This window comes from Phocoena phocoena, chromosome 1, assembly GCF_963924675.1.
Source record: "Phocoena phocoena chromosome 1, mPhoPho1.1, whole genome shotgun sequence".
In the NCBI taxonomy this organism is placed as follows: domain Eukaryota; kingdom Metazoa; phylum Chordata; class Mammalia; order Artiodactyla; family Phocoenidae; genus Phocoena; species Phocoena phocoena.
Genome location: NC_089219.1, coordinates 83,454,209 through 83,598,387, shown reverse-complemented (window position 1 = coordinate 83,598,387; position 144,179 = coordinate 83,454,209). Strand labels below are relative to the sequence as shown.

At 39.0% G+C, this 144,179-nt stretch overlaps 2 protein-coding genes and 2 non-coding genes across 6 annotated transcripts; 2 read left to right on the top strand and 2 right to left on the bottom strand.

Moving 5' to 3' along the window:
- Window positions 1-4,224: 4,224 nt before the first annotated feature.
- LOC136140600 (U6 spliceosomal RNA) lies at window positions 4,225-4,333 on the top strand. The gene has a single exon (XR_010657636.1). It is a non-coding gene; the product is annotated as a U6 spliceosomal RNA (small nuclear RNA).
- A 19,359-nt stretch (window positions 4,334-23,692) lies between these two features.
- F3 (coagulation factor III, tissue factor) lies at window positions 23,693-34,492 on the top strand. The gene is made up of 6 exons (XM_065887986.1): window positions 23,693-23,932; window positions 25,009-25,120; window positions 28,975-29,165; window positions 30,967-31,145; window positions 32,005-32,164; window positions 33,489-34,492. The coding sequence occupies exons 1-6, from the start codon at window positions 23,833-23,835 to the stop codon at window positions 33,623-33,625; spliced, it is 879 nt and encodes a 292-aa protein (XP_065744058.1). The 5' UTR covers window positions 23,693-23,832; the 3' UTR covers window positions 33,626-34,492.
- A 14,299-nt stretch (window positions 34,493-48,791) lies between these two features.
- Window positions 48,792-131,417, bottom strand: ABCD3 (ATP binding cassette subfamily D member 3). 3 transcript variants are annotated; one of them, XM_065873630.1, is made up of 23 exons: window positions 131,240-131,417; window positions 106,639-106,675; window positions 100,035-100,133; window positions 96,096-96,184; window positions 88,441-88,510; window positions 86,934-87,031; window positions 86,457-86,580; window positions 84,213-84,269; window positions 82,114-82,256; window positions 79,378-79,447; window positions 77,032-77,101; window positions 76,850-76,947; window positions 76,646-76,737; window positions 74,978-75,069; window positions 74,828-74,891; window positions 74,636-74,699; window positions 62,063-62,140; window positions 61,892-61,957; window positions 61,701-61,790; window positions 61,105-61,224; window positions 54,478-54,582; window positions 51,245-51,301; window positions 48,792-49,098 (listed from the first exon to the last, which is right to left on the bottom strand). In XM_065873630.1, exons 1-23 carry the CDS (start codon window positions 131,347-131,349, stop codon window positions 49,021-49,023), a joined length of 1,971 nt encoding a protein of 656 aa, XP_065729702.1. In that variant the 5' UTR covers window positions 131,350-131,417; the 3' UTR covers window positions 48,792-49,020. The 3 variants fall into 3 exon arrangements, with proteins under 3 accessions (XP_065729702.1, XP_065729701.1, XP_065729703.1); XM_065873629.1 differs by having other exon boundaries at window positions 49,021-49,098; window positions 74,828-74,900; window positions 131,240-131,349; XM_065873631.1 differs by lacking the exons at window positions 76,646-76,737; window positions 76,850-76,947; window positions 77,032-77,101; window positions 79,378-79,447 and having other exon boundaries at window positions 49,021-49,098; window positions 74,828-74,900; window positions 131,240-131,349.
- LOC136141233 (U6 spliceosomal RNA) lies at window positions 102,681-102,787 on the bottom strand. Its single transcript, XR_010657719.1, has one exon. It is a non-coding gene; the product is annotated as a U6 spliceosomal RNA (small nuclear RNA).
- Window positions 131,418-144,179: the final 12,762 nt, after the last annotated feature.

Here is a 144,179-nt window from a genome sequence, read left to right as displayed (position 1 = left end):
TCCGTGAGAGAGACTGCTCAGGAGAGCAAATCCATCAGTATTTGGAGGTTGCTTGGTAGGCAAAGACTGAATAGGGGAGATAGAAGGGTGTCCCGAACATTTGGAAAAGGGAGAAATGGGCACCCTCTGAAGGGTTAAACCGTAAAGCCAAATCAGTGGGTCAGAGAAGCGCCATTTCTATTGCTTAGCTTGGAGTAAATATTCAAGAAATATTTACGGTCTGCATGCGTGTCCAGTCTAAGCGTTAGTGAGACAGAATGATTCCCAGGGCAGAGCAAGATTTGTCGGAAGTATTAACATACTTCACGGACTGAGATTCCTGTGTGTTACTGAATTCCACTGCCTTCCAGTATAGTCCTCAGCAGTGAGTACAAAGAATCACGTTCCAGTCTAAGATGACCAACTTGGAATCTGAGAGTCCAATCGGCTGACCACAGCCTCACACCTTGGACAGTTGTGTGGACTATAGGTGTAGAGAAGAGAAAGACACTAAGCTGAATGTTTACTTACCCAAAGACAGCTCTTGGATGTTTTTTAAATGTAAGTCTCTATTATCAGCATTTTAATGTGTAAAAATATAAAACCGGTGTTGTGGTTTATTCACACATGCTGTATGATCAGGCCACTCAAGATGGCTGTTCTCTTGTTCTCTGTACATCCTCTGCTCGACCACTGCCTGCTTCACTTATGCCCCACTCACATCACTGACCTTCCTGCATGCTGACCCCAGGCCCCAGCTACTGATTGTTTTTGTAATCAGTATTTCATATAACTTAAAAAAAATGTTTTATTATTTCTAAATTTATTTTATCTTTATTGAAGTATAGTTGATTTACAATGTTGTGTTAGCTTCAGGTGTACAGTATGTTCTAGCTTTAGATCAGAATTCTCCACTATGCTTATCAAAGGGGTGGTGAGGGGCACGGCCCTCTGCTGGTTTCCCTGGTAACTGATGAGCCAATCGGTCATCAATTCCCCCTATAACTGATAACCATCCCTTCCCCGAAGGCTACCTCCCGGTCTGCCGCACACAATGGGGGTGTCGCTCCAGGACCTTGCTTTCAGGCGTGTAAACTCCTCCATCCTTTAAACCACTGATGTCTATGCCACTGATCCTGGGCTCTTTCTTCTTGAAGCTGGGCAAGTACAAGCCTTGTAGGCCTGTGGGGTGCAGCCCAACACGTGAGTTCCAGAAATATTTATTGAACATCTGCTATGTTTCAAGCCCCGTTTTAAGTGCTAGGGACATATGTTAGTGGAAAAAACACACAGAGATATCTATTCTCAAGGAAGTTACAGTCCAGAAGGGTGTGTAGGAAAGAGATGATCGTCTTTTAAGATGTCTCTTAATAAATGTAAGTTTTAAAAATTATGTAGTATTTTGGAAAGAGATAAGTGTTAGTTTAAATTTTTAAATGACAACAGAGTAGGGTAAGGAGAATCAAGGTCCTTGATGGACAGATTGCAGAACTTAAAAGGCTGGATTGAGTGCTGTCCAGCTTATTTCCATTTTGAGCCCAGGCCCAATGAGATTAAACAGGTGACCACACATGTTCTTTAAGGCTAATTTGCAAAACCTGCAGACCAGGGAAGAAAGCTGAAAAGAGAAGCTAAGTATATTGATCACATCTATTCTAAATAAGGGCAATTTCCTGTGGGTCCTCATTGCATTCTCATTAGGAGCTGCTTTGGGACCAGTCCCCACATACATGCTGCTTGTTGAACTACTGTTCAGAGTCAGAAGTACTTTGTCTCTGCTGCTATTTATCCATTTGCATTCTGACAGACCAGCAACTCCTCACACCTGTGGCCCACACTTTCCCACCTTCCCTTTTCAAAGGATAGGAAAGGGAAAGGCTCATTTCAGCCTCTGAAAAAGTCCCTTGACCACCTCCCATGGCTAAAGCCCCTCTTTGATGAGGGTTGAAGTTCTGTGCCTCTTAATCTCAGAACATCTCAGTCCTTATATCTGTGATAGCTCATTGATAAAGCTGTGCTCCAGATTCTTTCCTAACCATGCTTTTCAAATCTATGCAAACCAGCACTTAATCATGTGGTCTGAGATAAAGGATTCCTCTTCTCCCACATTTCCCATTCATCTTCGTGGGTTTGTTTTTTAGAAGATCATAATGTGAGCTGACTGGCTTACATTTTCCCTTTTAAGAAGTAAAAACAATGGCTAAAAATATTTCAGAGTTATTAAATAAAATTAAGTGAATGCTATAACTTGCCCATTCCCCCAAACAGCAGCAATTAGTTCCTTTCAAGGGAACTCAAAACAAAAGCATAACCCTAACGTGATGCTTTAGAGTTTGGTTCAAGCTTGATCAAGCATATACTACCTCTCATAGTGGAAAACACCTGTCTAGTCCCTCAAGGTCAGACATTTAGGACCTGTATTGCTGTCAACACCATCCAATACTTATCAGACCTGAGCTCAGAGCTATGCAATTCTGCATAGCTATGATGCATTCCTGATCACTTCCTTTTTATATCTACCCTGAACCTAGCTCTGGGTGCACACAGGTGGTGCTACTACATCCTGGGAGCAGGACTGCCTCCCTGGGTCCATGGAGGAGGGGCAGCCGACAGTGGGCACACTAGCCAAAGTGGGGGCGGGGAGGGTGGTGAGGAATACCCCAGCTTCTCCCTTCCTCTTGCCCGCTGGTCTTCTACCGGTTCCTCCCAACGACTGAATTTAGCAAGGGAGCCTGGGAAATATACGTCCCTACCTTAAAGGGCTGCACAGAGAAGGACCAATCTTGAATCTAAGCGCAAACGTGCGCTGTGCAAAAATCAACAACGTGGTGGTAAATACGCTGCAAATATGGCAAGGGGCGGGTTGGGATGGGGGAAGGAGGGGCTGAAAGTTCTACTGTAGCCGCTGATTCGAGAGGAGTAGGTGGCACACAAAGCCTCTCTTCTTCTCATCCCTAGCAAAAGTGATTATCAAATACTTTAAAGCATTTTTAGGAAAGTGAGGAAGAGTGTCATAATGGGCTAAAATCCAGGAAGCATAAGCTCCAAGGAAGTATTAAAGAATAACGCATGCTTGGTGTGCAAAATAGAAGATTTAGAAGCAGAACAGAACTAACTGCTTGTGGATACAACTCATTATAATAAAGCTGGTCTAGAAGGTTGGAGACTAAAAGCAGCAGCTGACTGAGGAGGAGTTCCCAAATTAGGACAGAGTCAGCCCCGGCTCCACAGAGACTGGAAGGATATATGTCAGGACCCCCACGCGTCTCGCTCCAGGATTGCAGAGGGCACTTCCCAGGCTGCCATTATGCAAGGCCTTCCCATCCCTGGGGTGAGTAATCATCATTTAGTCATTCATTCCACAGACATTTCTTGAACCCCTGCAATGTACCGGGCACTATCCTAAGCACTGCAGAGAAAAAAGCAGACAAATAATAGGAACACCCCAAGCCTTAATGGGAGTCAGATCAATATAGTCCACCCTATATTGAGGGAGGGGTGTTCCTGGAAGGGTGGGGTCAGAGAGGACCCTCCATCCCTACTTCCTGGGTTACTCCTCATCCTGGTAGACACATTTATGGCAGTTAAACATGCAACAGGGGGCTTCCCTGGTGGCGCAGTGGTTGAGAGTCCGCCTGCCGATGCAGGGGACACGGGTTCGTGCCCCGGTCCGGGAAGATCCCACACGCCGCGGAGCGGCTGTGCCCGTGAGCCATGGCCGCTGAGCCTGTGCGTCCGGAGCCTGTGTTCCGCAACGGGAGAGGCCACAGCTGTGAGAGGCCCGCGTACTGCAAAAACAAAAACAAAACAAAACAAAAAACATGCAACAGGGACACATCTGTGTCATTAATAGAGATACTACTATAAAGAACAATATTTCCTCCTGGGTTCTAGTTTATTCAGTTTAATTCAACAGACGTTTATTGTGTGCCAATTCTACGCCTGGAACTGGAGCTACAGAGACAAACATTTTCTTCAAAAAGCATTGCTCCTGCCCTCAGCAGAGTAGGAATGGCAAATCCATGCCGTTTCAGTCCAGAAACTGCTGCCAGACACCTGAGTCCTCTGCAGGTTCATGCAGAGGGTGGGAAGTGATCTCCCCACCAGCTCGGAGTGGTGGCGATACTGGCCAGTGCAACGTGAAGCTGACCTGTGCCGGTTCTGCAGCCCTCCGCTCACTACGTCTGAGGGCTGATTTTCAAGAAGGGAAAGCCTTTTTGACTTTGCCTCATAAAAAGAAGTCCAGCGCTCTCTTCGGCAGCACATACGGTAAAATTAGAGAGATACAGAGAAGATTAGCATGGCCACTATGTAAGAATAATGTGCAAATTCAAACAAAGCGTTTCATAGTTTTGTAAATAGGTGGAGCACAGAGGATTTTTAGGGCAGTGAAATACTCTGTATGATACCATAATAATGGATACATGGCATTATACACTTGTCCAATCCCATGGAATGTACAGCATCAGGAGAGCACTGTAATGTAAACTATGGACTCTGGGTGATAACGTCACTGTGGATTCACCTGCTACAACAAATGTCCACTCTGGTGGGGCATGTTGATCACAGTGGAGGCTGGGGGTGGGAGCAGGGGGCTTATGGGAAATCTCTGTACCTGCTGCTCAATTTTGCTGTGAACATAAAACTGCTCTTTAAAAAAAGTCTTAATTTAAAAAAAAAAAAAGGACTAAAAACAAACAAACTAAAAAAGAAGGTCAGGCAGCTGAGTAAACTCCCTGGAACAGCCAGCCAGCCAGAGACAGACAGGCTCCTGAACTGCTCTGCAGGGGCCTGAGGAAGTTGGAACAGTTCCACATGGGGCAGGGGGGGCCTCCTAGTCCAGCTCTGTCTCCCCATCTGGCAGGGGCAGGGAGTGCAGGCCAGTATACTGTAGTCTAGTTCTCTCCTCTTACACTAATGCTTTGCAAAAAGCACCCGAGTAATTTAACTTAGTCCAATCTTTCTTTTTCTTTTTTTTTTTTTTTTGCGGTATGTGGGCCTCTCACTGTTGTGGCCTCTCCCGTAGCGGAGCACAGGCTCCGGACGCGCAGGCTCAGCGGTCATGGCTCACGGGCCCAGCCGCTCTGCGGCATGTGGGATCTTCCCGGACCAGGGCACGAACCCGTGTCCCCTGCATCGGCAGGCGGACTCTCAACCACTGCGCCACCAGGGAAGTCCAACTTAGTCCAATCTTATCATTTTCTTTCTGATTTATTAATAAGTAGGGGAAAATATATCTGAACAAATTTCTTTTTTTTTTTTTTTTAGAATGTGAGCACATTATCTATATTCTCTGCATTCCTAGTTTTCAAATCACTGGTACATTTTATTTTATTTTAATAAATTTATTTATTCATTTATTTATTTATTTACCTCTGGCCGCCCCGGGTCTTCGACGCGGTGTGCGGGTCTCCCATGGCAGCGGCCTCCCCCGTAGCGGAGCACAGGCTCCAGGTGCATGGGCCCCAGCAGCCGTGGCTCGCAGGCTTCAGAGCGCAGGCTCAGTAGTTGTGGTGCACGGGGCCCAGCTGCCCCGCATTGTGTGGGATCTTCCTGGACCAGGGCTCGAACCCGTGTCCCCTGCATTGGCAGGCGGACCCTCAACGACTGTGCCACCAGGGAAGTTCCTAAGCAAATTTCTTACATTGTAACTGTTTTCTTTTTTACACATTTGTAAATTTTTTTTTTTTTAGTGCGTTCCTCCGTAGTTTTGATTTGCATTTCTCTAATGATTCATGATGTTGAGCATCCTTTCATGTGTTTGTTGGCAATCTGTATAACTTCTTTGGGGAAATGTCTATTTAGGTCTTCTGCCCATTTTTGGATTGGGTTGTTTGTTTCTTTTGTTATTGAGCTGCATGAGCTGCTTGTATATTTTGGAGTTTAATCCTTTGTCAGTTGCTTCACTTGCAAATATTTTCTCCCATTCTGAGGGTTGTCTTTTTGGCTTGTTTATGGTTTCCTTTGCTATGCAAAAGCTTTTAAGTTTCATTAGGTCCCATTTGTTTATTTTTGTTTTTATTTCCATTACTCAAGGAGGTGGGTCTAAAAGGATCTTGTTGTGATTTATGTTATAGAGTGTTCTTCATATGTTTTCCTCTAAGAGTTTTATAGTTTCTGGCCATACATTTAGGTTTAATCCATTTTGAGTTTGGTTTTGTGTATGGTGTTAGGAAGTGTTCTAATTTCATGCTTTTACATGTAGCTGTCCAGTTTTCCCAGCACCACTTATTTGAAGAGGCTCTCTTTTCTTCATTGTATATTCTTGCCTCCTTTATCAAAGATAAGGTGACCATATGTGTGTGGGTTTCTCTCTGGCTTTCTATCCTGTTCCACTGATCTATATTTCTGCTTTTGTGCCAGTACCATACTGTCTTGTTTACTGTAACTTTGTAGTATAGTCTGAAGTCAGGGAACCTGATTCCTCCAGCTCCATTTTTCTTTCTCAAGATTGCTTTGGCTATTAGGGGTCTTTTGTGTTTCCATACAAATCATGAAATTTTTTGTTCTAGTTCTATGAAAAATTCCTGTGGTAGTTGATAGGGATTGCATTGAATCTGTAGATTACTTTGGGTAGTAGAGCCATTTTCACAGTGTTGATTCTTCCAATCCAAGAACATGGTATGTCTCTCCATCTGTTTGTATCATCTTTAATTTCTTTCATCAGTGTCTTATAGTTTTCTGCATACAGGTCTTTTGTCTCCTTAGGTAGGTTTATTCCTAGGTATTTTATTCTTTTTGTTGCAATGGTAAATGGGACTGTTTTCTTGATTTCACTTTCAGATTTTCATCATTAGTGTATAGGAATGCAGGAGATTTCTGTGTATTAATTTTGTATCCTGCTACTCTACCAAATTCATTCATTAGCTCTAGTAGTCTTCTGGTAGCATCTTTAGGATTCTCTGTGTATAATATCCTTTCATCTGCAAACAGTGACAGTTTACTTCTTCTTTTCTGTTTTGGATTCCTTTTATTTCTTTTTCTTTTCTGATTGCTGTGACTAAAACTTCCAAAACCATGTTGAATAATAGCAGTGAAAGTGGGCAAACTTGTCTTGTTCCTAATCTTAGAGGAAATGGTTTGAGTTTTTCACCATTGAGAACGATGCTGGCTGTGGGTTTGTCATATATGGCCTTTATTATGTTGAGGTAGTTTCCCTCTATGCCTACTTTCTAGAGAGTTTTTATCATAAATGGGTTTTGAATTTTGTCAAAAGATTTTTCTGCATCTATTGAGATTATCGTATGGTTTTTATCCTTCAGTTTGTTAGTATGGTGTATCACATTGATTTGCATATATTGAAGAATCCTTGCATTCTTGGGATAAACCCCACTTGATCATGGTGTATCATCCTTTTAATGTGCTGTTAGATTCTGTTTGCTAGTATTTTGTTGAGGATTTTTGCGTCTATGTTCATCAATGATATTGGCCTGAAGTTTTCTTTTTTTGTGACATCTTTGTCTGTTTTTAGTATCAGGGTGATGGTAGCCTCGTAGAATGAGTTTGGGAGTGTTCCTCCCTCTGCTATATTTTGGAAGAGTTTGAGAAGGACAGGTGTTAGCTTTTCTCTAAACGTTTGATAGAATTCGCCTGTGAAGCCATCTGGTCCTGGGCTTTTGTTTGTTGGAAGATTTTTAATCACAGTTTCAATTTCAGTGCTTGTGACTGGTCTCCTTATATTTTCTATTTCTTCCTGGTTCAGTCTCAGAAGGTTGCGCTTTTCTAAGGATTTGTCCATTTCTTCCAGGTTGTTCATTTTATTGGCATAGAGTTGCTTGTAGTAATCTCTCATGATCCTTTGTATTTCTGCAGTGTCAGTTTTTACTTCTCCTTTTTCATTTCTAAATCTCTTGATTTGAGTCTTCTCCTTTTTTTTCTTGATGAGGCTGATTAATGGTTTATCAATTTTGTTTGTCTTCTAGAAAAACCAGCTTTTAGTTTTATTGATCTTTACATTGTTTCCTTCGTTTCTTTTTCATTTATTTCTGATCTGATCTTTATGATATCTTTCCTTCTGCTAACTTTGGGTTTTTTTTTTTTGTTGTTCTTCTTTCTCCAACTGCTTTTGGTGTAAGGTTAGGTGGTTTATCTGAGACTTTTCTTGTTTCTTGAGGTAGGATTTTATTGCTATAAACTTCCCTCTTAGAAGAAGGGGAGTTTTTGCTGCATCCCATAGGTTTTGGGTCATCGTGTTTTCATTGTCATTTGTGTCTAGTTTTTTTAAAATTTCTTCTTTGATTTCTTCAGTGATCCTTCGGTTATTTAGTAGTGTATTGTTCAGCCTCCATGTGTTTGTATTTTTTACAGTGTTTTTTCCTGTAACTGATATCTAATCTCATAGTATTATGGTCGGAAAAGGTACTTGATATAATTTCAATTTTTTAAAATTTACCAAGGCTTGATTTGGTACACAAGATATGATCTATCCTGGAGAATGTTCCATGAACACTTGAGAAGAAAGTGTATTCTGTTGTTTTTGGATCAAATGTCCTATAAATATCAATTAAGTCCATCTTGTTTAATGTGTCATTTAAAGCTTGTGTTTCCTTATTAATTTTCTGTTTGGATGATCTGTCTGTTGGTGTAAGTGAGGTTTTAATGTCCTCCTCTATTATTGTGTTACTGTTGATTTCCTTTTTTATAGCTGTTATCAGTTGCCTTATGTATTGAGGTGCTCCTGTGTTGGGTGCATATATATTTATAATTGTTATATCTTCTTCTTGGATTGATTCCTTGATCATTATGTAGTGTCCTTCCTTATCTCTTGTAACATTCTTTTTTTTTTTTTTTTTTTTTTTTTTTTTTTTTTTTTTGCGGTACGCGGGCCTCTCACTGTTGTGGCTTCTCCCGTTGCGGAGCACAGGCTCCGGACGCGCAGGTTCAGCGGCCATGGCTCACGGGCCCAGCCGCTCCGCGGCATGTGGGATCCTCCCGGACCGGGGCACGAACCCGTGTCCCCTGCTTCCGCAGGCGGACTCTCAACCACTGCGCCACCAGGGAAGCCCCTCTTGTAACATTCTTTATTTTAAAGTCTATTTTATCTGATATGAGTTTTGCTACTCCAGCTTTCTTTTCATTTCCATTTGCATGGAATATCTTTTTCCATCCCCTCACTTTCAGTCTACATGTGTCCCTAGGTCTGAAGTGGGTCTCTTGTAGACAGCATATTTATGGGTCTTGTTTTTGTATCCATTCAGTGATCCTGTGTCTTTTGGTTTAAGCACTTAATCCTTTCATGTTTAAGATAATTATTGATATGCATGTTCCTATTACCATTTTCTTAACTGTTATGGGGTTGTTTTTGTAGGTCCTTTTCTTCTTTTGTGTTTCCCACTTAGAGAAGTTCCTTCAGCCTTTGTTGTAGAGATGGTTTGGTGGTGCTGAATTCTCTTAGCTTTTGCTTGTCTGTAAAGCTGTTGATTTCTCCGTTGAATCTGAATGAGATCCTTCCCAGGTAGAGTAATCTTTGTTGTAGGTTCTTGCCTTTCATCCCTTTAAATATGTCCTGCCACTCCCTTCTGGCTTGCAGAGTTTCTGCTGAAAGATCAGCTGTTAAACTTATGGGGGCTCCCTTGTATGTTATTTGTTGCTTTTCCCTTGCTGCTTTTAATATTTTTTCTTTGTGTTTAATTTTTGATAGTTTGATTAATATGTGTCTTGGCGTGTTTCTCCTTGGATTTATCCTGTATGTGACTCTCTGCACTTCCTGGACTTGATTGATTCTTTCCTTTCCCATGTTAGGGAAAATTTCAACTATCATCTCTTCAAATATCTTCTCAGACCCTTTTTTTTTTTTCTCTTCTTCTTCTGGGACCCCTATAATTCAAATGTTGGTGCATATAATATTGTCCCAGAGGTCTCTGAGACTGTCCTCTATTCTTTTCATTCTTTTTTCTTTATTCTGCTCTGTGGTTATTTCCACTATTTTATCTTTCATGTCACTTATCCGTTCTTCTGCCTCAGTTATTCTGCTATTGATTCCTTCTAGAGAATTTTTAATTTCATTTATTGTGTTGTTTATCATTATTTGTTTGCTCTTTAGTTCTTCTAGGTCCTTGTTAAGTGTTTCTTGTATTTTCTCCATTTTATTTCCAAGATTTTGGATCATCTTTACTATCATTACTCTGAATTCTTTTTCAGGTAGACTGCCTATTATCTCTTCATTTGTTAGGTCTGGTGGGTTTTTACCTTGCTCCTTCATCTGCTGCATATTTCTCTGTCTTCTCATTTTGTTTAACTTATTGTGTTTGGGGTCTCCTTTTTGCAGGCTGCAGTTTCATAGTTCCCATTGTTTTTGGTGTCTGCCACCATTGGGTAAGGTTGGTTCAGTGGCTTGTGTAGGCTTCCTGCTGGAGGGGACTGGTGCCTGTGTTCTGGTGGGTGGGGCTGGATCTTGTCTTTCTGGTGGGCAAGGGTGTGTCTGGTGGTGTGTTTTGGGGTGTCTGTGAACTTAGTATGATTTTAGGCACCTCTCTGCTAATGGGTGAGGTTGTGTTCCTGTCTTGCTACTTTTTTGGCATGGCGTGTCCAGCACTGTAGCTTGCTGGTTGTTGAGTAGAGCTGGGTCTTAGTGTTGATACAGAGATCTCTGGGAGAGCTCTCACTGATTGATATTATGTGGGACCAGGAGGTCTCTTGTGGTGCAGTGTCCTGAAGTCGGCTCTCCCACCTCAGAGGCTCAGGCCTGACACCAGGACAGAGCACCAAGACCCTGTCCACCACATGGCTGCTAGTGCTAGAGGGTCTTCTGCAGAGGTGGGGGGTGGCTGTGGCCTACTGCGGGGACAAGGACATTGGCAGCAGAAATTCTGGGAAATACTCTTTGGCGTGAGCCCTCCCACAGTCTGCCATTAACCTCCCTGAGTTGTCATTTTAATATACCTTAATTTAAGGACGTCAAGTGCGATTGAAAAGATAAAATAGCTCTCCACCCAGAACTGACCACTCCTGTCTCGAGCACCAGCAGCACTTTTTGTTCTATCTTCGTCTAGGACAGCGTCTTCTGCGTTATAGCACGTATTTTTGCTTTCACCTCCCTAGGTCCCCTTGAGGGTAGGGGGAATATCTTGGTCTTCCTGGTGCCCCAGCAGTACCTTGCCCTGAGCTGGCGCATAGTGGGTGCTTAGGGTAGGGTGCTAGCAGGCTGGATCATGGTCAAATATACATGCTCTGGATTCAAATGACCTGCTTTGAGCCACCAGCTCTGATGCATCCCTGTGTGTGATCCTGAGCAAGTTTCCTTAGCCTTGCTAAAGGCTAAGGTGGAGGACTTACAGTACCTGCTTCTCAGGATTTTCATGAGAAGTAAGTTAGATAATCCTAGTGCACGGTAAGCACTCAAAACCTCCTGTGGCTAAATCATGATGACGTAGACAGAAAAGTTTATCAATGCTGGTAAAACAATTAGTACTTCCCTGTGAAATGTTCAGGCAAAGGGAAACCTACTCATTTTAGACCGGTGTTTAGTACCGATGGGAGTGTTAGGAGGTGGGTATGAGGAAAAACTCCACTACGTATCCAGTATTGTCAAGAAGGCTTTAAGGAATTGAGGTTTCAGGAGCTCTTAGTTGAAGGGAGCTTGCCTGGGAGAGTCTTATAGGTAAGTGAGAGGATCCCAGAAAATTGCTCTTCACCTCGCTCTCTGAACTCCGCCTCTCAAGTTCTCTCCTCCCCAAAGCCCTTCCCAGAACAGCACATTGCTGCTGAACTTGGAAAGGGATCAACACCGAGGAGCAGGTTCAGAGACTATCATGCAGTCATCTGCCTCCCAGTCTTGCCCTAGGGCATTGCCCACCCTGTCTCCAATGTGTAATGTGCCCCACAGGTGTACCTGATTACGTTATTCTGCCCTGGGAGCTGTATGCTCATTGTGTGTCGACTGCATGGCTGGATCTCAGTAATAATGGACATTGCTAAGCCTGCAATATCTAGAATCAATGCATTTGCCAATGCGGAAATAAAATAAGCAGACCCACAAGCGAATGGCCCGTAATATCTGAGTTAATTCTAGTGACAAAGAAATGGTGAGTCTGGGTGCTTTGAACCATGTCAGTTTAGAAGGTATATTCACAGAAACTATGAACTATAATCTTAGAAGATAAATATTAAAAACTTTAAAAAGTAATTTGAAAAGAGTAATATTTGATACAACTAGTATATATCAGCCATGAATATAAGCTCTGGCCCACATTTCCAAGTCTCTAAGAAAATGAAAAATGGACTATGAGGTTTGGACCACTGTTCCATTGTGCCCATTTTACAGGTAGGAAAACTAAAACCCTGAGAAACCAAATGGCTTACATACCTGCATACATGCACACACAACACATAAATTTCTCTCTCCTGGGGGAAGGAGTACATGCCACTTTTCCATGACCACTTTTGATTTTTAAGACTCAACCATTTCATGAGGCCTCAAAATCCAGTGTGCTTTGCTCTTGGATTAACTGTGCTATTTGAATTAAAGGCTTAACTTGTTCTTAATCTTCTTTTTGAAATGCTGACTTAGAGAATCAGCGTCCTGCCCATCAGGTCCCAGACACAGATGAAGCAAATAGCCAGCATGCACATTTTAGCAACAGATAGAGCCTGGGTCGGAGATCTGGGGACCAGTTTGTCTTGGCGCCTGTGTCAGAGACAGCATACCAGGGTTAGAGATCAAGGCAGAGACAGAGATAGTGGAGGTTATCTGAGGAGGCACCAGATACGATCAAGAAAGAGCATCGTGGCCACAACCAAGACTTCAGTGACTGCAGCAGCCCTCTTGGGTAATTCAGAGTGGGTGGACTTTTCCATGAAGGAGAACCAGAGATGGTGCCTTTCACACACTTGCTGTTATTGTTATCCCTCACTGATGAGGCTGTGGTAACCATCCCTGCCCCACTGGGTTAACAAGCAGCTGGGAATCAGAATCTATGAGTATTGCCCGGCAGAACTGGATTAATATTTCCAGTCATAACATGACCTTTCTGCCCTATGTAGACAGAGGTAAAGTGACTTTCTCAGGCATGGGGACAAGGCGCTCCTTTCCCTCTCTCGGGGTATTTGGGGGCAGCTGGTGAGAGCTTATAGTTCATGGCCATACAATCAGCTCCCAGCTCCTCTCCATTATGACAAGAAAATTCTCTCCATGTGATCCCACAGCTCCCTGACATCCCATACACTATCTCACTCAGCTCCTGCTGCCCCCGTGGGGTTTTTCTCTCCTGGCTGCCCTTAATGATGATTGGAACATTATTGCCACGTGTTAATCATGTTTCTGATGGGAGGAAGGGAGAGGGCCCAAGGTGATTTTTCCTAGCATCAGCCTCAGTCATGGGTTCTCAGGCACCATCAACATTTTTCAAAGCAGCTTTAAAGGTGATGCAGAAATGACCACATAGGCAGGGCACAAGACTAGTGACGGTTTAATAAGCAAAGCCCAGACACCCCGGTGCTGGTGCCACCTGACCTGCTCCCAGAGGCAGGCTCAGAGATTGGCATGAGGCAACCTAGCCTGGGTTTGGGGAAGTGACGCCCACAGAGGAGTCAGGTCTGTGATGCAGGCAGCCCCTGGATCCCACAGGGAGGAACTCAGCTGAGAAGCCTCCCTCCTGGGCTCTCAGGTAAGGAGCAACCATCCTACACAGACAAGTGGAAATACAAGGGAGTCCAACAAGTTCCCTCTTGAGCCTGGACATTTGCATCATGTGTGAGAAAAGGCATGTGGAAGGCAGATAAGTGGAGGTGATTACGGTTTAAACGAACTCATCAGCTCCATTATGCCACAGCAAGAAGTAGGTCAGAAGGGTCCTCCTGACCCAAACTCTAGTTTATTCATCATAATCATGACCCATGTTTCTTAATGAGTAACAGAAATGCTGAGGGACATTTATTTCATGCTGTCAAGGCAAGAAGAAGCCATTTTCAGGTAGAATCTCTTTTTATTCTGCGCTAGAGAGGGGAAAAAAATCTGAATGTGGAAAAACATTAAGGACCATATGAGTTGGAAACAAAGCAAAAGAAGGAGCCCTTTATTCTTGAATAAGACCAGGTTTTGGCTTAGCTTTCATTTGGAAATTCCCTTTTTTTCGAAGCCTGGAACTTCAGAGAGGGCCAGCTTCACAAGGTAGGAAACGCTGAGGAAGAAGAGAAAGGGACTTGAATTCAAGCGTTGGTTTCCATGGAGATTTCATAGGACCTGTGCATGCTTTAGTGCTGTCCTTGAGGAGAGTAGCATGTGTGGTGGTTAGGGAGTTGCACTCCGGAGCTCAACTGCCTGCTTTCAAATCCCAGCTCTGCCTCTTCTCAGCTGTGCAAACTTGGGCAAACTCCTTAACCTCTCTGGCCTTTGGGTTAACTCATGTTATAAAATTCTATCTACCTCTCACGGGGTTGTCATGAGGATTAAATCAGCTAATACCTAGAGGATGCTAGAATGATATCTTCGGCCATTTTCACTAGTTGCAAATAATAGAAATAGATCACTGAATATTTCCAAATGATCATTTGCTTCTCCACTGGCATCATGACATCAGCTAAGAAGAAATAAGAGGCTACTTATAGAGGGAACAAAGTTAGTTTGCAGATTTCCTGGATTCTCAGAAAGTGACATCATGTCAGAGCTATGTCTAGTGTGTTGTCCATTCATCTAGCAAATATTTGATGGGTCCTGGCCTTCTGTGGAGGAGCAAAGGCAGACATGTTCCCACCTGTGTGGTGCTTAGACCAGAAAAGAACAGAATATCATCATAATAACCTCAATACAGGGCAATGGAGGTGGCAAGAGGGTAAGTACGGGATTCTGGCTGCTGACCAGGTGGAAGACTGTGTCTTTAACAGCCCCAGCCCCCCAGGTGCCCAGCACAGGCTAGACACATAGTAGGTGCTCAATAAACATTCAAGGAACTAATTCACACAGTGCTTATTGGGTGGGACTGTGTGTCTCATGTTGCCCTTTATCTCCTACTCTTCAGAGTAGGAACACATCTCCTTTATTTTTGCGACCCCAGCACCTAACGTCACGCCTAGCACATAGGGTAGGGGGCTATAAATATTTGTTGAATTGATATGAATGATTGATAAGCCTGATGTGTCTCTCCCCCTGTTCAACGGTGGAGGCCTTTCTTGCTTTAACCCAAAGAAGCGAGAAACTTGACAAGATGGGTAGCCAAGTTACTTTTAGGAGCTGAATCTTTTCATACCCATTAAAATTATATATGTAACTGGTTTTCTGCTCACAGCTGCCACGACCTCCTCTTTCTTATGAAAACTCTCTCTCTTTAGGGTTAGGGTCCCACCTGCCCTCCCCCATCTCTCTGAAAATTTCTCATTTTTTCCCTATCATCTCCCTCCTCCAGCTCCCAGCCTCAGTCCTAAGCCCAGCGGTCGCCATTGCGGCTGTCGGGCCACTAACACTATCAACCCCCTCCCTCCAAGAGCAGACCCACACCCTGGCCCCAGGAGCCGACACATGTTCCTTTGGCAACGCTGACTGGCCCAAGGAGTGGGCATGAGCCTCAAGCAGGGACAGTCAAAGTCCTTCCCTGGCATGACGGCTGCACCCTGGGGTGATGAAGCTGACAGGACGTGGCCCTGGGGCTGTTGGCAGCAACCAGGCCATACCACGTGGAGTCTCCCTGCAGAGACAAAGTGGAGGCCAGCTGAAATGGGAGATGGGAGAGAGAGCAGACAAGAATGAGAGAGAGACCCAATCTCTGGGACTTCCCTGGCAGTCCAGTGGTTGAGACACCAAGCTTCCAACGCAGAGGGCATGGGTTTGATCCCTGGTCAGGGAACTAGGATCCTGCATGCCATAGGCACGAGGCCAAAAGTAAATAAATAAATAAATATGACCACATACATTAAAAAAAAAAGAGAGAGCGTGAGAGAAACCCAGCCTCAGAGAGCTCTGGTTTCTCTAGCCCTTGCACTGGGCAGTGAGCTTCCCAGACGCATAAACCCGTGCCTTCTCCTTTAACTGAGCTGGGCAGACTGGAGTGCTGCTGTTTGCAGAGGGATTTGCTGCCACCCTAACCCTCCTTGGGGGCCTTGTCCACTTTTACAGCTTTGACCAGACTTCTAAGCAAATGTCTCCCAATTTCTATCCTTAACCTCAGTCTCTCCACAAGCCTGTGTCCCGGTTCCAGCGTTCCGTGCAGGGCACTGTTCCTGGATGGCCACTGCCCCCCTCAACTTCAACTTGTGTAAGGCCCTTCGCTGCTGACCTTCTCCATGCTCTACCTTGAACTGTGGTGCCTCGTTTCTCTCCCCCGAGGCCTTCCTCCTCTCTCTTCTTCCTGCCGCCACCCACAATCAGGCGCTAAGTCCTGCAGCTTCCTCCTTCGCACTGTTTCCCACGGCTGCCCTTCTTTTCTATTCTTTGACCACCACGTGGGTTAGGGGCTTAGCTTCTTGACGTGGCCCCTAACTCAATTCTTCTGGCACGGCATGATCAGAGGAATAAGCTTCTTGAGGTTCTCTCTGCTGAATCAAGTCCAGGCTTCTTAGCGGAGCCCACAAAGCTGCCCGCCAGCCATCGTCCTAGCTTCTGGCCACACTCCTCACCTACAGGACCCCTGCGCCCCAAACCCATCGCACATAGCACTCTGCCCACGCAGGCCTCAGCCCTTGCTCACCCGTCCTCCGCCCTGCCATTCCTCTGCGGTCCAGCTCAGATATTGCTTTCCTCCAGGGAACCTTCTCTCTTCCCCCGGAAAAGTGAACTCTCTCCTCAAAGGTCCCAAATACATTTTAGGTCTTTAAACAAAGTTTTATGGCTATGGAGGAACTATTACGTACCAGGCCCCGGGGACCTGACTTAAGGATAACGCAGTCTCCGCAGGCACCGAGCCGTCAATGGACTAGCAAGAGATATGGCGACACATCCCGCCATACACATCACTTATACCGCCTCCTCCTGTGGAAGCTTCCATATTAGTCTCACTCCCCTGATTAGCTTGAAAGACATTTTAGAGAAGGGACCCAGAGTATAGTTCCTGGCACACGGCCCTACACATAGGAATTCCTCAATAAATACTAACCTATATAAAGCAGCGTCTAGGTTAAAAAATCCATAAAGGATAAGAGATGTAAAAGAACACTATTCTTTTTAAAAATTAATTTTATTGAAGTATAGTTGATTTACAATGTGTTAATTTCTGCACGCACACACTCTTTTTCATATTCTTTTCCATTATGGTTTATCATAGGATATTGAATATAGTTCCCTGTGCTACACAGGAGGACCTTGTTGTTTAACCATTCTAAATATGAGTTTGCATCTGCTAATCCCAAACTCCCAACCCAGCCCTCTCCTACCACCCCCCCACCCCCGCCGGCAACCACAAGTCTGTTCTCTATGTCTATGAGTCTGTGTTTCACAGGTAGGTTCATTTGTGTCATATCTTAGATTTCACATATAAGTGATATCAGATGGTATTTGTCTTTCGCTTTCTGACTTACTTCATTTAGCATGATAATTTCTGGGTCCATCCATGTTGCTGCAAATAGCATTATTTCATTCTTTTTTTTTTTTTTTTAACAAATACTATTCTTAAAATTAAGGTCCAGGCTTAAAACTGATCCTTTCAGTTTGGTCATTTTAACAGCTGTGTATAAAATTTACCAAATTCTGAAAACTACTGCCTTGGTACCACAAACACCCTCTAGAGTATATGTCCTGTTAACTCCCCTGACCACAGGGAATAGGAGTCGTTTCATGGTTTGTTTGTAGCTGATTTAGAACTGTGAGTTGCTACAATATAGTAACTTAAAGGGTGATAGTTTAGGACAGCAATTACAACTAGCCAAACATTATAAACATGCTTCCACTGCGGAAATAACTTGGCTTATTCAGGAATTACTTACAGGCTTGAAAGCTCTGTTTTCAAGAGTAATTGGTGTCATAGGACAGAGCATCATTCACTAAAGGCAGCACGTGAGTGATGGGCTAAAATTTTGGAGCATTTGTGACCTATGCTATTTTATAAAATGTCAGCAAATGAATTATCTAAAAAAGAATGAATCCTCCTATGCAAATGGTTTTAAACTGGTTATATCATTATTTTTAAAATTTTTCATCTGAGGTGGTTATTTCATTATTTTTTAAAATTTTTCATCTGAGGAATTCCACACCCAATTATCTTTTTCTATTAGACTTGCCTTTTAATAGGGTTGTCTTTCTATATTGGAATTCATTTTTTTCCATGTACAAAACTTTGAGAGTTCATCGATACATCCAACCTGTTAAAGTATATATACTTCAAGCCCACAGATAATTTTCTGAGTTAAAGACACCTGTTTGACGGACTGACCATGACATACCTAAAGGTTATTTATTTAAATTTGCATGGAACAAAATTTATTAATAAATAACATTGTTAAGATTGTTCATATCCAAACTAAAATGCTGGCAGAAAATCGTACAAATCATTACATAGGATGTAATGAATGTACATAGGAAGGATTCTTTTTGTTTTATATCCAAAGTCTAGCAGAGAACTCAGCATCAGGCAAGATACTCACGCATTTATTGAATGAATAGATTTCTGTTCATCAAATTAGTGCATATGTCAGGGTAAGTCCAGGCCACTCAAGAGACGGCTGGTCTCTTGCTCTCGGTACATCCCCTACTTGACCAGTGCCTGCTTCACTCACATGACTATCCAGTCCTTACTTATAGGGCTTAATTTGTCCCTGGTAACTGATGAGACAACCTGATGTCAATTCCCTCTATAAATGGTAGCCTCCTTCTTCCCTAAGTAGTAAAGACTGCTGCCATTTCCTGCTCACTGTCTGCTGTACATGGTGAGGCGTTGCTCCAGGACACTTTGGGTGAGATTCCCCCATCTATTAAACCATTAATGTCTCTGTCGCTGTCTCCAGGCTGGGCAACTGCAAGGCTTGCAGGCCTGTGGGGTTCAGCCCAACAGCCAGGTATAAGGAGATATAGAAATGGGGAATTAAGGGATGTTTTCATAACATGGTACCATATAAAAACTTTTAAATCATATGTGTTATATTACTAAGAACATATGTTAAAGGCTTTAATTTTAAATGACTTTTTCTTACTAAAACAATGTCCACAATTTACATTTATGATTTATTTATTTTGTCAACATTGTATGTAGATAATGTATGATGAATATTTACTGTTCATCAAAATGAAATTTGGCAGGAAGTCTGGTAAGTCTTAAGCTTATAAAGATAGTTGTGTGCTGAAAATAATAATCCAGTCTAAGATTTGAACTGGAAGCTTTTTCTCTAAAATTATACTTTTCAGAATACTGGCGCTATGGGATAACATTTGGCAAAGTTTCTTGTAAACTCTTCTAGGCAGCTAGTAGAAGTATTTTGAATGACCAGGACAATAGATTTCATTTTATGGACTCTCAACTATTTAATTTTGGTCTAAAGGTTAACTGTTAGACTAGTGTATAATTATTTTCACAAAATGCATAATCATGACTGTCAACTTTTCCATGACTAACTATACCCTGCCAGATGTTTTTTAGGTTCTGCCAAGTCACATTTTTTTTCCCGCCGGACTCTGTGTTCCCACACTTATTCCCTCTGGTCTTTTTTCATACTTTGCCTTTTACCTGAATTTTGGGTAAATGGTTTTATTGCTCTTTTTACTATTTCATATGAATATAATAGTTTCTTATAAATTACTCTCAATTTCACCTTCTCTCATAAAGCTTAACCTATCCCTTTCCTTGGGAGAGATACATTTTGTGCAATTTATTCTGAAAAGTTATTAAGCCTTTTTCTAAGCAAGGAAAGCTAGCAACAGCTCATCAGATGACTGAAAATCTGCTGAATCACTCTAATATCGAGTCTTTTAGGAAAATGCTAACCATTTCCCAAACTTTGACATTTGTTTTCTGCTCTTCAGCCACTTCTCCTGATTAGATTTTCTGGCTGTAGCAAGGATCATTAATCATTAGACAGCTGGGGCTCACTGTCAAGTGAGACCTTGTAACACATGGTGGATTTGTATTTTCTTACCAAGTTGAGCTTTTAGGGAACATTCGCTGCTGGCCACTAGCAGAAGAATTTCCATGACAAATTTCATCTCTTGAATGCCAGTGAAAATATCTGGCTGCATTGCATGGTTTCAAAGTGTTTATTGATTCAAAATGTATTAAAGCCTACCAGGTGCTTGTAATTGTGTGAGAAATGTGAAGAAAAAAAACCCAGTTCTTATTCCCCGAAGGAGCTCTAGTGGGAAAGACAGACGACAAACACACAGTTGAAATCAAGTAAAGTATTCAATGAGGTCAAGTCTGTGAAACAGGTGGGGAGTGCTATAAAAGTACAGAGGAAGTGCTGCAACATTGCCCCAGTCACCTTCAGACTCTTCACCAACCACATTTCATCACTGGTTATGCAAAGGCAATGCAACCCTGCTACATGACTCCATGCATGCATGTTTGAAGGAGAAACCATCAGAATATTTCTGCGGGAGAACAGTGAGGTCTCCAAACTGCAAATATTTTCTACACCAATTGCAGAGCATTGTTGAGCACCTACGGTTGAATAAACTAATTAAAGTGAGCTTGGGTTTACGACCTAATCTTACTTCCATGCATTGGGAGAAGAAAGCATGGTCGTGCAAAGAAACCTCCTGGGGTCAGAAAACCAGATGTGTATTGTGAGATTAGGCAAGCGGTGTTCACTCAGGCCAGCTGAGCACAGGATCGTCATCTGTGAAGGCATGTCTGTCGGGTCCCCCCAGTCATGTGACATTCTAAGATCTAATCATAAGGGGATTGGTCAGGCCAGCCTGATTATCATTATAGTTTAGGACCATTTCAAACATCTGAATCTCCAAGGTGTATCATATAGGAGGAAACTCTGGTAACTGCTGAGCTCCACTTTATTGAAGGGGGTTAAAAAAAACTGTTTTAATAATCAATCTGTTTCTGTGCAAAAAATTATCAATAGTGAAATTTTAACCGTGCAGAGCAGCACTAGAAAGCATGTGGCCACAGTCTGATCAACAAGGAAAAACACTTTACCATGAAATGTTACTTACCGTAGCCAGTTTTCTTCCTCTTCTTGAAAGTGGTAATTCTTTTTTAGCATTTTTCAAATCTTTTATTTTTTTTTTTTTACCTTTGATAATTGACTTTATTTGTGGAGTTTTTTGTATACACAAAAACTTTAATTTTCGCATATTCAAATATGCCTTCACATTCTTGCATAGCTTTGGGGTTTGCAGTTTTAATTAAAAAGGTATTACTAACTCCTATATTGTACATGTGTTTTAGATTTGTCTACATTTAACTCTTTTTTTGAATTTATTTTTTATTTATTTATTTTGAACATCTTTATTGGAATATAATTGCTTTACGATGGTGTGTTCGTTTCTGCTGTATAAGAAAGTGAATCAGCTATACATATACATTTATCCCCATTTCTCCTCCCTCTTGCGTCTCCCTCCCACCCTCCCTATCCCACCCCTCTAGATAGACACAAAGCACCAAGCTGATCTCCCTGTGCTATGCGGCCGCTTCCCACTAGCTATCTATTTTACATTTGGTAGTGTATATATGTCCATGCCACTCTCTCACTTCGTCCCAGCTTACCCTTCCCCCTCCCCGTGTCCTCAAGTCCATTCTCTAGTCTGCGTCTTTATTCCTGTCCTGCCCCTAGGTTCTTCAGAACCATGTTTAACTTTTTTTTAGATTCCATATATATGTGTTAGCATACAGTATTTGTTTTTCTCTTTCTGACTTACTTCACTCCGTATGACAGTCTCTAGGTCCACCCACCTCACTGCAAATAACTCAATTTCGTTTCTTTTTATGGCTGAGTAATATTCCATTGTATATATGTGCCACATCTTCTTTATCCATTCATCTGTCGATGGACACTCAGGTTGCTTCCATGTCCTGGCTATTGTGCATTTTTCAAATCTTAAAGAATGTCATTCTATATTCACTCAAAAACCTATGCTAACACCCGACAGATTCTTCTCTTTCCTGCCTGATAACTGTAGTGAATATGCAAAATAAATATTCTTCTACTTTGTTGACATTTATGGCACCTTTGGTATCAAAATATAATGTTAAACATATTTTTCTTATCAAACTGCTGATCTTGACAATTTAAACAATGCTGATTGTTTAAAGCCCTTTATGATTTCAGGACAGTCAGTGGCTCCAAATACAATCAGTTACTCTGCGGACAGAGCAACACCTCCTCGGGTCTTGTAAGGCACTTGATTGAAGTGTAACATTTTCCCCCAGCTACCTTCAACTCCAGAGCACAAAGAATCACAACCCATGTGGGGCTAAAGATCTGTTAGGAAAAATGACTCAGGCCAGAGACTGCAAAAAGGAGGATTGCATGGCTTAGTTTTGCAAATATAAATTTTGTTTTAGAGTTGGAGGAGAACTCAAAGAGGAAACCAGCAAGCGCAGCTTTCAGCCTCCAGGAAGGAAGGACTACAAGAGCTAAACCTGGATGTGCTATTTCAGTTCAAGGAAAGGGGGAAAGTTTAATTTTGCAAAGTTTCATTTCTTTTAAAATAAGTGTAATGCTATGGCTCAGCAGGCTATATGGAAATGTGTATAGAGTGTGCACTAAAATGCAAGGCTAATTTCCCTAGAAAAAAACTGGGAGAGAAAGAGAGAGAAAACAGACTCCACTCTCCTAAAAACTCTCCAGTCTGTCGAGGAGGCAACTACAGAGTACAGTAAAAAATGACGGCAATACTTTGACAAGAACGCCTACAGAGCCGCTCAGTAGAATAAGAGTTAACATTCTCCTGCCTGACAACCTTACAGCAAAGCCCAGAAGAGGAAGCCAGAAAATTCAGAAAAACCAAAGCTTAAGTCTGACTATATTTTTAAATTTCATTTTTGGTTTCTTTATACTTGAGCAGAACTCAGTCCCGCAAACGTCTTCTTCAACGGCGGCAGATGTCACCTTGGAATTCTCCCAGAGGCAAAGTGCTAGATTTGGGGCAGTTCTTCCTCGGTCACTAACCCGAGGTGGGCTGGGTTGTGCCTGAGCTGACTGAACTTCGGACCCGTAGAAACACCTGCATTGGCACCATCTCATAGGATGCTCCCCGGGCGAGCCAGGTATCATTGCCTTCGGGGCGAAAGCCGAAATCACAGCTAGGAGAGGACTCTGCTCCTCATCACGCTGTTACTTGGCCGCAGATTCCAAGGCTCAGCCTGACGCGCGCAAAGCGCCCGGGAAATGCCCTGGGGGCCGGAGAGGAGCCCGGAGCCAGTACTTTCTATTAAACTCGGTAAGTACTGCGCTCCCGCTGGCGGGGACACTGCATCGCCAAGTGGAAGGGAGGGTTCCCTCTCCTCCACCTCGAACTCCTTCCAACCTCCACCTTTTCCTTCCCAACAGACCTGCCGCCCATTCAGGCGGGACATCTGGGTCGGTGGCCTGAGGGCCAGAGCTGGGAGTCAGGGGGTCTGGGCGGCTGGGACCCTGGTTCCCCTCAGCACCTGGAGCCGCCAGTGGCCGAAGGACACTCGCGCTTGACGGCCGATTGAATCACGGGTGAATCAGCCCCTGCAGGGTTTCGGAGTTTCCTACTGGGAGGAGGCGGGGCCGGGGTGTGGATTCGCCGGGAGCAGCCCAGGGAGGCTGCTGGAGCCTGGCTGGGGGCGGGGAGTCGGGAGGAGAGGCGGGGTCGGTCGTAGGGCCTGCTGAGGCGTGGGCGTGCGAGGGGCTCTTTAAAGCGCGCCGGGCACGGGCTCCACACACTCGGGGTTCCTCGCGCCCCTCCTGCTCCATCCCGCAGCCCCAGGCGCCTCCAGCCCAACCTCCGCAGCCTCCCCGCCTCCCCAGCCTCCGGGGCGCAAGGAATCCTCCCGACCTCGCCGTCAGCTCGTGAACATGGCGACCCCCACCGGGCCCCGGGTACCCTGCTACGAGGCCGCCGTTGCTCGGGCGCTCCTATTCGGCTGGGTCCTGGTCCGGGTGGCCGGAGCCACAGGTGAGTGGCACCCTCCCCCCCCCGCCCCCCGAGCCCTGGGGCCAGCCACCGGGAAGAGGGAGGACAGTCCTGGCTGGCAGCAGGCTCGCCCTGCCGCCCTGAGGTGCCACCCGCCCGGGACCCGCCGCCCCTTCTGCTAGAGATGCTTGTTCGTGGCGTCCAGCGTTGCCTACGTGCGTTCGGGGCTCTCGCTTGAAGTTTAGGAAAAGAGCTTCCCAGGGAGCCGACACCTTGAAGGTGGTGGGACGTGGCTCCTCACCTGCACGGGTCGGCGTGCAATGTTTGAATGTTATCCTTCATTATATATGCACTTTCCATAATAAAAAGCGGCTCTCGGTCTTATCTTGATCGTCTTGTGTTTTAGATTGCGTTAGAGGCAGTCATTGCAAAATGTCGCTTGCACTGGAGCAGGCACCACCACATTGTGCATGCCCTGTAAGCCTGTTCTGTGTGCGGGCAGGGCAGAGGCTGATCTGCTGAGAACTGGCCAGGCAGACCTTAACACTAAGGCATCCTAACCGAATACATCCGACGGTGTTGGATGGTTGTCTGTGGAAGTTTCAGTATAGAGACATTTTAGATACAAACGAAAAAAGTCAAGGTTTGGGTTTTTTATTGGATGCAGTCCTAACTCTTCTTACACATGTGGGCTTTGTCCTTTAACGTAATTTATGGAAAACCCTTCCTAGCCGGCTTTCCCTGCTAAGTTGAACCTGGAGTCCTGCCCTTCCTGAGTTGGGCGGTGGACACCCTGGGCCACTGATGGCTCCTGGGCTGTGCTTCCAGGTCATTATCACAGGGCTTCCCCCATGAATAATTTCAAACAAGGGTTTCAAGATCCTTGTGTGTTTCCTCAGATTACCCGGTCAATCTTGCCATGAGGAAATTCTGGGTTTAGGAAAAAATTGCAGATTTTTTCTTACGATAATTCAGTTAAAGCTTTTGTGGTTGGAAAAATATTAATGTGAGGTTTATGATGGTGTTGGGGAGTGGGAAGATGTTTTATACCATCAACATGAAATCGTGTGCTGAGAAGTTCATGTAAACATTAATAGCTGTTTCTCTGTTGTTTAAAGGCACTACAGATGTAGTAGTAGCATATAATTTAACTTGGAAGTCAACTAATTTCAAGACCATTTTGGAGTGGGAACCCAAACCCATCAATCATGTCTACACTGTTCAGATAAGGTAAGCTAGGTACCAAAAATGAAAAATAAGATTTTTGCTGTTTCCTGTGCTGAATATAAATGTCTTTAAAGCTGATTGATGGATGAGATTATTTAACAGATAACAAAGAAGAGGGCATTCATCGTAATTTGCTGGCCAGAGCCATACTCTATCAAGCCTGCAACATTTCCAGAACTTAAACTGATAGAACATTTAAATTGTTTTTGGAGATGATGGGGAAATTTATAAGTGGAGTATACGCTATGGATAGGAGAACCTTCTTGAGCAATCCACGGTGGCAATGATCGCTGATAATTCATCTCATCTAAGTACACAGCTCTTTTTCCGTGCTGTCTAGACTGCTAGCGGGATTTAACATGTTAGAGAAGAGGTGGGGAGGAGTTTGGATGTATACATTGCCTTTAAACAGTGTTTGAGTCATTACTCTTTGGACTCATGATTCAAAATTCGGTTGCATACATGATCTTGGAGGGGGTCAAATTCATGACTCACTGAGCGGGAACGGAATACTCCTCTGTCTACACCCTGAGCTGTCAGGGCTGCTCCGCTCATCCGTTCCCATCCCTGATTGGCAGCTGTCCCCAAGAGCCCCTAATTCAGCATATTCAGTCTCAATGTCCTCTTTTTGATGGTTGTCACCATATTCTTAGCAAGTTTTTGGTTTCTGAAATGTTCTAGGAAGCTTGGTAGAGCTCTTATTAAGTAGAGGAGAGCAGCTGTGGAAATTAACACTGCTTGTAAAAGGCACAAAAGTATCGCTGGCTAAAATTAAGGGTGCTTTGCCATTTTGTTTAGCTTGTGCCAAGCCTTTTGTAGCATTTGGAATGCAGCTGCTAAGAATGGAGTGGGGCTTTTAGGTGGTTTTTTGGGATTTTTTTTTTTCCAAAATCAAGTTCATGACAACCATTGCCAAGGCAACACGGAAGAGAATTTGTGTGTGCATGCATGCTTGTATAGATACATAGAAAGATTTAAAGGAATTTCATAACTCGAGGTAATAATTACTATTATGGTCAAACTTGTCAAATCAGATTCTACTGGTTGAGAGTTAGTAATTCCACTGATACAGAGCTGAAGTTTACCTTAGTAGATGCTTTCCTTATGGGTAGTGAAAATAAGATTTTAGGAGGAATGCTTACCTTCGAAATATATTGTTTGGTGAACACGAGGAAACATATTTCTGAGTTACCAGCTTTTGAAACATAAGCCTTTGTCCACTCAAAGTTCTTGGACTTTGCAAGGCTGTTGTTACTTAAGTGGACGCAGTCCCCTTGTGCAAACATCCTAGTGCAGAGCTGCCTCTTGGGGGCGCCCGCGGACCCGGGCTGGGGGTGGTTCCCGCCGCACCGGCCGTCTCCACACCTGTGCTGGAGGACTTGTGAGCAGTCCCTCGCCCCTGCCGGAGACCCGCACTCTTCGGCGACCAGCCCACGGGTAAATGGGATTCCTGGGTGAAGGGACCGTAGCAATCATTTTATAGAAGAGGAAACTGGCCCTGGGAAGGTGACTGCGCTGATGGGGCTCGCCCAGCAGGGCCAGGTACCACGGTCTACCCAGCGACACGCACCACCACCCCTCAGTGGGTCTCCCCCGGGTGTGATGTGGGGCTCCAAAGCCGGGAGGAGGAAAGAAAGTCATTCCCACTGGTCTCCTCAGTGCGCCTTCCTCCCTCCCGGTTTCCTTCCCTAGAGAAAGCGTCTTGACCTGCTGCTCCTCCTGACCCACCCACCTCACCACCAGCCAGTCCTCAAACACAGGGTGCCGCTGCTGTGTCTGAAGCCCCTCCTTGGAGTGCTAACTGCCTTTTTACCCTTTGGAAAGTGTTCACCGGTGGTTGCAAAGTGTTACTGGCTCAAGCCTTAGCACCGACCATCCCTCGTAGTATTGATTCCATGAAACGTGCTGAATTCTAAAACAGAACTCCCCAAGCTTGTAGAAAACAACTTGCTTCTTAATTGGTGAGTCTGGGATTTTTTAGAAGTTCAGGCGGAACTTTTATTATTTCCAAATCAGGAGATTTTGCAATACCCAGAGGAACCTTGGAGGCGTTTATATTGTTCATGCTGATTATAGCATTCAGAGGAAATGAACTGCAGAATTGCCCCTTGTTAACCTGTTCACAGCACTTCATGGCTTTATTACTTTTGATGATTTAGTTGCTTGTGCTAAATTTTGTCAGAGGACTGTGGTTCCTATTGTGAGCCGGAAGGAACCAAATGCTATATCTCTCAGACAGAGTGTAGCCTCAGCACCCAGCAGTGTTGCTCCTGTTATCTGAACCATTTGTTTGCCGTAGCAGTGGAGAAAAACCATCAGGTTCTCATTCACTTTTTAAAATAGAAATGATGTAATTTAAAAAAATGCGTTCTGGTCATTCTGGAATTAAGACTGCATCTCTACTTTTATCACAGAAAATTAGAGAAATCTAAGAGTATGTAAACTGATATTTCTGTATCAATCTTTATTTGTGAATTTAAGGACCAAGAGTGTGTTTACTCACACCCTCTTAGCCCGATTACTTAGTTCAGACTTTTAAAAAAAATACTTATTTATGGTTCTCATGCCTGGATTTAGACAACTGAATCCATATGGCAGCTTGTTTTCCCCTGGTTCAACCTGGAAATGTAAACCATCTAATATCCAGCAAGGCCTGGCCATGTGCAAGCCCTAAAGCCCCAATGCGTGATGGGGGAGCGCAAGCGTGGAGCCCTGGTACCACCCTCACCTTAAGTGCTTTAATGAGATGTCAGTGCTGGGGGATGGGGAAGGGAAAGATTAATTCTGAGCAAGGAGATCTGGAGATTCCTGCAGAAGGTGGGATTGGAACGTGGCCTTGAATGAAGGGTAGGGAACGCTAGTGGTTGATGATGGGGAAGGTCAGGGTAGCTGTCAACTTATGTGGGACAGATGTGTGTGGATCCAGCTGCAGTGACATTTGTCTAGGAATTGTCTTGGTTCTGTAGAATAGTTTCATTTTTAGAAGCTCTTTATATCATTTCAGGATACTTTCATTTTTGGCAGTACTTTAAATCATTTCCTCTTCAATGACATCTTACAAAAGAAAGCTCTTTCGTCAGATCTGTCTCTTAGTCTCAGACTTTGACAGATAACCACCTGTGTTGTTGCTCTATAGTTTTTGACAGCACATCTTGTGAAAGTGAGGGAGGCATGTCATATAATGAGAGGAACAGACCCAGCTCTCACCGCATAAGCTGTGCGACCTTGTACAAGTTACCTAGCAGCTCTGTGCTTCAGGGTCCTCATATGTAAGAAAGATCCAATACCTTCTTGGAAGGATTATACCAAACAAAGTAACATGGCTGAGGGGCCAGTACAGTGCCTGGCTTATAGTAGATTCAATAACTGTTAAATAACCACACCAAGAATGGTCACAATAGAATGTAATAGGATAGAATATATTACATAGAATATAGAATGTGGTAAACAGAACATAACAAGTGGACTGTAATAAATAATTGGGTCTTGATGGAAAATTGCCCTTTATCCCACATAGTCATGACAAATCATCTACATTTTAAGGAAGATATTTAACAAAACGGTTCAGAGCACAGACCCAGTAGTCAAATTGCTATCTGGCTCAAAATCCAGCTGTGTGACTTGGAGCTGGTCACCCAGTCTCCCTTTGCCTCCATTGCCTTATCGGTAAGAACAGAGACAATTACAGAGCCACCCGCAGGTTGCTGTGAGGATTCAGACTCATCTAAAGTGCTCAGCATACCAAACGCCTCCTCGGGATTGCTTGTGGGAAGCTGCTGTTGTAACAAGGCACCCCAGCCAGAAAACAGTTTGTCTTGTTGGATGCAAATCATAATGTTCCATTTCTCTTCCTTCAGCTCTAGATTAGGAAATTGGAAAAACAAATGCTTCTACACAACAGACACAGAGTGTGACGTCACCGACGAGATCGTGAAAAACGTGGAAGAGACATACTTGGCCCGGGTCTTTTCCTACCCATTGGATGCCATCGGTTCTACTGGGGAGCCTCCGTTTACCAACTCCCTGGAGTTCACACCTTACCTAGAGAGTAAGTAGCTCGGTTTGTAGTAACCGGTCATTCTTGTTTTCAAAAACTTCTGAATATTCTTGTGAGCTTGTGACCCTTAGGAGCCATGACATAAAAAAATATTTATCCATAAACACATCTTCTTTCTCAGAAACTGGTAAGTGCCACAGGCCTCTTCGCTCATTCCGGATGTGGCAGGAGGTTCACGGAACGTGAACTTTGGAGTTGATAACAATGTCGTCAAGTAGGTTTCTCCACCAGTCTGTCCCCAGACCCTACCAGTAACTGGCTGGATGAGGGGCAGGGAGTAGGAAATTCACCAAGCCTGGGGTTCCAGTATTATTTCCCCATATATATTTAGGAGATTCTATATACCTCCCTTCTGAATTTTCAGAAGTCCCAGTTGAGGGTTTTTCACAGGTGGTCACGAGTCCATGGGGAAGAGTTCCGTCTTCCTCCAATCTCATCATTGGGCTTGCTGACCTTTTTAATCACTTGACCATGATCTGAGTCCTGTGATGTGCTGGCACTTGCCGGGCCAGCTCCCATCCTGCTTCCTTCATGCTGGTCTTGAAAACGCAGAGTGCTCTTCTCCCCAGCCTTTGGCCCAGGAAACTGACTTGAGCGTCTACTAAGGGAGAGCACTGGATTCCTGCCAAGTAGGAGATGTACATTTTTTGTCATGGCTATGGTTCTGAACGAGGTATTTTAAATAAACACATGTAGCACATTGAGAAGAGTGAAATCAGCTGCTCTAGGAAGAAGACTTGGAATGAAAGTGTTGTGTTATTGGTGCTTTTATATTTACCCTTCTGACACCCAGAGGGGAGTTTCTCAAAGCAGGGATGGAGAGAAGGGGCCAGAGGGACAGGCAGCCGCCTTTCCCCTTAGCACCTACTCTGAGGGTGGAAATAGGGCCAGCCTCACCCCAGGTAGCTGCCTGCCCTGAGCCCCCGTGTGCCAGAGCCCGTCTTCAAACTCCCCTAGTGCTTCTACCTGTGTGCCTCTCCCAGCACTTAGCTAGAGTAGTGACCCTACCCACAGCCGCCTGCAGTAACTGCAGGGTCCCTGACATGTATTCTCCCTCCACTGGCAGCATCCTCACAATTCCTTTTAATAGTTCTTGAGTTTTTTGTCAGCCACTGCAAATCCTTTCTCGGTGCAAGAGGGAAAATAGTTTATGGTTTTGCATGTGCTCACACACACACATACTTGCATGTAGTTCCTGTTAAGTTATCGGGATTTGTTTTACTGTTCTTCAACCAAAGCACATGAGATAATTGAGCCATCAAAGAGACCTGGTGGTTAAAACTGGTTCCTTGAGGTACCAAGGACAGACATTTCTTGGGCTTTCCCACAGCCTCTAATTTATTGTATCTAAGATATGGAATCTTATGCAGCTGTTCGGTTAACCACATGTGGCTGCTAAGTACTTGAGATATGGCTGACGCCCTAAGTATAAAATACACGCTGGATTTTGAGAAAGATCTCCTGAAGTTTTTATACTGATTAAATGTTAAAATGATAATATTCTAGCCATATGGGGTTAAAAGAAATATATTATTAAAATTAACTTCACCTGTTCCTTTTTACGTTTTCTAATGTGACTCCAAGGAAACTTAAGGTGACATCTGTGGCTCCCACTACATTTCCGCTGGACAGCACTGCTGTAGAACGTCTCGGGGCCCAGGTCTGGGGCTAGGGAGTTGGTTCTATGAGCTGTTTCGTGAGGGATGACCAAGTTGTTATTAACCGTGATTAATGGGATTCTACTTTGTCTAGAATTCTTTGATTCCAACAAAGCTCATTTTCTGTGTTTTAGCAAACCTTGGACAGCCAACAATTCGGAGTTTTGAACAAGTTGGGACAGCACTGAACGTGACTGTACAAGATGCACGTACCTTAGTCAGAGTGGGCGGCACATTCCTAAGCCTCCGCGATGTTTTTGGCAAGGACTTGAATTATATACTTTATTATTGGAGAGCTTCAAGTACAGGAAAGGTGAGCGTTCTTTTGTTTTTATGACTCGTTTTAAATTGCAGATCCTTGATTTTACAGCCTGCTTCTTTTCCAACTCAAATATCAGAGCGGGTGGTTGAGAGGACAGGGTGGTGGAGTGGGAGGGGCCGCTGTCCTGGTTTTACCTGTGACTTCCAGCTGCCTTGGTCAGGGCCTCCTCGGATACTCAGGTTCCTCAGCCAAGGGGCTGGACCGGTCATCTCCAAGGTTCCCAGCAGCTCCCGCATTTCTTCCTCTATGGAGGATCCCAGAGACAAGATTTGTTTTCCATTCAACAATTAATACTTCATTCCTATTTTCCTTTACTGCAGATATCTTTTTAAAAAATTAATTAATTAATTAATTTTTGGCTGTGTTGGGTCTTCGTTTCTGTGCCTGGGCTTTCTCTAGTTGCGGCGAGCGGGGGCCACTCTTCATCGCGGTGCGCCGGCCTCTCACTATCGCGGCCTCTCTTGTTGCGGAGCACAGGCTCCAGACGCGCAGGCTCAGTAGTTGTGGCTCACGGGCCTAGTTGCTCCGCGGCATGTGGGATCTTCCCAGACCAGGGCTCGAACCCACGTCCCCTGCATTGGCAGGCAGATTCTCAACCACTGCGCCACCAGGGAAGCCCCAGATATCTTCTAAAGGGGCTAAAAACTGGGTTGGATGTGCCCAAACTGGATATCTTTATCCTTGGGAAAAAAACATCCTTAGCAGTTATCGGGGAAACTTGATGAGCCAACTCACTTCCAATCCTTTATGTCAGATGTGTCCATGTAGGCTTTGACTACCACAGTGACTTAGTAAAGGGGGCAGAATTCACTCTGAGCCCAGATGAATAAAGGACTCTATCTTTTAACAGAAAAAGGCCACGACGAACACTAATGAGTTTCTGATTGATGTGGATGAAGGAGAAAACTACTGTTTCAATGTTCAAGCAGTGATTCCATCACGAAGAGCCAACCAGAAGAGTCCAGAAAGTCTCATCGAGTGTACTAGCCGAGAGAAAGTTCTGTCCACGGGTGAGTGGCTCTACCCCTGATCCATCTGGGAGGGAGGGAGGGGTGCCTTCCAGGACGAGGATGTACTTTCTTCAGGGGAAAACTGCCTTGGTTTTTTGTGGTTTTGGGGGTACTCATAATTTTAGGCATTTAGAGATGTTTCTATGTTGTTCCCTTGTATTAGCAAGTGTTTTTCTGAGCACGTACCATGCGCTAAGCTCTCTGCTGAGCCCTGGGCCCATGGTACATGTTTAGGATTTAGCATCAAATGCAGATTTCTCTGAGCATTTCTTCATACTTAAATTCTGACTTGGGGAGCTTGGGGGGAGCTGCTGGGCCAGGTGCAGCGGCACCTGATGCACATTTATGAGCACCTACTGTGGGCTGTTGCCACAAAGGTTTTAACCCACGAAGGGAAGGGAAGGGATTGAGTCTATCAGGTATACCACGTGCATGTGTGTGTCCCTGGCCGGCACGTGTGTGTGTACATTATGTGCCACACCAGGGCCCTGACACCAAGTGAGGAGTGGATCTTATCTGGAGATGCCATGGAGGCTCAGACACGTGCATGAGGGTGAGAGCCCAGGAATCTCCCACCAGCCTTGAGCGGGTAGTGCTCTGAGTACTTTTGGGAACAAAAAGTCAAAGGATAGCAATAATGACCTAGGGCCTTGTTAAGATGTAATTTAAGCCTTTTAAAAACACTTTTAAAATTCCCTCCCATTTATTGACACTGACAGAAGGAAAGGGCTCTCCTTCCCTCTGGTTCTGCACCGTCTGGGCCCTCATACCCACAGCCCTCAGGTCCATCCTCCTAAAGCCAGCCTGAGTTCCGCTGCTCTCTGACTTCACGCACACCTAGATCGCTGCTTCCCCTGCCTCTTCTCTATCTGCTGAATTGGGTCCTCTGAGAATCATTTCAAATGCCACCTCCACCAGGAAGCCTTCTTATTGCCCCAACCAGTTATCATCTCTTCTTTACTTGAATCTTGGTAGTGCTCTGTATCTCTCTTTGCACTGAGAGTTCAGCTTCTATAATCGTTGCCACCCAACTCAGCATCATTTTCAGCCACTTGTTTCTAACAGCCGTTCCTGCTTTCGTCTTCATGCATCTTTCTAGACTGTGAGCATGATCCAGTTTATTAAATCATTTTCACTATTGTCAATTGCCCGCAGACATCTAGGGTTTGACAGATTCTTTCCTAATCGAAATATGTTGTGGTGGAAAGAAATTTCAAGTTACGCAAAAGCAGGATGGTGTAATTTGGGGTTATGCCTTCAGTTCTGCCCACTGATAAATGGGATTCAAGCTCTCTGAGTTGACTTGGTACCTTTTATTTTTCAGAAATGCCCTTCATCGTTGTAGCAGTGATGCTTGTTGTTATCATCTTCATCATCGTCCTGTCTGTGTCTCTGTATAAGTGCAGGAAGGCGAGAGCAGGGCGAAGCGGGAAGGAGAGCTTGCCCCTCAATGTTGCATGAAAGATCCTGCTCTTGGATCTGCCAACTCTGCAGAACTCGTGTTGCACTGTGACCAAGAACATTTAAGGCAGTAGAATACATGGAAACACAAATGAGTGTGTGTTTGGAGCTTAGAGACCCTTGGGCTCAAAGAAAGCTCTTATCTGACCTATTCTCACGATTAGCATTCTGGTTTCAACATCAGCATTAGACACCTTGGGACGTAATGAGCGGTACAACCAAGTTTTTTCAATTTCTGTTTATTTTAATGCTACAGCACCTTTTGCACGTATCATGCTCTAGACTGTATATTTTCTACACTCAAGTTGAAGCCAGATCATCTAAGGAAAAACAAATGAACAAATGCCCTAAAAAATCCTGGGTGGATTTTTGGAGAACTTTTGAGAGGCTGACTTCAAACCATGTGGGAGAGTAAAATGGAAACTGGGTGGACTTTCTAACGTATGTCTGTCCTTTTGTAATATGGTGTTTAGGGTTTTTTTTTTTTTTTTTTTGAGTACTTTTGGAGGTTCGAAACAATTAGCAAACATTTATATGAATGTGTTAAAAGCAGAAGACTTGTATTTGGGGCACATTCATAACATGCATTACAGTTTAGCACTTTAACTGACTTAAATGCTGTTGATGAAACACTTGACAGATAGATAGCTGTATTTTTATAAGACTACTATACCAACAAATTACATAGAGTTTAAGATTTAAGGTACTTCACACTTTATGATCAACATTGTACATATTTATATAATTGAAAAAAGGTTTTATATATGGGGATTTTCTATTTATAGAGGTAATATTGTTCTGTTTGTATATATTGAGATTATTTATTTAATATACTTTTATATAAATAAAGGTAACTGGGAATTGTGACTGTTTATTATATCTTATTTATCTTATTTAGTTATTATTTAGGGTTTGGCCTTTGTATTAGTTGGCTCTGCTGCAGTAACAAATGACCCTGGAATTCTCAGTGCCTTATGACAATGGTATCTTTACATTACACTTACAGTTTGGTGGCTGTGGGTTGACTACAGCTCTTCTTAATGTCTTCTCATTCTAGGACCAAAACCAAAGGTGAAGCCCCTATGTGGATCAGGGCAGAGGGAAAAGCAAAAAACTAGTAGAACGGGCAGCCATGTCTTCAAGCTTTACGCCTCCTCCTAAAACTTCCACTCCAGAGTGGCTCAGTGTCACTTCTGATCACATGCCACTGGCCTAAGCAAGACATATGACCAAGCCTGATAACACTCTGCCTGCCGGGAGGCACCATGAGTCACACAGCAACGGGCAGGGATGTATGGTTTCCAGGGAAGGGAGGATCTTATACCATCTACTGCAGGCTTAGCGGGAGAGAGATCTTCCCATGGGCATCAGTTTGAGTTGCAGATGAGGGTTGGAGAGGAGAACAGAAGAAAAATTCTTCAGATTATTGAAAGAAAATTTGATAAAAGGACAATGTAAGATAAGGAGAGAGAGAAGTAGAGTTTCTAGAGTTATTAGAAGCAAACTAGGTTGAGAGCTCTTTGTGGGCAGGATGGGGTCACCGTCTGCTGCTCCTTGAGGGTGACGGCGCCAGTGGGCTCTTAGACATGGCTGAGTTGAACTACTTCACTTCGTCTAGAATGTAGAAATAGTGAGTTCTCCATTCAAATGCAAATAAAATCTAGCAGAACAGTCTTGATCTCACAACTGCACTGAAAGAGGATTCTAAGTAGAGATGAAAATGAGGCTCCTGGCACCTGGGTGAGCCCAGCCGTGTTTGCCTCCTGTTGTGGAAGGCTGGGCCAGTGCGGCCTGAGAAAGGCTTCCAGAGGCCACCCCCGCTTGGACATGGTCCCGCCAAGGAGACACTTAGCAAGCACTGAAAGCCAAGACTCAGCTCACTGTCCAGCTGTTCATGAATTAAGTGCATTTTGTTCCTTTGCTCTGAAGAGCTCAAAGCATTGTCAATAAAAATCTAAACATGAAATGTTAAGTATAACACCATATTCTTAGGAAGAATGGGGCCAAACAACCTTTCAGGTCCTCAGAAAGACGGCAGCCTGAAAAAAAAAAAAAAAAGAAAATATATTTTGGAGAAATTAAGGGAAACAGACGAGTGGTTGGTTTATTGGCTGGTTCTGATGGGTTGTTTGCCAGTCTGTGTCAATGCTGGAGTGGCATTCAAGCCAGAGAAAGAGGGCGTGCATTTGCAGCAGAGTCAACAAAAGAGAGGTTGGCATGGGAGCATGTCCCAAAAGAAGTATGCTTTGGCTGTTATCTTGAATTCCTGCTCACATGGGGCTATCCAGGACAAAGAGCTTAGTGCATGGGGGTAGAACAAGCACCCAGAGAGGGTATCTGACTGGGTGGTTCCATCAGGCTGCTCTATTCTCGGCTAGGAATAAGTACAGCATTATGCAATTCCATGGCCTCATAATCTAAGGAACTTGAATGGTCCCACTAAAGAAAGTACTGGCAGAGTGAAAGCAGGTCTGGGTAGTAATGAGGTGTCTGGCTGTTCACAGGGAAGGAATTCATTACAGATCCAAACGAGGCTGCACTGCAATGATCGGGAAGCTTCAATATTGCACATTTTAACCACGACTCAGGTTTCCACCCCCGCCCTTATCGCTGAGACTAAAGATCTGCTGCTCAAATCAACATTGTAATTAGCACTGGAGCAGAAAACCATACTCTAAATTGTTGGCTGGTATCCAGAAACTACTGCCCTCCAGTGGGCCAAATTATACTTCATTATTTATCCTGGTCTTTAAAAGTATCCCATAAAGCTAACTGTTAGTAAACTAAACGTTCATGCTTTGAAGACAGATTTTTACCATCTTAAATTATTAACCAAGTTCGACTTACATATAAGAGACTAATACTTGTGAAATCCAAAGACATTTTACCTTAGTTACAGCTGAGAGCCAATAACCTAAGGACTTGTCTCAAATAAACAAAGGAACAATTCTATCAAATAGTAAATAAACTCATTACCAAATGCAGTTTTGACCTGTTCTAAGACACGTGTATTTAGCATGTGTTATTTTTTTTCGGTGGTTGCCTGAGAAGCTTTGTGATGGTTACAAGGTGACTTTCATTCATACCACACACTTATAGTGGACTCTAGTTCTTCTTTCCCACAGCCCTGCTTTTCAACTGCAGACAGAGGTGATTCTGGCTTTGCCATTCAGCACATTCCTTCCTCATGACTGCAGAAACTGGTTTAGGGGTAATCACATGCCCTAACTTGGTCTAGGAAGGGTGAATCTCAGCGCTCTTTGTGGGAATGTTGGGATGCTCTCTTTCTTGATGAACATAATGAAGAAACATGTAGCCCCAATGTTAGCTTAATCTGATGGTTCTCAAAGTGTGGTCCTGCATCTCAGGTGATGGAATAAGAATTAGCATCACCTGAGAGCTTGTTAGAAATTCAAATTCACAACCCTGACCTCAGACTTACTGAATTAGAAATCTGCATTTTAACAAGAAGCCCTTCAAGTGATTCTAATGCCCAGTAAAGTTTCAGAACCACTGGCTTAATCTATAATCTACTGCAATGAGAGACTACAAGTAGCTCTAGACACAAATGGGGCATTCCTAGCCCTGGGAGAGGTCAGAAAGTAGCTTGCTGGGAAGCCAAAATCAAATTAAGAATACATAAAGCATAGACAAGATCCTCTGTCTTTAGCTGAACTGGAAGGTCTGTAATATATGGGTCTGTTAGGATTTTTTCTGTTGCAACGTACCGAAACTCTTTCAAGAGAACTTCAGCAAAACTGGGGAGCCTGTTTTCTCTTTTGTCAAGTGAGCTAATTGGTTGAAAGCTCTTCAATCTCTTTTAGCCTAAATTCCATGATTATGTATTCACTAGATAGAGCATGAATAATTAGCAGCTGAAAGACAACACCTTCTCTGGGAGAAATGAAAATACTTCAAAACAATCCAGGAATTTTGTAACAGAAATTGCAATTCATCTTGAATATACAAAATGTAATAAACATTTAAAACAGGGTTCTAAAAAAGCTTTAAGAAAAAAGGTTTTGACATAATCTTAATCCAGCTTGATTTTCAAAAATCACTGGAAAACTATGCTCCATCTGCAAAGAAACTTGTCTTCTCTAAGCATGTATCAGGCCAGAGAATAAGAAACATTCAGAGGGGCAGGAAAATGCTTTTCCTTTGCATAACAGCATTTAGGATGGAAGTGTCCTTTAATGACTAAGATTGTGGTGCCATCTTCAGTTCCTGAGGAGGATCGCAACTTAACCAGAATTCATGAACTGGATTGCAAAAGCAAAGGAATAGTAAATAAAACCCAAAACACCTGTAAATGATTAAGAATGAAGGAACATGGTGGGAGGGGTGGCCAGAATCACTGAACCAGAGAACCTTCTCCAAGTTGCTGCAACTCTACCTGTGATGGTCTCTTTAGTCCACAGCTAGAGCTCCACCCCAGATCCTGCTACTTAATGTGTGGTCTCGGGACAGCGTTTGAGCATCACTTGAGAGGTAGTTAGAGATGGAAATTCTCGGACCCCACCCCCGACCTACTGAACCAGAATCTGCATTTTCCAGGTGATTTATATGCACGTTGAAGTCTGAGAAGCTCTGTGCTTTCCCCAATCATTTAGCCCACTCTTCTGATTTCACAAAGGCCGGGTAGGGGAAGTGAGGTGGAGAAAGGGAAGAGACACCTCACCGATGGATAGAACTGCACAGCCTTGACAAGAAGTTGCCATTTATTAAACTTAAATTTTAGCACATTATTAATCCATGCCAAAAGTAAAAGCAGAGCCATGATCACACTGTAAATATTACACGTTTCACTAAGACAATACTTTGAGGACCTCTGCTTTCATCCACAGTTTTCTAAAGACCAAAAGCTCTCCTGCCTCAATCTCACTGATTCATGTGCCCTGCTTCCACCTACCCATCCTTCAAGACTGGATAATAATTCCTGGATCTCACCCAGGAGCTTTCCTCTCCCATATTCCCAGTGCACTCTTCCTACCTCCTTACTGCATTCTCACAATTCTTTCTTACCACCCTTAGTATTGTACAGATCTTTACCTGTTATGGCCCCTTTCTAGATGGTAATTTTTCTGGCAAGAACCATGCTTATGCATTTGAATTCATTCATTTATTCTAATATTAAGCACCTACTATGTGCCAGGCATTTTGGATTTGATAAAATACAACAGGAATAATCTCAGCTCTTGCGGAGCTCATGTACTTGCAGGGTAAAATGTCAAACAAGTAATGATAATAGAACGTAATCATTATGATAGGGGAAGTATAGGGTGCTGTGGAAACTCACGTGGGGCCATCTAACTTGGAAGGGCTACCTAAAACCTCAGCTGAAGGACACAGTTAACCAGGCAGATGGAGGAAAGGGAGAGGAGAAAGTGTGAGAAGTGTTCCAGGAAGACGGAAGACTTGATCACAAAACAATGTCTTGGACATAGGATGATGCCAAAAATAAATATGTGTTTGAAAAAGCTTGGAGTTTTGTATTGCCTTAAGCATCCCAAATTCAAAGCCATTTGGCAAAATATCTTTGGCTAAATAGTTTGGCCAATTAATTTATGTTTAAAATTTAAATTTCTAATGGATATGTTATAACTCGCTTTGCTGTATAGCAGAAACTAACACAACATTGTAAAGCAGGCTAGGATCATTAGCTAAAAGCTCGCCTGTGACAAACTCAAATCCTCACACATCGACTGCTTTAAATATTGTCCCAAACCATAATTTTAGCCGATTAGAGCCTACCTACTTTACATACCCCATGAAATTGTATTGAACATCTGCTGACCATAGATAAGACAATCCTATAGCTGTAAGACCCCAAACCACTGCTTGTCCTTCAGATCAACTGCTGCTGAGGGACATCACCTAGACACGTGAGCCCCTCTCTGATTTCCCTGTTGCCCCTGGGAGTCCCCTTGTCCTATTCCACTTATAGGTGGTGGTCTCACGCCACCATCTCTGGAACTAATTTTTTCTTAAGTTCTGTCAGTTCTCATGTGTTGAAGGACTTCCTCTCTCATGCAATCCTGTCCAACTGCCATCCAAATAAAGTTTATGTGTTTAAAGTTTATCTTGTCTCCTCCTTGATCAACACCCAAGCCCCTGACTTACCACAAGAAGTTACGAAGTTCACAGGTTCAAGGGATGGGATTATAAACCTCACTTCTCTTTGGAGGATGTTCATACCACACTGTAAAGAGCATGTGGGATGGGAGCATCCTTGGAAAATACAATCTGTCACAAAGATCAATTTACAAAAATTAACAAGTAGAAAATAAAATATACTATACTAGAATCAACAAACATCAAATGCCTAGCAATGAAGATGTTCTCTACACAGAAAACAACAAACTATTACTGACAGAAATTCAAGAAGTCTTACATAAATAGAGGGATCTGTCATGTTGGGTGAATTCTGCAGTTGCTGGGTACACATGTTAATTAGGTCAAGTTGGGTAATTGTGTTCAATATTTATGTGGGGTTTTTTTTTTTTCCCCCACTACTGGTGGATCAACCTTTTATCATCACGAAATGACCTTTTTAATTTTTAGAAATGCTCATTATCTTAAACGTCTACTTTGGATTCTGGGACAAGATGATAGAGTAGAAGGACTTGAGCTCACCTACTCTCATGAAAACACCGAAATCACAACCATCTGCTGAACAACCACAAAAAAGACTGGAACCTACCAGAAAAAGATATTCTATGTCCAAAGACCAAGAAGAAGCCACAGCAAGACAGTAGGAGGGCGTATGTGTGATACAATCAAATCCCATACCTGCTGGGTGGGTGACCCACAAACTGGAAAATAATTGTATCACAGAGGTTCTCCCACAGGAGTGAGAGTTCTGAGCCCCATGTCCGGCTCCCCAGCCTGGGGATCTGGCATCAGGAGGAGGAGCCCCCAGAGCTTTTGGCTTTGAAGGCCAGCGGGGCTTGATGGCAGGAACTCCACAGGACTGGGGAAAACAAAAACTCCACTTGTGGAGGGTGCACACAAGGTCTCATGTGCACTGGGACCCAGGGAAAAAGCAGTGACTTCATAGGAGCTTGGGCCAGACCTACCTGCTGCTCTTGGAGAGTCTCTTGGGAGGCTGGGGGTGGCTGTGGCCCACTGTGGGCACAAGGACACTGGTGGCAGAGGTACTGGGGATTACTCATTGGTGTAAGGTCTCCTGGAGGCTGCCATTCTGACACCAAGACCTGGCCCCACCCAACAGCCTGTAGGCTCCAGTGTTGTGACACCTCAAGCCAAACAACCAACAGGGTGGCAACACAGCCCCACCCATCAGCAGACAGGCTGCCTAAAGTCTTCCTGAGCCCACAGCCACCTCTAAACACAACCCTTGACGTAGCCCTGCCCACCAGAGGGTCAAGACCCAGCTCCACCCACCAGTGGGCAGGCAACAGTCCTCCCACTAGGAAGCCTGCACAAGTCTCTAGACCAGCCACACCCACCAAGGGGAAGACACCAGAAGCAAGAGGACCTACAACCCTGCAGCCTGTGGAACGGAGATCACAAACACGGAAAGTTACGCAAAATGAGATGGCAGAGGAATATGCTGAAGGAATTAGATAAAACCCCAGAAGAATAACTAAGTGAAGTGGAGACAGGCAATCTACTCAAAAAAAGAATTCAGAGTAATGATAATAAAGATGACACAAGATCTCAGAAAAAGAATGGAGGTACAGACCAGGAAGATACAAGAAATGTTTAACAAAGAGCTAGATGTTATAAAGAACAGAGTTGAACAAATACAATAACTGAAATGAAAAATACACTAAAAGGGATCAATAGCAGAATGAGGCAGAAGAACAGGTAAGTGACCTGGAAGACAGGATGGTGGAATTCACTGTCATGGAACAGAATAAAGAAAAAAGAATTGAGGACAGTTGAAGAGACTTCTGGGACATTAAACACACCGACATTCACATTATAGGGGTCCCAGAAGGAGAAGAGAGAGAGAAACGGCCTGAGATAATAGCTGAAAACTTCCTTAACATGGGCAAAGAAACAGTCACCCAAGTCCAGGAAGTGCAGAGTCCCATACAGGATAAACCCAAGGAGGAACATGCTGAGACACATAGTAATCAAACTGATAAAAATTAAAGGCACAGAGAAAATATTAAAAGCAACAAGGGAAAAGCAACAAATAACATACAAGGGAATCCCCATAGGGCTGTCAGCTGATTTTTCAACAGAAACTCTGCAAGCCAGAAGGAAGTGGCACAACATAAAGTGATGAAAGAGAAAAACCTACAATCAAGAATACTCTACCCAGAAAGGCTCTCATTCAGATTCAACAGAGAAATCAAAAGCTTTACAGACAAGCAAAAGATAAGTCAGCACCACCAAACCAGCTTTAAAACAAATGCTAAAAGAACTTCTCTAAGTGGAAAAGAAAAGGCCACAGCTAGAAACAAGAAAATTACGAATAGGAAAGCTCACCAGTAAAGGCAAACATATAGTAAAGATAGGAATCATCCACACACAAATATATCAAAACCAGCAATCGTGAGGAGAGTACAAATGTAGGATACTGGAAATGCATTTGAAATTAAGAGACCAGCAACTTAAAACAATCTTGTGTGTGTGTGTGTGTGTGTATATATATATATATATATATATATGGACTGCTATATCAAAACCTCATGGTAACTGCAAACCAAAATTCTACAATACATATACACACAAAAAAGAAAAAGCAAAAAAAGAAAAAAAAAGAAAAAGCAACCCAAACACAACACTAAAAATGGTCATCAAATCACAAGAGAACAAAAGAGGAAGAGAAGGAAAAAGACCTACAAAACCAAATTCAAAACAATTAACAACATGACAATAAGAACATACATATCAATAATTACCTTAAATGTAAATGGATTAAATACTCCAACCAAAAGACAGACTGGCTGAATGGGTACAAAAACAAGACCCATATATATGTTATCTACAAGGACCCACTTCAGATCAAGGGACACATACAGACTGAAAGTGAGGGGATGGAAAAAGGTATTCCATGCAATTGGAAATCAAAAGAAAGCTGGAGTAGCAACACTTGTATCAGACAAAATAGACTTTAAAATAAAGACTGTTACAAGAGACAAAGAAGGACACTACGTAATGATCAAGGGATCAATCCAAGAAGATGTAACAACTGTAAATATGTATGCACCCAACAAAGGAGCATGTTAATATATAAGGCAAATGTTAACAGCCATAAAAGGAGAAATCAACAGAAACACAGTAGTAGTGGGGGATTTTAACAACCCACTTACATCAATGGACATACCGTCCAGACAGAAAATCAATAAGGGAACACAGGCCTTAAATGACACATCAGACCAGATGGACTTAATTGATATTTACAGAGCATTCCACCCGAAAGCAGCAGAATACACTTTCTTCTCAAGGGCACATGGAACATTCTCCAAAATAGATCACATGCTGGGCCACAAAACAAGCCTTGGTAAATTTAAGAAAACTGAAATCATATCAAGCATCTTTTCCAACCACAACGCTATGAGATTAGAAATCAACTTCGAGTTCTCGTGCAGGAAGATCCCACACGCCATGGAGCAACCAGGCCCGTGCACCACAACTACTGAAGCCCGCGTGCCTAGAGCCCATGCTCCACAACAAAGAGAAGCCACCGCAATGAGAAGCACACACACCGCAACGAAGAGTAGCCCCCACTGGCCACAACTAGAGAAAGCCCATGTGCAGCAACAAAGACTCAACGCAGCCAAAAATAAAATATAATAAATTTAAAAAAAGAGAGAAATCAACTACAAGTAAAAAACTGTAAAGAACACAAACGTGGAGGCCAAACCATATGCTACCAAATAACCAATGGATCACTGAAGAAATCAGAGGAAATCAAAAAAATACCTAGAGACAAATGAAAATATGATGATCCAAAACCTATGGGACGCAGCAAAAGCAGTTCTAAGAGGGAAGTATTCAATATATAGCAATACAAGCATATCTCAGGAAACAAGAAAAATCTCAAACAACCTAGCCTTACACCTACAACAACTAGAGAAAGAAGAACAAACAAAACCCAAAGTTAGTAGAAGGAAAGAAATCATAAAGATCAGAGCAGAAATAAATGAATTAGAGATGAAGAAAACAACAGAAAAGATAAATGAAACTAAAAGCTGGTTCTTTGAAAAGACAAACAAAATTGATAAACATTTAGCCAGACACATCAAGAAAAAAAGGGAGAGGGTTCAAACCACTAAAATTAGAAATGAAAAAGGAGAAGTTACAACTGACACCACAGGAATACAAAGGATCATAAGAGACTAGTACAAGCAACTATATGCCAATAAAATGGATAACCTAGAAGAAATGGACAAATTCTTAGAAAGGTACATTCTTCCAAGACTGAACCATAAAGAAACAGAAAATATGAACAGGCCAATCACAAGTACTGAAATTGAAACTGTGATTTAAAAACTCCCAACAAAAAAGTCCAGGACCAGACAGTTTCACAGGCAAACACTATCTAACATTTAGAGGAAGTTAACACCTACCCTTCTGAAACTATTCCAAAAAATTGCAGAGGAAGGAACACTCCCAAACTCATTCCATGAGGCCCCCATCACCCTGAAAACAAAACCAGATAAAGATATGCCTAAAAAAGAAAATTAAAACCAATATCATTAATGAACATAGACACAAAAATTCTCAACAAAATACTAGCAAACTGAATCCAACAATACATTAAAAGGTTCATATATCATGATCAAGTGGGATTTATCCCAGGGATACAAGGACTTTTCAATATCTGCAAATCAATCAGTGTGATACACCACATTAACACACTGAAGAATAAAAACCATATGATCAGCTCAATACATGCAGAAAAAGCTTTTGACAAAATTCAACACCCACTTATGATAAAAACTCCCCAGAAAGTGGGCAAAGAGGGAACCTAACTCAACATAATAAAGGCCATCTATAACAAACCCACAGCTAACATCATACTCAATGGTAAAAAGCTGAAAGCATTTCCTCCAAGATCAGGAACAGGACACGTTTATTAACATAGTTTTGGAAGTCCTAGCCATGACAATCAGAGAAGAAAAATAAATAAAAGGAATACAAACTGAAAAAGAAGTAAAACTGTCACTGTTTGTAGATGACATAATACTATACACAGAGAATCCTAAAGATGCTACCAGAAAACTACTAGAGCTCATCAATGAATTATGGTAAAGTTGCAGGATACAAAACGAATACACAGAAATCTGTTGCACTTCTATATATTAACAATGAAAGATCAGCAACAGAAAGGAAGGAAACACTCCCATTTACCATCGCATTAAAAAGAATAAAATACCTAAAAATAAACCTACCTCAGGATGCAAAGGACCTGTACTCTGAAGGGAGTACACAAAGGGTATCCAATTACATATGAAGTTCACAAACAGGCAACCTAATTTATAAGTCAGGATAAAGTGGCTTTTATGGGCTAACGATTGGAAGAAGACATGAAGGAGGCCCGGAGGCGTGACAACGTCCTATTTCTTGATCTGGGGGGTGGTAATGCACATGAACACTTTCTAAAAATCCAATGAGCTTAAGATTTGTGGGCCTTTCTGCTTATGTATTATATCGCAATAAATATGTTGGCTGTGGCTGGAATACGGGCAGCAGGGGACGCCTAGAACTGAAAAAGTAAGAAGTAGCTATATAATACACTGCTTAAAAATAAAACCACCAGGGCTTCCCCGGTGGCGCAGTGGCCGAGAGTCCACCTGCCAATGCTGGGGACACGGGTTCGTGCCCTGGTCTGGGAAGATCCCACATGCCGCGGAGCGGCTAGGCCCGTGAGCCATGGCTGCTGAGCCTGTGCTCAGCAACGGGAGAGGCCACAACAGTGAGAGGCCCACGTACCGCAAAAAATAAAACCACCACAAAACAGTTACAGGTTAAAAATGGTTGCCCCACTGAACAGCAGAAACGACCTCAGCATTGTAAAGCGATTATACTCCAATTTAAAACAAAAAAAGAGAGACAGAGAGAGAGAGATTGCCCTTAGGGTGTGGGGAGGGACTGTTATTTATGAATTTCTGGTACTAGATTTTTTTAAGTGGCATGCATATGTTTATAGGTCAGAGCATTTCAACTCTTCACAAAAGGAAAATTACTGACAGAGGTAAAAATGTAAACAGCTTCCTACAACTAACAATGTTAAAGTCCCATCTGATAGGAGAAAACTCACTCTGCTTTTAGGCAAACTATGGTTTTAAACACCAAATTAAAAAAATTATATAAGGAAATGATAAATACTATAATATCACCACAGTTTTAAGCCAAATGCTAATCATTAAGGGGTGGAGGGGGAAGAGGTGAAGGGTGGTAGGATGTCATCCCAAAATATGCCACTTTGGCATAAGGACTAGTTTGAGCTACAGGCACTTAAACAGCAGGTGCAGGAAGGGCACTCTGACTCTCCCCTTTTTCTTCCTAAAAACAGGCGATAAAACCCCCATATGGAATATGTCCTCACTACACCCGAAGGAGAATAACACTGTTATCAAGGACAGGATGTTGAGGCTGAGAGAATTCTATACAAAACTTATTAAAATAATTCTTACCTTCTTTTAGCCTCTCCACATAGTTATTTTCCACAATTGCTTGTTTGTTCAGCTTTGTAGCCTCAGGTTTTGCCACTTCTTTGGGGCTTTATTTCCTTACGAGGGCTCCCGTGTCACATAAAACTTATATTAAATAAATGTGTATGTTTTTGTCCTGTTAATCTGTCTTACGTCAATTTAATTCTTAGGCCCAGTCAAAAACCCAAAGAGGGTAGAACTTTTGCCTCCCTTATAGAGGCAAACCCTAGATACATTTATTCTATTAGTGCATAGCATACAACCCTAGGTGTCTGCATCCCTATTTTCTCATAGAAAAAGTAGAAGCTTGATATGCAGTGTGTTGCTCATGGATGAAAGTCCTTACCTTCAGTTTATTCTTCAGATTAAACTGCCATTTCCTAGTTCAGTCTATGAACGATACTAACAGGAATTATATGGGAAAAGATGTTCCATGGTCAATCACGTTCTGGAAACACTGGATTCCTTTACTGCAAGTCTTCCTAGAACCAACAAGTTAATGTATGCTGTGATTCTCCAGGAAAGGGATCTTTCTTTATACCTCATATGGTGAGGCACTTTAACATTTGTTAAATTAAAAATGGAAGAAAAAATAAAGAAAACAGAAACAAAAAAATTTTCTTGATTGCAAGAATTCATTACAGGGCTTCCCTGGTGGCACAGTGGTTGAGAGTCCGCCTGCCGATGCATGGGATGCGGGTTCGTGCCCCGGTCTGGGAAGATCCCACATGCCGCGGAGAGGCTAGGCCCGTGAGCCATGACCACTGAGCCTGCGCATCCGGAGCCTCTGCTCCGCAACGGGAGAGGCCACAACAGTGAGGGGCCCGCATACAGCAAAAAAAAAAAAAAAGAATTCATTACAGAGAAATAAGGAGGCAGCTAGGAAAATACTTCTATTAGTAGGCTTAGGATAACCTAGAAATCTGAAAATCTGAAACTTCCCCTATGCCATAAAATGTTTCCCAGGACTGATACTATCTTTTAAGGTCTCCAGTCTATTTGGTAGCATTTGTGAAGTACACTGAAGGTTTTTTCCTGGCTTTTCTAAAGAAGAAATTCATTCCATTAAAACCACATTTGACAAAAATTTTTAAAAATTAGATACTGGATGCTAAAAGGGCTTTCTGAATGTTTATTTTTGTATTTTTCAAGTCAAGACTGTATAACTCTGTATGAACTACCTAGGATTTATATACCAGAATAAAAAGAACAAGCAAAGGTTATATAGGATATCTGATTCTTTTTTAATCTGAACAGAAAATAAGTAAGTATACAAGTTTGCTAAAGAGAAGTGGTAAAAATTGTTATGTATTATGGAATCGGTACATCAAGTTTTAACTTTGGTAGTCAGTGATTCTTATAGTTAATTCTGCAAAAAAAACACCCAAACCAGTTATGCAGAGACAAGAATATAAAAAGCCCCTTTCTGAATCCCAGTTTGATAAAACTGATTTCATATCTAGCTTATTGATAATACTCAATTTCAGTTCTCCCTGTGCAAATAATACACATAGTCATTAATGGTGGTCTGGTGAGATGAAATTGATTTCTCTTAGGATATAGTTCAACATAATGACCCAAATACAAAAAAGTTATTAAAGAGTCACAGAGATAAACCAGTGCCTTAGGAAACATAATTCATTCATGTGCATAATTTTATAACATATTTTTTAAACATAAAATCACAGTCAAAGACAGTGATAACATTGCATACTCAGTGCTTTACTTCATGTAGTACATTCCTATGGCTCATCTGGAGTTTAACGCCACGTAACCACCACACTTCTAATGAATGGGCTCCTAACATATACAAATCCATCCAATTCTTTAAAAATTCTAAAAATCTTATAAGACCTTGAGCTTGACATGTAAGGACTTCGTGTTTTCATATCCCATCACTGAGAAGATTAGGTGTGAAACACAGTAACCATCCCCTGTAAGCAAGACTGCACATAAAGAGGGAAGACATATGGGAACATATGTATAACTGATTCACTTGGTTATAAAGCAGAAACTAACACACCATTGTAAAGCAATTATACACCAATAAAGATGTTAAAAAAAAAAAAAAGACTGCACATATACTTTTGTTGCATCACCACAAATAACCCTCAAAACAACTCAATAATGAAGATTGCGAATGGCACATTTATTATTTAGCCAAAGAAAATCCAAATGGCTTTCCTGGATTCAAATGTACCCCAAGACATAAGGAATGAGTATAACTGTGGCAGCTAAAGACATCTGCCACAGGGTATTAAGGCCATTATGCCAAGATGTACATTTTGATAATACACTATGATTTGTTTGTTTCCCAGTATCATGGGGCACAAGAAAATGAAACTCAAGACTACCTTGTTAGAACAGGACAAGTGATGACCCTAGTTTTAAATAGGGTTCTTCATTGCAGGAAAAGATAGAGCCATAAAAGTCAAAGTAGCTGACTTCAAATGGTTTACATCCCAGGATGAATCAGGTTACACTGATTTAAGCCCAATTTAATTTAGGCAGGTTTTTAACCACAAGAATAAGGACATTCTTAGTACATATTAATAATTAAACCAACATATACACAATTAGCAATATCCTATATAATATTAAATGTTTCAACAACTTATTCGTGATTATTTTATATCTAGTTAATTTGTTGTTTTGCTTAAAAAAACAAGCTCAACTTTATTTTACAATGTACTTTGTATTTCTAATTGTATTGTGTAATTATTTCATTGAAGCTGGTTCAATACAGTTCTCTGGATTCTAAGAGCCAAACTCAACTGTATCTTCTGTTATCTGTTTGAATTCATAATTGCCTCTGCCATCCATATGCAGGTAATACTATGGGAAAAGAAGGGCGAAAAAAATCAGTAACTGAGAATCTCCTTTTTGTCAGGAATTTATGTAGAGCTTATTATACGAGAAAATGATTGAAAATAATTATTTTAAGCCACTAAAATCTTCAAAAGTTTATACTCAGAAATGCATACCATTTTCCAAGGAAAGACTAAAAGAAGATGTCCGCTGTCTGCTCTCTTTAAAAGGAGCCACAATATACAACTGCTTGTAGTGGAGATAGCACTTTCCATTAAGAGAACTAAAACACCAGACTTCCTTATTATTATTTTTTCCTTATTATTTTAAAGGAACCAAATCTGTAAGCATCCCACAAATTAGAACTTTTACCACTCCACAACCAACAATCTGATCTACAGAGGTGCAAGTGCACTAAGCGCAAGCCTGTTGTACAGGACAGCCTCTAAAATACTTACTTCAGCTGGTTTCCCAGATCAGCTCAGAACCTTTAACTTAAGGCTTTTTGTTCATTTGTTCTTTGACTTAGCAGAGGAGGATGAGAACTAGAGAGTGAGCTCAAATATTTCATCCTATGAAGATGCTTAGGACAGCAGTTACAAAGCCTTCCGTTTTATTTAGTGGCTTTTTGTTTACAGAAAAGACTTTTGTTTTTCCATTTTCTATATTGTTATTTTTAAGCTATCCTGGACTCTTTAACATTGCAGTTCTTTGTGTTACCCCTCCTTCACATGATCACTGGCCTGATGGTTATTTTGATAACTGTCTATACACCTCCAGGAGAAGAGGAGAGGGGAAACCCAAGTCCTTTCACTGTCCTATGGCTGTAATGTTTATGAACTTCTGAGAAAACACAAAGGCTTGGGTATATTTTAAACTGCTTTGATTTCTAGTTATTTAGTTTTTCATTCAATTCACGAAAATGGGCAAATTATAATATGTCATTAAGATAATAAAAGTATCTTTAAAAGTCAACAGCTATATAGAACTTCATTACGGTTTATTAAGAACTTTCATACAGGCTACCTCTTTGATCCTCACGGTAATCTATGAGACCGTTAGGCAAGGAACAATACTTTATTATACGAAGGAAGCAATTAATGCCAGAAACAGTGATGCCTGAACCCAGGTTTTCTGACTTCAAATCCCATGCTCTTCATTTAACCATTTATACACTATAATCTAAACCATAAGGTTCTTGAGTGTAAGGACAGTACTCTGTATCCCTCATGACACTTAGCCCAGTATCTGGTTAAAAAGATAATCAATCAGGTATGTATTTTATGGGACAAAACACCCTTACCATGTTCCAATTTTTCTCAACCCTTTCTGTATCATTTAGGAAGGAAAAAAAGGAAAGAAGAGAAGAGGGAAGGGAGAAAGAAAGAAAGGATGGAAGGAAGGAAGGGGGGGGAGAGAGGAAGGAAGGAAGGAAGGAAGGAAGGAAGGAAGGGAGGGAGGGAGGGAGGGAGGGAGGGAGGGAGGGAGGGAGGGAGGGAGAAAGGAAGGGAAAAGAAAAGAAAAGAAAAAAGAGAAGAGGAACTAAGCTGGGTTTATTTTTAGGGTTTCATTATTTTACATTAAGAGTTGAAGAGAACTCCCACACTGAGAATGGCACTATGGCACTGCTGGAGCACCTGTACCTATGTAAACCTCACTGTAATACCTTTGTAAATTATAGTGACCACCTAATGAATTCTGTTTATTACAGTGTGATGACAAATATAGCTGACATTATACAGTCTCCTCCTTGTAGTCCTGATCTCTACTAAAACTGTCTCTAAACTTTTTGCTACCTGATCCTTCTTAAAACTTTCTCCTTCTGTCAATACAGAATGGTAAGAAGAAGTTTGTTTGGCCATAGTTGTGATAAGACTATGCACATTTTAGTCAGTTATTATACAACAGTCATTTATAAAACTGGAGAACCACTAACTGGTTCTCTAATATCTATCGTATATAACAAGGGACTGTTTACATATATTGTAGCTTTCAAAATTAACTACAATAGTATTTATGAAAATCCTGTTTTATAAAAATGAATTAGAATCACCTTTTTCCCTTAAGTTATATATTTATAAGGGAATATACACCAAGAAATCTAAAACCATAATCACCTGAATTCATATATGAAAATAAACTCTCACTATACCATTCAATAAGAAATACAAACCTCATGGTGTTTCCAAAGAGACTTTCTATGTGACACAGTGAAGAGGGTAATGCCAACCTAATACAAGGAAAATGATTTAGGTTTATATCAATAACACAAAGTCACAAATTAAACTAGTCTATATAATTTAAGCTGTTAAGATGACTGTCTTCAGTAGCTATAGTTAAAACTCAATGCCAAAGAGAAAAAACTGTAACCGATGCCAAATGTTTAAGGTAATGCAAAGTACAGGCCATTGACCACATAATAAAAACTAACAAGTATCAATAGAATCTTAAAGAAAAAAAAACTAAACTAACAGGTACTAGCTTAATTAAGTGTATTATTTTGTTTTGGGCAGGAAATATATATCCTAGCACATTTTATATTTTATTGTGAAAAATATATGAAAAGAGTACAAAGGTGGTAAAAGTAGCAAAAAGTCAAAAACAGGAAAATTAAATCAATATAGTACTGCCTACAGTAAATTTGTTTTTCAAATACAGGGTCATAATCTTTTACTGGAAACCCTTATTTTGGAATGTCTTAGAATTCAGACTTTGGAAAAGAAGTATTTACCACCCCCAGAGGGTTCTGAGGCAGAATTCTGAAATCAAACACATCAATGTTTCTGCAACAACGCATATGGACATGAACATTCAGTGAGATAAATAAGAGCTTAAAAGTCTTCTGTTAGTTCAGGCCAGATCTGGCTACCCAGTGAGCTTGCTACAAAATAATGAAAAATGTTTTGGTTTTACAAGCTTACTGGATTTCAGACTGTGAATTAGGATTTACAGATTGTTCTTCAAATTTTCAAAACAACACTAAGAGATATAGCTAGTTGCTCTGGATCAGTGATTCTCAACCAGGGAGGGGAGGCAGGGGATTTTGTCCCATAGGGGACATTTGGCAAGGTCTTTTTTGATTGTTGCAACTGAGAGTGCTACAGAAGTCTAATGAGTAGAGGTCAGAAATGCTGCCAAACATCCTACAAACAGAGGACAGCCTCCCACAACTAAGAGTCATCCAACCCACAATGTCAACAGTGCTGAGATTGAGAAACCTTGCTCTAGATCAGTGTTTCTCAAAATGGATCTCTCGAGGCTGAGATACATGCTAGGGTAGCCAGGAAATCTCCACCATGAGTTCCAATTTTTATATCCATTTTGATAATTAAAAAGAATTTTGAGTATGTTCTTCTTATCACTTCTATCATGAGATTTAAGTGCCCAAGTTTGTGTTTACACTTCTGTTGGCACCAAGTGGTGACTTAAAGTGGTATCATTTAAAACTTTTAATGCATCATAAGTTTGGCTGCCATGGGAAAGGTTTTCAAACAGGTTAGGAAGTGCATGACAAGTATACGGTCCATTATTAATAAAACATATATTTCGATGGTGCAACACATATCTGATTTTTGAAAGCTCACTTCAGATATTATTTCTCTTACAACTCTAAAATAACTGGATTAGATCTCAACTGAATGAAGGCATTCTTATAATAGAATTACTTAAGTCAAAATACCTAAGCAAAATTCAAAACATAAGATCTGAACCTCCTATTATTTTTGGACCTCAGATTAAACCTAAACCAGTGGTTTAGTTTCAGCAAAACAGTATCATAGGTCTCTCAACGCTGCAGTTTTGAAACTGTGTTTTAAAGTTTTATCTGTACTTAATTTATAAGTTTATATTGGTTTTGTAGCTTTTGTAAATGAGTTTTAAGTTTAAGTTCATACTTCATTTCATGCTTATCCATATTCAAGTGCCTTTATAGTAATACAATTTATCAACTGGGGGCTCCATAAGAATTTTTTTCTTTTAAGTGGAATCTATACATAGGAGAATTGCATCCTTTGTGGGGACTTGCAGCCTACAGCTAGATATAAGAGGAAACTGCATGGACAAAATTACCAGCAAAGTGCCTCTAAATCACTAATCAAGTAGAGACTACGTGGTTTTATGTGTAAGAGATTCCACAAACACCTCTAATGCCTATAAATCTGAAAATATGTATGGACAAATGGACAAAAGATTATAAATGACTAAAACTGATTAAGAACAGAAAACCATTAAATAAAATCAGTAGCTATAAAATCTTCCTAAAAGATGAACATAGCAAATTTATTCCTTCTTCATTACACCAATTCTTCTCAAACTTTAATGTGCATTTGAATCATGTGGGGGTTTTGTTAAAATGCAGGCTCTGATTTAATAGTACGGCTTGAGACTGAATTTCTAACAAGCTCCATGGCTTGTTAGAAGTGATGCTGCCACTGCTGAGCTATGACCAACCACACTTTGAGCAGAAGGAATTGATACTGTATATATGCATCGTGACTTTTCATATTTATTGTTAACTCCCAAAGAGCAGTTACAAAATGTTAAAAGACTCCTGTACTTCATTTGCTTACACTGAAACTCTAAAACAGTTAGGATACACTGCTCTTGTTCTCAAAATCCAACACAAGTATAGATGATGGTGACAATTCCTCACAGGAAAAAAAAACAAACAAAAAAACTGAGATTACTGGATAACTACTTAAAGAATGGAACCAATGTAGACAGCCTCAGAAAAGGCTACTAAAAGAAGCCTTGGGGGCTTCCCTGGTGGCGCAGTGGTTGAGAGTCCGCCTGCCGATGCAGGGGACACGGGTTCGTGCCCCGGTCTGGGAAGATCCCACATGCCGCGGAGCGGCTGGGCCCGTGAGCCATGGCCGCTGAGCCTGCGCGTCCGGAGCCTGTCCTCCGCAACGGGAGAGGCCACAACAGTGAGAGGCCCGCGTAACACATAAAAAAAAAAAAAAAAAAAAAAAAGAAGCCTTGGTAAAATACTGGCCAGGCCAGAGAAAAAAACGGATAAATTAAAAGTTGCCAAATAATTACTATCGAATTTTAATTAAATTTTTTTTTGAATTTTCTTTATAAAAAAACAAATGATATTTAGGTAAAGTTGATGGAAAAAATTAAGAAAATATCAGTTTACTAACTCTGAGTATAGAGAATGAGTTAAAAGGAAAATAAATGTAAACACTTATTTTATATCTAATACACGGCTAAAAAGAATTATATTCAGAATTCATTGATAATTTTTACTCATATCTATTAATTATCAGTTTAAAATATTAAAGCAAGATATCATCCTATGATAGTAATTTTGTCCCTTTATAACTTGGAATCTTCTCTTTGGGTAGATATTTGGTTGGACACAGAGTAAACTGAAAGGGGGGACTGAGAATTTATCACACTTACCTTTCGACAATGACTGTAAATGTAGTCTTCCACATCCACACTAACTGCACTTGTGCATTCATCCAGAATGGCAAACTGGGGCTTATGATAAAATAATCTTGCCATCTGAAGCATAAAAAGAAATATTCTGTACAATCATTTAGAGAGCTAAAATTAATATGCAAAAGTAGATTTACTTTAAATTAAATACTCATTTACAGTCTTCTAAAGCAAAGATGAAAATTATTCTAACTCAAAAAATCTACTTCTCAGAAGCAAAAACAATATAAAGAAACCTGATTGTTTTTATTATCGTCCCAAACAGAGGGAAAAATGCAACACATGGGAAATATTGTTAAGAGTAAAGCAAAAACTTTTAAGACTGATGGGAGATGAAGTTGAGTTTTAAACTAGTATTAAAGAAAGCTCTCTAAAAAAGGTCAGAGGGTACACTTTTTGATGAAATCTTAGAATTCAGACTATAGATGACTCATGCAAAAACTGACTATTTTTAAACATTTTGTTGCTAAAGTAATGTCAATATTATGTTGCCAATTAATATTCCCACCAACAATGTTTGAGTGCACCTGTTGTATATATCCCTGTGGTCAGTATTGGGCATGCTCATTTTTAAAAGGCTGTGCTAATTTTATAAGTGAAAATTAACATCAAGGTTATTATAGCTTACATCTCTTTGATTAGCAGTAATGCTGAACATTTTGCTGTTTATTTTCCATATGTATCTTATTTTCTGGGAATTATTTATTTTGATCCGTTGTCTAACAGATATTCCAAATTGTCATCTGCTCCTAACAGTGATCTCCATGTTGCATGACCAATGGACACTTTCTATCCTTGCCCAATTTATCTTCTCTGCAACATTCAACGCAGGTGACCAGTCCCTCCTTCTTGAGAAAGTGAAATCATGGTTTTAAGTTTCTTTCCATTTCTTATGCTGTTTTCTCAGTTTCTTTTCCAGCATTTTCTCTTTCACTTGACCATTAAATGTTGGGGTCCCTGAGGGTTAATTCCTAGGTCCTCTCCGCTTTTTCCTATGTTGTTTCTCTCTGAGTGATCTCATCAAATCTCATGATCTCAAATATTATTTACATTTGTAAACTCTCGATATATCTCCCTCACCCATACTTCTCTTCTGATTTCCAAACTAATACATAAAAATTCCTATTTGATCTTTCTATTTGGATATCTTACAGGACTCGCAGACTTTAAAAATCTAAAACTCAACGGATTTTCTAGATTTTTTCCTTAAATCCATTCATCCATTTCCCCCACCCCATCTTGAACATTTCAGAAATGAAGCTATCAAACAGCTGCTCAAGCTAGAAAGCTGTGAGTCCTCCTTGATCTTTCCCTTCTCCCCCTCCCTTCCCCTCCCCCCCATTTTTAGTCCATTCAAGTCAGTCCTGTGGACCCTGCTTACTTTCCCCCAGCTCACAATCATGTCCTTAGCCCAGAGCATAATCCTCTCCTGCCTGGAGGACCACAAAGAGCCTCCTGCTTCCTCTTTTGCACCTCTTTAACCCATTCTCCATGTAACCAGAGAGGATCGTCCAGAAACGTAACAGAATTTCATTCTTCTGCTTAAAACCCTTCAATAACTTCCCATTTGAATAAAATTCAAACTCTTTACCATGGTCTACAAGGCCCCGCACAACCTACTCACTCTCTAACTTCAACATTCCAGCCACCCTCTCCTCTCAACTACCAGGACACAATATGTCACAGGTCTTACAGGCTTAGCACATGTCACTTTCCTTGTGTCTCAAACGCCTTACTCTGCTCCTTGCATCTTTCAAATTTCTGCTTAATGTCACCTTCTCAGACAAACCTACCCTGATCCCTTTCCCCAGTCCAAGTAGGTCCCTTCTGTAACATCTCTGCAGCTCTTCACATACTGTAAATTGTATGTTGTCTATTTCTTTGTCTACCCCTTAGGCTATAATATTCACAAAAGCCGAGACTCCGTTTTAATCACTACTGTACACCCAACACCTGTATAGTATAGGAAACATTCAAATATTTGATAAATGAATGACTAAAACATAAAAACAGCTTTCTTGGGGTTTATATCTTATTTATGAGAGGTGTGAGGAAGGGGAAGCAGCAAGGACAGACCATCAAGAAGTTCAGCTGTGCAGAGAATGAAAGGTATAGGCTACATGGGACCTTTGGTTAAGGCAGAGTTTGCTTTTTAGATCACAGAGACCTGAAAATATCTTTCTATAAGAGGGCTAAAAGAGATTAAATATGGGGGAGGTGTTGGAGGGGGTTCATAACTGAAGGAGAGGGATGTGATAAAGTTGGAGGAGGGAGGGTCCAAAAACATAGATGGAGACATTTAGCCTTTCTCAGGAGGAAGGATGACATATCCTCCACTAACAGTGGGAGCAGGGAGGTCAGGACAGCCCAGTGCAAAGTTATTAAGAGGAGTGATTATTTGAAGGCATTCCACAAATGCCCCTCCTCTGTGTTCCCATGCAATGCTTTGCATACCTTCGTCACCACACTTAGCACATTATATGGAAATTTTCTCATCATGTGTCTTTCTCTCTCCCACTATGCATTCAGCTACTTGGTTTCTCAATACAAGGAGATTTTGGAGTATATGAACTCTGCAGTCATACTGCTGACTGAGCATGACAGGCCGCTCCCACCCCCCACCAGCTTTAACATCTCCTAGATATCTTTGCCTGGCAAGCCACTTAACTGTTCTACATTCTATTTCCGCTGTGAAATGGGACACTCACAGCTCTCATCTCACAGGACTATGGCGAGAATGAAATGAGATAACCTGTGTAAAGTGCTTGGCATACTGCCTATCGCCTATTTAGCACTCAATAAAAATTAGCAGTCATGTAACTGAAATAACAGCATCTCTTTTTTCTTTAAGAAGTAGGAGGGGGCTTCCCTGGTGGCGCAGTGGTTGAGAGCCTGCCTGCCGATGCAGGGGACGCGGGCTCGTGCCCTGGTCCGGGAAGATCCCACATGCCGTGGAGCGGCTGGGCCCGTGAGCCGTGGCCGCTAAAACTGCGCGTCCGGAGCCTGTGCTCCGCAACGGGAGAGGCCACAACAGTGAGAGGCCCGCGTACCGCCAAAAAAAAAAAGAAGTAGGAGGAATTATTCTGCTGAGAGTGGTGGAGTAGGTAATGGGGTAGAAAGCCTGAGACTGGTAGTTTTCAAATGATTATCATGAAAAATGAGACAGAGGGACAAAAATCAGTAATAGGATTGCCAAGCCATGCTGTGAATCTCTGTAAGACTGGAAACCATGGAAGTGCAGTGCCACCAATCCATCTTATTCTCTGATTTTTTCCAGCGGTGCTCAGAAGCCAATGTACAGAGATGCCAAGGCAAACAACTGCTCTTGGATTGGTGTTTAAATAATATGAGAAAACAGAAAGTGGGAAAGGAAGTTAAGGGGAAGGGATCATTTGTTCATTCCTTTAAGAAATATCTCCTGTGTACCTCCTATGTTCTAGGCCCTGGATTGTTAAGTCTGTGCTGGACAGGAAAGAAGGTAGTCAGAAGGGAACTGATCAATTATAGAGAAGGAATGGGTAAATATTAGAGAGACCTCAGTGAGTCTGAACAATGGGGACAGCTGCCAATTAGGTAAAGGAAAAAGAATTAATTACAAAAATGAATTTAAAAAAACACAAAATCTTATGACAGTGGTATGTCTGGTAAGGTGGTCTGGGCCTTTCTTTACACTTTTATAAACATTCCAACTTTTCTATCATATATACTTTTTCATAATTCAATATAAAGAAACCATCACTAAAGAGGAAGAGCAAGAACAGAAGAGTAGAAAAGAAAACTATGGGTCAGAGAAATAAGACAGCCCAATTTATGATATTAGGTGGAGCAACCCTGGCTGATGTTTGGACCAGGGTTGGACTAGCTGATGGCTGGACACAAATGGGTACAATGGGGGAAAAAGACATGTCACTTGAGACTTCAAGGCACAGTGAGAGAAGAGAACTGGTCAGACAGTTCACCTGCATATTGAAGGCCATATACTGTAATGTACTGGTTAAGAGCAAGAGTTCTGGGGTCAGACTCACCTGCACGTGGATCTCAGTTCTGCCATGCAGCAGCTATTTGGTATCAGTAAGCTGCAAGTTCTCCAAGTCTTTCCCTCATCTGTACCTTACTTCACAGGGGCTCTTGAGAGAATTAAATGGGACCTGCCACCCCAAACCAATCTTTCCCTCATCAATATTCTAGTGCATTTTCTTTGTAACTATCACTGAAGACTGCCTGTCTGGTATCACAATTAAAGGAGCATATCTGGCTCTCCTAACTAGATTATAAAGGCAGGCACCTAGCTAAGTGCCTTGCACAGAATAGATTCTTAGCTAATCCTAAACTCTGTGGCAAGCATACCATAATTAATTTTTTTGCTGTTAAAATAATGGAATAATATTTCCCCCTATATTTACGTTGATATTTTTCAAGGGACTTTTAGAAATGTGTTCACCAGATCTCCCTTTATTCAGTAGTTTTATTCCATTCCCTCAAATTCAAATCCTGATTCTCCTTACCTAAGAGTTCCTTTGGTTCATCTGTTTTATACCAACCTTCACTCATAGATTCACTGTTTTGGTTAAACCTTTCAAGTCTGTTCTTCCTAAAAACTATAATTTTTATAATTTATAAATTATAGATTTTTATAATTTATAAAAATTATGTCTTCTCTTCCCATCAACTTTTTACTTTGAAAATCTTAATCCTACCAAAAAAATGAAAGAATAATAAAATGAATACACATACATCCACCCAACTTCAGCCATGTTAATATTTATTGCATTAGCCTTTTCTATCTCCCTCCAAACCCTTCTAAAGTAGCAAAACAATATGCTCTCTTTTAAACTTCACATTCAATTCTCCAAATATTGGCCTATACAGAACACACCCTGTCAAGGGCTTGGCCACGCAACCATGTTACAGGTGAGCTCTCCCCATTTCCCAGCTCTATCATGGTTCATCTAGCTTTACAGGGTTCCTTCCCCCACTCCCTATTCTTCCAAAATGACCTCTCACTCCTCTAGGCATACCCTTAAATTTCTTATCTTCTAATAAAAACTACCCTCTGTGTAACATTTATACCAAACATATAGAATTCCTTAGTTTAAGCAGATTTATTTTTCTTTCTGAGTCTCCATTGTGTCCACTTGTGAATCTTGCCTTATCCTTCCATTTTCTTTGAAGTCACGGTATAGGAATGTAAATTAGTTTTCTTGAATTGCAGTTATTTCTATAGGCATCTTCTAAACTGATTCCAGAAATGCTCAATCACTTTAAATTCTCATGCCTTCAGCCCAATTTCCACTTTGAGTATGGCTGATATCTCCTCTTTCGTTTATGATTCATTCATCACTCTAGATTAATCTCACTAGCTAGACAAATCACAATATTAAGTTGATATTAAGTTCATATAGAATGGGTATGACCTGGAGAAAAGCAACATGCAAAACAATCATGGAATAGGAGGTAACCAAAAGGTAGAATATAACGTGAAGATAAACAGTAAGCAATTCTGAAATAAGTCCATTCTTCTGCTATTTTTCCTTGGCTACAGTTTTCTCTAATTTCCACAAGGTTATAACACTCCATCACCAAAAAATTCCTCTGGATCTGCTCAAATTATGGTATGTCTAGTTAGAAAATGACTCCCTAAAAGTTATCCCCCTTGCGACTTCCCTGGTGGTGCAGTGGTTAAGAATCCGCCTGCCAATGCAGGGGACATGGGTTCAATCCCTGGTCTGGGAAGATTCCCACATGCCGTGGAGCAACTAAGCCCGTGCACCAAAACTACTGAAGCCCACGCGCCTAGAGCCTGTGCTCCACAATGAGAGAAGCCAATTCAACGAGAAGCCTGCGCACCACAACAAAGAGCAGCCCCTGCTCGCCGCAACTAGAGAAAGCCCACGTGCACCAATGAAGACCCAACGCAGCCAAAAATTATTAATTACAAAAAATAAAATAAAAAAATAAAAGTTATCCCCCTTTACAGAGTACTCAAAGAATCACTCTTAATATGTCACATTTTGTAGTCATGTTTGATTGAGATAACTTTAGTTGATCATAAAATAATTGCTTTGAAATGTTTCTTTATATTAGGAAAATTTTAAAATTCTAAATAACTTTAGGTAGTAGATACTGAGCCCTGAAACAAGGATAAATATAATGATAGAGGGAAAGGACAAGAACAGAATAAAGAATAAAATGGTAATAAAATTAACATCTCTAATACCTTCAGCTACTTTAGAGAGAATAGGCTAAGACAGAGAGGTGTCTATAGGGAAAAAATACTGAAAGGGATCTCATAACCCAACCAGGACCTATATGCTGCAAAGTTCCCCAAACTTTTGGAAAAACGGATTAACGGTATATAATTGGATCTGCATCTTTTCCTTTCATGGGAATATTTTTGCATTTTTCAGAATTCCAAATTTACATGCAAGCTATACTTCTATTATCATATAAACTAAACCACACTATAATAATTGCTAAATAAAAAGATTAAAACAAAATTGTATGCCTTGATTATCAAAATGCTGGATTCTAGGAGTGACTTTATGCAACCAGCTGCATTGTTGTGCAGTGTTTTCAGAGCACACTTACTGCCATTCTTTGCTTTTCTCCACCACTGAGTACATCCATCCAATCCAGAACACTGTCCCAGCCTCCTTCACGTTCAAGGATATGACCCAGCTGGACATTGTCTAAGTATTCCTTCAGTACCTTTCAGCAAAATGATTAAAGATGAAATCATGCTTAATATAAACCAATATTCTCTACCTTGCTTTATTTTTTAAACTAGAAGGACTATAATACTATTGTCAATATCACTAAAAAAGGCACATTTCACAAAAGAATGTGGCACAAAGGTAAACAAACTCTTTACTTCCTATTTATACTAATTTTGACAAAATATATCTAGAGGCATAAAGAAAATAATACTATTGTACATAATTAAAGGACAAGGGCAATGAGAAAACAAATAGTGTAAAAGACAAGGTTAAACATTCAACAAGTCATATTTAAGCAAAATAGTTAACGTCTTACCTCAATCTGGAAAGTTATAATTAATGATTAGGCTGTAGAAGCCTTTACAAAAGGTTAGGATAAACTACTTGAAATCTAAAATACTTAACTGATTAAGATAAAGACTCTGAAGTGGTGTTTTCAGTAAGTCTAGGAAATAAACATTTCCTTACGAGGTCAGAAATCCCCTTCTTTCTCTGATCTTCTCTTCCATCTGGATATATCACTTGGTCTCGAAGTGTTCCAAGGGTCATATAAGGTCTCTGATAGTAACAGAGCAAAAATCATTAGAAGTGATTTTTAAAAAAATAAGTTAAAAGATCTTGAAATCAAAGATTATAAAATAACTCAAACAGGGTCTTACCTGGGGAACGTAAAATAACTTTCCTCTCTCAGGTTTAGTTAGACGTCCTCCAAAAAGAGGCCATAACTATAAAAGCAAAGGAGGAGGGGGAAGAAGAGCTGTAAATTTCACAATGTGGTAGATTATATAGCAAAATAAGACTACAAAACCTAGAGGCCAGTTTTTACTTACTTCACCAAGAACACGGAAAAGTGAACTCTTTCCACAGCCATTTGGACCACAAATTAGAACGTTTGCCCCAGATCGAACCTGAAAGGAAATGAGTCTATGAATTAATTAAATAGAATATACACTCAATGAACATTTCCATAGAGTCAAATAGTTCTTCGCTAATGATAAGTTTTCTATTATGTCTATAAATGTGATATTAGGTAGAAGCAGTGGAGGGTATGGATGAAGAGACCTTTTATTTTTGTTTACTTTCAATTTTTACTCAGTCACTTTTTTTCCCACTTAAATATCACTATTGATTGATATCAACTTAATCTCAATCAGAATACAAATATCTAAAGCTTGAATTCTTGAAAACAGTAATTATGTATGTAAACACAGTCTTGTTTTAAAAATAGAATTGTACTATACATACTGCTCTACAACTTGTTCTTATTTAACAATATATCGGGTGCTGAATAGACTCATCCTGCCTAGTTGGGGAGGTCAGCAAAGAATTATGTTTTATTTTGCTTTGCTTTTGAGGTTTTTAAAATGTACTTAAAAAAAATCTAGTTATATACTGCTTACAAGAAATATACCATAATAAAACAGCTCAGGAAAGGTATAAATAAAGACTTGTACAAAATACAGATGTAAACAAAATGAATTTCATGGAAGGGATCAAGATGGTGGAATAGAAGGACGTGCCCTCCCTCTTGCAAGAGCACCAGAATCACAACTAACTGCTGAACAATCTTATCAACAGGAAAAACACTGGAACTCACCAAAAAAGATACCCCACATCCAAAGACAAAGGTGGAGCCGCAATGTGACGGTAGGAGGGGCACAATTACAATAAAATCAAATCCCATAACTGCTGGGTGGGTGACTCACAAACTGGAGAACACTTATACCACAGAAGTCCACCCTCTGGAGTGAAGGTTCTGAGCCCCACGTCAGGCTTCCCAACTTAGGGGGCAACGGGAGGAAGAATTCCCAGAGAATCAGCCTTTGAAGGCTAGCAGGATTTGACTGCAGGACTTCAACAGGACTGGGGGAAACAGAGACTCCACTCTTGGAGGGCACACACAAAGTAGTGTGCACATCAGGACCCAGGAGGAAGGAGCAGTGACCCCACAGGAGACTGAACCAGACCTACCTGCTAGTGTGGGAGGGTCTCCTGCAGAGGCGGGGTGGGGGGTGGCTGTGGCTCACCCTGGGGACAAGGACACTGGCAGGAGAAGTTCTGGGAAGTAATCCTTGGCATGAGCACTCCCAGAGTCACCATTAGCCACACCAAAGAGCCGGGTAGGTTCCAATGTTGGGTCACCTCAGGCCAAACAACCAACAGGGAGGGAACTCAGCCCCACACATCAGCAGACAAGTGGATTAAAGTTTTACTGAGTTCTGCCCATCAGAGCAACACCCAGCTCTACCTACCACTAGTCCCTCCCAACAGGAAGCTTACACAAGACTCTCAGATAGCCTCATCCACCAGAGGGCAGACAGCAGAAATAAGAACTATAGTCCTGCAGCCTGTGGAACAAAAACCATATTCACACAAAGATAGACAAAATGAAAAGGCAGAGTACTATGTACCAGATGAGGAAACAAGATAAAACCCCATAAAAACAACTAAATGAAGTGGAGATAGGCAACCTTCCAGAAAAATAATTCAGAATAATGATAGCAAAGATGATCCAGGACCTCAGAAAAAGAACGGAGGAGTCAAAGATTGAGAAGATACAAGAAATGTATCTTCTAGAACAATTAACGACCTAGAACAATTAAAGAACAAACACCCAGAAGATTTAAGAACAAACAAACAGAGATGAACAACACAATAACTGAAATGAAAAGTACACTAGAAGGAATCAATAGCAGAGTAACTGAGGCAGAAGAACAGATAAGTGACCTGGAAGAAATGGTGGAATTCACTGCAGTGGAACAGAATATGGAAGAAAGAATGGTGGGATTCACTGCAGTGGAACAGAATAGAGAAAACAGAATGAACAGAAATGAAGACAGACTGAGAGACCTCTGGGACAACATTAAACACATGAACATTCACATTACAGGGGTCCCACGAAGAAGAAGAAGAAGAGAGAGAGAAAGGACCCGAGAAAATATCTGAAGACATTAGAGTCTAAAACTTTCCTTAACATGGGAAAGAAAATAGCCACCCAAGTCCAGGAAGCGCAGAGAGTCCCACACAGGATAAACCCAAGGAGAAACACGCCAAGACACATAATAATCAAACTGGCAAAAATTAAAGACAAAGAAAAATTATTAAAAGCAACAAGGGAAAAATGAAAAATACAAGAGAACTCCCATAAGATTAACAGCTGATTTCTCAGCAGAAACTCTACAAGCCAGAAGGGAGTGGCATGATATATCTAAAGTACAACTAAGATTACTTCCCTGGCAAGGATTTCATTCAGATTCAGTGGAGAAATCAATAGCTTTACAGACAAGCAAAAGCTAAGCGAATTCAGCACCACCAAACCAGCTCTACAACAAATGCTAAAGGAACTTCTCTAGGTGGGAAACATAAGAGAAAAAAAGGACATATAAAACCAAACCCCAAACAAATCAGAAAATGGTAATAGGAACATACATGTTGATAAATACCTTAAACGTGAATGGATTAAATGCTCCAACCAAAAGACACAGGCTTGCTGAATGGATACAAAAACAAGACCCATAAATATGCTGTCTACAAGAGACCCACTTCAGACCTAGGGACACATGCAGACTGAAAGTGAGGGGATGGAAAAAGATATTCCATGCAAATGGAAATGAAAAGAAAGCTGGAGTAGCAAAACTCATATCAGATAAAATAGACTTTAAAATAAAGAATGTTACAAGAGACAAGGAAGGACACTACATAATGATCAAGGGATCAATCCAAGAAGAAGATATAACAATTATAAATATATATGCACCCAACACAGGAGCACCTCAATACATAAGGCAAGTGCTAACAGCTATAAAAGAGGAAATCAACGGTAACACAACAATAGAGGGGGACTTTAACACCTCACTTACACCAATGGACCAATAATCCAGACAGAAAACTAATAAGGAAGCACAAACTTTAAATGACACAACAGACCAGACAGATTTAATTGATATTTACAGGACATTCCATCCAAAAACAGCAGATTACACTTTCAAGTGCATATGGAACATTCTCCAGGGTAGATCAGACCTTGGGTCACAAATCAAACCTCGGTAAGTTAAGAACACTGAAATCATAGCAAGCATCTTTTTCAACCACAACACTATGAGATTAGAAATCAATTACAGGGGAAAAAACGTGAAAAACACAAACACATGGAGGCTAAACAATACATTAATAAATAACCAAGAGATCACTGAAGAAATCATAGAGGAAATCAAATCATACCTAGAGACAAATGACAATGAAAACACAACGACCCAAAAGCTATGGGATGCAGCACAAGCAGGTCTAAGAGGGAAGTTTAGAGCAACACAATCCTACCTCAAGAAACAAAAAAAATCTCAAATAAGCAATCTAAGCTTACACCTAAAGGAACTAGAGAAAGAACAACAAACAAAACCCAAAGTTAGTAGAAGGAAAGAAACCATAAAGATCAGAGCAGAAATAAATGCAATGGAAAAAAAGAAAACAATAGCAAAGATCAATAAAACTAAAAGCTAGTTCTCTGAGAAGATAAACAGGATTGATAAACCTTTAGCCAGACTCATCAAGAAAAAGAGGGAGAGGACTCAAATCAATAAAATTAGAAATGAAAAAGAAGTTACAATGGACACCACAGAAATACAAAGCATCATAAGAGACTACTATAAGCAACCCTATGCCAATAAAATGGCCAACCTGGAAGAAATGGACAAATTCTTAGAAAAGCATAACCTTCCGAGACTGAACCAGGAAGAAAGAGAAAATATAAACAGACCAATCACAAGTAATGAAATTGAAACTGTGATTAAAAATCTTCCAACAAACAAAAATCCAGGACCAAATGGCTTCACAGGTGAATTCTATCAAACATTTAGAGGAGATCTAACATCTATCCTTCTCAAATCTTCCAAAATATAGCAGAGGGAGAACACTCCCAAACTCATTCTACAAGGCCACCATCACCCTGATACCCAAACCAGACAAAGATACTACAAAAAAAGAAAATTACAGACTGATGAACATAGATGCAAAAATCCTCAACAAAATACTAACAGAATCCAACAACACATTAAAAGGATCATACACCATGATCAAGTGGGATTTATCCCAGGGATGCAAGGATTCTTCAATATATGCAAATCAATGCGATACACCATATTAACAAACTGAAGGAAAAAAATGTATGATCATCTCAATAGACGCAGAAAAAGCTTTTGACAAAATTCAACACCCATTTATGATAAAAACTCTCCAGAAAGTGGGCAGAGAGGGAACCTACCTCAACATAATAAAGGCCATCTATGACAAACCCACAGCAAACATCATTCTCAATGGTGAAAAACTGAAAGCATTTCCTCTAAGATCAGGAACAAAACAAGGATGTCCACTCTCACCACTTTTATTCAACATAGTTTTGGAAGTCCTAGCCACAGCAATCAGAAAAGAAAAAGAAATAAAAGGAATCAAATTGGAAAAGAAGTAAAACTGTCACTCTTTACAGATGACATGATACTATATGTGGAGAATCCTAAAGATGCCACCAGACAACTACTAGAGCTAATCAATGAATTTGGTAAAGTTGCAGGATACAAAATTAATGCACAGAAATCTCTTGAATTCCTATACACTAACAATGAAAGATCAGAAAGAGAAATTATGGAAACAATATCATTTACCATTGCAATGAAAAGAATAAAATACCTAGGAATAAACCTACCTAAGGAGGTAAAAGACCTGTACTCAGAAAACTATAAGACACTGATGAAAGAAATCAAAGATGACACAAACAGATGGAGAGATATACCATGTTCTTGGATTGGAAGAATAAATACTGTGAAAATGACTATACTACCCAAAGCAATCTACAGAGTCAATGCAATTCCTACCAAATTACCAATGGCATTTTTTACAGAAATAGAACAAAAAAATCTTAAAATTTGTATGGAGATACAAAAGACCCTGAATAGCCAAAGCTAGCTTGAGGGAAAAAAATGGAGCTGGAGGAATCACACTCCCTGACTTCAGACTATATCACAAAGCTACAGTAATCAAGACAATATGGTAGGGGCTTCCCTGGTGGCAAGGTGGTTAAGAATCTGCCTGCCAATGTAAGGGACACGGGTTTGAGTCTGGCCCAGGAAGATCTCACATACCGCAGAGCAACAAAGCCCATGCGCCACAACTACTGAGCCTGAGCTCAAGAGCCCACAAGCCACAACTACTGAGCCCACGTGCCACAACTACTGAAACCTGCGCGCCTAGAGCCCGTGTCTGCAACAAGAGAAGCCACGACAATGAGAAGCCCGCACACAGTAACGAAGAGTAGCCCTGGCTCACCGCAACTAGAGAAAGCCCATGCACAGCAATGGAGACCCAACACAGCCAAAAATTAAAAATAAAATAAAATAAAGACAATATGGTATTAGCATAGAAACAGAATATAGATCAGTGGAACAGGATAGAAAGCCCAGAGATAAACCCATGCACCTATGGTCAACTAATCTACGACAAAGGAGGCATGGATATATAATAGAGAAAAGACAGCCTCTTCAATAAGTGGTGCTGGGAAAACTGGACAGCTACATGTAAAAGAGTGAAATTAGAACACTCCCTAACACGATACACAAAAAATAAACTCAAAATGGATTAAAGACCTAAATTTAAGACCAGACACTATAAAACTGTTAGAGGAAAACACAGGAAGAGGACTTGAAATAAATCACAGCAGGATCTTTTTTTATCCACCTCCTAGAGTAATGGAAATAAAAACAAAAATCAAGAAATGGGATCTAATGAAACGTCAAAGCTTTTGCACAGCAAAGGAAACTATAAACAAGACAGAAAGACAACCCTCAGAATGGGAGAAAATATTTGCAAACAAATCAATGGACAAAGTATTAATCTCCAAACTATATAAACAGCTCATGCAGCTCAGTATTAAAAAGAACAAACAACACAATCAAAAAATGGGCAGAAGACCTAAATAGACATTTCTCCAAAGAAGACATACAGATGCCCAAGAGGCACATGAAAAGCTGCTCAACATTACTAATTATTAGAGAAATGCAAATCAAAACTACAATGAGTTATCACCTCACACCAGTTAGAATGGGCATCATCAGAAAATCCACAAACAACAAACGCTGGAGAGGGTGTGGAGAAAAGGGAACCTTCTCGCACTGTTGGTGGGAATGTAAATTGATACAGCCACTATAGAGAACAGCATGGATGATCCTTAAAAAATTAAAAATAGAATTACCATATGACCCAGCAATCCCACTACTGGGCAGACAGCCAGAGGAAACTGTAATTCAAAAAGACACACGCACCACAATGCTCACTGCAGCACTATGTACAATAGCCAGGTCATGGAAGCAACCTAAATGCCCATGAACAGGCGAATGGATAAAGAAGATGTGGTACATATATACAATGGAATATTACTCAGCCATAAAAAGGAATGAAATTGGGTCATTTGTCGAGACGTGGATGGACCTGGAGACTGTCATACAGAGTGAAGTAAGTCAGAAAGAGAAAAACAAGTATCGTATATTAATGCATATATGTGGAATCTAGAAAAATGGTGCAGATGAACTGGTTTGCATGGCAGAAATAGAGACACAGATGAAGAGAACAAACGTATGGACACCAAGGTGAGGGAAACGGAGGTGGGGGGCAGGGGTGGGGGGCAGGGTGGTGGTGGTATGAAATGGGAGATTGGGATTGACATATATACACTAATATGTATAAAAGAGATAACTAATAAGAACCTGCTGTATAAAAATAAAATAAAATTTAAAATAAATAAACAAACAAACAATATATCACAGATATTCTTTCAGGTCAGTATATTCAGATTCTCCCCATTCCTCTCTTAATGCCTGCAGTGTATTCCATAGTAAGGATGTATCATAACGTATTTAAATACTCTCCTTTTGTTAAATATTTAGGTCATCTGCATTTTGCTTGCTCTTTTAATAATACTGCAATGAAGCTCTGAGAGTGCAAACTGATGCACTGGTGAGAAATACTTCTACAGATCAGATTCTTAGAAATTATGTATTGTATCAAAGTACATATGTATTATAAATATTTATAAGTGCCACCAAATTGCTCTGCAACAACGTAAAGTTAAATGAAAAATGTCAACAGTGGTTGATTTCTAAGCTTATGGTCTTATCTGAGTTAATCAACCTGGTGATGAATCAAAAAACCTGAGTCATAATTGTAGCTCACACAGCAATGTATCACAGCAGGAAAAGACAACAGAGAGATATGAGTTACCCTGGCTATGGAACCTGCCTTTTTTAAACTGTTGAGCCTTAGGTTCCTATTTTTTAATTCAATGAATATGTATTGAATACTCAGTGTCTGGCTCTGTTCGAGGCAATGCAGCTACATTAGTGAGTAAAAGAGACCAAAGAAACCCAAAGAACAACAAAAAACACAACAAAATCCTTACCCTTACCAGTACACATTCTAGTGGGAGAGACATACAATAAGGAATATGCATAATAAATAAGTAAATTAAACAGTATGTTAGAAAATAAGTGCTACAGGGAAAAAATAGATAAAGGTAAAAAAACTGTGTGTGTGGGGGTGGGTTGCATTTTTAAGGTGGTCAGGCCAGGCCTCACTGAAAATGACAACTGGGCAAAGCTGTGAAAGAAAGAGTGAACCAGAAGTTTATCTGGAGGGACTGTTGCAGTCCCAACCCTACCCACAAAAAGTAGCTACAAAGGCTGAAGCAGGAATGTACCTGTCCTATTCAAAAACCAGAAAGGATTCAGCTGAAGAAGAATGAGCAGGAGGGAAGAGTAGTAGGAAATGAGCTCAGAGAGGTCAGAGGTGGTGGCAGGGTAACGGCAGGTAAACACTATAGGGTGCTGTAAGCCACTGAAAGAACTTTTTCTGATGGAATGCAGAGCCTTCTGCGTTATTCAAAATAGTCGAAAGTGGAAGCAACCCAAGTGGATAAATGAATAAACAAAATGTGGCATATACATACAATGGAATATTATTATTCAGCCTTAAAAGGAATGAAATTCTGGTACACACCACAACGTGAATGAACCTGAAGACACGATGCTAAGTGAGATATGCCAGACACAAAAGGACAGATGTTATGATTCCATTCACATGAGGTACCCAGACTAGGCAAATTCAGTGAGACAGAAAGTAGAACAGAGGTTACCAGGGACTAAGGGGTGGGGAGAAACAAGTTACTGTTTAATGGGTACAGAGTTTCTCTTTGCTGTGATGAAAAAGTTCTGAAGATAGAGGTGATGGTTGCACAACACACTAAATGTACTTAATGCCACTGAACTGTATACTTCAAAATAGTTAAAATGGTAAATTTTATGTTGTATATTAGAAAATGAGCTATTCTGAATGACTTTTCCAGACATTTGTCTTTTTTTCTGAGAAATTATTTCGAAGAGTTATTTTGATGGACTTCTTCTAAATACATATTTCTTTTTCCTATAAAATTGAATATAGTGAATATTCCTAGTAATACATTATATATAATAATTGTACTCTACTATAAAAGTGTTTCCCCTAGGAGCACCTTAAAGTTCAGAGAACGATTAATTAAATGGTTCCCTAGCACTCTGATTTACTTAGGTAATGTTAGCCATATGTACTGTTCTCTGCACCTAACTGCTTACTGTGGCTTTCACTGATATCCAATACCCCTCCACATTACTTGGTGCAACACGCCAGGAAACCTCAAAACCAAGTTTGTAATGATGTGTATAAATAGTAACTAGAGTTACTGAAATCCTTAGGTACTCTTCTATGCACAAATGTCTTAGACTCAGCATTAACTTTTCTTTACTCCGTGGCTTTTGATAATGTTGGACAAAACTTCCAATTATGACATCAGCCATGGTAAGCCAGTGATAATTTTTCCAAATTAAAGATTTGTAAAAACATGTATTTTTTTTTCTGGGTTGAATTAAGACTAAAAGCCAAGGGTTCCTTTCACTGAAAACCAGTTATTAAGTTCTTAATAACACTCTATTTTTAAATTTTTTAAATATAAATTTATTTTATTTATTTATTTTTGGTTACGTTGGGTCTTCATAGCTGCGCACAGGCTTTCTTTGGTTGTGATGAGCGGGGGCTACTCTTTGTTGCAGTGTGCTTCTCATTGTGGTGGCTTCTCTTGCTGCAGAGCATAGGCTCTAGGGACAGGCTTCAGTAGCTGTGGAGCACGGGCTTAGCTGCTCCACGGCATGTGGGATCTTCCTGGACCAGGGCTGGAACCAGTGTCCCCTGCACTGGCAGGCGGATTCTTAACCACTGAACCACAAGGGAAGTCCCAACAACACTCTATTATTGAGGATCCTGGATTGCTTTACTGGGGCAACGAATGCTTTGAACCACCATATCTTTACCAATAAAAATATTCCCCCAGAAATATCACTTCTTGATAAATCCTACTTCCTATAAATTTACTATAATAAAACATCAAAATATTCTACACATAAATATGATTTAAATAAAAGAGAGATTACATGAAAGTATGCTGTTTACGAAGATTTACTTAGGCTTCTTTAAACATTAAAATATTCTCACTTACTGAAAAGGTAAAAATTTTAGTAAGTTACAAAGTACTATTTTAATGCCCACATTATAACCTACAAGTAGTTATTTCTTAGGGTTTCTCCAGTCTATATAAATAGGCCATTGCTGAGGGAGCTTATAAAGGAATAAGATATAAAATCTCCTATCTCAAAGAAGCTTACATTATTTGATTATTAGGTAACCCAAAAGGCACACTGATCATAAAGTAGGACACATTAATTTGTGATGGCCAAGTCTCAGTTTTATCATGCCTCTTTGCAGGAAAAAGGAATCTTTATTTTCAAGTAAGCCAGATGGATAGAAAACAATCAGATGTTACAAAGAAGTAATGGATGTTTGTTGAATTAAAAAACAAAATAAAACAATGTTAAAAAAAATGATAGAAAGACAAAATAAATGAGAAAAAGCCAAGTCTAACTTAGAATACCCTAAGTCAGAAAGAGACAGAAGAGGAATTTGTAACAGTGGACCAAAAGTACAGAAGTCAAAGAAACAGCTCCAAGTGGAGGAGAAAACAATACAAGAATCACAGAATAGACAACAGTGATATGGAACATGGTCACAGAGTAAAAAAACTTAAACAAGCAGGGGTGTAACTGATAACTAAAATAAAACTTTCCAAAATGAAACCAAAATAAGAGCAAAAAACTTAGGTCCTTTCTGAGACTAAAAGTGAAGTTATCAGGACTGGCCAGAAGTATACTAAAATTCAAACATAAAGGCTTTAAAGGGAAGGGCGGCTTTGGACTAAGATGAAAGGGACAGCATTAGTGTGGTAACACTATGACAAAGTGAGCATATCACAGACCATAATCATGATCTATTTATTCCACGTGGCTGTACACACAGATCCCAAATCTCTCCTCACTAGGCTCAAACCATGTGTGCATCTGTATTGTTGGCGTATTCTATGTCTGTGTAAAGACACAAGTGAGGGAAAGTAGGAGAAAGGGCTACGAGGATTCTTCAATGGAGAAATCTCATGGCCCTTTTTACTCTTGGGTAGTGACAATAAAAGGGCTACTGGAAATCTATCAAAGATGGAGTTTTGAGCTCTGTTTTATTCCTGAAATCAAGCCCTGTAGGTGGCCACCTACTTTGCCAAGGGAGCAAAGCAGCACCTAGAGCTGTAGCTCTGACTGCAGCACCTGGAGCTAAATGAGAAAACACTTCTGTAATACTTGTGCCATTAAATATTTACCAAATATATTCACATTTTCTGTACTTCCCTTTTTGTTTCCTGGCTTTAAAATAAACATGACAATATATAACACTCATTGTTGAATAAGTCCAAAGTACTTTGCATAACCAACACTTTTCATTTTTACAGTTCCTTGAAAAGAAAGTGGAGACGTACATAATAAATATACATGACTAAGAGTAGAAAAACTGAAGACTTACCTATAATTATAACACTTTGAAAACAAATCCAGTAATTATACTCCTTATTTTATAAACTATCAGACAACATTCCTTCAATAACAGCAGTTGAAAAGAATCTCCATATACAACACAAATTAGAGAGGACCATAAACCTAAGCATGTAGAGAATTCTAGAGCTGTGCTGTCCAATACAATAGCCACTAGTCACATGGCTATTTAAGGTCAAATTCATTAAAATTAAGTAAAATCTAAAATTCAGTTCAACTGTACTAGCCATATTTCAAGAATGTGGCTACTATACTGGACAATGCAGATATAGAACATTTCCATCAAGCAGAAAGTGCTATTGGACAGTGTTATTCTAGAGTAATGGTATCTGGAACTGGAGAGACAGCCCACATGATAGCCATCTGTTACTAATCTTCAAGATTTTCAGATGTGAACTATTCGTAAAGTCACAATAGACACATAACCTAAATAGTAACCCTTAGGTCTGCAGGAGTCTTATAAAATCATAAAGTAACAATAATTCTCAGCTTTTGCTTTTGCTTTTTCATTTGGCCTGCCATATTCCCATTTGGTTAACAGACTATATTGATCAGCACCACAATTCACTTGGCTCGAGATGTTATGTGTCTTGGGTGAGTGGCAATCTGCAGCGCTATTGTGCTGCTCTTCCACTGTTTTCATCAGTAATATGAAAGTCTGTGTTTTGTTTTTATAGGTACAGATCCTCCTATACCATCAAAATACTACCAAATGGTAAATTATTTTAATTTAAAGAGATTAATGTTATATTTGCATGTTTAAATATTCATCTTACATCGGAGATTCCAATTATCTATATCTTCTATGGCTTTCTTCAGATGGACTTATTTGCAAAAGATTTTTGATAGTAGTATTTGAAACTTTAAAGTCCTGTCAAATAAGAAAAATAAATTTCTATTTCAAAGACTTACTTTTTATTTTTTTCTTCCAGTTTTATTGAGATATCATTGACTTGCAACACTGTCTAAGTTTAAGGTGTACAGCATAATGATTTGACTTCCATACACCATGAAATGATTATCACAGTAAGTTTAGTGAACATCCATCATCTCATACAGATACAAAATTAGAGAAATAGAAAAAGAATTTGTGTGTGTGATGAGAACTCCTAGGGTTTACTCTCTTAACAACTTTTCTATATGACATACGGCAGTGTTTTTATATTGGTCATGTTGTACATTACATCCCTGGTACTTATTTATCTTATAACTGGAAATTTACAGTACCTTATGACTACCTTAATCGAAGGCAGTCCTCCTTTATAAAGACTTACTTTTTAAAGCAATTTTGTGGGTTCAGAAACTAAATGAAGCCTTAAAATTATGTTAAATATTCAGACAACAGTTCTTCATTTCACATTTTGAAGATGATTTAAGCTTTTATATAACCATGTAAAAACTTACTTCAAAATTAAGGTCTCGAATCAAGATATCTCCATTTGGCGTTGCTAAAGGAACATGATCAAATCTATAGAGGAAATTAATAAAAAGAGAATAATTTTACATTAAACACTAAGCAGATGTAGCTGAAAGAGAAAGGCTACTGTGTAGTTTAACAGATATTTATGGTGCTAAAGAACCCTTTTCTGTACGTACTTTATAATGTTATCTGCATTGATGATTTCTCCAACACCAGGTATCAAGGGAATGCCTTGTGCTCCTTCAATACATTAAATGGAAAAATCAGTATTAAAGCATCATGGCATGTCAGCAAAAACTTATGTGGCCTAGTGCATTCATATTTACCTTTTTCCTGTTGTGAGACCATGGTGCGTTCATATTTGCCCTGATTTAAATCCTTTAGTACTTGCATTAATTCTGTAATCCGAGCAGTAAAGCTAAAGAAAAAGAGAAGTCATAATCAAAACTCCAAAGGCTATATATTTAATTTTTATTATTTATTTATTTGAATATAATTGACATATAACATTAAGTTCATATTTTTTACTTTATACAAATCTAACTGAAGTTTCTAAACTTATCATTTAGTTTAAATGAGATAACTTAAAAGACATCTCATCAACATAAAGTATTAGTACACGTTTTATTATTATGCTTCAGTAGGAGAGCAGGAACACGCGGCTAAGAAAAGAGGTCTCATAGGGTCCCACCTCAACATTAATAGGCAAATCAAGAAGGTTCTCTGCCACTAGAATTTTAAGGAATTTTCTAGTAAATACTATAAAAGGACTAATGCTAGTGCATTCCTTAGGTCCAGGAAGCATGGACCCTGAGTTCCTGCTGGAGCGAGTCATAAAGCCTTGGATAAAGTTGGTTTTTCTCTCTGAGGACATCATTTATTTTAAGTATGCCAAATGCACACTGCTTCCCTGCAAACATAGAAGAATCTGGAGGATTCCTCTCTTTCTTCCTCTGAAGAGGGAAAAAAGATGGAAGTGTTCTTAATATTAGAGAGAAATCACTGTGGTGATAGAAATCAAAACTAATGACAAGAAGTTGAGGAGGAGAAGAATGATATGATGGTTGAAGAGAAAGCACTCTAACCAGAGAAGCAAACAGGATCATTCTGTGAATAACAAGCAGAAACTTCCTAAAGGAACAGAAGCATCCCATATGCTAGGAGCTGTAAAGGCATGAGGAAGTTATTAACAAGTAGGGAGAATGTCAGCATTCTCAAGAGAGAGACTCCTCATAGTAGTTTATAACTTCTTATAACTATCTTGCCGTGAAGACCTTAACTGCCAAAGGAGTAGAGAAGAAGGAACAGAGGAAACAGGCAGACTAATCACAGGCCTGGGAAAGATCCAAAGACATCTAATTTCTTCAGATGACCTGAAACTTACGGTGCTTTTTTCTTTATTATACTTTTTTTGACACCATACCAAGCCCTTTATATTAGACCCTGAAATTTTGAAATATTTAACTCCATTTGATGGTCTAAGAACAATTTTACTAGACACCCTGACCATATTTACAACTAGACCTACAGCTACCATAAGGTAACTTTTCACTTTTTTCATTAAAATCAACTTCATCCTTGTTTATCTTTTGCTGAGTTGCCAGGTATCAAAGACCTAAGGAAAAAAAAGTCTGGTAGGGGACAAAAAAGTTCAAACGAGAAAATTCTATTCACTAACTTAATTTTCTGTGAATCAAGGAAAGACTGCCCCAATTCGACATTTCCCAGCTTACTGAATACCAGTGTCCACAGAACAGACAGCTTGAGAACAACTAACCTAGTTTAAGGCTCCAAACAGCTATCTTAAGGAAACATGGAAACTTCACTATCAAAGAAAAATCTTCCTAATTTTCTATCAAAACCAGCTTGCAAGAGCAAGAAATACGGGGCTTCACTGCCCCTTATCTCAACCTCAACTGGGCACAATCATTAAGGATAACATATTTGAAAAAAATTATTCTCTGCAATTGCTCATTATTACTAATCTTACTTACCCAGCCAATCTTGTCATTTCACGGCCAGCCAAAACTATTCGACCCAGAGCTTGAGACATTCGCAAAAGCATTCTTCCACTTTGGTAGTAATCCTGACATAGAAATAAATATTAGTTTTCACTTACATCTCTAAGATTAAAACTAGCTTTTCTTTATTGTTATATTTAAAATTTCAATTGAGTATGACTACTACTACCACTTTACCTCCAGAAGTTCTGAATGTGAGCTTTTGAGATGTCGAGGATGAGACAAATCTAGGAAAGGACGACTGACAACTACGTAACCAACCACAGTGGCAAAATCTGAAACAAAACAGTTAAAAACATCAACAATACTTCACTTTTCCCACAAATTCCATTCCACTACCTCTTTTAAAGCATACTTACATTTGGCAATTATGCTATCAACGAAGCCCATAGAAAACCGAAACAAAATGAAATTATGTAGGTGCTCCACCTGACAGAAAGCAAAAACAAAAAATATATATACTTTCTGTATATTAAAAAAATGAATCTATCATGAGGACAAAAGAAACTAAATAATTTTTGTATTCAACAAGTATTAACTGAGTGCCTGTGATGTCTGATTACATTATACATCACGTTTCATTGAGCGCAATGCTGATCACAGAACAGGTGCCAAACAAATACTTCATGAAACCATTTTTATGCAAACAGAATGGAAACTACTTAAAGAATATCAATGTGGTGTCCCTTGCACGTAACAGTACAATGATACTGTATTCATAATATTGTCAGACACATACTTGTTAAAACTGATCAATAATCAAAAGAAAAAGAACAGAAAGATGAGCTAATTTAGGTGAAACACCAGCTGTCTGGAAATAGCACTCAATGCTTTGCCTTAGTTGGAAACCTCTGGTCTGTGCTTTCTCTAAGAATTATATTACACTCAATCTGAACCAAGCGCTAATGATGCTGCACAGCCCAAGTCTGTAGCTTTAATCTCAGCATGCATTATCTCAAAATTACAAGTCTAAAAATGTATTTTATTCTGCATTTTTAATGTTCTTGACTTTTCCATCTATCATATTACTCAAGGTCCTGCATGATCCGGCACTGGTCTCTATCTTAAATCTCATCTGCTTCTACTTTGCTCTTTCTCACTGAGCTCCAGAAATATTGGTTCCTCAAACATGCTTCTGCCTTAAGGCTTTCCTCCTGCTGTTCCCTCCGCCAGGATTACCGTGTTCCTAGATATTTATATTCTGTGACTAACTCCCTTAATTCATATGGGTTTCTGATAAAATGCCACCTCTTTAAGAAAGACCTTCTTGCCATCCCCTACCTAAAATAGCTAGGCAACAGCCCCCATCATACTCTACCACTTTATTCCATTTTATTTTTGGTCACAAAATTCACTACAACCTGAAATCATATATTGTAAAATATCCAGTTGTTTACTTGTTTATTGTCTCCCCCACTAAAGCATGGATTTCCTGAGTACAGGGTAGCTTGCTCTTAGTATCTTCTGTAAAAGAACAATGGCTGGAACATGTATTCAATGAATGACAGATGTTACATACTGAGCTCAATGCTGGAGATACAACAATGAATAAAGCAGACAAGGTCCCTGAGCTCATGGAATTCACATACTAATGAAAGAGACAAACTAGTAAACAAATAAAATAATTATAAATCACAATGTATGCTTTTAAGGAAACAGATCATTAAAATGGGAAAATAACTGGTGGAGGCCATCAGAGAAGACAAGGCCTCAAAAAGGTGTTAACTTTGGGGCTGAAATCTAAAGGATAAGCATGGGCAAGTCATGTGAAGAGCGAACTAGTTAACAGCAGTCCCCTAGAACATTACCTTAAATGCATTTTATCAGTGAATACTATCAAACTTCAGTCATGTTAAATATAAAAAAGGCAAAAATTCAATTTCTGAAATAACTTAAAATAACTTCTTTAACCTTTAAAAATCACCTCAAATATGTATTTAATTTCAAAAACTTCCACTAAAATGTAAGCTCCTTAAAGGGAGGATGTGGCCCATCACACACACCACTGTTATCACACTAATCACCTGGGCAAGCACAGACACCTAGATGGTGCTCCGTATCTTTTGAATGAATGATCAATACAATTAATTAAATTCAAAACTTCCAAGCAGCAAGTAAATAAAAACCAAGGTATAGTTTTCATAAGAAACAACGTTTATATTCTAAATCAAGGGTCAGCAAACTATGGCCCACAGTTCAAATCCAGCCTGTCACTTATTTTTGTAAATAAAGTTTTATTAGAACATAGCCACATCCATTCATTTATATATAGAATATGGCTACTCTTGAGTGGCAGAGTTGAACAGTTGCAGCAGAGACCATATGGCCTGAAAAGCCTTAACTATACATGTATTATCTTACGCATTACAGAAAATGTTTGCTGAACTGTGCTCACAGTATTTCCATGAATGCTACAGGAACAAATTCTTTCTGTAATAATCACTAAATTTATCACTAAATAAGACTCCTAAGTAACTGCTTTAAAAGTACAGACAATTATTTTAATAAAACCTACGTATTTTTATAGTTGGGCAGCTTAATACATTGATTTGATAGTTTTTAGGAAAACACAGTATAAAAATTCTTCATAGTTAGTTATTTAAAAAATAAATATTTTAAAGATTAAAGGTATATGTATGTATCTTGGCAAAGGCCCCCAATTTTTTTTTCCATAAACACATGAGCCTCCATACATGTTATCTTACCAGTTTTCGGAAGACTGAGTGGATTGTCTGCTTTTCTCTTTTATTTCCATTGTAAAAGGCAATTTCTTCACTATTAAAGAAAATAATTTAGCAATTAATTTTAATGTTACCTAAGCCTGAAAAATAACTGAAATACCGTATTTAATGACTGAATATTTGTATATAACTGGACATTTTGTGACTATGAGCTTATTGGGTACATCTCAAGCCACTATCTGTACCTAGCTCAACTGATCAGAGCACAGGGATACGCACCTGACTGGATCACAGACTGCACTACCGACATATGTTGCATATGCCACATATAGCCTGGCTGGAAAAGATATGCTGGGTTAATTCTCCGAAATGTGAATAAAGAAATAAGAAATATAATAAGAAATAAGAAGGAAGAAGGAAATTGCCATGACATATAGGAAGGCAGGACTAGGGCAGCCATTACTACAAACTGAGTACAGATCTAACCAGAAGGGAGAGGAGAAAACAACAGTTAGAAAAAAAAATAAGGTAGTGATGCCATGACATGCAGCCTTTAAAAGACAGAAAAGCAAACTAAGTCCTGCCCGCCTCACAGTGCCAGCTCCCAGGAGGCCTAGCTGAACAGTTGTTCTTATTCTCGGAACCCCAGCATAGCCTCGCAACTCCTCTTTCTTTGAGCTGATTTGAATGGGTACACAGGGGCCACAAGGAAAAAAGGGTCATTTTATGGATGAAAAAAGGTTACATATAGTTAACTAAATTTGCAGAAGTCATGGAGCTGGCAGGTCAAATAGCTGAAATTATAACTCGTATCTGACACTAAAGTCTAGTTTTCCACTCTATTCAGTGTAATGTAAACTCTCCCAGCAAAGTACCTCTTACAGCAGAAGAAAGTAAAGATTTACATAGGCATCTAGAAGGCACAGTTAAAACAGCTCTTAATAAACACACAATATTTCTTTAAAGTCTCTTTTTTCCCTTAAAAATGTATGTGAGTTTTATATTCTAGTCCAAAATGTACCTGTATTTTTTTCCATCATAAAAACAAGGTAGCCCCTACCTCAACCCATTCAAGTAAAATTAACTTTCCATAAACTTGCTTCGTGTTTGACCTGCCTTTCACAATTTCCCTTACACAATAATACACGGCCCAGGGTATCAGAATCCCAGTTAAACACAATTCTATACCTATAATTTGTTTTCTTACTTCCTTTTACCTCCTCTGCACATTTAAGTCAGTGGAGAAAGATGAGGTGATAATTCTACTTCTCCTGAACATTTTAGCCTAAACCTAAAACCTGAAAGAACAGAACATCCCAGAATACTGACAACTGCCTATCCAACATTTATTCTCTGCCATGTCCTTCTTCCTAAGAGAACCCCAATTTTCTTAAAGTTCTCTATCCTTTTCTATGCATCCAAATGGTTGAGGAATGGCCTCAACTCCATCCACAGGGGAAGAGTTCCCAATGGTCTAAGCCAATCACTTTGCTGTAACTGCTTTAGTGATAATTCTGGCCAATGAGATGTGAAAGAAAGTCTGTTGTGGGGCTTCTGGCGAAGATTCCTTGCTCTCTTAAAGAGACAGCAGAAACGGTCTGTTTTTGTTTCTGGACTTTTTGCAGGGGAAGAGGGCTGGTGAGATCTAAAACTGCTTTTGCCATCTTGTGATCACAAAGAGAACTAGCCAGAGGAAAAGGGTAACATACAGAGGAGGACAGAGCCAAGAGAAGACCCAGACACCCCGATCATGCTGCGCATGAACTGCTCTATCTTTAAGAGTTTTTATGTGAAGTAGTAAATGTCTTTATTGTTGCAGCCACCTGAGTCAGGGTTTTCTGTTTCTTGCAATGGAAAGCATCCTAGCTGATACCATCTTTCATTCACTTGGCAGATCACCTCTCTACTCAACCTTCTATTCTTCTGTCTCCCTACAGCACAAAAACCCTATTTAGAACTGGTACTATTTTAGCAATCCAAGGAAATAAAGGAAGAGGGAACTGTTAAAAGAATAATTTCCTAAATAATTTTGTAATGCCAACAGGGTAGTAAATAAATATTAGGACCCTCAAGATGACTTAAGGTTGACAGATCATCAATATGCGAGAAAATGTATTGAGCACTTGCTACATATTAAAAACAGTGCTGGAAGCTTTATATATATTTCATATTTAATCCTCATGACAACCCTATATTATCTACCTAGCATAAACAAGAAAAGTGAGGCTATAAATAACTTCCCAAAACTTATATTAACTGATAAGTGGAGAAGATAGCTTTTGAAACTAGTCAGGCTGGCTCTAACGCCCAATACTTCTTCCTTCTTTGGATTTTTAAACTGTCTGGAAAATAGGTAGACACATGCCGTGAGACTGAATTAACTTTGAGTATTCCACATACAGTCTCAAACAAAAAACATTTGTGGATAAATTGAGACAAAATTTTCTTTGAAGAAGTAAATTGAATTTAAATTGTTTTTTGACTTTGCTTAAAGTGAAATCAACAGAAAGTTAGTCAATAGAAGACATGAAGAGGTAAATCAGGGATACTAAACAGTTAACAAGAAACAGGGTTAGAAACGTAGAGGATTACTACTTTATAAAACCGATATCCTTCATAATGTATATTTTCAAAAGAAGTAAATACACACAGACATAATTTCCGTGTTACTAGACTTTCTGGAGTCAGCTTACAGGACTTCAATAGCCATACAAAGGAATTTTTAGTACAGCCAAATACATTTAATACATTTGTACACACCTGTTTGTGATGAGCCGAGAATTAACGTATCTATACTCTCCTTCAAGCTTTTGCTCAGTTATTGTCATCTTACCAATGGGTCTTCTAATTCGAGTTAGGAATAGCCCAGAAACAAGCAAGTAGGCCATCATGCTTGCTGGGCCCTGTTATTATTGGGAGAGAAAGATATACAAAGGTCAAGGATATAATAAATTCACTGAATGCAACACACACAATTTATTATAATTAACTCCAGTTACTCTGAGAGAAATTTACTCTTTTGACTAATTTTTTCCCTTAATTGTTTCTTTTCTGAGAAATTACACACTGGGTCTTCTTTGTTTTTACTACTCATCTACTCCTCCTCCCACAACTCTTTCCCCAGCTCTCCCAAATTTGCTCACTTAAAAACTCCTAATTGTAGTCCTCACTCTTTCTTTTACAGCACCTAAAACTCTTCTGATGGAACTCTTCTCGACACTCTTAATTCCACAACAACTCGCAAAACTTTTTTTTGCCTTCTCTTTGAATGTTAATACTCCCTGAGGTTTCCTCTTTCACTCCCTTCTCCTCCCAAATTTATACCTCTAATCCCATCACTCTTTAAGAATCCAAGATGTTATTTCCAAATATTTAACTGTACATCTGAAGCTTACTACTCTGTAGAACCTCAAGCTCAATTCCCCCAAATGAGCTCAATCTGCCTTTCCCTTCTCCTGTGTCTTGCTTCTAGCTGCCGTACTTTCTAATGTGGTAAAGTACCTCATCACGCATTGACCCTTCTAAGAGAGAAGCTTCAAGCTTGCCTTTCCAAGCTCATCGAAGGTACTTCCCTCATTCCCATATATATATCCTATGTTCTGCCATACTGAAATAACTGTTTCCTGAACGTGCCTTTCAATGAAGTTGTTCTTATGTCTGGCAAGCCTGACATGTCTAATGGAGGCCTACCCATCATCCTCAAAGCAGTGCAAATATCACCTCCAATTCTTCTGGACAATAAATACATTTCCACACTTCCATTACTGGACTTATCACTTATTACAATTGTCTGAATACCTACCCTTTCACCAGATCATAATCCCTCCTGAGTAGGAACTGTGTCTTACTCATCTTTTTATTCAGACAGTGTGTATGGAATATAGTATGTATTATTTTTAAATTCAATATGATTGATTCAATGCATTTCAACAATTACTAGAAGTATGGGCAAAAGAGATAACTAAAACATAGTTTCTACCTAAGAAATACAAAATCAGAAAATAAGAACACATGGAGATATATTTAAATATAAACATAATACTTAAGTATTATAAACATGTAATAAGTACCATCAAAATATTACAATATACCGATAAAAGGCATTAAGCCTATTCACTTGTTTACAGTAAAAACAAGTTTTAAGAATGATTAAACCTGGCTTACGGGATATCAAAAGGTTAGGAAGATAGACAAGAAAATTAAAATAAAAAACTGCTTTCCCCAATGTTTTGGAACAGAACAAAAATCACTACATAAATTATTTATTAATCAACTACAGAAAGTATATACATACACATGTACATATACACATAAAACAACCACACTATTATATGATTGTTATAAATATATAACACTAATACTACATATTAAATGACTAAAGTTAGACTTCAACGAGAATACTCAGAATATAAAGGTCAGTCTTACTATCACAAATTTCAGAGAAATACCTAATAAGGCTCATGGGATAGTCAACCATTTATATTATTATAAAATATTCTTGAAACTGTTATGGCCATTCTAAAAGTATTTAAACATTCAAATTTCATAGTAAAATAGCTATCTCCAAATTTCTTTTTAGACATTACTTTGCAACAATAAATACATGTATGTTCAATGTTTAAGCACTTCTGGTTGTTAAAGCCACAAAAATTTTCCAAGTGTCTGGCTTAAGCAAAATTAAAAAGCTAAATTAGAAAACTTTAAAAATCTCTAGTACAGCATTATTTTATAACCAGACTTTATTAGCTACACTTGTAAAAAATACATTCTTTGAGATACATAAAAATTCTTACAAACCATCCAGCTATTCACAGCACAGTACTGTAGCCATTTAAAAGACAGAACGAAAGTAAACTTACCTGAGCTCCTATTGCACTTGTTAACTTGAAGATATACAAAACTATGTCTAAAAATGGCTGTAAAATAAACATCAGAAGGTTCAGAATTAAAAAGAACTAGATTGCCTAGACTGATAGCCAATAAACATGTTAAATACAAAATGCTATTCGACATTTAACACATAATTGTCAACATGCAGAGTTCCCACTATGTATAATGTACTGTAACAGTATGCAGCTCAATGAATACATAAAAGACACAGTTCTTACTCTCAAGAAACTCAAAATGGAGACAGCCTGACCAATGTCTACTGACCATCAACTGGGAAAAGTATTTACCACTTTCCATCAACTAAGGTAGCTCTACTGTGATAATTAGCCATTACTTACTTAGCAATTTCTCAATGTAGTATAAAGACACTGAATAAAATGACCTGAGTTTTAACCCCAAATCTACTAACAGCTTTTCTGGTTTCTATATATCTTCACCTGAAAAATGAGAGACTCTTTCTGCTCTTAACGTTGTCTGATTTTATCACAACATCTATATGTTGAAATATGGTGAGTGAGCTTATGAATCTCATTTTCTGACCTAAAACTCAAGCTCCTAGAACTAAAATAATACATTAATGTACTGCTCCTCACACAGAGACAACTCAACTGACATACCAAAAGCTGTACATATTTTGAACTGTTTTTCAAGAAACCCAAACTGTGTTCATTTACTTTAAGTCCATAGCCACTCCTTTCTGACTATATTAGGATAGGTGGCTTCATTTATTAATTGGCTTGTACTAAGATGAACCTTTTCTTTCTTGTCTTACGAATTATCAAGAAGTTAGATATATTTAGACATATACTTAGATATATAAAATTCAAGTACACTTAAGTTACTGACAAAAATAATGACTCAATTTAAGTCAGAGTTCAAACAATCAGATATTTTATAAACTAAATATACTGTCATATATAGCACCACTACAATCAATTAATTTGATAATATTTTTCTTTACTACAGCTGTGACAAGTCCTGAGCTATGGACTTACTCAAGTGCCAAGATGTAATAAAGAATACACAACAATGTCTACAGAATTACATGAAAAATATTATATACAGCACCTCCCCCCTACACACACACACACACACACAGAGAACAAACTAAAATGTGGTGATGGGTGGAGGGAAAAAAGCAGCTGAACTACTGAACAACTTGCAGCTGTCTGAGTTTCTAGAGTTTGGATCAGTAAAGACGTAAAGAGAGCTAAATAAAGAACAAGGTTTGGCATGAAGTGAAAAGGTGTCCTAGCAGTGGGCCTATCAAGAGGGATACAGATCGCTTTTCTTAGAACTGCCTATCCTCCTTCCATCCACATGGTTGAAATGGGAGCATTCCTATTCTTACAATGTGACCCAGCCCCTTGTGGTATATAGTTTTTTGTCTCAAGACTGGATATTTGGATCAATTGTGGTCAGAGGCAAGATACTATAAATGGTCCAATTTGAGACAAGCTCCGACCACAAACCAAGAGCAGTCATGTGGACTGGATGGGAAATGGGGCATCTAAGATGAAGAGTGGCGGGGGAAATGCTGGGCAGACAGTCTTATAGATGCCCTCTACATGTGCTAGCCAACGCAGGAGGTAATGGCAAAGAAGATGGCTTAATGAGAAGACCACAGCAAAAAACTGTAAGGGTGGTGAGATAAGAAGAGGAAGTAAGAGCTGACATAATCAGCAGGAAGAAAACTAGTTAAGGTCAGAGTCAAAAGTTTTGGCAATATTCTGGAAAGGGGGGAAAAACAGTAATTAGAAAAAATTAGAAATGTACTAATATCTTGTGAAAATTTTTTGACTATTACTTAAATGATCTATTAGAGATACTGAAGCAGAGAATTGGGCAAGAATATGTCCTAGCCTAGGGTTATGAATGTAGAACTAAAAATAAATTGACCATGAATTTCTAACAACTGCCAGAAGTACACAGGTCAAGAGATAAAAATCCAAGTTTCTGTCATTTTGCTGAAACCAGCCTGCAAAGTTCTTATAACATCTTTATAAGACACTAAATTCTCAGTTCTTGGCCAAAGCACCTCACACCAATAATATAAAAAATTAAGTAACTGTAGTTAAAACTATTATAATAACTTTCTTATAAAAGCATTAAATACTTATATGCTGCTGTTATGTGCATCAAATCAATTCCATATAAATTTGCTTAGATTCAAAGATAAGCAAATTAACAACAATAAAAATAGAAAAACTTACCTTACTAAGATTTGAATACAGATCAACTACACTGTTACAAAACTTTTCTACATCTTGTGTAAGCAGCTGGTCTGGATTAGCTATTCTGTTGTCCAGATTTCCCATTTTATAATACGTGAAAGTTCTAAAATAACAATAAGAAGATGACTTTAAAACAAATGATTTTAAAAACAAAAAAATTCACATTATACTATGTAGTACAAATTCATAGAAACAGAAAAATCTGGAGCTGGAAAAGACGCTAAAGATTGTCCTAATTTATTTTAGAGATGCAGATGCAAGTCTGAAGAAGGATCACTGGCCAATTAATGGAAGAGCCAGGATTAGATTCCAAATAGCTGATGTCTTTATATGCTTCTGGGTCTAAGAGTAATCCTCTTGAAAAACATATCAAATAAAAAAGAAAAACTTCTACATCTCAATATCATAAGTATTATTGTTTAAGTATTTTTAATATAAAAATAGGTTCTTACTTACTGGAGATATTCCTCATAGAGGTACTTAGTTAGTCTTACTCGGAAGCACAGTTTGAGCTCATTTAACCCAAACTTCAAGAAGTTATTAACCAGAGAAATCTAAAACAAACAAACACATATTATTGGTTTTGCTTCATTTCTACTTACTAAATTATAATTTATTTCCCTATCATTGATTTTGTCTCCAAATCCTATAAATTTTTTATAACTGATAGTACAAATTGATATAATTCAGTTCTGTTTTACTAAACATTTCCAAAGACACAAAGAGAACATGCTAAATCAAATGCAATTAGCTATATTACCCTTTACGTGGAAATTAATTTTAGAATATATTAATATTATTAATTATGAGAAGCACCTTGTTACCTTTTTAATTTTTTTGGGGGGGGGGGGAGAGAGATATAAACAAGCCAAAGAGCAAATCTGTCACCTTTCTATCCAGTGTAAAGAACTTACTTTAAGAGTACTGACATTTATGCTTAGTATATCTTCTCTTTCCTGCTACCAGCACTACAACCCTAGACAACGGAACTCTATACCCACTGTATTTGCATTTGTTAAAAAAATTACTACAAGTTTTATACCAACTAATGCCATCTTCTAGATTATTTCTGGAGTCAACTTTACTACTCTTTTCCACCATTATATTAAAATTAATTCTTCCATAGTTCTGAGGTCACATTTATATAAAAATTTTCTCAAGGAAACACTGATCTTCTGTTGAATCTCCATCTTTGATTGACATCAATGCTGCTTTTCTCAATTTTCTATTTTAAAAGGTCTTCCATGTATGTCTATCCTCAAGCTTTATTAAATCTGACATATGTTCTAATTAATTAAGTTCTATAATCAAGCCCCTCCCTTTTACTCCCACACATACAGTACTAAAATTCTTATCGTGCCGATAAAATAGAATAAAGGTAAGACTCAAGCTAAGAAAACTACTTATGATTTGGACCACTTAACGTTTATTTTTAGTAAATTTGGACAATAAATTCCAATTAAATTACATTACATTACATTAGTGGTTCAAGTTACTGTAACAGTTTATGGCCTATAGCAATGATTCTCACCCAGGATTTCTGCCCTCAGCTCACTGCCCCACAACCTCACCTTAGCCCCCCACAGGCCACTTGGCAATGTCTGGAGACACTGAAGACATATTTTTTTGTTGTCACAACTGGGGGAGGAGTACTATTTCCATCTAGTGGGATGTTATAAATATCTGAGAAACCCTGGCCTAATGGTCAAAGAAAAAATCATCTACACTTGTATACACCTACATATGTATGCAAAGAAACTGATCCAAACATAATTCCTTTAAATTTTTCTATCTAGTGTAAAGGTTTGCGCACTGAAAAACTCCACTATAAGTTACAAAACTAAACTTGAAAAAACTTAGTATATAAATCTTCAAAGAACTTAATAAGTAAAAATCCTAAAAGATTTCAGTAAGATGCAATTTTTTCCCTATGTAAAAATCTTTATAAAGAATTAACACTTACGAGAGGCATGGCAGCGATGAAGTTGAATAAGTATTTCTTGAAATCTTTTCTGCTACGACCAATGATACCACTGCAAACCACCACATGCAATGCATTAGTTGCAAAAGAAGCAATATTTAACACTAAAAAAACCTCTCTAAATCTCTGAAGCTATTTTTGGAAATTTTCATTGAATCAAATGAATCAATAAGAAAAAAGATGCTAAAAACATTTTCTTACAAAAACGTTAACTTTTGAAATTTTGTCATTTTAAACAGCTTGCTTGGAAATCACTCTACAAACGGCAAAATTAAATAAGAATGATAGCTAGTTCTTTCCTTCGTAAAAACGGTAATTAAACAGCAGGCTTGGGCTTCCCTGGTGGCGCAGTGGTTGAGAGTCCGCCTGCCAATGCAGAGGACGCAGGTTCGTGCCCCGGTCCGGGAGGATCCCACATGCTGCGGAGCAGCTGGGCCCATGAGCCATGGCCGCTGGGCCTGCGCGTCCGGAGCCTGTGCTCCGCAACGGGAGAGGCCGCAACAGTGAGAGGCCCGCGTACCGCAAAAACAAAACAAACAAACAAAATAAAACAAAAAAAACCCAGCAGGCTTATACTTAAGCAGTCACAAAAAGGGGTTTTATATGATGAAACAATTAACAACTTTATAGACCCAGGAATGGATTACTGTGGATAAAACAAAGTACTATTTCTTTGCCTTTAAATATTTTAACATCCTGTCATTTGTATGAACTAATGGCAAGGAGACAGACTAATGACAGATGAGCAAACTCTTACTATAAAGGGCCAAGAGCAACCATTTTAAGCTTTGTGGGCCATAAGGTCTCTGTTGCAAGTACTCAATTCTGCTATTGTATAGCTAAAACAGCTAAGAATGAGATTGACTGTGGTCCTAAGAAAATTTTACCAAAAAAGATGGCAGTGGGATTTCAATGAAACCATATCTTTTATCTATTTTTAATCTATTTTAAATAGTTATCTGTTTTTAAAATATCCACTAAGAACTTATTTAAAGGGTTCCACTACTTTTTTAAAAAGCTAGAAAGCCATTATATCATTATAAGTAAAGGATCTCTGACTACCAAACGTCTGTGGTCTAGTGCAAAGATAATGTTAATATTCCCAGAAGTAAATTAACCATATTTTGAAAAACAATGCACTAAATGATTCAAACCTAGCTCTACACAAAAAAATGACTGGTATACATACTGATAAATAATTTCTTTTTATGAGGGAGTAGGTGAATAATGCCAAGTAATATGAACTGATCTTTTAGAGCAAAAAAGTTCCATGGTCAAATAAATTTGCAAAAACCTGAGTTAACGCTAACAAATGTCTTTACCAAAGGCCCTCTCAAAGCTCTAATGTATAATATGCATTGTAAAACTCTCTGAGAGGGCTTTGTAGCACTAGCATTTCCTCCATCATTGCTAAGATTCCAAAGAACATACTTTGGGAAATGTTACTCTAGACCGATAGAAAAATTAATAGTCCAATTTTGACATAGCTGCTAAAAAGTGTTAAAAAAAATTTTTTTACAGCTGAACTAGAAAAAAGTTAAAATAGAGCCACACAAAAATGTTGTTTACAGCAATAAGAATGTTAGAGACAAAAAGCAATTAAGTACAAAAGTTTAGAGGTTTAAATTAAAATTATTCGAACCAAACTTTACATAAAACCAAAGTGCTTTAGTGCTGCCCAAGCTGTGAAACACACAAGATTATCAAACTTTGGTAAAGCACATGCCATCATTCAGCAATGGTTTACCACTGGAGTAGCAGCTACAAATTTAAAAAATGGTTTCTTGAATAAAGCTTTATTTCTGCTTATTATCCCACTGCAAAAGAAAAATAATCATCAATAAAGTAATTTTAGAGTAGTCCCAATCATAGTTTTCTAAAACATACAGGAATCTTAAGATAGTTTGGTAATTTTAAAATGCTACTTATAGCCAAGTGGTTAAAAATAAAATATATATTTATGATTACATATGGCAGTATAGGGGAACAAACTTTGCCACCCCAAAACGTGTTTCTTTGGCATAAGGATTACTTTAGGCTGATTATTTTTAAGAAACAGAAGCCTCAGGAAGTCTTTCTTTTTGCCTCCCCCTTAGCTACCTAAAGAATTTAGATAAAAGGGCCTCCTCCCAGAATAGAGCTATGACCAGAGATATCTGCAAAGCATACGGGCTAAGTGTGTGTGGGGAAAGTAGGCAGGACCTAGAGATCAGAGTCCACGCTGTGTCCCAGAGTCTCCACGTGGCCCAGCAAACATTTGTTTACCAAACATTTGCTTTTCCATCTTCATGTGAATTGCCTTCCTCCCCTGTGAAGTCCCAAACCCCTACCCCCAACATCCTCTCTGTCGTTAGCTGAAGATGGTATTCAACATGAGGTCTTCGGCTTTTCTGGCGAGTTACTAAGTTCTCCTGGGTCTCTCCCATGTACACATGTTATTAAACTTTTGTTTGATTTTCTCCTGTTAATCTGTCTCACGCCCATTTAATTCTTAGACCAGCCAGAAGAACCTAGAAGGGCAGAGGGGAATTTCTTCCTCCCCAGCAGCAGCAACAAGATATGAAATATTACCTTCCATATCATAGAATTGCCAGTTTCTACCTTAAAGAAGGGGTCTGCCCTATTAAAATCTGCCCCATTCCCAAGTCATTAGTCACTGCTAACAAGTAAGCCTAAAAGATGTAAAGGATATTAAAATTAAGTACATTAAGGACCATAACAAGTCTCTTTGTGACTCTATTTTAGCAGAAGAACATAAATCTAAACATACTTTGCAAGAGGCAAAATGGAAAAGACAAAGTTTACGATGTAGCTTTAGTAGCAAGTTAGAGAAATGTGTTAATTTTTCAAATAAAACTGTTCTATATTATGAATTCACAATATTTTAAAACTTTTAATTTGACCAAATATCAAAAGATGTCATGCACAGCAGAAGCTCAAAAATCTTTTATCTTTTATTTCAGGAGAAAATAAACAATTAACTTTTGTTTTTGTTTTTTTGGGGGAGGAGCAGAGAAAGGTTTATTGCAGGGCCAAGCAAGGAGAAGAGGTGGCTCGTGCTCAAAAAAAACCCAAACTCAACAATTAACTTTATTTATTTATTTTGGCCACACTGCACAGTATGCGGGATCTTCCCTGACCAGGGATTGAACTCATGCCCCCCGCAATGGAAGTGCACAGTCTTAACCACTGGACTGTCAAGGAAGTCCTCAACAATTAATTTTTAAATGACTGCTTCAGGGATTTCCCTGGTAGTGCAGTGGTTGAGAATCCACCTGCCAATGCAGGGGACACGGATTCGATCCCTGGTCCGGGAAGATGCCACATGCCGTGGAGCAGCTAAGCTCATGTGCCACAACTACTGAGCCTGTGCTCTAGAGCCTGAGAGCTATAACTATTGAGCCCACATGCCGCAACTACTGAAGCCCATGCACTCTAGGGCCTGCGTGCTGTAACTACTGAGCCCACTTGCTGCAACTACTGAAGCCCACACACCTAGAGCCTGTGCTCCAGAACAAGAGAAACGACCACAACGAGAAGCCCGCGCACCACAACAAAGAGTAGCCCCTGCTGGCCGCAACTAGAGAAAGCCCATGCGCAGCAATGAAGCCCTAATGCAGCCAATAAACAGACTAACAAATAAATAAAACGACTGCTTCAGAATCGTGAATTTGGGTTAAGAGTATAAGGAAGCTCCCTGTACTATTCTTGCAGCTTTTCTGCAAGTTTAAATTATGTCAAAATAATATGTTTCTTAAAAACTCTTAAAATTTTTGTTTTTTAAATTTTTTTCTACATCTCATAACTGAATTTTAAGGCTGAGTACCCAACGAGTTGATTAGTCTAGTAGAATTATAAGTTGGCTCATGCTACATAATAACTTTCCTCTTATCCATCATGACCAATTAAATTAATGCACCACACACTCTTAGTGATGGATTTTCTCTAGAGCATTCAGTCTTTGAGAAAATTAAAATAAGCACCTATTTAATTAAAGTTGGAAATCCCTAGCTTAGAAAATTAAATATTATTCTTTTAGGTTACAAAAACATGAAATCACAAAATATGAATAAAAGGGAAAAACGTTAAAAGATAATCTTCTATACTATACCATGATTGTACAGGGTTCTTTATATGTATCATGTGACTGACTGTACACAGATATCTAATATAATGTTATTCACAGTGGATGTAACCTGTTATTTTTGTCACAGGTAATTAATAACACTACAGTTGGGGAGCCTGTATTTTTATTAACAGATATGGCATTTAAATAATAAGTAAAGCCATCAAAGGAAAAAAATATAAAATTCTATAATCATGTAAAAGGACAAACATGTCTTCCCTATATTAATCATACAAATGACTCAAATTACTTGTACACAAAGCTCGTAGAAAGAGAACTTAACAAAACTGATCCTGCTAAAGCTGATGTGCTAGCAGCAATGAACAAACACTTCAATTACTCATGCTTAACTTCTTAGAATTCCTTAGAGGATTCCTCACTGGGGCACAAACACACAAAACTGACGAGACTCCCCCTACAAATTCCTTTCAGGGAAACCAGACAATCAACAATCCCACAACTTGGCTTCTAGCAAGTTACATATGAATACACAGCCAAGAGTGACTGCTTAAGGAAAGCTCTAAACTGAATGACAAAGATCAGAACAAGAAAGGACACTGAAAGTCACAGACTTGACAGAATGACTGCTACAAAAATGAATATTCATACAAAAAGATAGCTCCTGGAAATAAAATTAAAACAAATAAAAATTCACTGGATGATAAAGTTAAAAGAAATCTCCTAGAATATAATATAAAATGTCAGAGATGTAAACAGTAGAGAAATTATAGTCAGAAGATCAGTCCAGGAAGTCCAACACTCAACTAAGATTCCAGAAAACACTGGAGAGGAAGAACTTTTTTAAAAACACAAGAAAATTTCATTCTTCAGAATGAAGAATGAGTTTCTAGATTGAAAAGAGCCCACCTAGTGCCTAGCACAAACACACGGAATGAAAAAAAATTCACACCAACATTCAGTGAAATTCCCATAACACCAGCAATACAACATCAACAATAAAGAAATAATAAAAGCTTCCAAAGCACGTAAAAGAAGATCCGCTGCTAAGGGCGGGCAATCAGCACAGGAATGGGACTCAACACCAAATGCGGAAGCTAGATCAGTAGTTTTTAACCTTGGCTGGGATCAAGGTTAGGATCACCTGGGATGCTTCAAAAAGTAATGACTGATTGAATCAGAATCTCTAGGGGTGGGCCCAGGCATTAGTAGGTCTCAAAATTCCCCAGATGATTCTAATTATACTGCAGCCAAGGTTGAGAACCACAGAGCCCTACAGAAGACAACAGGGTGATGCTTTCCAAATTCTGAAAAAAACTGATTTCCAATTTAGAATGAATAAATACAGCTAAATTATCAATCAAGTGTGAGAGAAGACGACTTTATCAGACCCACAAGGTCTCAAAATTTTACTTCCCTTGTAACCTTTTCTCAGAAAAAGACTGCATCTGCCAAAATGAGAAAGTAAACTGAGGAAGAGGAAAACAAAAGATCCAGAACATAGGAGTTATTTAATGCAGGAAAGAAAGATGAAAAAAATTCCTAAGATCATGATAAAAGTAAATTCAAACATGACTGCTATTTAGTGAAGCTAAAGCACAATCAATCCTAATGAGAGCTGGAGGACAGAAAACTAACAAGAGGTATGAGGTGGTAATAGATAAAAATCAGTAAGTTATCTAGTGTGTTTGACATATTACAATATTGAGATTTTTTTTTTTTTTTTTTTTTGCGGTACGCGGGCCTCTCACTGTTGTGGCGTCTCCCGGTTGCGGAGCACAGGCTCCAGACGCACAGGCTCAGCGGCCATGGCTCACGGGCCTAGCTGCTCTGCGGCATGTGCGATCTTCCCGGTCCGGGGCACGAACCCGTGTCCCCTGCATCGGCAGGCAGACTCTCAACCATTGCGCCACCAGGGAAGCCCCCAAATACTGAGATTTTATAGTGTTGTCAATAAGCTTGAGCTGAATTAGTAAGAAGTAGGCAAAAAATTAATGTGCACAAAAACCTGCAATTTATAAATGCCAGGAAAAGAAGTTGTATATAAAAGAAACTACCAAAGAAGAGCATTTGGCTCAGCTGTAAACAAAAGTCAAAATCATGTAAACAATAAATTCTGATTTAACAAAAAACTGTGATATAACATTGAGAGAATGAGCACAGACATGGGTAGGAGTGGAAAAGAGCTAATTCTCATCTTCCAAAAGAGAAATAAATACACGCATAGTCTCTAAGACTGAAAAATCTAGAGACAGTAACATAAGTGTGTTACAATAAAGTGCAGAGACAAAATAAGAGATGAAACAGTAAAAAGAACAGAAGACAACTGGCTCCAGGAATGACAGTTACAGGTGGGAGGAATGGGGCACAGAACTAATGTTTTTGTGATTAAGTCCTGTATGGCTATTTGATATTAAACTATATTCATGTTTTACTTTTTAAGCTTTTCATATATTACTTTGATTAAAATAAAAAGGCATGGGACTGACCGAAGGATTCAGGGCGCCCTGAATTGAATATTGGCGTCTGTACCATTTACACATATTCAGAGGCACGTGGTCGGGGCTTTAATCCTATGCAGATAACCTTCTTTGTTCTTCTAGAGAGATGAGTCAGAAAACACCTGCATAAAGCATTCTGCCTCTCCTACAAATCCTCTAAGCCACACACAAATCAAGGATGTCAGAAAAAAACTTACAAAATTTGGGAGCATTTAAAAATTTTAAGTACTGTCATTCAAACAGTTACGTTATACTAGGTACTTTAAGAAATTTTCTGATAAAATACTGCATGCCAGGAAACAAAATTCCAAGAAAAATTTTTTTACTGACATTCAAATCGGTATCATGAGGAATAAGTTCTTTATTAACAGATAAATGTTAATATCCCAACTGTTTTTTTGTTTTTAAATTCCAAATCATCAATTGCAGTGATTAACACATGTACAAAGACTATAATGAAAAAATATATAAAGCACTAACTTCAGAAACTGAAGAAAACGTCTAAGAATTTTTTTCTGTTTAATAAACATTCTCAACATGATTCCCTGAAATGCTTTGATATTTTCCTCAAATTATCTCATTAATTTCAGACATCCAGCTTGGTGACTTTTTAAGTTCCCACTACAGCATTTATTATACTGCATATTAATTTTCTTTCTTTCTTTCTTTCTTTTTGGCCGTGCCCTGGGGGCATGCGATATCTTAGTTCCCCAACTAGGGATCGGACCTGTGCCCCCTACAGTGGAAGCGTGGAGTCTTAACCACTGGACCGCCAGGGAAGTCCCTTAATTTTCTGTTTACTTGTCTCTGACCCTCTATAAACGGCCAGCTCTGCAGGGCTTGGTACAGGGTCTCTCCTGTTCGCTCATGGGTACATCCCTATCACTGCCTGTGGCACAAGGGAGACAATAAATATCTACTAAGTAAATGAACAAAGACATAATTTGACTTAAGTATTTATACCTAACTTAGAATCTATTTCTTGCTTAAAATAACACTTAAATATGACACAAATTAGTATTTCATACATACAGGAGGAAGATGAAAAGTACCTTTCAATGAGTGTCCCATTCTGAATCATCCAAACATCACAATATGTTCGAGACACCAGCATAACAGCAATAAGTATCAAGTAACCTGTCTAAAATAAACCAGGTACAGTAAATTAATTAAATGCATTTTAGAAAGTTAAAAGAAACATCACTTTGGTAAAGATTTTTGGTTTCTAAATTCAAAGCTTTATTCTAGCTTTAATGTAGTTGGCTGACATTTTACCTACAGGTTATTTTTAAATATAATTTTGAAAGAAGTTTAAAATATAATGTAAATGGAAAAGGCCTTATAGATCATTTAATCTAATTTTTCATCCAGATTCAAAAGTGAATCCCAGGCAGGGCAAATGACTTGTCTTCATATAATTAGTCAATGACAGAAACCAGCAGTATAACTTAGACTACCTAACTCACAGTGTATTGTGATTGTCCTATGTTTTTAATACACGACTCTAATAAAGAAAAATGACAACTACCAATATACAGTTAAGAACAAATACTGAAGCCTAAAATTCTGCTTAAGTAGAATAAATTTGGTTCTGTTTGTTAGAAAAATCTCTTAACAGTGTCCCTGCCCTTGCAGGGCTTTCAATTTAGTTATTAAGGCAAGATTTACACATAAAATGTAAGAAAACAGACCAGTGTAGGTAAGTATATTTGCATCACTTCACGTGATACGTGGCAGGATCGAAAGGTCTGAGGTAGCAAAACAGGCTTATGACATTAGAAATACATTAAATAAACCAAGTAAAACAAAGGAGAAAATGAGGATTATGAGTAAAAAAAAAGATGAAAGATTTAATGGAAAGTAAAAAATAGATTAAAACCATATGAATTACAGTATTGCACATCCAGCAGAGCTTATAAAACTACTGCAAGCTTTTAGGTAGAACAAAATATTAAAAAGTGTTGTTTACAGAGCATTACTTAAGCAATGCTGGGCAAGATGGATCATCGTGGGGGAGAGATGAGAGGCTGAGTGGCTGGCTAGGAGTCAATTGTCTGTGTGGGATGAAAATCTACCCTCCAGCCTCCAACTGCAACACACACCCATTCAAAGGTGACCTTAAACTTTCTAAATGGGAAAAATATGACAGCAGCATAGAAGCTAAAGTCAGAGAAGAGGGTGTGTGGCAGGGGCAATGTTTGTTGGATAAGGTGTTTGATTTCAAAGTTATGGAATTGAGAGGCAAATGCATCTATGACTTTTGTAATTTTTGCAAAACAAATCTTGTTTTTTAAAAAAGGTGAAGGTACTGAAAATACAGCCCTTAAGTGAAAGACAAGGCAGGGAGTCATAAACACGGAAGTAATAAATGAATCCATAAGAAAGAAGACAATGTCAAAGAAAGTCTACATGACTGAGTTGTGACAGCTGCTCCCCCAACGTTTGCCAGAGTTGTCCAGCAAGGAAGATACCATCTTCCTACCCTCTCCCACCATCTCGAAGTTAGGTATTAAACTGACAACAGAAGAACCTACCGATTTTAATAAATCCTATTTGTAGATGACACTTTAACGGTAATGCTAACTTTTAATTCAGACCTTAAGTACAGCCTCAATCCTAAATTAATCATTTGAGGAATAAAGGTAACATTAGACAAAGATAGTTTATTTTTTCCTTTATTTTATATACTTTGCTTAATTTTTTCTTTAAATCAGTATCAAGTTTATTATCTCATTTAGCAAAATCTGCCGAACTTTGATTATTGACAGTCCTGAAATGCCTTTTTATGCAAAGGCTGTCCTCAGAATCACCATAATTCCATTACTGGGTTCGTAGAATATGTCAGAAACTAAAGATAGGCTTGATTTAGGCAATCCCTCACCTTATGATACAGATGAACTTCCATATGTTCATATGCAGCATTTTTATTTCATAAATTGATTAAATTAATCTCTCTATCTCTACCTCCTATTATCTGTGATTTCTACTGGAGTTTATTTCACTTTCTTGAACTGGGGTTAAGCCCGGATTTTTATACCCCTCAAAGATGGTTCGTAAAATGGCTCTGTGGCATGGATGCACCTTGACAGAACTGGGAGGTTGGCCAAGTTAGGCCCATCTACCTTCTTACTAACTCCCAGAGATCTATTCAATGTCTCACATTCATTTCATATTCAGCAAACCTCTGCTAAAAGGTTAAATGAACATTAAGCTGTTAACTGATAAGGGGGGGTAATACACAAATCTTTCCAGAGAAGAAGCTTGTATTTTAAATAAAGATTCTTCAAAGTCAGGCAGATTGTAGAATGAAAAAACAATTAATTATATCCAGAGTGTCACGGGACGCCTTCACAAAGAAGATAAAGAGCATTAAGCTGTTTTTTAAACATATTCGTTTTTGTTGGGGGTGTTGTCACAAACATGGTGTCATGAAAGTACGAGGGCACGAGGTCTGGCTACAAAACAGCAAAGGACCTTCCAAGTAGATGGTATGCAAAGGAAAGGCAAAGTCACATTGTGATTTACCCTATAGGAGAAAAGAAGCCAAGTGTTCTTATTCGGGTTTTAGAAAGAAGACTAGTTAGAAAAGGAGTAGAGATTATAATAATCCAAGCAAGTGAGAACAGTACAAATGGAAAGTAAGGGACTAATCGAAGAGAAACTCAAGGATGCTTGCAAAAACATTTAAAATATAAGGGACGAAGCAGATTTAAAAAGTGCATTTTCCAATTTTTCTTCAAGAAACACATAGGATCTCTATCTAATTAGAAAAAAAACAAATGTTATTAAATTATTTTTTAGAGTCTCTTTTAAGGGCAGAGTCAACAAGACATGACGCTGAAGTGAGAGGAAGGAGAGCAAGTCCAGTGTGATGGAGGAATGTGCCTTTCCTTTGCGAATTATAGTGCTTTTGGAATGTCTTATCCTTTTCCTGCTATCAATAGATTATAAGCCTAATGCTTTTTAAAATTTGAACAGTGGGAAACAATTATGTTTGAAGAAGACAAACTTGACAGAAAAGATTTAAAAAGGAGAGATTCGGGCTTCCCTGGTGGCGCAGTGGTTGAGAGTCCGCCTGCCGATGCAGGGGACACGGGTTCGTGCCCGGGTCCAGGAAGATCCCACATGCCACGGAGCGGCTGGGCCCGTGAGCCATGGCCGCTGAGCCTGCGCATCTGGAGCCTGTGCTCCACAACGGGAGAGGCCACAACAGTGAGAGGCCCGCGTACCGCAAAATAAATAAATAAATAAATAAAAAGGAGAGATTCTTTGAAGTGAGACTAATTAAAGAACACTGTAATATCTAGGTAAGAATATTTAGAAAGAAAAATTAGCAGATAGCAGTGACTGAAAGGATGAGAGGTAGGTATGGAGAGGAGAAAGAGTCAACAGTGATAATATTTCTAGTTGTACAAAAGGAGAATATTAAGGTAATTAAAGATGGAGAACACAGCATTGTTATTTTTTAATCATTAAAATACTTAATAAATCATGACAAAGATAATCTTGACAAAAGAGTAAATGAAAGAATAACAAAACTTTATTCTTACAACCAGTTCACTTCCTGAAAATACTTGAAGAATTCAGGTATCTTAAAACATATTTAATCAAATATGAAGAAGCAACTCTCAAACATATTCCATATCAATGCTACTTGTTAACATCATAATGTAATAAAAAGGTCTTTCTAAATTTAATCTCGTTTGCATTATATTATAATAAAGCAACACCATTTAGGCTGGCTGAAGTACTCTAGTATTTCACATAAAATATAATAATATTTCATAAACAAGAGAAAATCATTTAAAAACTGGCGCTGAACAACAAGGGTACTTGCATGACAGGCAATGACTTAGACAAAAATTTAGTCTTCATTACCTACAGAGGAGACACTTGACCTGCAGTAGAACAAAGGCTTTATAATTCTATTGTTCTGATCTCACATAAGCTTTAAAGTTGAACACTTAATATTATCGTTTCATAAGACTTACCTCTTTACAAAATGTTCTAGGGACCATGATTTTCAGAATTCGTGTGAGCCTTGAAAAAAACACCTTGTCCACCACAGCTCGTTCTTTTTTCCCCTCTTTCTACATTAAAAAAAAAAGAAAGAAAGAAAGCTCTTAAAATAGTTATAACAAATTAGATTAAAGAACCATGTTTCATCTAAGGCAACATAAACAACTACTAAGATGGATACTGCATTTGAAAAACATAGTCTTGTACTGCTCTTCATATTCAAACATGCTTTCAAGAAACTAAGATGTTACCAAAAACTGAATAAGGAAATGAGAACTTCTTTTCAGAAGTGAAGCTGCAGAAATATCTGGAAAAAGAACACTGCAAACAGAAGAAACAGCAAATGCCAAATACCAAGGTAAAAGCTCGTTTAATAACAAAATGGCCAATCTGGCTGGAGCTGTGAGCAAGAGAAAGTAGTAGAAGATGAGGTCAGAGGACAGCTAAGAAATGGCCATTATCCACCTCATTACTGTCTGTTCATCATCCACTTCCTTATCAACAACAGAATTTTTAAAAAAATCCTGGGGGCTTCCCTGGTGGCGCAGTGGTTGAGAGTCCGCCTGCCGATGCAGGGGACGCGGGTTCGTGCCCCGGTCCGGGAGGATCCCACGTGCCGCGGAGCGGCTGGGCCCGTGGGCCACGGCCGCTGAGCCTGCGCGTCCGGAGCCTGTGCTCCGCAATGTGAGAGGCCGCAACGGTGAGAGGCCCGCGTACCGCAAAAAAAAAAAAAAAAAAAAAAATCCTGAACAGGAGCTTTCCTGCTACCAATTACAGGAAACTTTTGGATTCCTAGATTTATCATTTAACATTTCTAATATGCACTCTTCCTTACAAATGCAAAGACAGACAAGGTTCCCTCACTCATACAGTTCACATTCTAGCAGGGGAAACCCAGATAAAAATAAACCAATAAATAAACCGTTACAGAGAGACTAAGCAGGGTCAAGAGAAAAAGAATGATCCAGAGAAGTATGAGAAGAAAGGTCTCTTTGGGGGAGGGCAGTAAAGCACAGGGAACACCAAGCACAAAACCCAGTTCAGGAATGAACTTGGTATGCACACTGAAGAGCAAGATGACAGTGCTGCTAGAGCAGAGGGGACAACAGGAGAGAAGCTGAAGAGATGGGCAGGACCTATAAAAAACAGAGCCCTGAAGCCATAGAAGGATTTAGAGTTCACTGTCAGTGTAGAGGGAAACCGCTGACAATAATTAAGAGGGGTAAATCATTTTATTACCCTCAGATATCTCTTCATTTTCACTGGTCCAAGAAAATAGAGCTATAAAACCATTTGCAAGGATAAGGAAAGAGTGACACGAACTGGGTATAGTGGACGTTATTTACTTCATTACCCTTGGGCTGTCTGGAAGAACAGGCAGAAGAAACTTCTCAATAGGCAAGACTCTCCAGAAGGACCCCAGCCCCAATTGAGCTCCTTTCCCCAACTCCTATAATCACAGCTCACTTATGTATTAACTACTACGCTCTTGATAAACAAATACCCATGGTATAGTAAATTCTATTAGTTGACAAACTTTGCTGTAAATATGCTTTAATTAAATTAATATCTAACTTGATAAACCTTAAATGAGTTGTTTGTGTACTGAATTAGAATAATAAGCTACCATCCACGTGTCACACACTGTGCTAAGGGCTTTATATATGTAATCCTAATAAACAGACACTGCATGTCGTACAGAACTGTAGACAAGAGATGAAGGCACTGGGTGTGTAGAGTTAGATCAGAAAGACTAAGACAGAAAGAACTGGATAAGAACCAACCTACCGTGTAACTGCTGGAACAGAGTTCAGGTCTTTCAAACCGTACAAAGGTTGTAAACCCCATCCCACTGAGTCACAGGCCCAGTCTACTTCATTCACACATGTATGTATTCATTCATTCAATATTTACTTGGCCCAAGGCACTGTTCTAAACCATGGGGACACACCAGTGAACAAAACACAAAATGCCCTACTCACAGTCTATTTACTCTAGCTAGGCTATTCTCCTCGAGCCAAACCTTACAACTTCAACCTAAATATCCCCTTTCACCTCCCCAAACTGAGAAAGTATAGGAAGAAAAGAATAAAGAGAAAGCAATGTACATCAACTACCTTTAAAGAAAGTTAGACTTCTACTCTCGTTTCCCTCCTGTCACTGCCTCCCTACCTCACTTCATCCCACCTGTAGTCAGTACCTTCTCCATCCCTAGCTTGAGCCTTAGACAGAATAATTCCAAGGTGAAACGGCCACCTTCTGATTTAAACAGAGGATAACTATTTCCAGCTGTTCTCAAGAAATGATCTAGGGCAAACAATGAGGAAGGTTTATGGGAAGGTTTAAAAAAAAGTTATAAGAAAGTAACAATGAAGCACGTCGTATATAATTAGCAGTTTACCTGGTATTAATTTCTCCTTCTCTTTTTCTTCTGTCCCTGTTGTCACTGCTCCTATTTCTTAAGCTGTCTGAAAGCTGACTTTATTATTTTCATTACATTTGAATCCATAAAGGGAATGATATACTTCCTAAAGTCAGGAAACACCAAACATCTGGGCTGGAGGGCTGACTCAGGCTGAAGAAATAATCAAGATGCTGTACCATTCTTTTTAAAAAAAAAAAACATGGAACGCTTCACGAATCTGCGTGTCATCCTTGCGCAGGGGCCATGCTAATCTTCTCTTTATCATTCCAATTTTAGTATATGTGCTGCCGAAGCGAGCACTGTACCATTCTTGATACATAATAAAAGTCATACCTGAAACCAATCTAAATGCAAATACTTACAGAGACAGTACATCTCATAAACACTACTAGCTTCTCCTAAGAATTCATTTTAACCACAATTGACTTTCCCCATCTTTAAACTTCCCAGTAATTTTTTAAAAATATAAAAAATACTTTTATGATATAAATCTAACATGCAAATCATAGAAAAAAAACAACCATTAAAGACCATTTAAGAAGCTAAAGTGATAATGCAGTCAGAAAAAAAAAAAATGTACCTAACATTCAGGAGGCAACAAGGTCAAAGGGCAACGAGAAGTTCCTATTGATGTGTCAATCAACTTAGAAAGGTGACATGAACCAGAACTGACCAGAAAAGACAGATGTTTGAAATAGCAAATAAAAGGTCATGTGGTGCTGACAGAAGTGTAAAGCATTCTGTATATTGTTAGAGGAAGTATAAATCAACGTAACTATTATGTTGCATCTATCAAAATATAAAACGTACACTCATTGCAAAATGTAAAACAATCCCGCAAATTTACTTTTAGAAACTTATCCTAGAGATATTCCTGAACATATGCTTAAACACATAAATGAAAAAACTTGCACATTGTTTTATACTATAAAATTTAAAACCTAAATGTACATCAATTATGAGATACTACATAAATCATGGTAAATTTATGCAATGAAGATTCTACACAACTGTAGAAAAGGAAGCAGCTCATATTCATACAAGAGAATACTATAGAGTGGTTAATTAACTAGATCTATAGCTATCAACATAGATGGATCTTAAAAAAACATTATGCTGAAAAAAAAGGAGAACGATACGTACAATGATTCAATTTATAAAATTTTTCAATAAGCAAAATAATTCTACCTATATTGTTTATGGAGATATACACACACCCCAAAAGTACAAAAATATGCATGGGAATGCTGAAGACCAAACCCAGCACAGTGCTACCTTTGTATATTTTGAATTTTATACCCTGTGTATCACATCAAAAAGAATAAATATTTTAAAACAAGTCACCTATCTCTTTATACTATTCTCTATCTAAATTTTTTTCTCCTTAAATCTCATGTCTTATGAAACTTGTCTCACCTCAACCCATCCCACCAAAGATTATAAAAAATTTCAAGAAAAAATTCTTTTCAATTGCGTCCCCTCATAAGTGACACACATTCACTGTCGTAAAATTAGAAAATTCTGATGAGCAAAAATAAGGAGCCTATAGCTACCACTGAGAGACATCAACTGTTAATATTTGGCATATCTCTTACCAAATTTCATTTCAGCATATGTCTGTGTGTGCACTTCCTATAGATTTCACAAATGTGGTATCAGGATGTACACTGCCTTAAACCTTTTTTTTGGCCAACCATTTGATCTAAACTAAATTTATTCTGCTTACACTATATGACTAGCAAACAAGTATATATATATTTAAATGCACAAAAAAATAGGAAGAATTAAAATATGAGTGAATGAATACTGCTGTACTGGATAGTTTCACCGATGTCCTAGAACTTTCAGATACGGTGGTATACAAATAGTAGCTATAACTAAGATAACTAAGGTTTGATTACTCAGGTATAATTTAGATATAAGAGATTATGAAGATGGAAATTTGACAAATGACTGGAGATAAGCATATCTTGTCCCATTTTTCAAAGATTATGGAAACTGGAGAACAGCAATTTTGATGTCCATCTCCAGGATATTCAGAGAATAGACATTAATATTGAGGGTTTATTTAGGAAGACCTAAGAGACGCTAATCCCTAGAAGTCAGCAGAAGTTTACTAGGAAGAAGTCATGTCAAAGCCTTCTAATTTCCTTCTTTGTTAAGGATACTGTGCTAGTATATTAGCTGACACACACAACATTAAGCTCCACGAGGGTAGGAACTTCTGTTAACTGCTATACACGCAGAACCAAGAACAATGCCAGGCATATATGAGGGGCTCAATCAATATTTTTTGCCAGGCTGACTTAATAAATGAATTAACAAATTAATCAAGGAATTTGACGTTTCTTATAAAACTATTGTGGCCTTAATGGAGAAATAAAGACCAGATTTTTTTGCAGTTGGATATAGTCACAGCTGAATAAACCATAACCAAAAAAACAAAGATTAAGAGATGCCACAGAGGAATTTTCTGGTCCTAACCTAGTCAATACTATCAGCAATTGTGAGGAAGATAGAGAAGACAAATTAAGTTTGTAGATAATACCTTCCACTTAACACACTAGATGTTAGAATTATATTCAGAATTATACTAGGGAGTTCCCTGGTGGCCTAGTGGTTAGGATTCCAGGCTTTCACTGCCATGGCCCGGGTTCAATCCCTGGTCAGGGAACTGAGATCCCGCAAGCTGTGCAGTGTGGCCAAAAAGAAAAAAAAGAAAATTAATAGAGTAATAGAATAGACATATTATAGAATAGACTAATAGTATAGACCCTATAGGCTGACATTTACAGGGAAACAACTGAGTTACCATATGACCCAGCAATTCTACTCCTAAGTATATACCCAAGAGAAATGAAAACATATGTCCACACAAAAACTTGTACATGAATGTTCAATAATTTGGGCATTATTCATAATGACCAAAAGGGGGAAACCACTTAAATTTCCCTCAACTGATGGATAAATACATGTGGTATATCCAGACAATGAAATACTATTCAGCAATAAAAAAGAATGAAATACTGATACATTCAACAATACATATGAACCTTGAAAACATCATGTTAAGGGAAAGAAGCCAGTCACAAAAGGCCACATATTACATGATTCTATTTATATGAAATGTCCAAAATAGGCAAATCAATAGAGACAGAAAGTAGATCAGTGGTTACCAAGGGCCAGGAGGAGAGGGTAATGAGGAATGACTGCTAATGTGTATGGAATTTCCTTCTGGGGAATTGAAAATTTTCTAAAATTAGATAGTGGTGATGGCTGTACAACTCTGTGAACATACTAAAACCACTGAATTGTACACTTAAATAGATGGATTTTATGGTGTATGAATTACATCTCAATAAAATTGTCATTAAAGAAATAAAGAAATCAACTGATGAATACAGACGTCTGTCAAAAGAGCTGTTCATCAGGAAGACACCTGAAGGCTTACAATTTATCACAAACTCCACTTAATATAAACAGAAGTAATGGCTAAAGAAGTAAAAGCAACTTTAGGCTGAATTTCAGCAACATGATGTTCATATCAAGAAATGTAGTAGTGCTGATGATGCATTCCACACTAGTCAGACCACGTCTACATTAGACTACATTCTATAGACCATAGACTACATTCTATCCTAAACTTAATGTCTAGAGGAACTAACTAGTATAGATCCAGAGGAATGTACACATAATTTAAGAACAATTAGAAACCATGTCACCTGAGAAACACTTGAAGGAATGAGGATTGCTTAGTGGGGGAAAAAGATTCAGAAAATACAACCATCTTCAAACAATATGAGAGTCTGTTCAGAGAAAATAGAGTAAACTTGTCCTGTGTTTCTACAAATGACAAAATAGAGGCTTAGAGAGGGAAGATTAATTCCATCATGGACTTGAACTAATACAGTTATGGCTATCTCCTAGGTAGTACTTTCCATCAAATGAACAGATTCAAGTAAATACGAAAAGTCACCTACCAAGGATTCCTATTTTAGGAAGAATTCCTATAATATGTAGTGGATTAGAGATGATATTTAAGTTCCCTTCTAATTCTTAAATTCCGTGATTTTATCCTAATTCAAAAATATATAATGAAACAAATGAAATAAACGCACGAAATCCCAAAGAGTAGACAACATAAATTTTACCTCATTGTTCCGTAATGGTGGTTTTCCATTTTTCTTACTGCAGAGAAAAAGAAAAAAGAGCAAGACAGCTTTATTTGTAAACTGTTCCCATCATAAAATATTATTTTAAGATATCAAAAGAATATATCAAATTCTCCAGATGAATTTCTTCTTTTACATTTCATACTGAGATAGAATATATTAAATACAATAGTCCAACTGTATAATCCACAGTCCTCTTACTAAGTATAAATCACAAAAAGTGCTCAATAAATGTTAACTACTACTATAATATATCAGGCATTACGTTGTAATTTTTTCATACACACACAACTACACTTATTTTACAAATTCTCCCATGGAGATGCAGAGTCTGTTTTTCCATCCTTGAATCAAGGCTTGGCCAAGATATTAGCAAATTGACACAAGGAAGGCCTTGAAAAACGTCTGTGCATTGGGCTCACTCTCTTGCTGCTGGGAATCTTTTCCCAGCCATGTGAGCAATCCCAGGTTAGCTGCCTAAAGGATGCGAGACCATGTGTCATTTCCATGTTACAAATGAAAAAACTGGCTTGGGGGACTTCACTGGCAGCACAGTGGTTAAGAATCCGCCTGCCAATGCAAGGGACACGGGTTCGAGCCCTGGTCTGGGAAGATCCCACATGCCGCGGAGCAACTAAGCCCGTGATCCTGCACTCTAGAGCCCGCTCACCACAATTACTGAAGCCCACGTGCCTAGAGCCTGTGCTCCGCAACAAGAGAAGCCACCGCAATGAGAAGCCCACACACCGCAACCAAGAGTAGCCCCCGCTCACCGCAACTAGAGAAAGACCCAACGCAGCCAAAAATAAATAAATAAATAAACTTAAAAAAAAAAAAAGAAAGAAAAAACTGGCTTGGAAAAGTCAGTACCATGCCCAAGGTTCACGCTACTCAAAGTAGTTAATCTAGCACCCCAAAACAATATAATAACCAGGCTTGGCTTCTTTTTATACACACTACCATAGCACCCTATGCTTCTATTTAACATTAATCACATATTAAATCTCTTGTTTAGTATATATTTCCTCCCACTATATTAGTTCTATGAGATCAGGAGCTATTGCAGGTTGGCTTCTCCAAAGTAGAGGCGAGGTGATGTTCGGAGTACAAAATGTTTATTAGAGATCAGTATCTGTGAAAGGAAGGCAAAGAAAGAAAGTTTGGGCAGAACTCAAACTGTGATATAGGCCAACAAAATTTCAGCCAACCAAGTGGGAAGCCCTGAATCAAATACTGTCCATCATAGTGCTCTGTGACGGGATGAAATGGTCAGGTCTTTAAACCTCTTTCTAGCTCAGCATGCAAATGTATGCTGCTCCAGGGAGATCATGACCTTGAGGGAGGTAGCTCTGCAGGTAAGGCAGACCCTAGAGATGTGTGCAGAAGGGGCTACCTGGTAATCTGCACTCCTCATAGCTGGATAATGAGCCCTTCTTTGAAGGGGAATCTGGGTAGCATATCTCCTTGTCTACTACAGGGGTCATATATTACCCAACCCTGTATGTTTAATACCTAGTTGAGCCACAGCAATCTGTACAGCAATCAGTGAACATTTTCAGTAATAGGATACCACGTCACTGAATAACGCTAGAAAGGCAAACAACTATTGATACAATTCGGTAGATGCTATCATTTTTAAACTGCTTAGGTTTATTACTGTTTCTAGTTTCAATTATACTGCAGGATTGTTCATCTGTTTTTAAATTTCCATGAGACCGCAAAACTGTTTCACAGAATGCCTTTTATATATATGTTCAAGCATGCACAGTTAATTATGAGCCCCTTTTATAAATAAGGCTTTCTAAATTCCTCTTTTTTTTTTTTTTTTTTTTTTTATGCGTTACGCGGGCCTCTCACTGTCGTGGCCTCTCCCGTTGCGGAGGACAGGCTCCGGACGCGCAGGCTCAGCGGCCACGGCTCACGGGCCCAGCCGCTCCGCGGCATGTGGGATCTTCCCAGACCGGGGCACGAACCCGTGTCCCCTGCATCGGCAGGCGGACTCTCAACCACTGCGCCACCAGGGAAGCCCCTAAATTCCTCTTTTTAAGAATTCTTTAATGTTTCCTCAATTTTGAAGATACCAGCTATATAAATACATATAAATTACTTAGGATAAATTAGAGCAGTATACTATATTTATGAGCTAAATCCATTAAAATAAAAGTATTCAACATGTTCAAAATATATTATCAATATGCACACAAAATGGCGAGGTATCTATAATACCTAGAACAATCACTAAATATCAGTTATCTTGTTACATTTCAGGGTATAACCAAGTGAAGTTATTTTTAAATCTAATTTTGTGACTATGTGAATGATGACTGTAAACCAGTCTATTATACCAATATCAATGTCATGTTCAGTCAGGAGCTGCTCATCTATCTTCTTCTCACTCAATAAATCAGCACACTTTCCAAAATACGATGGCACTCCTGCATCAATCCTTTTCATTGCCTTGCCCAACATCCAGGCGTGGGCAAAGGCAAGGAAAAGAGAATCGCAGTACCAGGATAAGATATATAAAAACAACTTGGTTGCTAGAGTATGAAACAAAGGCACACAGAAAAGATACATTATCAAGTGCATGTGGTACTGAAAAGACAGGTAAATTATAAAAGTGACATGGTCAAGAAGCATTCAAACGTCTACTAATTGCTTACTACATGCTAGACACTATTCTAGATCAGCATTTCTCAAACTTCGTGGTCTCAGGATCCCCAAGAACTTTTATATATTTGTGTTACATGGATATTTATCATATGAAATTTCAACCTCATAAATTTAAAAAATACTTATTTACTCATTTAAAGACAACAAACACATTACGTGTTAAATAAAATTTTTATAAAAATAGCTATATTTTCTCAAACAAAATAATTTAGTAAGAAAAGTGGCATTGTTTTTACATTTTGGCAAATCTCCTTTATGTCTGGCTCAATAGACGACAAATGGATTCTCATATCTGAGTCTGTGTTCGTTCTATCTACTGCAATTCAGATAGGTAGCTGTAAAACAGGAGTATTCTAATAACTGTGGATATTATTCTGTGATACTACAGTGCTGCAATGCAGTCTGATAATTATATCAATGAACTTGTACTCTGATACAGTAAAATTCACTGGTCTATGTTATATTACACTTTTAAAAAAATAAATTTATTTTATTTATTTATTTTTGGCTGTGTTGGGTTTTCGTTGCTCTGCATGAGCTTTCTCTAATTGCGGTGAGCAGGGGCTACTCTTCGTTCCAGTGTGCAGGCTTCCCATTGTGGTGGCTTCTCTGGTTGCGGAGCACGGGCTCTAGGCACATGGGTTTCAGTAGTGGCAGCTTATGGGCTCAGTAGTTGTGGCTTGCGGGCTTAGTTGCTCTGCAGCATGTGGGATCTTCCCAGACCAGGGATGGAACCCGTGTCCCCTGAATTGGCAGGCGGATTCTCAACCACTGTGCCACCAGGGAAGCCCCTATATTACACTTTCAATGGCTCTTTTAACCCACTCGAAATTTTCTAAGATCATGCATTAGTCATTTGGAAAATGCTGGTTCACTGAGTTATACAGTAGGCCTTCCAAATGTAATACATTTTATTATACAATATTTTAAAAATTATATTTGTTAATATTACCACCAACCTCATCAGAAAGGTCTTAAGCACTGGGAAACTAGCAAGCTCATGGTAGCAGACAAGATTTCCAAATTCTAATTTTCACTTGAAAGCTTAAACTGTAACATTAGCAACAAACATTGCCAGTTGTTTTTCCTTGAAGAAAATGTCTGCAATATTCAAAGCTGAATAACCAGAGTTATTCAGTCTTTCTTTCAAGTAAAAATGATGTTCCACCAAAAAAACAAACAAAAAAAGTGGCTAGTTCAGTTCACAACTCAAACAACTGCACAGTGCTTTCCCTCAAGACAACCTCTGTATTTGATATGCTACGAGAAGTGCTTTTGCAAATTTCTTGTTTTTCTTTGGCAAAGACATTACAAAAAAGAAAAGACAAGAGCAGTAACCAGCTATAAAAAGTATAGGAAGGTTTTATCCAAGAAATGTAAAGTCAGGTTAACATTTGAGAAAACAAGGTAATTCATCATATTAACAGTCTAAAGAAGAATAAACATATGATCGTATCAATAGATACAGAAAAGGCCTATAAAACCTGACACCTACTCATCCTAAGAACTCTCATCAAACTAGAAAAAAAAGGAACTTCCTCAGTCTGATAAAGGACATCATCAAACACCTACAACTATCATCATACCAATTAACAAAAGACCGAGTCTCTGTAAGATCTGGGACATTGCAAAGATGCCAACACTCACCACTTTTATTCAATATTGTTACTGAAGGACACAGTGCAATAAAGTAAGCAGAACAAACAAAAGGCACATAGAATGAAAACGAAGGAGTAAAACTATCCTTATTGCAGACTCTATAAACACTATATAGAAAAGCCTAAGGACACAGGATATTAGCTCGGTGCTTTGTGACAGCCTGGAGGGGTGGGATAGGGAGAGTGGGAGGGAGGGAGACGCAAGAGGGAAGACATATGGGAACATATGTATATGTATAACTGATTCACTTTGTTATAAAGCAGAAACTAACACACCATTGTAAAGCAATTATACCCCAATAAAGATGTTTTAAAAAAAAAGGAAGCTGTGGGGTCTGACTAAGCTGTCATAAAGGGATGGGAGAAGGAAACTCAACGCTGCATAGAATAAAGCAGTAACTGGAGAAAAATGGAACCATTTCATAAAAAAAAAAAAAAAAAAAAAAAAGAAAAGCCTAAGGAATCTACAAAAAAGCTAAATGAGTTCAACTGGTTTCCAGGATACAACATCTATATATAAATACCAATTGTATTTCTACATATGAGTGAAGAACAATTGGAAATTGAAATTTTAAACATACCATTTATAAAAGCATCAAAAATATTAAATACTTAGGGCTAAAATTAAAAAGAAAAAAAAAAGACGTGCAAGACTTGCATGCTGAAAACTACAACACATTGCAAAGAAATGTTCAAATAAGACTAGATAGATATATATCATGGTCATGGATCAGAAGACTCAATATTATTAAAGTGTCAATTCTTTCCAAATTGATTTAGAAATACAATGAAATCCCAATCAAAATCGTACCAGACTTTTCTATAGAGAGTAACAAGTTGAATCTAAAATCCGTATGTAAATGCAAAGGACCTAGAACAATCAATAAATTTTTACAAAGAAGAACAAAGAGGAATTGCACCTAATTTCAAGGCTTATCATAAAGCTATACTAATCAAGAGTTTGATACTGGAGTATAAACAGAGATCAAAGAAACAGAAAAGTCCAAAGTAGACCTACACATATAAGGTCAATTGATATAAGACAAAAGTGCCATGGCAACTCAATGAGGAAAGGATAATCTTTTAACAAATGGTACTGGATCAACTGGACAGACATTTGCAAAAAAAATCAAAAGGAACCTCAGATGTTATTGCACACCATATACAAAAATTAACCTGTAGTGAAACAAGAGACCTAAATGTAAGAGCTAAAACTACAAAATTTCTAGAAGAAAACAGAAGATCTCAGTAATCTTGAGTTAAAGACTTGTTAAATAGAACAAAGTACAAACTACACACAGAAAAAAAAAAAATCAATAAACTAGAATTCATCAAAATTCTAAATGTTTGTTTCTCAAAATATACTACTAAGAAAATTAAGACAAGCCACCAACTGGGAGAACATATATGCAAAATACATACCCAAGAAAAAACTTGTATTCAGAATACATAACAGACTCTTATAATCAAATAAGGTGGCAATTCATTTAAAGATTTAAACAGACACTTTGCCAAAGAAAATGTATGGATGGAAAATAAACACAGGAAACATGCTCCAAATCATTAGTTCTTAGGGAAATTCAAATTAAAACCACAATGAGAAACCACTACACACATCCACTAGAATGGCTAAGATTAAAAAGACTGGTCATAGCAAGTGTTATCAAGGATGTGGAGCAACTGGAATTTTCTTATACTGCTGATGGGAATATAAAATGGTACAATCACTTTGGAAAACAGTTTCTTAAAAAGTTAAACATACACCTACCATACAAGCCAGCCATTCCGCTACTAAGTATTTACTCAAGGAAAATAAAAGCATATTTCCATACATAAACCTTACACAAATATTCATAGCTGCTTTATTTTTAATAGCCAAAACCTGGAAACATCCAAATGTTCATCAACAAGTGAATGGATTTTAAAAATTGTAGTTATTTCCATAAAATGTACTCAATTTTTAAAAAAACCTATTGATGCACACAACATGGATGAATCTCAAAATCATTATGCCGACTAAAAGTAGCTAGACAAAAATGTACATAGTGTAGATCCCACTTAACATGAAATTCTAGAGCAGTCAAATCTAATCTACAGTCATAGAAAGCAGGTCAGTGGTCGCTTCAGGCTGGTGCAAGGGAGAAGACTGACTACAAAGGGGCATGAGGGATCTCTGGAGTGATGGAAATGTTTGCTATCTTGATGGGTGTGATGGTTTCACAGGTGCTTACATGTCAAAACTCATTAAGTTGTGTATTTTAAACATAAGCAGTTTATTGTACATCAGTAAAGCTTCAATAAAACTATAAAAGAAAAAGATGACCAAAACCTAGGGGAGACTTTTTCCTAAGAACACAATAGAAAAGTACATTTTCTTTGTTCTTTATTGTTGGAGGGGTGAGGGAGAAGGAGATGGAGTTAACTATTCCTTAATAATGCCAACAAAATATGTAAAACTAATAAGCAGAAACTTCCCCCAACAAACTATGAGACTAGGAAAAAGAAATTGACAAAAATTAAAAGAGAAGTTTTCAGATAACTTTCAGACTAAGTAAAAAAAAAAAGAAAACAATTCTGAAAACTTTGATCAGAGTTTTGTTATCCAGAACAATAATTCTGACCCTAAAATTTCTCAGTTCATTTTTCTAGGCCAGTGTTTCCTGGACTTCAGATAATATATGAACCTCTCCTGAAGGAAAAAAAAATTCTTACAGACCCCAGCATTGACTTAATTTGGTGCTTCCTTAAATATGTATAAGCGGGCTTCCTTGGTGGTGCAGTGGTTAGGAATCCGCCTGCCAATGCAGAAGTCACGGGTTCAAGCCCTGGTCCAGGAGGATCCCCCATGCCGCAGAGCAGCTAAGCCTATGCACCACTGAGCCTGCGCTCTAGAGACCACGAGACACAATTGCTGAAGCCCGGGCGCCACAACTACTGAAGCCCATGCACCTAGAGCCTGTGCTCCACAACAGGAGAGGCCACCACAATGGGAAGCCCACACACCGCAACGGAGAGTAGCCCCCGCTTGCCTCAACTAGGGGGGGCCCCGCGCGCAGCGACGAAGACCCAACACAGCCAAAAATAAATAAATAAAATTTTTAAAAATGCATAAGCATAAAATTAAGTTAATTGACCCTTAAACGTGAAGACTTAGGAGCACTGACCCTCACTGCAGTTGAAAATTCACCTATAACTATACAGTAGGCCCTCGTATCCGAGGCTCCATATCCTTGGATTCAACCAACCATGGATCATATAGTATAGAAGTACATATTTAGTGAAAAAAATCCACACACAAGTGGACCCTCGCAGTTCAAAAACATGTTGTTCAAGGGTCAACTGTATACATTCCTTTTGTTTACAGCTCTTCTACAACCACAAAATAAAATTTATCACTTAAAAACTAGCAAAAATTTTAAAGCCAATAAAAATGGAATCAACATTCTTTTAAAGTGATAGGTGAGATAACACTGCTACAACTAATCACCAGTGCTGGGGTAAAAGAGTAGAAGGAATTATTTATGTGTTGTATGTTCCAGTTAATAGCCAAGATTTTTAAATAATCTTCATTATTTTTCTTTTGTAAACAATGAACTGGCTTTAAATCACTGCTTCATTAATGTTGATGGGATAATCAATTTATTAGTATATCCCAAAACAAAATTCTAAAAATTAAAATACTCAGTGAAAATGTCATAGAACTTACTACTAATAATACTACTAATAATAAGTGTTACAAATTGGTATTTATAGAGACAAATGGAGATCCATGCAATGTAACTGCTCACAAAAATATAATTTGCATATATATATAAAATATACATACATATATACACACATATCCACCCACAATACATATACATACACACACCCACAATGGGCCACATGATCAGTCAGCTCTCCCATCACTTTTCTCTCTTCAAGCTACCATGAAATACTTTATTCAGAGTATACCATGACATCTTATGAGGCCTTCACTTGGCGTAAACACATAATCTACATGTCAGCCCTATGTTCTTTTATCAGTTCGTGACAAAGTAATACACTACTCAGTTGCTCTACGTCTTTTTCATGATTTCAAACCAAAGCTTCGTTATAAGATTTCAGTTACTTAGAAATTCTATGAAAACACCTTTCACCCATAATTATCACTACAAAAGAAAATTTTAATAGCAAAATAATTCAGTATGAATACTAAGGTTGAAGATGATTTTCTTAGTTTTACATTACTACACTTCAGCCTGATGTAGGTTCTAATGCAGCAGATTTGTCTACCATACATGTGGTCTCTTTCGATGATCACTTAAGCAACAATTCAAACACAAATACGGGCACAAAAATCTGCAATACTATGGTAGTCATTCAGATGATCCAGAATGTGCTTATACTAATTTATTTATAATTTATCACCAAGATGAAAACACAGAGTTAGAAAATTCTCAAAGAACTTTAGGACCCTGAAGAATGAATCATTAGATCCATCATCTCTAGGCCCTAGAGATACTACATTAGAACATCTCGGTCAAAACCATGATATCAGCTATCACCCATTCTCTAACGACTCCCCAAATCTCTAGCTCCCTCGTCTTTCCTAAGCTCCTGACTTGAATAATCTATTTTTTTAAATAAGGTATCTGTACCTGGATCTACTGAAATCATTTTAAACTCAACATGCATTGTATGTCTGAACTTACCTTTCCACCCCAAATCTACCCTTCCACCTTCTCATTCTGAGCTGGGCCCTAACTCAGTGAATGTACCTTCTTCTATCCAATCACCTAAGCCACAAACTTGGGAATTATTCTTAGATATTCTCCCTTTCTCATACTCTCCCTATCCAATCTCTCTCCATGCTCTCCTTTTCCTCTGTTGCAACGACTTCAGTTCAGGCTATCAAAATTTCTCATGTAAACTAACAATTTTCTCACCTGCTTTCTAAGTAGGTTCCTTATCATTTCTATTGTCCCCCAATTCAAGTCCTTAGCCATATCAAATATAGCTGTGTGTGTGTGTTTGTGTGTGTGGGCACACATGTGCACACACACAACCAAGGTCAATCAGGGCCCAAAATGATAAAGACCTGAACAAAGGTGGTGGCTACAGAAATGGAAAGATGAAACAAAATTGCTAGAAATAACAGGGTGAGGGAATAGATAAGAGCTAAGACCTAACTGAATATGGAAATGAGAGGAGAAGAGCAAAGACTTAAAGAACTATGTAAAGATACAGGAGGTATTAGAAACCTTCCGCTCCAAACTTATGCCCTGAAAGGCAAAGATCATTTTTCCTCAGGTCTCACAAACAGTTTGCACCCTAAGCGACCCGAGGACAGTCATTCCATTTACCATAATAAAGAATAACAGTAGAAGCATTCAGGGAAATAATAATTGGACTCATTATAAATATGTTAAATTTCAGGTTCCAATAAGATAACTATATGGAATTGTCCAGGAGATTTTTTTTTTTAAGTTTAGATTTGAAGTTCAAGAGTGGAGATGTTGATTTGAAAGGAATTAACATGACAATACTGTGAATATACAATGATATAACTCCTTTGGGAAACAAAAATATGAAGTCTGAAATGTGAGTCTTATACCTGTTTATTAAGCTACTGTACTAAAAATTTTAGTATGTGCTCTTAAGAAACTTGGTTTAAGTTGTTCCCTGACTGATACTGCTCCCAGGTACTTTAACAAGTAAACTTTCCTCTTAAAATGAAAGTATGTTTACTATAAGCCTCAAAATTATTCCTACAAGTAATTTTAAATAAAATGTCTAGACCATAATCGAAAATAACCAAGCACACAGGAAACTACACTCCATAACCAAGAACCAGTAGAAATGACAGAAAACAGGAGCAGACCCAAAAAGATTTCAGATGTTGGAATTACCAAACATACCTTATAAAACAATGCAGACTATATTTAAAGAAATAAACAGATAAAATAAAACAAAGATATCTACCAAGATAAGAAAATAATAAAAAGCTACACAGACTTAAGAAAACCAAATGGGATTCTTAAAATTAAAAATACAATTAAAATTAAATATTTAATCAATAGGTTTAATAGATTTCACACAGCTGAAGAGAAAATTAATAATCTAGCAGCTAAGTCAGAATTGACTATACAGAGTATAGCAAGGAGAAAACAAAAAGACAGCAAACAAAGAAATAAGAGACAGTGGTTACAAAAAGACTATCTCAGTTGGTGTCCAGGAAGAATAAAGAAAGAAAACGAGGCATAGGTAATGGCCGAGAATATTCCAAAATGGAAGAAACACACCAATCCACAAAAATTAAAAGGCCCAGTGAATTCTAAGGAAGACAGATAAAAAATAAATCCACACCTAACCAAATCATAGTGAGCTTCAGAAAACCAAAGACAAACATAAATCCTTAAAGGCCTCTATGGGAGCAAAAAAGAATGATTACCTTCAAAGCAGCAACAGTTACAAACTAACAGTTGACTTCTCAACATTAATAATGGAAACCATAATATGGTGGAATCAAATCTTCAATGTACAAAAAGAAAATTACTGCCAATCTAGAATTAAACATTCAGGAAAAAAGACACTTACATGAATGAAGGCAAATAAAGACATTCCCTGGCAATATGGAGAGGGTTCATCATCAGCAGACTTGTACTAAAGAAATTTATAAAGGACATATTATGGGGGAGAGGAGGGTTGATCTCAGTTGAAAGGTATAGATTGCAAGACGGAATGGAAAGCAAAGAATGTGGTAAATATATAACTCTAAGTAAATATTATATAAAACAATAATAATAATGTCTTATAGTACTAAAAAAAAAAACCCACAACAAATGCATCTAAATAAGGAGGAAAAGTTAATGGGGTCACTGCTCTGAAGTCCTTTTACTGCCTGGGAGAATTATGAAGTATTTCTTATTGATTAATATTTAGACTTGAAAAGGTAAACAGATGGCAAAATTTCTAGGGTAACCAGTAAAAATTTTTTTAAAAACTTATATAGAGAATAACTTCCAAACAACTAAAAGAGGTAAAAATAAAATGAGGGAAAAAATCAATACTCTAACCACAAAGCAATTATGCTGGTAATTAACAGCAAAAAGAAAAATACAAGAAAAATTCCCAAATGTTTTGAAATTCTGGTATATTAAATACTGAGTCAAATTCCTAAAAAGGAGGAATCTTTTTTCCCACCCTTGAATCTGGGCCAGGCTTGTGACTTGCTCTAGCCAACAGAATGGGTGGAAGCCTTTCTGCTTTCGCCCAGGCTTCTTGGAATGCTGACCTGAGACCACCATGTAAGAAACTGGTATAGCCTACTGAATGATATAATCACTTAGATGAAAATCAAGGCATCCCAGCCACCAGCCAGCACCAACTACCAGATATGAACCTTCCAGTGCAGCCAATCCTCTACTGGGTTCCTCATAAGGGAACCCAAACAAAACAAGCAAAGGAACAACCCAGCCATCCATAGAAATAAGGGGGAAAAATAACTGTTGGGGTGGTTTGTTATACAACAATAGGTAACTGACATAAATAAAGAGATTCGCTTTGGTTTGTGAAAAGTCATGGGTCAAAGAAATTTTTAAAATATTTGAAACGAATGATATACATATCAAATGATATGTTTACAACATAAGAGTTTACATATCAAAAAAACTGTGGGATGCAACTAAACAGTGCTTAGAGAACTTTATAACCTTAAACGAATACATTAGAAAAGATGGAAAATTCATCATCTATGTGAACATTAGAAAAAGAACAAAATTAACTGAAGTACAAAGAATAAAATACAGATAAAAGCAAATAAAAATGAAATAAAAGACACTCAACAGAGGTAAAGCAAAACTGAAAGTCAGATTTTTAAAAAAACTGACACATGTTACAAACTCATGGCAAGACTGATCAAAAAATAAAGGGCACTATAACCAATTTTAGAAATTAATCTATAAATTAGATGAAATCCTCATCAAAATCCCAAAATGCTCATTCTAAAATTTAGATAGAAATAAAACCAATGCAAGAGTTGATACCTGAGGCACATTTCATATTTTTATAAGATTCACTGCATTCATAAAGGTTCCTCCAAAGCATCTATAAGAGAGCATTAACTACTTATTTACAAGTAGTGAATCATTAGGTTCATAATGACACTTAAGAAGAATTCATTGGTCACCTCCAGAGAATAACAAGAAACTGATGTATAATAAAGAAGCAAACATCCATCCTGCCTTTCCTAACTGAACTGTACCACTGGGGAACCAAATAGATGACGAAAACTTCCTTTTTACAGAAGCATTCCACCTTATAAATGAAGTAATAACCGAATTCAAATATCACCATTTTGTAAGACCTAATAAACTCATTATTCTAGGTATCAAATATCAGTGGCTGCTCAAATCACAAAAAGAAACCACCAGACATTATACACCTTGTGACAGAGAGTATACCACATCAACACCTAGGAAGCATTCTTGTCCAAAAAATAAAAACAAAATCTAAACTTTAGATCCAACTAGCAATTTACAGGAAATAGAGAATGAAGAAAAATTATACAACTGGCGTAATCCAAATTACAGAATATGTATAGGTGAAAACACCTGCTTGCTTCAACAAATAAACTATAACAAAGGGGAAAGAGAAATGGCATGCAGACTCATAGATTAAGAGAGACTTGAACAAAAAATCCCACAAACACATCTGAATTATAGTGCTTAGGAGCGCACCTTTGGGTGATAAAATTATAAAGAAATGCAAAAATGTAATTACTATAGAAGTCAGGACAGTACAGGGAAGGGGCATGTGGCTTCTGGGTAGATGGCAAAGATATTTCTTGACCTGGGCGGCAGTTACAAAAACAGTCATTAATTTATATACGTGTTTTATGCACTTTTCTATATTTGCTGTATAATATACAATAAAAATGTTTAAAAAATCTTAAGAGTATTTCACCATGACTATATTTTAAAAGTAATATACTACAATAAAACTGTTAATCTAACAATTAACATAACTTTGAATTTAACATAAGACTTTTTCTTAGCCCCTGAATGATTCTTGACTGTTCTTTTGAATCTGAAACCGAGTTCCCTTACTGAGTTTATGATTACTCTCTCTATCCAATTCTTTATTCCCTTTTTTGTCCCCTCTGACCTCAATCCTGCGCTAACTGAACACTAATCAACCGGAGTCAGATGACGAAGACTGCTACTGTCGATAACATCGTTAATGCACTAAAATTGCTATTATATATATCATCATTAACATACAAACCCAGGTTGTTTCTCCAGGGCAAGAGGAGCTAATGGACCCCAAGCCATGGACCACCTGGTCTGAGCCTCATAAACCGGAACATCCCGACTCCCGAAACTATGACGAAGAAATGTCACAAGATGATGATTAGTCCCAGCTTTCGTTCTTCCCCTTAAAAAAAAAAAATCCCTAACTCAAAGACCAAGATGGAGTGGATCTGAAGCTTGTCTCTCTCTCTTGCTTGGCGCCGTGCAATAAACCCTTACTTTGCTGAAAACACCTGCTGTCAAGAGTTTGGCTTTCTGTCCAGGGGCGCATGAGGCCTTGCTTGGTTACAAACCTAAGTATATCTGAAGGATCTATAAAAATGTTTTATTCTGTCTTTTACCCTCCACATGGCTAATTCACACGTAAGAACTCTTATAATCAGGTATCATTTTTACCTTTCTGATTACTCACCGATAAAATAAAGATAATAAAACAACTATCTCAAACGACTGTTGTCAGGAATAAATGCAAAATATTTAGAACCTATAATATGGCAAGTGCTCAATAAATAGTTAATAGTAAGGTTACCAGCTTCACGTCTTTGCAGTCCCTTCTTCTCAAATCGTAACTCCACTAACGCCATGCCTTTGCTCATGCTACTTTCTCTACCTAGAATGCCTTTTACGCCTTATCTCTTAAGATCAGGCACAAAAGTGAAACCTCCCCAGGTAACAACCAAAACAATCAAACATTCCCAATTCAGTGCTCCCTCCCACAGAATTATTATTAGACCACAGGTCTAGTCATACTGACTTGTACGACTTTTCTATATATTTGTATTTCCACAAGACAGGGGTTAGAAATAATGTTCATCAATTTGGTATCTCAATGCCTAGCTTAGAGACATACAAGAAGCAGTCAATAGAATGTACTGGATAAACACTGTATTTCCTTCCACATTGAAAGTTTCTTCACTGAAGTAAGGGGAAGTAGCTATTTTGTTGAGCCGGTGATAAAATACAGAGAGAAATGTATTCACTCATCAATAGTTAAATTGGAAATTATCTGATACGTTAAAAATGGGATCATTTCGGGCTTCCCTGGTGGCGCAGTGGTTGAGAGTCCGCCTGCCGATGCAGGGGACGCGGGTTCGTGCCCCGGTCCGGGAAGATCCCACATGCCGCGGAGCGGCTGGGCCCGTGAGCCATGGCCGCTGAGCCTGCGCGTCCGGAGCCTGTGCTCCGCAACGAGAGAGGCCACAGCAGTGAGAGGCCCGCCTACCGCAAAAAAAAAAAAAAAAGAAAAAAAAAAATGGGATCATTTCATTGATTCTGTCCTACACTTGCCTCCCCCAGTGCCTCCACTGTTTTACTAAACACATCTTGGGCATTAGTGCAGGGGAAAGAAAATGAATACCATAGTTGAAAACACCTTAAATCTAATTTCCTGATGCAACAAAATTGTACCACAGGTAAATGGAGAATAATATTTTAAATAAAATATACCAGGAGTTTCTTTTTTTAACTAGAAATTTGGTGTGAAATGTCCAGACACAGGATTCCCTCTTTTAATAGTCTGTGGGTTTCTTAACAGCAAAAATCTTGCCTAATTTAATTTTTAATCTTCCCAAGTACCCAATACAAAACTAAAATGAAATGGGTTCTGTCTTCTCTCACTCCAGGATCCATCTAGGAAACAGACCTACTCTCATTCACTACTGTGTGTTCTCAGCACCTAGCACTAAATGTTGAATGAAGGTACAGACTTGTATCATACCCCCCAACGCTCGAGAATAGGACCTTTTTTTCATCTCTATAAACCCAGCATCTGACATGTAGCAAGCACGAGATGTTTTGTGAGTTAGTGCATGATCTTTGGGTCCCTTTCTCTGAGTGGTTCATTGATTCCCATGCCACCCTACTTCCTCCAGTCCTTGCTCTGGAATGAGGAAAAGATCTGATTCTACCTCAACTTAACTTAAGTTAACCTCTAAGATATAATGAAGAAAGAATGACAGTAACACTGAATATGGAGTCAGAAGATTGAGTTTGATGTAAATTACCAAGAAGCATTTTTATAAGCAAATTAAAAACATGCACAGTAAAACGGAAATGTAACAATATGCCAATACCATATTAATCAAAGCTAAGATGCGTCGGCTGTAAATTGCATCCTAATTTCAGAGAAGCTGAAATGTAAGAACGTCCTACTCACTAAAGTATGATAAATTTATAGGACCATACTTTTTCCTTCTGAGGAGACATTATGTGTCTCATTGCTTACTTCATAGGTTTATGAAAGTGTAAATGTTTTAAATAGCGACATGCAGCGACCTACAGACACAGTATGCTGATTAAATAACCAAATTATGATTTACCTAGAGAAGCTGCCTCATTCCACATAGTACATTTATTTTTAATGCCAACAGATAACTACTGGCACTAAATTAATGCCAGTAACTTCTTAAGCAGAGAGTAAATCATACAACCCATGTTTATGTCTATTATTATGGTACCATTACAGTGGTATGTGAGATTGTTATGTCTATTCACAGATACCAAATTAGCTGAATGCTTTGATGAGCTTTATTTTCAATTTTATACTTTATTAATTTAATTGCAATCATTCAGGACTGCTAATTAGCCAAACAACAAATGCATGTTTTTTTTTTAAAAAACACCTTTACCTCACTCACTAGTTTTATCTAACAAGGCTTCAAACTATCTTAATATGCATAATAGTTCCCAATGAAGAGCGCAACCATCAGTTATCCACACCATTTTATCCTAATGCTTATGGAAGGCTATATTCTTAAAAGAGATGCCTACAACAAAAGTTATTTCCTCATAAAAAGAATGTTATGATAAAAGCCATATTCTTAAGCAAGGGCCTTATGTCTAATTTTTTGTAGAAATGACTACAAATGTCATTTATAAAAACTCTAACATTCTGTAAAAGAAATCACTCCAAAAAAAATAACAATAGGGAAATACAGTACCCATTTTGCATAAAATTTAATTTGCCATATATAACTCTAAAGAAAATTATAAAGAGCGCCTATCTTTCTTCTTCATAACTCCAGTTTAGGGAATTCCCTGGGAGTCCAATGGTTAGGACTGACTCCATGCTTCCACTGCAGTGGGCATGGGCTCAATCCCTGGTCAGGGAACTAAGATCCTGCAAGCTGCGTGGTGAGGCCAATAAAATAATAATAATAATAATTCCAGTTTATATTTTATTGCAACAGATTAGAAGGTGGTGATATTCATCATCCATGACCGAAAAAGGAAGACCATTTCCCCACTGACTCCACAGCAGAAACATCACAGAGGAGGAAGGATTCTGACTGGCCCAGTATGGATCAAATGCCTAGCTGTACCGTCACAGTGCCAAATATCACCAGAAGGAAAGGTGTGAAAAGGTACCAGGTAAGTTAAAGATGAGAACCAATACAACCCCCAAAAGGTATCATTTAAAAGAAAGGTTATAGTGACCTAAATACATTGTTCTATACTTAGCCCTGTCCAATAACTTATTGACAAAATATACAGAAAGAATACTAATTAAATGTGCAGGATCTACTGTATAGCACAGGGAACTCTACTCAATGTCTGAGGTGACCTAAATGGGAAGGAAACCCAAAAAAGAGGGGATATATGTATATGTATAGCTGATTCGCTTTGCTATACAGTAGAAACTAACACAACATTGTAAAGCAACTATACTCCAATAAATTTTTTTTTAATGTGCATGATGAAAAAAAATTTAGGAGAAAGTGATGTGCCCAAACAAAGATAAGTTGTAAATACCTACACCCAGGTTTAAAAAAAAAAAAAAAATCAAACACAGCAAGCTAAGAAGGGGAAAGGAAGGGAAAACAATTGTGCAAGCTAAAATATGAGTGAAGAATACTGACTGTCACAAAAATGAATGTAACCTCACCTATTTTAAATAAAGTTTTGGATTTACAAAGCAGGTAACAGCCCACTCCACTCTGTCAGTCAGACCACACTTAGAATAATGAATTCAGTTTCAGACCTCCCTTTAAGGGGTGGAGAAATAGAGTATCATATTCAGGAAGCAACAACTGAAAAAACACAGAGGACTGAAACCATGTCACATAAAAGTAACTTAAATACTTTCCAACTCTGAATGAGTCTATCAACTTGAAAGGTTTCTTTAGGGAGATTTTCGTGGGCATATTTGAGGAAATTTTTATGAAGGCTCAATAGTTACTGAGTACATAACAAGGGAATGTTTTGCTGTCCTTTGGCAAGCACAGGGAAAGCTAAAGCTATCTTCTATTTACTGAGCTTTGTTCCAGCTACTGAGTTAGGACATTTTCTCATTTGATCCTCACAACTACTGATTAAGTAAATACTATTAGCCCTGTTCTACAGATGAGAAAACTGAGGCTGAAAGAGGCTGAGTAAATTGACCAAGATCACAGGTCTAACAGATGGCTGAATAAAAACCTGAACCCATATCTAACACCAAAGACCATGTTTTATACTATGCTGAGTGCCTCCATAATAAAGACAGGTTTCTGCATATAAAAATATGCATTCTTGGAAATTAAAATAATCCTGAAACATTATTTTACATCTCTAAAGTAGTTCCCCCTCCAAAAAAATTCAAACATCCCTTAATGATGATTAGAGAATTATATTAGCACTCATTCATAGTATTCTATGGCACAATTCTTAAAAAGTAATATGTGGAATTTGTGTAGCTCCAGAACGTTTATGTTTTCCTTTTCCACAAAAACTAAAGAAAGCTTATAACCTTCATTCATTAATCCTAATTCTGGCAATTTATTCCAAGGAAATAATTCAGCAGAGACAGAAATGTTCACTCACAAACACACACAGTATTATCTGTAAAAATTACAGAAGCAATCTAGATACCAAATATTTAAGGGTAAAATAAATTATGATATAGTCACACAAAGGAGTATTTATGTATTTCTTTTAAAACATAGTAATGAGGTTCATGTAGAAACACAGGAATGATGTCTATGCTTTAAATAAAAATAGCAAACCATGTATATAACTGTGTAAAAATATAGGCATATAAATAGTAAAAGGTAATAAAAATAAAACAGTATGTGTGTTATGGTGATGACATTATGCATGGTTTTTTAATAGATCTTTATTGGAGTATAACTGCTTCACAATACTGTGTTAGTGTCTGTTGTACACCAAAGTACATGATTTTTAATTTCTTAAAATTGTCTTTAATGTTTCTACTCTATTGTTAACTGTCAAAAGCAGGTTCTAAAATAATGATACTATTTTTATAAATTTCTAAGACTTGCTTTACCCATGCATATAGAAGGGGCCCGGCTCCTAAAGAGCTCATAATATACTTCAGGAGACAACATTTACATGTGTAGCAAGAAAAAAATTGTTATTTAAAACAAACAGAAACCACAGCTCTAAGAAAAATGGGAGGGAAAACAGCGAGGATGTATGGGGAAAGAGAATTCCAGGCAGGGGAACAGCAACTGCAAAAGCCCTAAAATGGAATGCCTGGCCAATGATGCTAATGTACCCAAAGCTGAGAAGTTTAACTATAATAATTAAAAAGTCGGTACCCAGTTACCCCAGCATACCACAGACAGCTGCACAGTTCTGAGAACAGGACCTGCGTCAGTTGGTTTCTGTATAGAGCTGCTTTTCCTGGCAAATCCTTTAAGGCCTTCTTTACCTATAGCTGCTTAAGCATCTCCTTTTTATTCTGAGGATCCATATGGCGATGAACCCTACAATATCCACTCATGGTTCAACCTAAGGGTCTCATGCAACTCCAGCCCCTCACCTGACACACGCCTGTACTTTGCAGAACATTCAGTGGGCCTGTGAAACTGAGAAAAGTGAAGCCAGCCCCTTCTAAAGCTTGATGTGAAAGGGGCAGATCTCAAGAAGGAAAGCTGAATTCAGTATGCAGGAAAGCTGTAGGGAGGTTAGTGGGGACAGAGTACAGGGAGTAGAAGCTAGAGATATGGAAACATCCAAGGGGTACAGAAAAGACCCAGCAACAGGCCACAGGGCTGAGGCTCAGGGGAAAACAGACAACAAATTTCCAACAGTGGGAATGTACAAGAAACTTGTAAATAAAAGAACTTCCCCATTTTAAGCTGCTCCCTGTGTTGCAATATAATCCCTGCCACTACTCCCAAATTTTCAGTAAAGCTCTACTACAAATACTGCTTTGTGACTGATGCTTTGAAGGAATCAAGGCAGATACCAAAATGACAGGCTCAAGAGACAACATACAAGTGGGTTCTAAAATAGAGCAGAAGCATAGAAGTAAGGCATGACTAAGAGAAACACAAGCTCCCTGAAACTCTCCAAAAATATTTGGTTATTTCCTACCATCTATAGATTGGGGATTTGAAAAAGGACGAAGGAGGACCCCATAAGCTGGTGGGCATGGCTACACTCCGATGGCTAACAACTAGATCATACCCAGTCAAACAATTAATAGATGAAAAAAGAAAAGCACCTAAATACATGGTTCATAAGATTAAAAAGGGGTTGTTTAAAATTACTTCATGGAAAAGGTGACCTTGACGTAACCCTTAAAGGATAAGAGTTGAAGAACAGAGGATACAGGAAGAGATATTCCAGGTATGGCTAATATCATGAATAAGGCTCCAAAGCCAGGAATGAGTGTGGCCTGTTCAGAAAACAGTGCAGAAACTGGCCTATTTGGAACAGAGAGTAGTCACTGGCAGGCAATGGAATAAAAGATTAGCCAGGTAAGGTGAGACCAGATAAAGGAAGGTTCTGAAATCCAGGAAGAGAAATCTGAACTTTGACAAGCATTCATGGGAAGAGAAAGAAAACTGCTTTGTTCTGTTTTTGTTCTTTGTTTGGTTTTATTAAGATCATAAAATAGTTTGGCAATGTAGACTGGTCTCTTCCCTGCCTTCTAATACTGGCCCACTGATTTCCTACCCCTCCCTACCCCCCCCCCCCCCCCCCGTTCCTGTTATATAATCTCAGGTACACAACTATCACTTCTCTGAAGATAATGCCTTTACTCATGTTTGAACTAGTACCCCATCTCCAACTGCCTGTCAGACAATTACCCTTAAAAATTCTTCAAATGGGCTTCCCTGGTGGCGCAGTGGTTGAGCGTCTGCCTGCCGATGCAGGGGACGTGGGTTCGTGCCCCGGTCCGGGAAGATCCCACATGCCGCGGAGCGGCTGGGCCCGTGAGCCATGGCCGCTGAGCCTGCGTGTCCAGAGCCTGTGCTCCGCAACGGGAGAGGCCACAACAGTGAGAGGCCCGCGTACAGCAAAAAAAAAAAATTCTTCAACTATCCTACATCATTTGTCCACCCTATAAATACTTACTGAATGTCTATCCTATGACATGTGCAAACTAGGAATTTAAAGATGACTCAGTCCATGTCCTCCAGAAACTCACAGTCTGATGCAGGTAGAAGCCAAGAAAATAAACTACCATACAGAGTGGTAACTAGAGTAGGGGAATGCTTAGAGCAGCCTGAGAGCAGAGGACAACAACATCAGTTTGGAGATCAGGAAAAGGCAGGAAAGTGCTAACTGAACTGAGTCTTGAAGGAAAATAAACATCAGAGGGTGGGAAGAAGTGGTGGGGATGACAGTGATTACAATAAGACCGCAACGGCTGGGCAGAGCCTGTCCTCCCAGAGTGTGTTAATTCCATATGGCTGGCTGAGTCGAAGTAGCAAAGGACCAGATCATGAACATCATTCACTCATGCTAAGAATTTTGTATTTTAGAATAGCTGAAAGATTTTAATGAAGAAATAACATGATTATATTTGTGTTTGGACTGAAAGAGTACCACCAAGCTTCTTCCTCCCATAAAATGCAACAAAAATCTGATAAGGGCTGCTACTGACTTTCAATTTATCTCATTATTCATTCCTACCCTCTTTCTAGGCTTAGCTCACATCCTTCATAAAACCTTCCCTAACTCTTCCCAAACACATTAATCTCTTCTTTCTCAGAATTTTTAATATATGACTGTCTGCACTGTCATCATCTTACATTTTTAACTAATTCACACTTAAAGATGCCATATTTTTTTTAATGTATGTGTAACACATACACGCACACACACACACACCTCTCCATCCCATAGCACCTAGTAATACAACATTCTGAAACAGATACCTCCTTTGAACTGAAATACATGGTCTCCTTTATCCATGAGTAAGAAGATTCCACTATTCCCCATATAAATAACAAACAAAATAAGATGTATGATTAAGCAAAACTAGGGTGAAAAAGGTTAGTACGGTGGTCATGTAGAATGAATACAAGAGAACTTTCTGGGGAGATGAAAATGTTCTAATTTATGAAAGGGATGTGTTATACTATTGTATCCATTTATTTTAAAAATGTACAAGATGTGTACAGCTCAATATATATAAATTTTACCTAAAAATCAGGGGCGGGGAGCAAGGAGCTATAAGAAACAAGAATGGTAAAATGTTAATGGTACTTCTTGTGTGAAGTGTACAGGAGGTCCATTATACTATTCTGCTTACTTTGAATATGTGTGAAATTTTCCATAATAAAAAGTAAATTTCACCCAGTCAAATCATATGTAACTAAAAAATTATTCAGAACATTAAATTACTCATTCTCCCAATGTCTGGAATAAAATGACACTGTAACTTTTAAAGTGATTTTATTATCTTGATTAACTATCTGGTTCTAAGGAATATCTTCTAAGACACATCTACTGTCAATAGCATAGACAAATAAAGGTCAAGCACTTACAGGTTCCTTCATTAGGCACCAGATAGTAAAATTAATTCGCCCTGTTACCACAGTCACCCGAAAAGCCAGTAAAATATAAAGTTAGAATTTTCTCATCTTCAAACTATGATGCCAAAGATAGCAACTGAAAGATATCCAAATGATTATGGAAGTATATTATCTACAAAGATAGATTTGACACCATTCTTAATGGTTTTATAGTAATGCAACCATTTTACCTCAGTAATTTAAACATCACGCTTATCTGCTCATAATTTGCACTCTCCTCCCACAAACTAACATGTAAAATAAAGATTTTCCTCACTACTGCCAGTGCAAAAGGTTAACAACAAACTTTTGTTCAGTTAATTAACTGCTGCATAATTTAATCCCCCAAAAAGTTTACAAAGTTTCTCAAGAAGAGGTTTGTAAAGCATTTTATATAATAATGAACACTTAAATTATTTAATAAAACTGATTGCATTATACCATCTTGCTATCATTGCTACTATTTCCCATTAGATTATGTTTCAAATTTCCCTCGCTCAATAATCTATGGCCTTATTAATCAGTAACTACTTTAGCTGTGACTGGAAGGGACTTGAAAAGAGCTTCTGGGCTGCTGATAATATTTTTATCTGGGTGCAGATGACGGTGATGATTACATGAGTGAGTTCTATTTGTGAAAACTCTTCAAGCTCTACACTTACGTTTATTTTTCTACAACTATGTAATACTCCAATAAAACAAAGTTTTTAATTAAAAAAATCATAAAAGCAAGCCAGAGCTGTTAGGGCTGTCCTCAAATCCCCCTCTCCCATACTAAAACACCTGTTCTATGCGCTAAAACACTTGTCTGTAAAAATGTAATTCAAAGTTATTTTATAGCATTCAGCATTTTCTACTGGCATATTCCCAGATAACAAATAATTTCCATTCATTTGCAACTGGGAGATCAGAAAGCACACAATCTAACAGAAAATTTTGTTTATATTTTCCAGAATAAATCATTTTAAAAGCAAACTGAAGAGAGGAAAAGTGAATAGGTACTGTACTGTCCTGACAAAGAAGCAAATCATTTTCAACTTTGTTAAGCAGATTTAGGCAGGAAAAGAAAGACCACTGCTTTAGACTAATACGATAAAGAAGCCAGGGGAAGGTTAGTAAGAACTTCATGGGAAGGAAGGCCACTTGTCAGTGTTTTAGTCCAAAATCTACTACTAATAAGATATACTAGGCAAGTCAAAACAGACGGCAACAGTACCTGCCCAAAGAAAGTAAGTAAAATGGATGAAAGCACTATGCTAAGATTTAATATGAAATATCCAATAGTAGCAAGAATGCGTTGGAAGTAGCCTTTTCTCATTCATTTGCTGAAGGAAAGTGACTCCCAGCAAATAAAAAATTATGTCTTGTAACGCCACAACAGTAACTCAATTCTCTCTCTTCCTTCTCTAATCTTATAATCTCCCAAAGTTAAATTTAAACATTAAAATTCTCGAGGGAGAAGCAGCGGAATATAATCAAAAGGGATCTGGACCCTTATCTAGAACACACTTTCACGTTCCACCTGCGAGTCAGGGAAACGAACCTTGCCCTCCAAATACCTCGGAACCGATTCAGCTTTTCCGATGAAATGCTAGGGCGTTCACTGGCCAACTCGAAGGGGACACCACTTTAGAAAGCAACTTTGCCAAATGGACCCAGGATAGTTCACACAAACCATCCTCGCGACTTTCAACAGCAACCACTAAGGTATCGTGCCAAACCTCACTCATCCAATGACTTAGACAACAGCCTCCAGTCTGGTGAGTCCAATCCCCTTCCTCAAATCACACATACACGTCCACAAAGCAAATCCACGGTCTGTCAGGAAATGAGATGGCAAAACAAGAATACACCCATAAAGTTGATGCAAAAAGGAGGAGGTGGTGCTGATGCAAGAAAGGGGAGGACATCAGGGGCGACGGCCTCGGGGCAGAGGCACGGGTTTGCTAGCGAGCGCAGGAAAAAGATTCGCACACCCGGGGGCAGAGTGAGCAGCCGGACAGGCCGGCGGAGCGCAGGGAGCACGGGGGACGCCCGCATCGCGGGGACACCGGACATCCTGACATTGGAGCCTGGCAGCGGCCGCAGCCGGCCCCCTCTCCGCTTGACCCCGCTGGGCAAAGGCACTCGTCCGCCAGGCGAAGAAGAGAGCGCGGGGAGCTCACGTTCGGGCCCGGGAAGGCGGCGCGGCCACGGGCCTTCTTACCCGTGCAGGCCGAGGGCGCGGCGCCGCTTGTGGAGCAGGCAGAGCAGCAGGAACGCGGCCCCCGCCAGCGAGGAGTTTCGCACGGTCAGGTACTTGCTGAAGGCCGCCATGGCACAGCCTTTGCTAGCGAGACGGGGACAGGCACGGGGACGCGGCGGCGACTACCGTAGTGCAGGAAGCGCGGGGGAGACTGGGAGGAGAGGAGCGCGCTGGGGGCGGGCAGTGCCGGCCGCGCAGGACCGCCCTCTGGCGCGCGCCGCCGCACCGGCCGCGCGCCGGAGCCCACCTCGGACTTTGGCTCGTGGGGAGCGCGCGCGGGCGCCACGGAGGCCGGAAAGGTCCCGGGACGGGCTCTGCGCACGCGTGGACCCTCGCAGGGTCTCTGGGAACGCGGGCTCGGAGACGGCCCTGGGCCTCCCTCTGCTGCTCCTGGCTACTGCTGGGTCAGTGTGTCGCCCCTGGCTCACCCCTACCCCCCACCTCCGCGCGCACACACGCGCAGGCTTTCACACGAACTGGAAAAGCGGGCCTGGCCTGCGCCGGGGGCTTCGTGGGGCCTGCCACTCCACCTCCAGGATGGGCCGTTACCACCCTCTTAAAGGAGCCAGGAAGAAGGGAAACGGCTCCGTCGCAGAGCATTTACACAAAACTGAGGGCTCAGTAATCCTTTAGATGAAAACAGCTGTCGGGAACTCTCCGAGGTGTACGGAAATGTGGAAAGAATGACTACAAATCAAAAACCTTTTGCCAAGCCGGTGTTTTCTAAACCGTAGATTATAGTCTCTAGGGGATTGTGATATCGGTTTGATAGATGGAGACCACCACTTCTTTTTTTTTAATGAAATCTAGAAGAATAGAACACAATAGAACAATCTGAGCGTGCATTACATGTAAAGGAGTTGTTTTGAGAAATTTTTATACCAGTCTTTTATATCTATGTGTCCTGAGGAGTGATACAAAATGTATTTCTTGGGCTTCCCTGGTGGCACAGTGGTTGAGAGTCCACCTGCCGATGCAGGGGACACAGGTTCGTGCCCCGGTCCGGGAAGATCCCACGTGCTGCGGAGCGGCTGGGCCCATGAGCCATGGCCGCTGATCCTGCGCGTCCGAAGCCTGTGCTCCACAACGGGAGAGGCCACAACAGTGAGAGGCCCGCGCACCGCAAAAAAAAAAAAAAAAAAATGTATTTCTTAATGTGGGTCTGATCAAACAAAAAGTTTGAGAAACACTGTTCTTTGCAGAGGGACATTCAGACATAACAAGAGTGCATTGTATTAATGCTGGCCTTACTCTCAGAATCAGAAGGGCATTACAGATTACAGCATTCTTCTGTCAGGCCCGATGATACAGAATTTCTTATCCTTAGCATTTAAGACTCGGGTATGTACAGTGACTAGCGAGTCCCTGTCTTTAGTTGAGGAAACGAGGAAAAAGCAAGTGTGTCAGTCAGAAAATAAGTACATAAAACCTTGCATAATACACATATTAAAGTAGCCCACTCTGAAGTAGCCCACAAAACAGTGGTTTCCTAGATGTTTTCTCAATATAAATTGGTAGTTGCCTAATAAAGATTACAAGAGTCACTCAGTAAGACAAGAGGGAACGTTACTAATTCACAATTGCATAGTACTGTGAAAGTGTTAGGGACCTTGGGAGAAAGTGACTGTATCATCTTGGAGTTTGTAGCACTGAAGGAAGGGCATGCAAGGTTAGTCCAAAACATGTCTAATTAGTAAATAGATTATATTTCAAAGAAAAGATATATTTAGGAAGTAGACTATAGTTCAGAGGAAAGATAAGAATGACTCATTGGGCAAGATATTCTAAAAGATACCCTTGTTCAAGGAGCATGAGTGATTCTTAAAAAATGAAATCAGTTAATAATGAGCTCAAATAATTTTAGTTGTTCATAAAGCCCATCATATAAAGACCACCAGGGACAAACCTGTAACCCAACAAAGTTAGGTTTATTAACTTACTGCAGCAAAGGAAACCCCACGCAGCAGAGGAAGCAGAGGAATTGTGGGTATGTCTCCAAAACAGGGAGGAAATGGGGTTCGTTATGGTATCAGGGGAAGGGAAGCATTTAGGTAGATTCTAAATAAAACAGTACTTAATAGGCTCAGAGCAAATCAGATCTGTATGTAAAGGGGTTAATATCAGACCTGGCTTGAGAAGCAGACTAGTGGTTCTATTTTCTTGAAAGATAAATTTAAGATTAACGTAGAGTATTGTGTCCAAACCCCACCCTGCACTGAAAATTGAAGCCAATTCTCTAAATCAAAGTGACCTGGAGGGTATACACCCCCCAGGCAAGAAAGGAATGTTCTGTTCTCACTAATATGAGTTCCAAACAATGAAGTTTCTGTCAACCTAGGATTTTAGAGAAGGTTCCTTAGCACTGTGTCCTTTGATAATTAACCAAAGCAATTTTTTGGATTTATACTTTATAATACTAAATGATTTTTTTAAGTGTGAATTAATTGGGAGATCTTCAGGAGCTCTGATTTTTAAAAGAATTTGAACTATTGGGAATAGGGAGGAGAGGGGCATATGGAGCTAGGGAATCTAGAAAGCCTCTTGAAGAGATGTTGTGACAGCCAGCCTCCAACACTGTCCCAGATGATCCCTGCTTCCTGGTATTTATGCCTTTGTGTAATCTCCCTCATGCTAGGACTGGTCTGTGTAACCGAAAGAGTATGGCAAAAGTGATGGTATGTGACTTCTGAAACCAGATCATAAAAGGCATTGTGGTTCCCGCCTTGGTCTCTCAGATTGCTGTGGCTGGGGAAGCCAGCTGTGCAGAGAACAAATAGCCCTAGGGAAGAACTGAGGACTCCTACCAAGAGCCAGCACCAGGTTCCCAGCTTAGGAAGCAGATCTGCCATCCCCAGTCAAGCCTCAGATGACTGCAGCCTCATGAACCATCCCAAGCCAGAACACTCAACCAAGACGCTCCTAAATTCCTGACTCACACAAACTGTAGGAGATAATAAATGCTGGTTGTTGCTTTCAACTACTAAATTTTGGAGTAATATGTTATGCAGCTGATGTGATTTGGGCCAGGCCTTGAAAAATGGATGGAAGAAAAGGGCTTTAGGAGAGACAAAGCAGGTACAAAGCAGATTCAGGAAGATGATTAACTCTGGTGTGGATGGAGGTTCAAGAAGGGGTGTGAGGGCTTCCCTGGTGGCGCAGTGGTTGAGAGTCCGCCTGCCGATGCAGGGGACACGGGTTCGTGCCCCGGTCTGGGGAGATCCCACATGCCGCGGAGCGGCTAGGCCTGTGAGCCATGGCCGCTGAGCCTGCGTGTCCGGAGCCTGTGCTCCGCAACGGGAGAGGCCACAACAGTGAGAGGCCCGCGCACCGCAAAAAAAAAAAATGAAGAAGGGGTGTGAAATGAGAGAAAAGGATGAAATGTTTAATGGAAGATCTAAAACACTAAGTTAACCAGGTGGGATTTTATTCGGCATGTAAGAGGGATTATTGCAGGTTTGGGGGAAGGGTAGTGACCTCAGCTATCATTTAAGGAAGACCATGCTAGTGGCAGTGTGTAGGACAGATTGAAGGAGCGAAGCATCAAGTAGAGAAACCAGTTTGAACACTCTTGAAATAATCTAGGTAAAATGTTGTGGGCATCTGAGAGAGTGCGGCACAGAGCAAACAGGAAGGAAAGGACTTTGTGGATTCAAATTGGGTGGGGATGGGTGAGATCATTACTTAGTAGGAAGAAAAATTTTTTATTAACTCCAAAATTTCCTGGTTGAGTGCCTGAGAGGATAATATTTACCAGAGAGCAGGGGCACACAAATGGCACATCTTGTCAGGAAAGATATTGAGATGCAGATGAATAAATTCCTCACTGGTTCCTCATCACCAAGATAAACCCCAAGATCCTTAGCATCTTACAGAAAGGCAGTTATGATATAAGCTCTGCCTACCCCTCAGAATTCCTAACTTGGCACTCTTCCCCCCCAACAGGTATATTCTACCTCTGCCCCAGGGCACACTTCTATTCCCCTCTGTGGTTTTCCCTCGAGTATGCTATTCCTTCTACCTGAAATACCAATCCCGTTCTGCCCTAACATCCTTTAAGATGAAGCTTTGATGGTCTCCGACCCCAAACTGTTTTCTGACCACTTCCCCCCACTGCCACCCCCACTGCCTGCAAAGTTAATTACTCCCCGCTTTGTACTACTTATGTTCATATGTAGTTTTATTAATGTAGAACTAGGGTGTCAGGGAGGCAGATCTTAAAATTTTTTAAAGAGAAACAGCCAATCATTTCTCTGACAAGGTAAACACCTCTAGTCACAAGGAACAGTTCATCTTTGCTTAGAAAAGAAGCACTTTGAGAAGCTCTTCTTACTGACACGTTTATAGGAGAGTTTGGTACCCATTGGGTTGGGGAAAGTATGTAACAGGACATCTGGACAAGACCATTCCTCCAAATAACCCTAGTTAGCCCAAATTGGTAATGTGAAAATTTGCCTAGGATTGCCTTCTGGGAAGAAAGACTGAGATGTCAACCTCTTTCCTTTTGAGGTTCCATATTATTAGAACCTTCTGATAGACTGAGATAGTCCTGTCACATAAGCTCAGGATCCTAAAGAGAAACCCCCAGGGAAAATAGGAAGCCTGGGCTGGTGAACTAGTTCAAAAACAGCCTTATGGCCACAAGGAGAACTGGTTCCAGCACAGTACTTGGCTAAGTCATGAAGGCCATCCAAATTCAGCCATCTAGGAATACCGTGTTCTTTGGGAACAGTATCCAAGCGTAGAAGAACTTTGGGAGTCCATGCTTCAGCCACTCTACAAGCTGTGCACCCAGGACAACATGACAGGGGAGCAAGGATGCTGAGGAGAGCCAACTCGCAATGGCAACAGCAGCTAGTACCCGAAGAGTTTTGGCAGTAGTTCCCTCTCTTACCTGGAGACGGACAACTTTTAACTTCTCTGGGCTAAATTACTGCCTGTGGTTTTTGGTGAATTAGGTGAGAAAGGCAACCTCAAGTTTAAGACACACGTTTTCCTAATAAAGACCTAAATTGAGCAATTAATTGGAAAAATAAATGATATGAAATGATATGTGACTATTACCCCAAACTGATGGAGCAGGTCATACTGATTAAAAGCATTCACACACACAATGGTGCTTTTTGTTTCTTTAGAATAGATATATCCTTAGGCCCTATATACTCTTGACACACAGCAAATGTTTGTTAACCTGAACAAATATTTTGGAGTGTTAAGAGGAATGCCGAGTGGAAATGCCCAGTACGTAATCAGAAAATTGAGATCTAGTTCATAGGAAAAAAGATCAGTATTAAACATTTATTCATATGAAAATATTTGTTAATGACTTACTATGTGCCAGGAACTGAGGCCATAGGTGAGAAAAAAAGAATAGTCCTAACCCAGAACAGTCTAATAGGTGAACAGATATTAAGCAAATAATCAAATAAATATAAAATTCCAAATATAATAAGAGTTTCAAAATCACATTTAGAAAAAATATACATGGATTTAGAGGTCTTCCATATACAAAAGAGATGAATCCTTGGAACTGAATAAGAGTTAAAAAGAAGAATGGGCAGTTGAGAAGTGGAGTGTAATCCCATGAAACACCTACATTTTAAGGATAAAGGAAGGAAAAGGAGCCAGGACAGTGAGAATACTTTACAAGGTAGTATGGGAATGCAGAGACATGAGAATCGGAGAAGTCAAGATAAAAGAGAGTTCCAGAAGGTTATAGGAGCATGAATTCTGATCAGTAAGTATTGGAGATACATTCCTTTGTGAAGCCTTTTCTGGACTCTCTTTTCCTCTCTTTGGTGTCCCCAATGCACACTGTTCTGATTTCTGTCACAGCTCCTAAAATGCTAATTTATTTAAATGGCAGTGACCATTACAAGGGAAGAAACCAAGTCTTATTTTTCTTTAATCCTGCATCATCTCAATAAAAAGAATTGGATCCATACCTCATACTCCAAACAAAATAAAGAGAATAATTTCCAAATTGATCAAAGAATGAATAAAAAGAAAAAAGAAATTTAAAGAAACTATAAAACTATTGGAAGGAAACATAAAATAATTCTTCATGAAATAATTATCTTATAACCTTGGCATAAGGAAGACCTTTACCAGTATTAAAATCCAGAAACTGTAGAAGAAAATAATTGATGCCTGGCTACTAAAAATAATTTCTTCATGACAAAAAACACAATAAACTGAGCAGAAAGAAAACTGTAGGAAACAAGTGCACTTTATTTCATAGACTAGTGGTTCATTTTCCTAAAAGTACATCAAATCAGTAAGAAAAAGACCATAGCTAAATAGAAAATGGGTAAATAATATGAAATATAGTTCATAGAATAAAAAATTAAAATTAATACGAAACGATGCTTTTTGTCACACATGATAAGTGATACAAAATAAAACTACACTAAAATACAATTTTCATCTACCAGATTGGCAAAGATCCCAAATTTTTTAAAACATACTATGAAATTTTTTAATTAATATTTCTAAGGGGCAGGTAAATTAGAGCAAACTATAAAATAATTGATCAAAAGCTTTAAAATAGTCACAAATGCACATAACCTGTGACCTAGTAATTCACTTCAGGGAATTGATTCTGTAGATGTACTCTCAGATAAGTGAAATGTCATAGATATAATGCACCTTTGTAAAAGAAAGGAATTGGGAATATTCTTTAATTCCTATCAGTGAAAAACTGGTTAAATAAATGTAATGGAATATTGTACATGCATTAAAATAATGAAGCAATTCTGTATGTACTACTATGGAATGATATCAAAATATAATATTAAGCAGAAAAAAAAACCCAGGAGCAGAATAGTATGTGAAATGTGTTACCATTCATAAAAGGAGTGGAGAGGCAAGCAATATATACTTACTTGCTTATAGATGAATGTAATATCTTTGGAAGGATACTCATGAAGTTGATCGTATTGACTAGTTGCAGGAAGGGTAAAATTGTGGTGAAAGGCAGGAAGAAATATTTGCACTGAATAAATTTGTACCTTTTATATTTTTCACCCTGTGAATATATCATCTATTACATTTCAGAAAAAAATTTAATGAGGTGAAATTCACATAACATAAAATTAACTATTTTGAAGTCAACAATCCAGTGGCATTTAGTACATTCACAATATTATACAACTGCTGCCTGTATCTAGATCTAAAATATTTTCATCACCTCGAAAGAAAACCCCATACCCATTAAGCAGTTACTCTCCACTGTCCCCTCCCCTCAGCCTCTGGCAACCACCAATCTTCTTTCTCTATGGATTTATCTATTCTGGATATTTCATATAAATGAAATCGTACAATAAGTGACATTTTGTTCTGGCTTCCTTTACATAGCATAATGTTTCCCAGGTTCGTCCACGTTGTAGCCTTCCTTTCTATGACTGAACAATGTTACATTGTACGGATAGACCACATTTTATTTATCCACTCGTCAGCTAAGGACATTTGGATTCTTTCTACCTTTGGGCTACTGTGAATAGTGCTGCTATGAACATCCATGTACAAGTATTTGCTTGAGTACCTGTTTTCAATTCCTTTGGGTGTACACCTGGGAGTAAAATTGCTAGACATATAGTAATTGTATGCTTAAATTTTTTGAGGAGCCGCCAAACTGTTTTTCACAGCAACTGAACCATTTTGTGTTTCCACCAGCAATGAATGGGGGTTCCAATTCCTTGACATTCTCACCAACACCTGTTATTGTTTGGGTTTTTGATCATAGCCATCCTAGTGTGTCTGAATACTCATTGTGGTAATGATTTGTATTTTCCTAGTGACTGATGATGGTGAGTACATATTCATGTGCTTGTTGGCCCTTGTGTATCCTCTTTGGAGAAATGTCTGTTCAAGTCCTTTGTCCTTTTTCAAATTGGGTTGTTTTCGTTGTTGAGTTGTAAGAGTTCTTTATATATTCTGGATACTAGATCTTTATCAGATATATGATTTGAAAGTACTTTCTCTCATTCTTTAGGTTGTCTTTTCACTTTCTTGATCATGTCCCTTAATGCACATTAGTTTTTAATTTTGACCAAGTCCAGTTTATCTGTTTTTTCTTTTGTTGCTTATGCTTTTGGTGACATATCTAAGAATCTATTGCCAAATCCAAGGTCGTGAAGATTTATCTGTTATATCTTCTTCTAAGTGTTTTATGGTTTTAGCTCTTATATTTAGACCTTTGATCCATTTTTAGTTAATTTTTGCATATGGTATGTAGTTGTCTAATTTTCTTCTTTTTTGTGTGGATATCCAGTTATCCCAGAACTATTTTTGAACCTATTATATTTTTTAAATGAAATTTAAGTATAAAAAAAAATAAACTTAGTCTTTTCAGCCTTTCCTCCTTTTGTGGGGTGTAAAAGTTTTGGGGTCTCATACATAACTAAGGAATTGTAGAGGCCCCTTCATTTATCAGTTCTCTGTCTGTACTATCTGTGACTGAAGCGTCATTGTCTCAGCCTGCACAGTTCCTTCCATGCCAGGAGATTTTGGATGAGGCTAGGATCTTCCAACCTAGCATTTAGCTGACCTGGTATACTCTGCAGCTAAAGAACCCCTCTCTCCTCCTGTCTCAGGCAAGATCTTTTTATTCTCTTCAAACCCCAGTCTCAGTTTAAGCTTTGACAATCAAAAGTCATAAAGCCATCCTACCAAGCCCAGCTGAAACAATGAAGCATAGAGCTTGCTCCATGAATGGGAAAGGGAAAGGGGAAACGATAGGGAGAAAACATAAACTGATATTATGCTGCTCCCCATGTATTGGGAACCTACATACAGGAAATTTGAAAGCAAAGAAGATAGTCCCCACCCTCTTGAAATTAACAATGTAAGGACAAACACAGGCTAGGGAGTTATAAGGTGCCAAGTTTCTGATAACATTTATTTCTGTATTTACTTTTACATTTACATTCACTTCAGTTCTCTGTCTGGTCCACTGTGCCCCACACTTGCATGCTCAGTTCCAATCATTTTTAAGCAAATCCTGATTCAAATAGTAGTTACAGTATCGATGCCCTATCTGACAGGCTAAATTCTCAGTCATCCACTTGTATGTGGGATCCAGTCAACCAGACGCAGCTCCTGGGCCTCCGTAAAGCAAAGTTTGATTCATTATTCAGCTGAATACCACCATCTCTCTTTTAGAACTATTGTGCTGCCCTGACCCCGGCTGGGACTGGACGCTATGCTGAGTCTTCTCAGGCCTCCTTCACAGAAATAGAACTTTGCATAATTCCATGGCCAGCCTAGGGTCCTGCTCCCCAGTCCCTTTATATGACTATTGGCCATGGTCTGATTCCTGGATTCTCTACCACTCTGTGCTATCCACCAGAATGGAAATTTAAAAGGCTGCTAGAATTTGGTGTGTCAGGAAAACCATAATAAAGCCAGAAAGATATGAAATAAAAAAGCTATAAAAAGGCCAATGAAGTCTTTACTGTTTTCATTTATATAATTTTTATAAAACTGAAAATGCATACTGTTTTACCAATATAGTTGACCCTTGAGCAACATGGGTTTGAACTGAGTGGGTCCACTTTCATACAAATTTTTCTCAGTAAATATAGTACCTGTGTTTTCATTTTGCAGGTCTTTAAATTAACAAGTTTGGAGGAAAGTTTGTCTTCGATAAGGGGTCACAATATATGGAATCAAAAGAAGTAGGGTTTGAGTCCTGATTCTATCCAAACTGTTTCACCTTTCATCTCAGGTGAGTCATTGATCAATTCCTTTGTTTTTGAGGCAGAGAAAGCAGCACTGATTTTCAGCTGGGCAGCGGGGTCAGTGCCCCTAACTCCCACATTGCTCAACGGCCAACGGTGTGGCTGTATATTGTAGTGATAAATTGTGAGATAAGAAAAATGTAAATTGGCTTATAATTAAATTGCAGATCTAAATTAATTCATCCTATGTTGTCTCAATTGCCTATTCATACAATGTTTCAAAGATCTATCAGGGATCTTTAGGGAAAAAGGACTGAAACATAAAACATTTAAAACTATAAGGTGACTTATTTAATGTAATGAGCATAGGCAAAAATGCCTTAGAAGTTTCCAAAAGGAGCAGAATAATACGAATGGAATTAGCATGGCGAAAAGTTCTCTGTTCTCTGAATGTTCCTTTTATAGACTCTTATTCTTACATGATGGTTGTGGTATCATTTCTTATCTCTCTGAGACTATGAATGATAGTTATTTTTAAGTTGTCTTCTCTCTGCACACTCTGTTTTCTCCAAGTTATTATTTCTTTTTTTAAAATTTTTTTAAATTTAATTTATTTATTTTTGGTTGTGTGGGGTCTTTGTTGCTCATGCAGGCTTTTCTCTAGTTGTGGCAAGCAGTGGCTACTCTTCGTTGTGGTGCGCGCGGTTCTCATTGCAGTGGCTTCTCTTGTTGTGGAGCACAGGCTCTAGGCACGCGGGCTTCAGTAGTTGTGGCACGCAGGCACAGTAGTTGTGGCTCGCGGGCTCTAGAGTGCAGGCTCAGTAGTTGTGACGCACAGGCTTAGTTGCTCCGTGGCATGTGGGATCTTCCTGGGCCAGGGCTTGAACCCATGTCCCCTGCTTTGGCAGGCGGATTCTTAACCACTGTGCCACCAGGGAAGTCCCCAAGTTGTTATTTCTATCATGCCTTTATCTTCCACATAGGAGATTTTCCTTGGATGTCTAATAACCCTTGATTGTGTGTTCATGATCCTTGATCGTGTGGAACAATTTTTAAAGCCTAAAAATTAGCACTGATTAAAAAGAAAAATACCACCAACATGTAGGTATTTTACTTTATTCAACTGACTTAGTTTACTTTATTTACTTTATGCCTTCGTGTCTATTCCTATATTTACTTGGGCCCTACTTTGTGAAACAGGTTCAAGAAGATGATTATTTAAATCATAATGGTAACTATGAGGCGGAAAGCTATAAAAAGGTAAGCATGAGCAGAAGATTGTAAAGCTACAATGGACCTTTTTTTTGATGCTAATGCTTTTTTAAAATTGAAGTATAGCTGATTTACAATTTTGTGCTAGTTTCAGGTGTATAGCAAGTGATTCAGTTATACATGTATATATATCTATTCTTTTTCAGAATCTTTTCCCTTATAGGTTATTACAGAATATTGAGTAGAGTTCCCTGTGCTATACAGTAGGGCCTTGTTGATTACCTATTTTATATATACTAGCATGTGTATGTTAATCCCAAACTCCTAATTTATCCCTCTCCTTTCTTTCCCCTTTGGTAACCATAAGTTTGTTTTCTATGTCTGTGGGTCTATTTGTTCTGTATATAAGTTCATTTGTATAACTTTCTTTTAGAGTCCACATATAAATGATATCATATGATATTTGTCTTTCTCTGTCTGTCTTACTTCACCTAGTATGATAATCTCTAGGTCCATCCATGTTGCTGCAAATTATATAATTTCATTCTTTTTATGGCTGAGTAATATTCCATTGTGTATATATACCACATCTTCTTTATCCATTCATCTGTCAATGGGCATTTAGTTTTTAAAAAACTAAAAGTAAAGCTACTGTATGATCCTGCAATCCCACTCCTGGGCATATATCCGGAGAACACCATAATTCAAAAAGCACGCCAATGTTCACTGCATCACTATTCATAATAGCAAGACATGGAAGCAAACTAAATGTCCATCGACAGATAAATGGATCTTTACATCTAGACCCATGGCCTTATTTACAGATGAAGAAACTGAGTTAAGGAGAGGTGAAGTGACTTGGCCAATGTTCTGTGACTAATTAGTGACAAAATCAGTATAATCTTCCCTATTCTATTTTTTGTTTCTATATTCTTCCCAGTTCCTTCCTCTGTAATATAGTTACAGGAAGACAGACCCATTCAGAGTAGTGTATAAATGTTGGTACCCACTTGAATTCAAATATTTCTGTTTAAAGTTGTTAACTTGAGGTTTTAATAATCAAAGCAGGATTATTAGAAAATAAACAATGAGATTCATTAAACAAATTAAGAAATTGCCAATTAAATATAACTTTTTAAAGAAAGTTATACATAGGAAAGTTGACTTGATTACCAATCCCTAACCATTAAGAAGGTTTTGATTGTTTTGTTTAAATTTTTTGTTTATTTTCATCTTATGATCTATTTATTCTATTCTCTTGGTCTCAATTAATTGCTCCCTAATATCCCTGATAGCACCTTGGAGCAGCTTTGTTCATAGTTTCTTTTGTGCTACAAGAATGAATGGAGGGCTTCCCTGGTGGCGCAGTGGTTGAGAGTCCGCCTGCCGATGCAGGGGACACGGGTTCGTGCTCGGGTCCGGGAAGATCCCACGTGTCGCGGAGCGGCTGGGCTTGTGAGCCATGGCCGCTGAGCCTGTGCGTCCGGAGCCTGTGCTCCGCAACGGGAGAGGCCACAACAGCGAGAGGCCCGTGTACAACAACAACAAAAAAGAATGAATGGATATTTTTTCATCATGACAAAATATATGAACCTTACTCCTAAAGTCAGCTCCGAAACGAGGAAACTCTAGCAGCATTCTCACTAAGGTCAGGAACAACAGATGCCTGCTATCTCCACTATTATTTAACATTCTCTGGAGTTACTACCCAGTGTAATTAGACTACTGGAAACAATGAGGCAGAAGAAAATAAGAAGTAAATCTATCTATTTGCAGATAAGATGGTGATATACCTGGAAAACCCTAGAATAAGGGTCAGCAAATTATGGACCACAGGTGAAATTCAGCCCCTCATCTGTTTTTTAAATAAAGTTTTAGTGGAACACAGCTATGTCTACTCATTTCTGACTTGTCTATGGCTGCTTTTGCACTACAATGGCAGGGTTGAGTAGTTGCATCAGAGACCTTTAGACCATCAGGTCTAACATATTTACTCTCTGGTCCTTTACATA

Excerpts from the sequence above, each read along its gene's own strand:
- F3 (XM_065887986.1), top strand. The coding sequence starts at position 23,833 with ATGGCGACCCCCACCGGGCCCCGGGTACCCTGCTACGAGGCCGCCGTT. Across the intron at positions 23,933-25,008 it reads CCGGGTGGCCGGAGCCACAG|GCACTACAGATGTAGTAGTA; the intron begins GTGAGTGGCACC and ends TGTTGTTTAAAG. Across the intron at positions 25,121-28,974 it reads GTCTACACTGTTCAGATAAG|CTCTAGATTAGGAAATTGGA; the intron begins GTAAGCTAGGTA and ends CTCTTCCTTCAG.
- ABCD3 (XM_065873629.1), bottom strand. The coding sequence starts at position 131,349 with ATGGCGGCCTTCAGCAAGTACCTGACCGTGCGAAACTCCTCGCTGGCG. Across the intron at positions 86,581-86,933 it reads CTCTATGAGGAATATCTCCA|AACTTTCACGTATTATAAAA; the intron begins GTAAGTAAGAAC and ends TTGTTATTTTAG. Across the intron at positions 82,257-84,212 it reads CAAGTGCAATAGGAGCTCAG|GGCCCAGCAAGCATGATGGC; the intron begins GTAAGTTTACTT and ends CAATAATAACAG.